Below are 106,670 nucleotides of genomic sequence, written 5' to 3' on the forward strand. Positions count from 1 at the left end.
TCACATGCTTCACAGAAGTCGTTTGGTGGAGGTTGGTCTTGTTTGTAGAAAATGTATTACATGTCTGTGATTGGAGTCCCTAACTATATAATGTTGTTCTCATTGTAGTTTCCACTCGTGAGTGCATTTTGGCTTTTTTTTTATTTTGGAGATGTCTTCCACATACTTCAGAGACAGTATTGACAGGCACACCATTCACCACTTCTGCAAAGGTGTACCCAGCAGCAAATGTCTCAGAGGGTCAAAAAGGCAACCCATTGTGTCCTTTTTTCTTTGAAAAAATAATATCCATAGTGCTGAGAGTCCAGCCGACTGAGGAGCAAGTATCCATCTTCATCCAGAGCCAAGCAACAAAAAAAAAAAATCAAAGCTACAAAATCAATTATTTTTATAAAAGTCTTCCATTTATTTTTCAAGTATTCTTTAAAAAGGAATACATTTTGACATTTTTCATTTCATAGTGAACCACGTTATGGCCTCTTTTCATTATTTTGCCACTCTGTACCCTCACCTAAGCGCCTTATGTTATCAAGCAGGGAACACGGAGCGGAAGAAAATGCCGGTGATGATTTTTGACTGTGTGACACACCACCTTCACAAATGTTTTTCACTTTTATCATCTTCACCGCAGCCTCATCAAGGCCTTTAATCCTGTCAGTAGTTGAGAAGCAGTGTGATACCACGTGCTTTTTTTTTTTTGGTGTGAAATAATGCACTGTGATCCTCCGGCTGCTTTTTCTTCCTCTTCTCCTCACTGTGGAGATGTAGGAAGAAGGTTCCCTCGGTGGCAGGCAGGTGGGCTTGAGACACATCAAAGCCCTCGCTAGATGTGGGATGTCACCATTCAAGTGTGTGGGTGGATGCTTAACAAGCACCTTCAAGGCCTCAACCAATCAGTGAGCTGCAAGACATGATTGAGCAAAGGTCAGAGATGTTCAAAATCCTTACAGCAAGTGGGTGGTTTGTTTGGCGACAATTGCATTGACCTTGACTTGTAACCTTGATCTTGAGAATCACATTAACTCATTCACTCCCAAAGACGTTTTTAAACGTCTTTTCAGACTTGGTATAGAATTGGCTGGTACTGAATGAGTTAAATGAATCAATAAAAACACATTTTAATTTTAATTATTCATTGTCTATGAGCAACAATTAATATTCATGCCATACTGATAAGCTGAGAAAGGAGCGGAGACAGCTGCAGTATATCCGTGTGTATGTCTTGTACTTTTCCTCCACGTAGTCAAGGTTGGCACACAAGAAAAACTCAGTTTCCCTAACCCATTTATTAAAAAAAAATACCATAGTCCTGTGTGTACACACTCTCACACACACACACACACACACACACACACACACACACACACACACACAATCACACACACTCAAACACACACACACACACACACACACACACACACTCACACATACACACACGCACACAAACTTTCCACGGGCAGATCAATTAAGAGATCCCATGGACAAGATGGAGTCTGCTGTGCAGCGCAGGATATCAAATGTATGTCTAATGCGTTTTGTGCAGAATATGAGCTTCACCGTCGAGGGAATTATCGACAAGTCTTCTGAAGCGGGAAGTGGGCTCAAGTTATCTTTGATCTCTTGCCCGCCATTTCCTGCCCCCGATGTATTTACTGTGATGCTGGTGTGCTCATCTTACTGTATATGGGATGTTTAATTGCTTACCTTGGCCCCGAGATGCCTCCTTCTCATTTGTGTTGGACGACAAGCCCCATCCCCTCCCTCACTCCTCCTAAAAATGCTGTGGGTTTTGCCATGCAGAAAATGTCTGATCCCGTCCTTAGTTGGTCATGAATATGCGTCATCATTAGAGAAGACATACATGATAGCTGAAAAAGGTACAAGGGCAATTTCACCATCAATTTCATTCCCAAGTCCTTACTCCCCCATCTTTCATCTGACCTTTTGCTTGCCCCACTGTGATGAAGACATCGCAAGTCCCACTGGGATTCTTGCTCTTGATTATTCCGCTTCCGCATTTGTCTACACCTACAGTATACTATAAAGGGATGGACGGACCAACAGACAGATGCATGGATGTATGGATGGATGGACTGATAGATAAAATGTCAGATTAATGCAAATATTATTTTAATAACAACAACATATGGATTCTAAAAGCAGTCATCATTAAAAGAAGAACGAAAGGACAAAAATCAATATTTGATAATAAAGTAAGAGTAATACCACATATGTTGTAAACCTTGAAAATCCCCATCCATCACTTTGTATTGGATTTACAGTGCACAAAAAGCATTGATTTCTCACCTCGACAAAGAAGCAAAAGGGGCTCATATGATCACATTGGCTTACACACACACACACACACACACACACACACACACACTCGCACACACACACGCGCGCGCAAACACACACACGTACGAACAAGCACATAGACACAGACACATTATCATCAAATCCCCATCTCAGAGAGAAGCCAAAGCCCCTCCACTCCACATTCACACACACACACCCACACACACACACACACACACACACACACAAACACACACGCGTGAATGACAAGTACAATGTACAGTCTCATCCAGAGAGGATTGGATTGTGTGTGTGTGTGTGTGTCCGCTGACTGTGAGATTTGAGGTGTAGTGAATACATTGTCTGGGCTTGTGGGGGCTGCTCTGTATTCAACTCAAGCATGTCCCTGCTCCTTGATGAAAATGCATTACTTGCACCTCTACGTGGGGGGTTTACAGTATTGTACATAGTGTGTCTGGGTTTTGCCATATTAATAACAATATTATGCTCCATGGGTACACAGCAGTAATAAACAGATTCCTCTGAAGAAACATTGCAGGTGTCATTTCTTCCACGTCCACTTGTCACTCAGGCTTTGGTGTTTAATTACACGAGGCCTCTGTTGCAGTAAAAAAAGAAAGAAACAAACAAACAAAACCCCAAAAGTGTTTACCATGCATATCCGTTTTACCTATAGTGGAAGTTACATACAGACAATGAACTACAGACTATTCACCACCTGAGTCTGTCAACACAACACACACACACACACACACACAGACAAACACACACACACACACACACACACACACACACACACACACACACACACACGCACCCACACCCACACACACACAAACACACACACACACACCCTCAAACACACACACACATGCTTACATATTACACTTTATAAGTAGTGAAGTCTGAGCTGAACACTGAGTTGCTTATTGGAGCGTGATGTCACACCAGAGGACCCAATTAAACACTTAAAATGTATTTTGGTCCAAAGTCACTCTTACAAATAATTAACAAACGCTTGTAAAAGCAAAAATGTCATGTTTAAAAATGTATTTGCAGTGATGCTGTTCCACTCCAGTCATGCAGGATGCGCTAGTAATTATACATACATTGCAAAAAAATAAATAAATAAACAACCAACAAAAAAGAGGCTTCTGATCTCTGGAGATCCAAAAGTCGCAAAGACAACATTTTTGGGTTTCTTCATGTGGCCTTAAGGTCCAAGTAACATACCTTTCATGCCCACGGTGCCTTAAAGAGACAGTGTCCTACATGCAGCATGAAATGAAACTGTCACGTTGAGCCCGAGGCGATGAGAAATCGCCTCGTGCACAACAGAAAAAAACGAGGTGGATCCCCGGAGAAGCAGACAACGAAAAGATCTTGTGAGAACAAAGGGATTTTAATAAATAACAAAAGGAGCCCGAACAGGGAAAACGGTAACAGAAAGCGCTGGTCAAATAAGAACCAGGAAAAAATAAGGAAGATAACCGAAAACACTCGCGAAACGATAAAGGGCGAGGAACTACCGAGATAACAATTAGATCACAATATGAAGAACGCGAAGATTGGGGCCGTAAGGCAATAGGGCAGCGAGAAATGGTCGAACGACGAGAATAGCAAATAGCGAGCAATGGCACGGTAAGGAATTCTCCGGCAGTGAGATGACTGCCGGAGTCGCCTAATAAAGGCACGTAATCAGCCCGAAATAACGGGCAGGTGTGCCGAACAGGCGGCGGGAGAACCCGCCACCTGCTGGCGAGCACGCGACGTGACAGTACCCCCCCCTCAATGGACGCCTCCCGGCGGACTACCCGGTTTGGACGGATGAGCAGTGTGGAAGTCGCGCAGAAGGGACGGGTCAAGGATCCAGGAGCGAGGCACCCATTGTCGCTCCTCCGGCCCGTAGCCCTCCCAATCGACCAGGTACTGGAAGCCCTTGCCCCTGCGCCGAGAGTCCAGGATGGCACGAACCGTGTACACCGGGTCCCCGTCGACCACCCGCGGGGGCGGCGGCGGAGCGGGAGGGGGCGCCAAGGCGCTGGAAGACACAGGCTTGAGCAGGGAGACGTGGAACACGGGGTGGACCTTCATGGAGGCCGGCAGCCGGAGCCTGACCGCGACGGGGCTGATGACGGCCTCGACCTCGAACGGGCCAGCGAACCGGGGCCCCAGTTTGGCAGACGAGCCGGCCAGGCGAAGATCCCTCGCAGCCAGCCACACCTTTTCTCCCACCGCATATGAGGGCGCCGGGCGCCGACGACGATCAGCGACCCGCCGGTTCCGGGACGCAGTGCGGGACAACGCAGCCCGGGCCTCCCTCCACACGTGATGGGCCCGCTTAAGGTGGTGCTGCACGGAGGGGACCTCCACCTGCCCCTCCTGGGACGGGAACAGCGGTGGCTGGTAACCGTAGGCCGTCATGAACGGCGATCTGCCTGTAGCGGAGGAAACGAGAGTGTTGTGGGCATATTCCACCCAGGGCAGGTGGTCAGCCCAGGATGCCGGACGGTGGAGACAAACACAGCGGAGGGCTGCCCCCAGATCCTGGTTGGCGCGCTCAGCCTGTCCATTGGACTGAGGGTGGTACCCCGAGGTCAGGCTGGCCGTAGCTCCGAGGGACCGGCAGAACCGCTTCCAGACGCGGGACACAAACTGGGGCCCCCGATCTGACACGATGTCCGCCGGAATGCCGTGGAGACGGAAGACGTGCTGGATGAGGAGGTTGGCGGTCTCCAGCGCCGACGGCAACCTGGACAAGGGCACAAAGTGAGCGGCCTTGGAGAAGCGGTCCACGATCGTGAGCACGACCGTCCGGCCCCGGGAAGGCGGCAGGCCCGTGACGAAGTCCACCGCGATGTGAGACCACGGGCGAGGAGGAATGGGCAGCGGCTGGAGCAGTCCCGCCGGAGGCTGATGCGACGACTTGCCGCAGGCGCAGGAGGTGCAGGCCTTGACGAACTCCGTCGTGTCGCGGCGGAGCTCCGGCCACCAGAAACGCTGGGCGACGAGCTGCACAGTCCGGTTCACCCCGGGATGACACGCCACCTTGGATGCGTGTCCCCACTGCAGGACCTCCGAACGGAGGGCAGGAGGCACGAACAGCTTCCCTGCTGGGCACCCCGCCGGCACCTGCACCCCCACCAGGGCGGACAGGATCCGCTGCTCAATCTCCCACTGGACGGCCCCCACTATGCACTGGGTCGGGAGGATGGTCTCCGGGGAACGGTCCCTCCCCGCAGGTTCGTGGAGCCGGGAAAGGGCGTCAGGCTTAGTGTTCTTGGAACCGGGGGAGTAGGTGAGAACGAAGTCGAACCTGGTGAGGAAGAGGGCCCACCGGGCCTGACGGGCGTTAAGTCTCTTCGCGGAGCGGAGATAGGCGAGGTTCTTATGGTCCGTGTATACGGTAAACGGTTCCTTAGCCCCCTCGAGCCAGTGCCGCCACTCCTGTAATGCGGTGACCACAGCCAACAGTTCCCGGTTGCCCACGTCGTAGTTCGACTCGGCGGCACTGAGTCGACGGGAGAAGAAGGCGCAGGGGTGCAGCTTCTGGTCGACTGGGGAGCGTTGGGACAGCACCGCACCCACCCCTGAATCCGAGGCGTCCACCTCTACGACGAAAGGGCGGTCAGGGTCAGGATGTTGCAGAACCGGGGGACTAGTGAACGCCGCCTTAAGACGAGCGAACGCCGCATCCGCGGCAGGGTCCCACTTAAAAGGGATCTTGGTCGAAGTAAGGCGGGTTAGGGGAAGCGCCATCTGGCTGTAACCACGGATGAAACGCCTATAGAAGTTGGCGAACCCCAAGAAGCGCTGCAGCTCCTTACGGTTGGACGGGACCGGCCATTCAGTGACCGCACACGTCTTAATGGGGTCCGCCCGTAGCTTGCCCTGTTCTATAATGAACCCCAGGAAGGAGATTACGGGAACATGGAACTCACACTTTTCTGCCTTGACGAAGAGCCGGTTCTCGAGCAAACGTTGTAGCACCAGCCGAACATGTTGCCGGTGCTCATGCAGAGAACGAGAAAAAATTAAAATGTCGTCAAGATAAACGAAACAGAAGATGTTGATCATGTCCCGGAGCACGTCATTAATGAGGTTCTGGAAGACGGCGGGTGCGTTTGTGAGGCCAAAAGGCATGACGAGATATTCGAAATGGCCCAGGGGAGTCTTAAACGCGGTTTTCCACTCGTCGCCCTCTCGGATGCGAACCAAGTGGTAAGCGCTGCGTAAGTCTAATTTTGAGAATATTGTGGCTGTTTGTAATGGAGCGAAGGCGGAGTCCAACAAGGGTAGCGGGTATCTATTTTTAATTGTAATTTCATTTAACCCACGATAGTCTACGCAGGGTCGTAGGGACTTATCCTTCTTCCCCACGAAGAAGAAACCCGCCCCTAACGGTGAGCGTGATGGTCTGATGAGACCTGCAGCGAGCGAGCTGTTAATATACTCCGTTAACGCCTCACGCTCGGGATGGGATACCTGATACAGACGCGAGGTTGGCAACGGAGCGCCCGCCTGCAGGTCTATCGCGCAATCGTAGGGGCGGTGTGGGGGCAAGGAGCGCGCGCGATCCTCGCTAAAGACCTCCCTAAGGTCCCGATAGCACTCCGGCACTCCGTCAAGGCAGATCTCCTCGGGGGGCGTGACGCGTTCGTGCCTCCCAACGGCTGACTGCAGGCAGTGCTGGTAACAATAGGGGCTCCAGCTATCGATAGCGGGGCGCGCCCATGAGATCACCGGGTTATGCGTTTGAAGCCAGGGTAAACCGAGGATGATCGGGGCGTTCCGGGACCGCATAACATAAAAACGGCGATGCTCCATATGATTACCGGATAGCGAAAGCTTTAACGGCTCCGTTCGATGCGTTACCACCGCCAGGAGGCGCCCATCTAGATCACGCACCCGCTTCGCCACAACCAACTCCTCTAAAAAGCACCCCAGTTCGGACGCGAGATTAGTGTCCATTAAACAGTCATCTGCTCCCGAATCCACCAGGGCCCGAACCCGTCTTGACCGAGAACCGCCGAATACCTCCGCCTCGAGCTCGAGTCTATTGGGGTGTCCCGGTCGCTTGTCTACTCGCCTAGACTCGGGGGGCGACGCGCGGGGCCGTGACTCACAGTACTCGGGAGAAGCGTGGAAGGACGATCCCGGATGGCTGGTTGCGGCGCGGGGGGATGGTTGGGCGCCGCTTGTTGTAGCATGGTCGCGATGACGGCGCCTTCCTTCCTCCGCACCACCGTCCTTGCCGCCCAGCTGCATCGGCTCGTCCCGGGAGTGATCACCGAACCCACGATGTTCCTCACGGTACGTGGTGCGGCGGGACGGATACCGATCACCTCCACGCTCCCGGCCTCGCTCCCTCAGGCGATTGTCCATAAGGAGGGCGAGGTCGATCAGCTCCTCCAAATCGGTGCTGTGGTCGCGGGTCGCCAGCTCGTCCTTGAGTAATGAGTTCAGGCCACGGCGAAACAGTCCACACAGGGCCCGATCGTCGTACCCGCTCTGCGCGGCCAGGATCCGGAACTCGATGGAGTAGTCAGCGACCGAACGCCTTCCCTGCTGCAGGGCGAGCAGCCGCCCCTCCGCCTCTCTGCCCCGCACGGGATGGTGGAACACCCGACGGAAGGCTGCCACGAAATCAGGATAGGAGGTGCGGAGATTCGGCTTAGCGTCGATGGTCGCGATTGCCCACGATGCCGCCGGACCTGTCAAGAGACTCATGATATAAGCCACCTTGGCGGCGTCAGTGGCATAGGAGGACGGCTGTTGGTCAAAAACGAGCGAGCAGTTGTGTAAAAAGTGTCCACACTGCCCGTGCTCACCCCCGTAACGAGGGGGATGTGGAAGCGAGGGCTCCCTCGACATAGTAGGGTACGAGGAGGGAGCCTCCGGGATGGTAGGACGAAGCCCGGAAGGTGGTCTTCGTTCCTCCACCCGAATAAGGCGAGGTTCGAGATCATCGAACCGATGAGCCAGCATGGAGACCGCGCCGCTGAGTTCCGTAAGGGCTTGGCTGTGCTGACTCATTTGCCGCTCTTGTCGAGCAAGAGCGGACAAGATCTTTTCGGCGTCTGCGGGATCCATGGTGGCCGGAGAATTCTGTCACGTTGAGCCCGAGGCGATGAGAAATCGCCTCGTGCACAACAGAAAAAAACGAGGTGGATCCCCGGAGAAGCAGACAACGAAAAGATCTTGTGAGAACAAAGGGATTTTAATAAATAACAAAAGGAGCCCGAACAGGGAAAACGGTAACAGAAAGCGCTGGTCAAATAAGAACCAGGAAAAAATAAGGAAGATAACCGAAAACACTCGCGAAACGATAAAGGGCGAGGAACTACCGAGATAACAATTAGATCACAATATGAAGAACGCGAAGATTGGGGCCGTAAGGCAATAGGGCAGCGAGAAATGGTCGAACGACGAGAATAGCAAATAGCGAGCAATGGCACGGTAAGGAATTCTCCGGCAGTGAGATGACTGCCGGAGTCGCCTAATAAAGGCACGTAATCAGCCCGAAATAACGGGCAGGTGTGCCGAACAGGCGGCGGGAGAACCCGCCACCTGCTGGCGAGCACGCGACGTGACAGAAACATGATTTAAACAGAATTTGAATTTGGGGGGGACTGCTGTCCACGGGGGTAAACCAGGGAACAAAAGCCAGTGCAAGCTTTAAAATGTTCGGAATTGCAAATATTAATTTATTAAACCCTGAGTTAGGGACAAAAAGAATAACTTTTTTATTTTTTAAATCTATCGTGTCAAACCTTGCCTTCCAGCATTTTATCTAGTTTTTGACTCATTGCTACCCAGATACTCAGATTTTTAAAAATAAGTGTTTCGCAAATGATTTTATCTTCACTGGGACACTTGTAGCTACCTTGCGTCGAGCAGCTAATTGTTCGCTGTTAATCCACCATTAACTCGTCCAGTGCCAGCCATTTGCAATGATCACAATCCAAGAGTGCCAGCGATTTTACAGCATTTTGAATGAATTTTCAAGACACACAGAATACCGTGTTCTATGATTACCACTTTTTCTTGATGTCTACTGTTCATTGTAAAGCTAGCCAACTATAAGCACTTGCTACTTCTCTGCTAACATAGCACATTAGCCAACGGACTTCTTAGAGCATTACACAGAAAAAAAATCACAAAACACACAAATAGGCGCAAATAGATGAGTGTTGTGGTAAAAAGTTTGCGAGGTTCGCTAGACGTCCTAGTCCTCTGGTTTTCATGTGACCTCCTCAAGCAGCCTGAGGTGCTCACTTTCAGTCATTGCTAATTGCACTAGTTGGTGTTTTAACGTGAAATGGCATCACCCCCTTGTTGCAAACCTCATGGGCTCTTGTTACTCCGTTTGTGCAGTGAGTCAGGAAATGTGTGTCATTGCTTCCAAGCCACATAAATGAATAATGCCGCCCGGCACCGCCACCGGCGACCATACGCACCACTGCAAATTTGGCTTATCAGAGCCAAACAACAAACAGTAGAAGCCAATGTCTATTTTTAGCATCAATCCAGTCATCGTGCAAGTCAAATGCAGCTTTAAATCTGCAACATAAACCTTTAAAAAATTTAGTGTGCATTACCCACAAGTTTTTATTATTCATGTTGGGCCTTGTTCCCGAACCCCTTTGAATAGTGAGTCTTCACTGTAGTTCCAGAAACTAGAGCACCCTAGTGCTCTAGTTTTTTGTTTGTTCCATGCTAATTAGCAAACATTAGCATGCAAACAGGGATCTTATTAGTTTGTTCAGATTGTGTTTAATCACTAAAAATGTACAGAAAAAGTTCATTAGTGGGATGAACTGGTGCTGGAGAGACACAATCTAAATTTAGCTACTTGGAATGTGTGCGCCAGTGTTTTTGTGTGTGGTGGTGGTGTGCGTGGTGGGGGGGGGGGGGGTGCGGGGCAGGCGCAAGGCTGTGTGTGTTCCTGTGAATGTGCATCTACAATGCATTTCTATATCTGCCGTGTATGTGGGTTGTGGAATCAGTGCACCACCCCCTGGAGGCACAGTCACAGACTGTCCGACTGGTTTTAGTGGGCATTTGGTCCTGGAGGCCTCACAAAAACACAGAGGTGGTTGTTTGCAGCAGATGGAGCCTCACCTTGTTGACCCCTCGAAACGACCATGACATGATTTCACATTTGTTATTATTATCATGATGTGCTGTATATCACTTGGTACTTGTACCAGTGAGACCATTCACTAGTCAGCTGCCAGACCAAAATATTTATTACGTTTGCAGAGACTAATGAGACACAGGAGAGGCTTTGTAATTGATTAATCCCACATTTTAATCAAATCAAAATATGCATTTCCGTTTCAAGAATATTCATTTTGCCAAGATAAGTCGATTAATCATTACGACGTCGACGACCAAAAGTGTCGACAATTAATTGAAGTCGTCGACTAATCGGTATTATTTTTGCTACTCCTAAGGAGAAGCATCTGTGCTTGGTGGCTGCGTCTTCTCGGCAGCACGCCTGTACCAGCACAGATTTTGGTTGGGAGGAATGTCGGCGCCATTGACTGTCGGTGCTGGACAGACCTGGGGCGCTTGTGTTTTTTGCGCCAGTAATGGGCAGCATTTTTCACAACCCCGTTTTGTTCAGTGGCTATGTCGACGCTGTTGCACAGTCGGCGTTGGTGCGGCTGAATGGATCGCTGCTGAAGTTGAGGATGAGGAGAGAGGAGCGTTGGCGCAGAGCGCTGATGCGCATTTGGTACCGTGAGTCGCTGCTTAGAATTGAAATGGATTTCCATGGGACAGGAGAAGTGAACCAATCTCTTTTCGTCAATGGATGCTACAGCTTCTTGTTGACTTTGAAACTTAGCTTGTAGCTGACCTGTATTGTATTGTAGGTATACCAGTAGGAATGAACAGGATACCATAACTTACAGCTTTATTTAACAAGAAGTAGACCATTACTGTAGTATGCTAATGCTATCATGACTAACCATCATCGGACATCCAAATTTCGAAGACGTTAGGGCGAAGAATGTACAATGTAAAATATGCAAATTATATCTTGCCTTTCATGGCAGCATGAAGGCAACACGTGAGCGTTTGAGACTTCCGGAAGCATCTTTTGTCCGATTCTATTTCTGACAACGAGGGGCAGTCATCTCGGACTTTGTAAACTGCTTGGCTAGTTAGCATAGCCGCTAACATTAATGTCAAAATTAGTGAACTATCTATAGCATACGTTTTTGTTGTCTTTGAGTGAGATGAAAACGTAATTTTTGTGAAGAATTAATATTTTGGTTTTGATGCCGACCTAGGTTTCGTAATATTATTTAAAACTTTTAAGATGTGTTCAATTTTGTTTTCTAGAGCCCACATTTAGGACTCTAAGGAACAGTGTAATGGTTCTTTCGAAGGTTTATGCCACTTCCTGGCATATAGCTCAGCAACACCCTGATCTTTACTCAGTCGTATGCTTTTGTTCACATGAAATTAAAATTCCAGCTTCTAAAAATCTGTCAAACGTCTAAACGCACATACGCATGCTTGCAAGTGTAAGTAGGCAATTTACACACCCTGTTCTCTACTGTATCAACTATTTAAGAAGCTCTAACCACGTGCAGACATGCAGAATAAAAGCATCCTGTGTGAAAGTTTAATGTGTTTGTCAATATGTTATGAAAGCACTTCACCGCTGCTTTCTCGTGGGCTTCGATTGTACAAAACATGCCCCCCCAAAGAAGCTTGACTTCACTCTCAAAATAAATCTCTTCATTCAAGTGAACTGTGGAAACAAGTGACTTCCCAAGTTAGTCCTTTACAAACACACGCTTTTTTTTTTTTTTTTTTTCGAGGGTGGGGTGGAAGGGTGGTGGGTTGTGGGTGATGTTCTATCGGTGCTCAAACCGTAGCGCCCTTTAATTGCTACCCGCAAGCAGCTGCACGTGCTTTGAGCTTCAAAATGCACGTTTAGTTTGAGGACATGACTTTAGGGGGCTTAATCACAGGGAATAGAGTCTTCCATCCACTGTAACTATATTGTACGTCTACTACTGAATGGTTTTGTCTCATTTGTATGCTTCATTGGCCCTAACCACTAACTTTAAGCAGCCTCTCACATCCAATGTTCACAAACCTATTCGAATGAAGCTTGTTGCTGTGCAGACAGGCTGTTTAAACTTTGACAGTACACTTACATTTTTTAGTACAGTTAAGTTGTATTTACATTTGCATAAAACCTTTCCCTATTCGTTTTTTTTCAATATTGGAAGTACAAAAAATATCTTAATTAAATGATGATGCACCTTTTTTTATGACATTGAAGCACACCGTTAATGTTTCAACTGTGATGCAGTGGCTTACGATAATACTGAATATCTGAATTTTTTTAATGAACGTTGAAGGCTACCACCTACTATAGTTTACTTTTGGTCATGATGGTGGTACTTGGTGAGCTTCTTGTTTTGTAAGGTGGATCTTGGAGTAAAAAAATTGGATATCACTGTACAGATTGTGCTCTGATCGATATGGGCATGATTTGCGGCGACTGAGCTGGACAAGAGCAGGGCCGACCACTCGGAGGAGCTGCTATAAAGATTTCCTCATTGACCAACTGGGTTGGGTTCAGAGGGGGACCCACCTCTCCAAAAGTGCTGCCCTGCAGCCATTTCATCTTTTTAAATTGACTTTTATATCATTCTAACATTGTATAGTACAATGTTGTGTCAAATGTTACCCACTCGGCATCCATTGCAGCCTGGTCATCCCGGAAGGGGGATTCTCTGATCTGTGGCCCTTTCTCCCTTTTTCATTTTTTCCCCGGATGTTTTTTTTTATTTTTTATTTTTCCCTTGCCCTCCTGGGAGTTAAGGTCAGGTGATGTTGTTAATATTTGTCAACTGTTTGAGACTGTTTGTGATTAAAAGAAAAAAAATCAATAAATGTGACTTTAGTTACTTGATCCCATTTTCAGTCTACAACTACTCTTAACCAATTCAAACAACTCCAGCATTAGAATATTCCACCCTACCCCAAGATGAACTTGAATGAACTGAATCAAAAGATGCCAAACCCTTGTCCTGGAATGGACTCACCAATCACTGTCCACACTTTTAATTCTAGCTAACTGCATATCTTCTGTCAAAATTCATTTTAAAATAGCCTCTTTTTGTTACACTACCATGCTGTATCTCCAGGACCTCATTTAACTGTGACACACACACACACGCCCGCACGCACACACATACCGCCGCACTGCTGTTCATCCGCAGGGGAAGTGCTGAGTGTCTCATCTCATCCCATCACACTCCTCCTCCTCCTCTTCCTCTGACTAAAATGAAGAGCAGGGATGTTTCTACTCTTTCGTCCCGCTGCTTACTAAAAAGTGAAGCTCTTCCAGCTGGGGAGAAGCTTGAAGAAAACAAAACGGATCACCTAAACCTGACAACATGACACTTTTCAGCAAAGTAGAATAATACAAACATTGCAGAAGATAACGTGTGGCTGAATCACATTTTTCAAAAACTTAAGAATGGATGGATGGATGATCAATCAAGTCATTTTTTTCCTCCCAGATTTGTTTTTTTAGGACAAAATTCAAACCAACAAATTCATATAGCATGGTTAAAGTGGCACAATTCAGATGTTGGGCGGGCCAGGTGTGGAAGGGGGCGTAATATCTCAAGAGGCACAATTGAGATGTGTGTCATGGCATCTTAAAAGAGACAAAGGGAAATATACATTGTACATTTAAACACCAAATTGTATATCCAAACCCTAAATTAACAAAAGTCCACGATTTTAATGCTAACATACGATGAAAAAAATCTTACAGAAATTAGCATTAATTTAGTAATTATAAAGTTTAAAAAAGCCTTTAAGTAGCCCTGCTACTCTATAGTACACAATTGTGGCGATATAGTGGTCAATTGTTTTTCACTGTTGCGATGACTACAGTGTGCTGTTACAGAATAGAACAGCTTGATGTCGATATTTAAAATCCCAAGTCAGGAGATCATGCTGCAAACAGGCCCGCGGACCGAGAAGAGTGGCTCACTAGAGCAGCAAGAGACCACCGGCATTTTCTGATATATTCTATCAATCAGAATCAAATGCAGGGTGTCCCAAAATTGTGACATTTCAAGATATTTGCATTTAAACTGATGCCAAATTTTTGGGGATACTGTGCATTTTCACAGCTCAAATAAGTGGGCTTGTGGAGGATACAAGTCAAAGTATCATCATCCACTTAACCAGGTTGTAGAAGTGGTATTTAATTGGAAATTGACAGATGAGCATTCAATTGGTGATTTATTTTAAATTATTATTTTTTCTGTGGTGTGGTGTGACATTACTAATTCTTACTTTTTAGGGACTATGCTGCTGAACATGCTGCTACTAATTGCCAACTGCAGATAGTGGCATGTGTTGAGAGTCATCCCGGTGGCCCAAGTATGTATGATATTTGTGGTGATTGATGGTGTCGTGGTTCAGTGATGCTGCAAATGCGATTCTGCATGTGTGTCTTGAGATGTGCCCTGTAAATGACTGGCATCTAGTCATGGGTGTAATTAACTTCTGTAATTATATATCTGGACTTTTTACTTTATTTTTTCTAGAAAATGTCACCTTTCTTTCCATTCGTGTTTGAAAAAACAAATTCAGCCTCTACCTAAGAACTTCCTTGAGAGTTTATTAAATTCACAAAAGCTATTCTTCATCCGATATGCATGTGCCTCATGAAAAGTTCATTTTTGCACAAGCCTCCAGGATATATGATAGCCAAACGTTGCAGTTTCCGAGCTAAGATGTCTTAATTTAGTCCATCTGAATTAGCATGAAAGTACTTGGATCTACTTTTTAATTCTCTAACTTCACATATTATTAGAAATTCTGGCGGGTGATGATATGCTGATCTGAGTAGGAAAGATGTGAAGAAAAAGCAGACACTGAAACTAAAAGACTCAATGTCGGGTGCAAGTCACATATTTCACAGGAATTTAAATCTCTAAGTATTATGATTACACTTCATTCCTTTAGGGATACTGTCCAAAGCAAGAATCTTGGCCTAAAGTGGTAAAAGTTTGGATGAAAAATCTTCGTCCATATGTTGCCTGTACCAGTATGTTTTTTGAATGACATCGGACAAGATGGCCAATTAGGTCAAAGGTCAAATCTCAAGGTCTTTTGGGGGCTTTCTATCTTTCCGAATAAATTGTTCTCCAAATTTCAGAGCCTTTTCATGAGTGACATCGCAAGAAGTCTAACATGGTGACTAAGAGACCTGAAAAGAAACCAGCACCTTGTAAAGCATTCTCTATTTTGCCCCATCTACCCATGGAAATTAGAGCTGATACTTCTCCACTTAAGACTGACAGAATATCTACACTTTTGCATTTGGTTAAACCACACCTCAAATCAAGCTAGTCTCACACTGCCTCATCCCCCAACACTTGGATTTTGGCCTGTTTTACTGCCACTTCTCCCTCAACTCCTTTTCACCTGCTTGGAGAAGTGACCAGGTGGTGATGAGCAAAGTGAGGCTTTCTGCATCGACCAACAAGGACCGGTCCGAAAGAGAACCAGCCTATATCAGATGAAGCTGCAAAGATTTGTGAGTGTTGACGAATGGCCCGAATGGTTTTATTTTTTTAACAGGGTTCATTCGAGGTTGCAAATACGGTTGCCAGACATTCACAAACAGTTTTAATGGTCGCGAACAGTTATAAAAAACTGGTCTCAGATATACAATATGTGGTCCTTTCTCAAGGCTTAGTCATTTTTTTTCCCCGTTGAATGAGTTTTCTCAAGAGTTTTTCCTTGCCGAGATGAGAGGTCTAGAGCAGAATGTGTGGTTGATTTTGTGAATTATAGGTCTGTGAAGCCTTTTTAGACACTTTTGTTATAAAACGCTATACAGTAAGAGTAACTCGACCATGAAAAAAGTCTTCATAAATGTGTTACTCTTAAGAAGTCAAAGATGACTTGTGTTGAGTAACAGGATGAGCCGTTAAATAACTACGTAGATTTGTGTGTGTGTGTGTGTGTGTGTGTGTGTGTGTGTGTGTGTGTGTGTGTGTGTGAGAGAGAGAAAGTCAGTTAGAAGTGGAGATTTGTGTTAAATCTGGATTAATGATGACGAGCAGCCCCCCTTTTGGACCACTCTTATGATTTAATGAAAACCATGGCCAGGAAGTTGGCACCCTGTGGTGACCAGTTTGTGCGTGCGTTCGCGCGTGTGTGTGTGTGTGTGTGTTATGTTTGTGTGAATTATATGCTCTTATCTCTGTTGGGATAAGAGCATACAATTCAGTTCGCTCTAAGGGGGAACCGAAGAGCTTCATGACAATTGATGCGGTTGTTGTCCATGGGGTAGTGTCCCTAATGTTGTGGCCAGTAAGTGTCTACAGTATATCATGTCATGCATGTCCAGTTAAGACAAATGTAACGTAATAACATCCTACAGTCTTTTTTAATTGTGTTTATTTATTTTTTACCACCCAGGAAGTAAGCTGTTACAACATTCCTAACATTCGGATGAGTTGGCCTGACGTGACGTTTTTTCTTTTTTTTCTTTCATGGTAGTGGTGGAAAAATTCCTGTGCATTTTGCTCACCTGTTAAGAGGATCCAAATGCTTCAATGATTGCAGTAGTGTAGTTAGAAGAAGGTAAGGAAGAGGGTCTGTACTTCATTGTTTTACCATTTTCAAAATGCAAGAAAAAGCATTGAGCGCTTGGGATGCAGATGTAGCAGCTTTAGCGGGGAAGCCCAGGGTTCCCTCTCCTCCCCAGCCACTTCGCCCAGCTCTTCCAGGGGAAATCCCAAGAAGACCTTCCCAGCCCAGCTGGAAGACATAGTCTCTGCAGTGTGTCCTGGGTTGTCCTGGAGGCCTCCTCCCAGTGGGACATGCCCAGAACACCTCACGAGGTAGACGTCCAGGAGATGTCCTAATTAGATGCCTGAACCACCTCATCTGGCTCCTCTCAATGCGGAAGTGGAGTAATTCGACTCTGAATATGTATAACTGTATATCGTCAATACTGAGGCCACCAAAGTGGATCACCTCAAAACCTTGGCTATGCCTGGAAATTCTGACCACAAATGTTATGACCAAAATATGTGACCATGGCTGAGTCCAACGCTCACTTAAAACAAATCAGATGAACTGTCGGCAATGCAGAGGAAACTCTAGCATTGGTGGTACAGCTCATATTAGGGGGTTTGGGAAGCGATATTCTCGATGCACACCCCACAGAACAGCACGAGGGACACGTTCGAAAGCCTTTTTTTGTTCGACCAAACACATTGTACGAAATCCCATGCACCCCCGAGGATCCTGCCAGGGGTGTAGAGCTGGTCAACTGGCCATGGCCTGGCCATGGCCTGGACGAAAGCCACAATGCTCCTTCAGGAAATTTCTTGTTAACACACACACACACACACACACACACACACACGCACACACGCACGCATGCACGCACACATACACGCACACACCACACAGACACACACACGCACACACACACGCACACACACTTTTGTACGCCCCTAAAACCACAGAGCAAAACCAGATTGGAGCATGAGATAAAGAATTAAAACTGGGGCGAATTATTGCAGGATTTAACATCTGGCTGGCTGCTCACAATCCAGTCTCACACTCGTGTTCTGATGATGTATGCAACGATGGAGTTCATACCCGCACACATTGAAATTTACTGCATGGAACAATATTAATGCCACTGCAGTGTGCAATACACGTAAAATGCATTTATAATGCTCCCTTTGCTACAGTGTTTGAATTAGACACAAAGTGTTGAGAAGCAGAAGAAGCAGCAGCGTGTGCAGATGTTGCCTCTGAACAGGCTCCCCGCTGTGTTAAATAGGTCACCATGTTGCTGAATTGTGTGTGCGTGTTTGTGTGTGAGTGTGTGTGTGTGTGTGTGTGTGTGTGTGTGTGTGTGTGTGTGTACTTGCTGAGTACTACAGAATGTAGAGCTTACATGATATACTGTACTTAGGATAGTTTATTTATAATCGTAAGCTTTTGCCAAAGTTTTTTTGTGAGTGTTTATGTGTGTGCGTGCACGTGCGTGTGCGTGTGCGTGTTTGTGTGTGTGTGTGTGTGTGTGTATCTATCTATCTAACTGTCCAACTGCAAGTAAACTCAGATGGGTTACTCAATGTACTTTTCCGAAAAATACGTTGAATAAAATGAAAAATCCAATTTGATCATAATGATAAATGGTAAATGGAGTGTACTTCTATTGCGCTTTATCCACACTATATGTTGTCCAAAGTACTTTATCAAAGTCCCATATTCACATTTTTGAAAATATACCGGAATGCACACCGACGCACTAACGCAGCCATGTAAACCTACTTTTATTTTTAAAATAACTTACTTTAACCTCCAGGATCCGTTTCCATACACCTGCCAACTGCAAACGCGAGGGTGTTTATTGGACCAATTTTAAATCTATCCGCTTTGCGTCGGTCAAACCAGCTGCTAGCTAGCGCTAAACAGACATGGGTATTTTTTGTTTCTGGTTCGGCGTCGACGTTTGCGAGTTCCCTTGCTAGGACGCGGTGGAGGCCAACAGCGAGTAAACAAGTGTGTTGATCCACTTCATAGCTGAGATTTATTTATTTATTTTGAATTTAATGCTCATTTGAAAGTAGCACACTTTCACACACAATGGGCACTCCCCATGTACATACTGTAGCAACACTTCCAGATGCTGTGGTTCACAAGTGTTGTTTGCTATGGACTGTGAAGGCCCTAGAGGGTTTTGTTCTCATCGAAGAGTTTGTTGCTAACTCGTGGCTTGGCCTGATTTGTTTTGCAGCGGTAAAATGTATCATATACACTGAGACGTGATTCTGTTTTAGCATTCATTTTTAATGGCCAACTCGTTTCTCTTTTCGAGTCACCCTAATATATATGTACTGTATATATAGCAGATGTGTTTGGAATGGAGCTTCACTATTTAAACAGGGCTGCACAATCGTGATTATTGAGTGCTCACACAAATCCTATTGCTCAGAACTGGTGGTGGTATGGTGTTTATCTGCAATGGTTCAGCATTCCGCCATTGAAGAGGTCTCATGTTTCCTATGGGAGAGAAAGTAATGCTGACTGATGATGATTCTTCACTTCTTCTCCTTAGTCTTTATGCTGACGATTATAAAAAGTGAAACGTGAGCGCATTCCGGCGCCGGGGTCAAGAAGAGATGGTGTAGCTGCACAGCTGATGGATCACTGAAAGATGAGCGATGCGGTTGGGGAAAAATGAGAACACACCAAACTTCATGGCACCATTCACAGGCATGCGATGCTGTACACGTAATCACCCTGTGAGTTATATATTTATATTTTCCTTGTTTAAGTTTTGGAACAATGGACCGTGAAAACACATTCTTTTGGTTTTATCTCTTAGATCGGTGGTTCATAACCTTTTTAGAGGTACCGAACCCAACCACTTAATATGCACATTCAGCGAAACCTTCATGAGTGAAATATAAATGTATATTTTTTGCAAATTCAAGATATAAAAAATGCCTTTATAAAAACAGAAAAAAGTAAATACAAGTTCAAGAGATAAGTATACTTTTTTAAAAATTGTACGACGTACTATCACGACCGTCACACATTGACTACTAAGCGAACTACATTTCCCACAGCACTGATTGGCCAATCAATATCATATGATCATCTGCTCCCGTGATGGCAAAGCGGGCGTGTCATAACGAATTAACATCTTGAGTCGCGTGTGTGTTACCCTCCATGGCAGAGGCTTCGTGGAACCCCTGAGACCGACTCCGCGAACCCCTAAGGTTCGATCGGACCCAGGTTAAGATCCACTGTTTTAGATGATGAATAGTTGCTACATGTTTCTTGGTTCTCAGTTTCAGATTTGTGTCCCTTGTGTTTGTGTGAACCCATTTTGACCTGTTTTTGGACATGACATTCTTTGGCGGAGAATACGGGTGCTTGCTGTTTTGCTCCTTGCCCTCCAACCAAGTTGTGGGCACCGCTCGTACATTTCTCAGCTCACACGGTGACACTGGCACACAACAGACACAAGCATGACTTTTTTACACTCATTCATTCAATTCCACTCCTCTTTGATCTACAAACAGGACACCACACTATTCCCACTTCCCTTTCAGTGTCGTTAGTGCGATCGAGGGTGCACACTCAGTTGTTCTACTATAACAAGGGTAGGGAACAGTGGCTCCTCAAGAGCCATATCTTGCCTGTTTTAGATCCCTCCCTACTCCACCACACGTGATTCAATTGTTCATGATCGTTTCAGGGCTCTACAGAGCTTGCTGATGAGCTGATCATTATGGTATGGAGAAGCATGAGTGCTAAAATGTAGTAAAGAGAAGCAAGAAAGCTTGCACAGGAGAAATGATCATCCATCAAGTTTATTTGTGTAGCACATAGTGTAGCAAGTGCTTCACTTAAAACAGAAAGAAACAAAAGATTACTAAGACATTGCAAAAATCATCATAAAATCAACCAAAATCATTCAATTAAAATGATCAAAACCGAGTATAAATTAAAGGATAGCGTGAAAATAGGGATTAAAACAAAACAAACTATCAGATGTTTGAGAACTACAGTTGCTTGTTTACCCGTGCTGCTCAGCTAGTGCCAAACGTGAGTGATGTCATGCATGCGTCGATAGCAAGGTTACAATTTCAATCTCCAGGCCATCGACATCTGTGATCCTGCTGCTCTGATACTGGTTATTTGAGACTTGCATCTTACTCCTCCATCATCTATTCAAAGCTTCACACAACATGTGCAACAAGACGGAATAAAAATCTGCACCACTTGTATGATGAATGCCTATTTAAAAGGAACTCTTGAGTTTAATTTGAAAATACAAATTATTATGTATTTCTTATTTTTGTAATATTTTTGTCTTCAATATTGCAATAACAGTCCATGATGTTTTATGTGCAGAATAGTAGTGTATATCTTGGGCTGTGTGAGAGCGACAGCTGACAAGTCGAGGCTGGGAGGGGGAGGAGGCGTGAGGAAGAGGGGCCGGCCGAGGGGGGATTCCATGTCCAGACAGTCCGCTGCTGGGATCCCGAGGGAAACTGAATTAGATGAGACGACGGCACTACTGTTGCAGCTGTTGGTCTCCATCTCTCCAACACATGCACAAACATGCAAGCTCCTCTTTGAGTCTGGTCATGATTATTTAAAAAAATAATAATAATAAATAAAAATAATCATGGCGAACTCTGCACACAAAGGGAACTGGTAGATACACATGACAGTCCATGCTAGGCTGCTAGCAATATGCCGTAGCTTGTCAAGATTCATTTTGACACATAGATATGTCAAAATCTGCAGATAAATAGAAAGAAAAAGATCATCTTTGCTCTATTACATTGGAACAATCCAGGTTATGCTGCTATCTGAGGACAGAAACATTTGTTTGAACTGCCAAAGTATGTGTGGAAGAAGTGGAACCAAAAGAAAAAGACAAAGTGACATCATTGCAGTATGACTTTGAAAAAGTGACAACAGTGTCAGGTGTTCTGCTTTACATAACATCAAATTGGATTATCACAATGTGTTTGGAAACAAAATGGTGTTTGTCGGAAAAAAAAAAAGTTGCCTGTCGCAAGATGCTACAACTTCGGAAATGATTTCATTATGTATTTGGACTCGAAATGTTGTATGTTGAACAGATAGAAGTGGTATAAAGACAAAATAAAAACAAATCAAAGGCACCGTGTCTGGTCTGCCACTGCCATTTGGAATTAGAACATCAAAAATGGTTAAGCTGGGATTCACTTGCTCGCAAAATGTTGTGGTTGGAAGAAATGGAAATGAGCGAAATAAATGAAGATCCATGCTTTTCCCATGTTCGGTTAAATAGTAGTGCATGCGAGGCAGCTTACCTCTGAGAAATGGAACTTCAGAGTATATTGAATACAATATGTTTGAACCCCAAATGTGTGTGTGTCAGCAAAAGATGCACGGACATTTTTACAATTTCATGTTGGAATAGCCGCAGTAACGCATACCACGCTGCTTGCCTCTCAGAATTTGAACATGAGGAGGGATTGGCATGTTTCGCTTGGAACCAACATGATATTTGTTGGAGAAATGGAAGTGACAAACAAAGATGAAAGTCTGTGATCTTTGGTACTGGGTTCAAGTCGTCACAGCTATACATGGTATGCTGCTTACCTCCATGAATTAGAACATCCGTTTTGATTGCACAGATTCATTTGGACGCAAAAAGAAGATGTTGACAATATTTAGTCACAAGAATACACGGCAGGCTGCTGGCTGATAAAATTGTTACTGTGTGTGGAAGACAACGAAGCGAAACAAAATGATGAAAGGTCATTTTGTCAGTTTGATACTGGAGGAGTCACAGCAGTGCACGGTATTCTGGTTGCCATTCAGAACGAGAACAACAGGAAGGACTGTCAGTATTTATTTGAACTCAAAATGGCGGGTGTGCGTGCAAGCGTACATGCGTGAGTGTGTGTGTGTGTGTGGGTGCGTTTGTGTGTGTGTGTGCGTGCGTGTGTGTGTTAAGTATGTTGGTCACATAAGCTCTGCTTTATCGCCACTCCTGCAACAAGCAAAGCTTTGCTTTTATGTATTCATTCTGACAAGCATATATGATATCATCAGAGTAGAGCCAAGAGAAATTTGTGACAAAATCTTGACTTTTTTGTTCTTGTTTGTTTTATGCCCTGCAGGCAGACATAAGTTGATGCGGTCAGAAGCGTATCGCACGGTCTCAGCATTTTACTGTTTGAAGACACTGTCTATATGCCGCTCCATATTTAGAAATCAATTTCAAGCGCAGCCAGTGATTAAGATTAAGAATACCTTTATTAGTCTCGCAATGGAGAAATTCCAGATTCACAGCAGCAAAGTTATGAAAGGAAGAAGTAGAACAACAAAAAAATAGGAGCTGATGGAAAGGCAGCCACTCTCGCGGCGCCATTTTGAAGTCAAAATAACAAAAAATAACACAAGACAACACATAGGACAGAGACAGTCGTGCAATCTTCACCACTTTTCTGCATACACTTTGTTGTCTGAAGCAGTTATAGATGAAAGAGGAGAGGATCAAAGTGTCCTTTCACCAGTGGATCAGAGACATCATGCTGAAAAATGTGCACACGTCTGCTACAAGCAAAATTTTGAAAGCAAACACGAAGCTGTAGCGTCCATTGACGAAAAGAGATTAGTTCACTTCTCCTGTCCCACATAATCCGCTTCAAACTCCAAGCCGCGACTCCCAGCTCCAAATCCGCATCGGCACTCCGCGCCAACGCTCCTTTCTTCTCATCGTCGGCTCCTCAAGACCTCCATCCATCCAGCCGCAGACCGTTCAACAGCACCCATCTCTCCGCTCCATCAACTTTTTAGTCATTCAGCAGCACATTAACACACTATGGCTGCAAGGGAGCGAGAGCTGTGCATTTGCTTTCTGAAGCGGAATCCAGACGAAGTGATGTACCGGTACATGTGTTTACTAAAGGTCGAAATCTCTCTGCCACTAAGGAGGTCCGTTATCATGCTATTAAATGGATCAAACAATACTTTCAGTATTATGGAGGGTAAGAACAATGTACAGTATAACTCATTGATTAAAATTAATTTTACGATTAAATTACTTGTTTGCTTGTATCCAGATGAATTACTGAGCTTTAGTTTTTATTTTATCAATATTTATTTTGCTTAAATTCTATTTTATTATTCCTATTTATTAATTTTCACAAATTATTTGATTTTTTTCTGTTCTATCGGACAGTATTTGTATTTGGTGAAGATGTAAATGTTTTCATTTTGTTTCATTTTATTTATATTTTTAATTTCCAGAAAATAATCATACATCATCTGTATTATTGTACAGTATTTTATATATATTTTTTAATTTGTTCACAAGACACCAGCTCTCAAATTGCAATTCATTTCCCTCAGAGTGTACTGGGAAATTGGCATACCTTTAATCTATTGTTCCGTAATCAGCGGTAGAATATGGTTTGGTTTTGGACCAAAAAGTGCAGAAAAAAGCTTTTTTGTCAAGCGCTAAATACACCTGCAGTTGTTGTGAACGCGCAAGTTAACAATGTATTGTATTGGATGCAAAAATATATTTTTGCAATACATACCTAAAAAAACAAGTGATGCACAAAATTTCTGTTTCTTAAACTGAATTTATTGTATAAAAAAGAGTCAGTGACAAGTCTACAAAACACAACAACATACATTTATCACTTAATAAAAAAGACAAAACATCAAAACTGATGGTGAGAGTTCCCCACTTGTGAGCAAACAAAACAATTACCGTACGTGACATCCACTTAGGATGAGGCCATTTTGTAACGTTTGTGTGTGTGTGTGTGTGGGTGTGTGTGTGTGTGTGGGAGTGTGTGGGTGTGGGTGTGACCTGGATCCTGAGACTGCACCATATGGATCAACTGGGCAAGAGAATGAGGCTTAATCCCTGATGGTTCCTCTTGATTTGTCAATTTGACAAAACTATTTTGTTAATTTATAAAATTGTCAGTGGTCCAAGTGTAATATGTAGAAGAGTAGTACAGTATAGGCCCAGTCTAATTCTTTATCTAATTTTCTAAGAGCAGATGGCAGTCAGCTACATGTTATGCCATGCTCACGCCCACTTTTCTGCCAGCAGCCCATGTGGGCTGACAGTTGACTCAGTGTGCGCACAAAGCAGTCATTAAGAATATGTGACATGACAGCTGGCAAAAAGAAAACAGCGCTAGAAATGTAACTGAAGTGAACTAGTCATGCATTCGATTGCCTTCATGTCCTGCTGGGGTCGAGATGATGCAAGGATGGGATGGTCCAATAATGGAGGAACCACTCGCCATCCAGGTTGTGTCCCCAGCCTAATGTCAAAAAGCCAGCATTCTGAACCGTTTTTAGGTTGACATGTTCCATATGACAGATCGATTTTCCCCATTTTAATCAAATGGAATGCCATTATTATTTTTTTTTAACAAAGCATAGTGAAAGAGAATTTACAGAAGTGGTTACATCAAATGTAATTACTGCACATACTGTAGTATTTGTGAGTTGGCTTTATGGGCAGTGAGTGACCTCGTGAGTAATGTCATGAGCTACAGCAGGTTAGTTCAGCGAGAAACGTCTGGCTGTGGGTTGTGTTTCTTTCATGAGCTACTCTCGAATTCACATTTCTGATTTGTTTTGGATTATTTCCCCGTACCAACACAAAAACAAAAATCAACGATGCAACAGATTGCAACTCAAAAGTTGGGACGTTGGGGCACACGTGAACTAGGGTCCGACTGGTTAATTTGTCGGCTGATGTAACCCAACCCCAAAAATGTGTAATGTTCAACAAATATACTTGAGCACAACGTATTGTAAAACAGTCAAATGTTGTGGGTTTTAGCTATTGCGGCAGTTTTATCAGACATGGACGACAAGTCCACCAAGGTGACTCATTAAAAAAAAAAAAATTAAAAAAAGCGAACGTGCATGTGAATTGTGAATTGTTGTTTGTCGATACTCGATGTGCCCTGCGATTGGTGGGTAACCCATAATTAGCTCTTAGCCCAATGTCAGTTGGGATCGGCTCCATGTACCTGCGACCCTAATGAGCGCCACAGAAAATTAGGCGTCATCGTGACACATCTGGCCTTCATCACTTCAGCAGTGGCTATTTCTGAACAGTTTCGGCTCTTCCTTATTTGCATGGTGAACCAATCACCGTTGGTTGTTGGTTTCAAAGACGGTTAGTCTGTAGTTTTCATCCTTTGAATGAAAGACTGTTGCTTTACGGGGCACGGACATGTTGGTTAACTTACTTGGACTTTTTAATAGCTTGATTATATATATTTGGGCTCTTAAGAGCCTGCCCACCAATCACTGATGACATTGAACCAAGGAACTATTTGATTATCATCCCTTTTTTGAAAATATGTGTGAGATTTTCTCCGCCCGTGACGTGCGCAAAGGTCCGCAGCCACTTTCAAACGAAGGTCGTCTGAAACACGATCATGTGGTGGCACTATCATGTAGGAATACCCACATCCTCAACCGGTGTGTTATCACACCAAAGACAAACGGTAGGCAGCATGGAGTTATGTTGGATGCAAAGAATAAGGTTAACTTCTGATAGGTGCCACATGGTCCTTGATTGCTCGCTGGGATTTTGCGCTTGCAGTGTTGATGGAGAGGTTTTAATGTTTGGTAGCGTGTCCAAAAGTCAGAGACACAGTGTTGTGTATGAAGTGCTGCTTCCAAAGGTGAAAAAGCTTTTGTTGTCATTATAGCAGCTCACTTGCTCCCCCTCCCCCCATCCTCTAGTAACATCCTTTAGCAAGATATGCCATCGGCCCAGTAGTATATGGGGTGGGATATACTGTGGCTGACTTGCATGAGACAAGACAAAAAAACAGGTTAACATGTTTGTAAAACACCTTGAAACTGTTTTAATTTGTAAGAAAAACAGCATGAGTTTCACAACTATTTTGGAAACTGAAAGAATGTTTGAATGAGCATATAGCGATGTCACTGCAAACACAAACCCATGCAACCCAAGAGTGTAGTGTCTGGTAAAACTCTTGAAGGTACCATCTTCTGGGATAGTCGGATCCAGTCAGACATCCAGAAGTCAATGAAAACATGAAAAATGTACAAAAGACATTAAGTGTTTTCATATTGTCAGACAAAAGCTGTTCACCAGACTTGTGGGTGTGACGTTCCTGTTTTGGATAACAGTCATTCATTCAGTCTGCACCTGCTGTCGATACAATGTGGAGCCCGTCTCTATGCCAGCCATCAGACCCATACAGCTGTGTTGTAGTCAAACAAGGGATGCATTTTCCGCAGTCTACCTTCTGGTGGTCTCCGGTCCAAGTAAATTCCTGCAAACGGCTTCTCATGGTACTGTCGGAAGTAGTTTTGGCTACTTGGATGCGTTTCCGACTGCCCTTTATTCTGCTGTCCACTGGCCCAGAAAGGCAGGTAGAAGCTGCCTTTTGAACTCTTTAGAACCGATTTTTTAGGCCTCTTGACCAGGTCGCCCTCAGCGATCTCTGGTGCCATCCAGCCAGGCCTCTCCTTCAGCAGCTTGTCCCGGTCGGGACGGACGCCTCGGAGGAACTTCTTGAAGATGTTTGTCGTGAGCGAGAACTTCCTGCAGATCTCCTGTGATCGGCTCAGGTGTAGCGGGTGAGCTGGGGTGTCCGGTCTGTTGCCACCCCCTTCTGCCACCGTTGTTTCGGTCTTCTCTTCTTCCTCCCCTACTCCTTCCGGTTCTATCTCTGGCAAGTCCAGCCAATTGCCAACGAGGTCGGCGAAGACATTGTCACCAAGCACTAAGGGTTGGCGATTGCGGCTTTGGTTCATGAGGGACGAAGTCCAGTCGTCTGCGTCGTCTGTGCTGTCCTGGGAGTAGTCATTGTCCATGGACGGACCTTCTCTGGACAGGCTGTAAAGGATGCCTGGCAGATCCACTGGCTGGTTGCATTTGGGAGGCTGCATGTAGGGCTCGGGTGGAGGGTTCCCCACCGTGGGTCCACAGAAATCCACCTGCGGTGCTGCATAACCCGACCACCTGCGTGGTACAACCTCGAGGTCTCCTTCCTCGCTTCTCTCCATTTCCAGACTGGACATGGACATTGTCCCTTCGCTGTATCTGCTTTGTGACAACTCCACAGACAGCTCCGGACTTGTGCTGGGGCCGTTGGACAAGCGCAACCTGGGATCCGCTTCTGAAGCACTCCTGAATGTTGTGTTGGAAATTGTCATATCCTGCAGATGTCTCCGTCCTCGAGCTGACAGGTTGAGGTTGTCTAGAGCGGTCTGGACCTGAAGTAATTTGAGTTCTTGGAGCGCACCCATCATGGAATTCATCTGAGCATGGAGGCCATCTCCTGCTTCCTTCATGGACATCTGGAGTGTGAAGAGAGTGATGACAATCAAAACATGTTCACTTCCACTTCAGTTTCCAAAACTGGACCCACCAGCCGTTCCTCTTTTTAATCCAATTACAACAGCATGAATTGACAGAATGAAATATGACAGCAGGTCTACAGGCTGTTTTAGCTGAACGTCCACGTTGACCCATGTGACCGGCATTTAAAAGTGAATCCAACCCATGACAGCTGCAAGACAGAGCAGCTTTCCTCTTCAATCTCATTCAGCCTTTACTTACCAAAACCACGACGGTAGTGTATGCTCTTCCCTGAGCTGGAATGTAAACTGAATCCAGAAAGCCCTCACGCAATTTGTAAATATGCTCAAGTTTGCTGCACAGGCATCACCCTGTGCCTCTTCATGTCACTATGTCACACTATTATACTTGTTGCACATTACAATACGCAAGAAAAAAATAAATAGCTACATTTTTAATGAAATATATCTATTTATTCACATTTCATTTATTTATTGGATTAACAACATTTAAAAAGTAACATTGCATCTTGTAATACAACGTTTTTAAACCTTAAAAGTGAAATAAAAATATTTATTCTAAAAGTATTATAACATTATTTTTAAAATATGTACTGGTTTTAACATGATTTAAAAAGTAAGATTACAACAAAAAGTATTGAAACCTTCCACAAACTTGCTACTGTTGTTCACATTACATTTTATAAAAAATATCTATACACAGTATATTTATTTATTGAAAACATTCTTTAAATTATATTTTTTTAAACAACATTTTTATAAGAATTATTAAGAATAACTACAATATTATTATTTGTAATGACAGTAGTAGGAGTTACAGTTGTATTTTTTGTCCATATTAGCAGCTGCAGGCCAATTGAAAATATAACTCCACGACTTGCATGTCATGGTAAGCTATTGTACCTTTCCCACCCTTGGTACAGTCGGCGATAGCTATGACTGCTAGTTAAGGCCGCTCCACATAGTTTCATGTTATCCGAAAGAAAGCATATGGACAATTTTCAGATCATCTAACTTACTGTATATAATTGGGATACTTGCTGAAAATGTAATCAGGCCAAGGTTGTTTTTCATGCCTTTTTTTGTCTGGTGCTGCTGTAATCATACACTTGTCATCTTCCTACTCTTCCTCTTTGCTTTTGGCTCTCATCTGTTCTAGAGGCTGAGTCATGTGACTCTACATCTTCTCTCGAAGGCGCACAGACAGACAAAATGCCCCGGTGGCCAAGTTCTGAATCATTTGCCCTCCTTGACCCACTTTGTGAATCACTAGCATCATGTTTAGTCTTAATCCAAGATCCATTTGATGGATCCATTTGATGGATATTTTACATACGGTACTATCCAAAAGTATACATGGATTTGAAGATCATAGCTTAGCCACCTACTCACTACTCCCAATTTCACGTCATTGGTGAAACTGGTACAAGGGGCTATTTTTTTTTCACAATGTGCTGACCCCCCCGCCATTTGGATTTACTTAATTTGAACATGTACATCGGTTGCACATGATTCAAATGTGGAAAAGCTATTTTCCTGTGTTTTCCTCAAAAATAAATGCTACATTTCAACCACATTAGATAGTTGAGGTAGGCAATTTAGCATCGCCCAACTATCAAGTCTACAAGATATGATTGGGGCTCATTCAGGAGAATTTTCGATATGAATTTTAGATATGAACCCTGCATTTTAACCAAAATGGCTACTTCACATAAAAATGTCCGACTTTGTGTTCAGATCCCGAAAAGGAGATTCATTCATCGGAAGAATACTGTGTAATTTCAATAGTTCCAATAATAATGAAATACCATTCAAGTCATCCTCTTACCGTCTATGAAGTCATCCTGTCACAGTCATCTCACACATGCACCAACATGAGTGACCCTCATGAGGATGCATGTATTATATCTAGCAGTCTCACATGGGGGCAACCAATCAGAGCTGTCTGGATTTATCCCCAAATGAGTGAAAAGGGGGGCAGTGGGGTTCACTCAGTCGGAAACAGAGTGACAATAAGAGGAGAGCCTGGCAGTAAGAGTCAGTGGGGTGGAATTGCGGGGGTCTTCGGCCATATGTTTATTCGTTGATGAGAGTCTATGGCTTCAATTATAAATGTTTACATATGGAAGATTGAAGGGAATGTGTAACAACAGCAGATTGTGATATGTGACTGTGATGCCCCCCCCACCCCCCCACACACAGACACCCTACCTTTCACACACCCTCAAAACCTGTAAGCCCCGTGAGAGGAGGGCATGTTGTGTAATGATTGTAATGTGGGAAGAAACACACTTGTGATGCTCAAGGACAGGTCAAAATTGTTGCCATGGGAAAACATTCAAGAGCAAAAAATTACAAAAAAAATCTAAATAATGGAACTTAGTGAAAACATTTTAAAATATAATTTCAAAATCCTGATTGTTGCAAGATTAAAATGACAAAGAAAACGAAATGACTATTTTCAGCAAAGGGTGTAATAATAATGCATTGAAAAAAGACTAAAAATCCATATAAAATTCTTATCTTCACCCAAAAACATATTTAAAATGATTTCAATTTAATTTGTAATTATTAAGCAAATTTGTATGTAACATCCTTGCTGATAAAAGAAGACTTTTCTTGAAATATAATGATGTTACAGAACTATTCACTCAACAAGAATACGGAATACTATTTCAACACTCATTTGTTTAAAATTATTAAGTTTAAAAAAATTCAGTATTTTAAAAATGTAATAAAAATACATTTAAGAATGATTACAATCCAACAGAATTCACCAATTACTTTGAAATATAAGATTTAAGCACCAACATTAAAAAAATGCACTATTATTTTAACGCAAACACAAAACAACATTAACATATTTGCCTAATGGCACACATTCATCTCCAAATACTGGGAAACAAAACTGTTAATTTTTTTGTTTGTATATATGTTGACATTTATTGGTTTTATATATAATTATGCTGATGTGTGTGCACCATTAATTTGTAACCATTGGCTGAGTATGTTCAGTTCATAAAAGGAGGCGCAACTGAGTCATAAAAGATCTTGGTCGAAGGCCAACACACAGCCCTTTTTTTGTATTTAAGAGTCGACATTAATAATTCACAATTCGCCACAAAGTCAAGCCCCATTATTGCACGTTAGCTGACTCGCGGCTATAACGAGTGGCCCAAATACGTCAGCCTCTTCAACCTTTAACCGCCTGGCATTTATTTGGTTTAAAAAGACTTGAAGGTGAAGTGCAGATGTTTTCGCTTCTTTTAAAAGGCAGCAACAGCCTGAGAAGCTTGTTAAGAAACATCCGTCCAGTCCGATTTAAAGGCAATGATGAAACCGAGGCCGTGGGGAAGCCATTCACTGCCCTGGTGCAACATCAGTCCACTCCAGTGATGTTCAGATGAGATTTTTTTTTAAATGCCTGCGTGGAGACTTGGCAGCATTTAAATAAAGTTTATCATGTTTGAATGATTCAAACGGTGACTGGTGATTAATTCATCTTATACTAGCATATATGACAGAGTGACATTAAAAGGTTTATACACCTCTGTTCAAATATCAGATTAAACATTTCAAAAGCTTATTGAATATGCGCCTCACAGTGCAGAGGTGCACGGTTTGTTTGTTTGTTGGCTTCAGCATGCCCGCAACACTTGTGAGGAGAAGTGGATTCGAAAATGGATGGACGGATGAATGGATGATGGATGGATGGAAAAGCATATTGACCATAAATGTGATCAACAAGCTGAAAAACTAAATTAAAATGAATAAATCATTTTGAGAGCAGAAGTAAAATTAAACTGCTGTGATATTGTGGTTGCACTTTTGGCTGGGGATGTGACTGGGTTCAAAATTAACCACTCATATTCATCTATTCCTCCATTAATCACGCTGCTTATCTTCATGAAGGTCGCGGGGCGTGCTGGAGCCTATCCCAGATGTCATCGGGCAGTCGGAAGGGGTACAGTCTGAACTGGTTGCCAGCCCATCGCAGGACACACAAAGACGAACAACAATTTACACTGACAGCCACACCGATGACCACTATTTACCTACAATGTATGCTTTTCTAATGTGAAACTGGAGTACACGGAGAAAACCCACACAGGCATGGGGAGAACATGCAAATTCTGCACAAGGAGGCCGGAGCTGGATACTGAAACTCTGAACCGTGAGGTGGACGTGCTAACCAGTCAACCACTGTGCTGCCACTCACATTCAGACATGTACAACTCAAGGCAACACGCATCTCTCTCTCGAATAAAGTTCAGATGTTCTAGCATGTTTTTCTACAGATTTTTTTTTGTTTTTTGCTCTCTCTCTCTCTCTCTCTCTCTCTCTCTCTCTCTCTCTCTCTCTCTCTCTCTCTCTCTCTCTCTCTCTCTCTCTCTCTCTCTCTCTCTCTCTCTCTCTCTCTCTCTATATATATATATATATATACACACACACACAACCACCTCCTGTGTGGCTCTCACATGAAACGCTTGTTTGTTTGGTGGGGGTGGGGGGGCTTTATAACATTGAGGTTATCAGACTCCTTCCTGCTCCTCCGGCCGGCTCATTAAAAATGAATGGTGCTGTGTAAGTGTGTGTGCGTGTGTGTGTGTGTGTGTGTGTGTGTGTGTGTGTGTGTGTGTGTGTGGGTGTCAAGGACACAGGATTGGAGGCTTCTGTGGAGCACATACACAGAGGGTCTCTCTATATGTGGGAAGGTCAACATCAACAGGCAAATAAAAGTGTGAGGCAGCAACAGTTGTGTCTTGAACAAGTGAAGCTTGTTTCAGACCTCCTGGTGACGTCCAACCAGATAAACATGAAAATAACCTTCTATATGTCCATGTTTTGAACCTGAGAAAAACTGCGCAGCAGTAGACAGTTTCACTTGGCTAGGTGAAATTTGGTAGACATGTTTGTTGTGAGTAGACCAGGCATGTCCAAAGTCCGGCCCGCGGGCCAAATCCGGCCCGCGGTCGAATTTCATCCGGCCCTCGGCCCCTGTCATAAAATCAGTGCCGTCTGGCCCGCAGGTTGGGTGCAATGGAACACGTGTTGCATTGACTGAGGTCTCGTAGACTGGTGAGTGATGTTTCATAGAGTACTGCTTCCCTCTAGTGGCTAAATGAGTAATAGCATTCACTAAATGAGTAATAGCATTTAGACACTAGAGGGCATCACTCACGAGTTAACAAGACATCACTGCGTGTTTATATTGACTGATATGTCATATTCCAAATGATCCTTGCAGTTGTGGATATGTGTATTGCTTGCTCATTTCCCTGTTGTTTGAGTCAAAGGGTTTGTGACTATTGAAAAGTCATGGTGATACATTTTATGTTTCAAATCAATCAATTTGCACTCAGGAGACTTCTGTTTAAGAAAAAGTCAAGTGAATAAGCAGTTGCATGTGATATACCTGTTTCAAATGAACCAAAAGAAATTCTTAAGATTGTTGAAATTAAAATTAAAATGGAAATGTGAAACAGACTGGCTTACTAAAATTTGTTGAACAATATTGTTGTTCAATGTAAAGAATGTCAGCCAAGGTCGGCCCCCCGACATTTTACCACATAAAATCTGGCCCCCTTGGCAAAAAGTTTGGACACCCCTGGAGTAGACCCACCAAAGCATCTCAAAACCCTATGCCTGAAAAAACAGAGACAACTGTTTTGGAATCATTTTCAGAGGCTCTTGTCCTACAGATCCTTTTGAAAATTCAGCCACTCAAAGTCAGTTCCATTTCGCCCCACGAAATTTGGCAGATATAAGATAAGATAAGATAAGATAAGATATCCTTTATTTGTCTATCATGAGTAGCCGTACAAAAAGCACCAAAAACCTATGCCAGAAAAGACAGAGGAAGTCTGCCGTTCTGGTTTGAAGCAACCATTTTAGGATCATTTCCAGAGATGCCTCAAACCTGAATTTGTCCAAAGGTCTGACACCCAACACCAGTTTCATTAAATTTGGTAAACAGTTGTCTTGTGTAGACGCAAGTTAAGCGAAGCCTCAAAAACCTACACCTGAAAATACACAGGAAAGACCATTTGGTTCAAAACAGTCATTTTAATGTCAATTTGGCCATTTCCTTAAAAAACAAAACAAAATAAGATTGAAGGTCAATTACACAAGCAACTGCTACAATTTCGTTTTATCCATCCATCCATTTTCTGATCCACCTATCGTCACAAGGGTCGCGGGGCGTACTGGAACTTATCCCAGCTGTCTTAGGGCAGCAGGCGTGGGACACTCTGAGCTGGTTGCCAGCAAATTGCAGGGCTTTCATTTTATCACACTTCATTTCACAAGTTTACACATTCTAGCTTTTGTTTCAAACGTCCAAAGTCCTTTTTTTGCTCATGTCCTTGGCGATAAACTGGATGAAAAACCAAAAAACGAACTTACAGTTATGTCGTTCAATAGGATGTGATGATTGGTATGCCGTGGAACAGGTGTGAAGAACACATTTACACCAAGACTAAGTCAGTACAGTACATCCGGCTGTCTGCCTGAGGGGGTCATGATTACTTTTATGTAAACCACCGGATAAAGCACACTGACCACATTGCCTCTTATATCACATCAAAGCTAACTCTTGAAGACCTTGAAGACCCCTGCAGTGTTGGAGGGGTCATTATTTGTGGCAAAAAAATCATGTGAATGTCCTCAGAAAAATCTATCTGTGGTGATTATGATTACAAATCAAGTCACAAACGTTCTTGAAGCATAACACATGTTTTTAGACATCTTGAAGATGAAGCGTGACAAAATACAGTGTGGAGCTTTCCAGCAGGCCATTAAATTATTTTGAAACTACATTACCATCTTAACTGTAATCCCACATTGAGAAATGTTTTTCATTCTACTTGTACTCCTTTTAATGCCTGAAGGCAGAGATTCTTCTATGGGTAACCCCCCCCCCCCCAAAAAAAAAATAAAAGCCTTCCCAAGTACAGTTTGTATTTATTTAAAATGTATTAAGGTAGATTTTTCTTTTACATTCATGCGCAATACAATTTCACGAATCATTTAGTACGATATTTCATTTCCCAATAATGAAGTACCATGTGCAAACTGTGCATAATGTCACAGTGGCTTAAATTTGAAAGGGATTTTTGAGTGGGCTGAACATTGGTACTTCAAAAGTGTTTCACTCTGTTCCGTTCTCACTGACCATACAGAATGGACAAATGCGTAACTCAGTCTCGTAACATAGGAGAATACATCACTTCCTGTTTTGTCACCCAAAGCTGTCCCCACTAGCAACATCAACTCAATCTAACAACATTACTGGTACAAAAAGTAGTTCTGTCTTTAAAAATGATGGGAACACTAAAATCGGATCGGAAAATGGATGGATGGATGGACCGATGAACAATTCAGCTCATGAAAAGCTGCTCAGAACCCATTGTGTTTGAGTATCTGGAAGATTTCTGAAAGAAAACAGACAGACGTGACAAAATCTGCAACTAAGCTGCACATAGGCTGCTCATAGGCTTGCTCTTTTAAGTCAGCCATGGAAAGGCCAATGGTTTTCTGATATTTTCAGAGGTTGATGTGGGCCAAAGTAGAGATATCTACATACATTTCGGGGGCTATTGATCCCCATTATTTTGACAGTATTAACAATGCATTTACACTGATTGTGAATGGATGAATAGTCTCCGGTCCATCCTGTGGCTCCCACCAAGACATGGAGGGAATGGAGGTTGGGGTGTGGCCATATTGCTTATTTTTAAGGGACGGTTATAAAGTAGTTAGTTTTACATACTAATTTCTCCAAATCAAATTGATCTAACTGAAAATGCAAGTTAAAATAATTTTCATTATTAAAAAAAATAGATTCAGCTCATTAGTCATATATGGGCCATCTCTGACAGATCATCAATTTAATGTGGGTGTTTGGTGCCCAGTGATTGGCTGGTGACCAGTTCAGGGTGGATCCCGCTTATCACATCAAATGTCAGCCCGGATCGGCTCAATTATTTTGACCCTAAGGAGGACTCTCCATGTCGAAAATGAATGGAGGTATATTTCAACCATCTGGTGTCACATATAATGTATAAAAAAATCAATTCAAACTCAATAGGGTTCTTGCTCCAACAAAGAAATTGATGCCAGGGTGAAGTGGATATACTGTGACAATGTGACATCACGAGGCGCATCATGAAGGCCAACATGTTATGAACGTGTAAACACTTGATGTGTGATAGGAGGTTGTAAGGGCCTTTTGCGTCAATCTATGAGGGGTGGTGTCAGGTCACCCACTTTTGATCCTTGAACTTAGAAGCTGCGTGGGTGCGGGTGCAGCTGACCCCTTCAAGTGTCTACTCGTGTAGTCAAGAGGAGAGTGGAGTTAAAATAAGACTTGGCAAGAGAATAGTTGTGAGTGAGTGAAGGAGAAAAATGATGAGTTAGCATGTTTTTTACTGTCCGTGATTTCGAGTACGATCAGTTTGCTCCCAGCTGACGGAACAGTGACATTGTGATTTCTGGTTTAAAATAGAACACCAATACCAACTAAATAACTAGATGATGTGATATTAAAAAATAAAAAATTGAAAAATGTTGGTTAGCACGTCTGCCTATGAGGCCAGAGGTGTAGAGTTCGATTCCGGCTACGGCCTTCCTGTTTGGAGTTTGCATGTTCTCCTCGTACCTGCCTGGGTTTTCTCCGGGTACTCCGGTTTCCTCCCACATTCCAACAACATGCATGGCAGGCTGATTGAACACACTAAATTGTCCCTAGGTGTGAATGTCAGCGCGGATGGTTGTTCGTCTGTGTGTGCCCTGCGATTGGCTGGCAACCAGTTCAGGGCGTACCCCGCCTATTGCCCAAAGCTGGGATAGGCACGCCCTTGTGAGGATAAGGAAAATGGATGGATGGTTCATTACGTGATCTCCATTTATTTTACAGAGAAACAAATTGAATTGATATGCGATGTATGGATGTATCGTCCATCCATTATCCCGGCCACTTATCCTCGCGAGGGTCGCGGGGCGTGCTGGAGCCTATCCCAGCTGTCTTCGGGCAGAAGGCCGGCCGGGTACACCCTAAACTGGCAGTTATGGATCACCATATAAAGTTAATGCAATAAATCAACATGTTCACCACACCAAGTGATGAACAAAAATGAATACCATAAATGAAATACAAAAGCTTAAAATAAAAATAATAATTTTAAATTATTACATGTTCATATAAATGTGTATCATATAAGGCATCATTATATTGTATTAATACTATGCACTGTATCATTTCATAGTATACAACATGGGCTATTAATGGGTCATTCACAAAGTGTCTCTATTTTTTATTTTAAAAAACATTGTTTTATTATATATATATATATATATATATATATATATATATATATATATATATATTCATTCATTCATTCATCTTCCGTACCGCTTGATCCTCACTAGGGTCGCGGGGGGTGCTGGAGCCCATCCCAGCCGTCTCCGGGCAGTAGGCGGGGGACACCCTGAATCGGTTGCCAGCCAATCGCAGGGCACACATAGAAGAACAACCATCCACGCTCACACTCACACCTAGGGACAATTTAGAGTGTTCAATCAGCCTGCCATGCATATTTTTGGAATGTGGGAGGAAACCGGAGCACCCGGAGAAAACCCACGCAGGCCCGGGGAGAACATGCAAACTCCACACAGGGAGGCCGGAGCTGGAATCGAACCCGGTACCTCTGCACTGTGAAGCCGACGTGCTAACCACTGGACTACCGGGCCGCCCATATATATATATATATATATATATATATATATATATATATATATATATATATATATATATATATATATACATATATATATATATATATATATATATATATATATATATATATATATATAATTTTAAATAAATATATTTAAAAATAAATATGTGTGAATGTTTTTGTAAACAAAATGCAATGACACAACACTGTAGTAATATCAATATATTCGTTTGGAAAGAAACTGCCAAAAAAAAGGGAACACTTGGGAGTTAAATTGTGTTGTTTCAATGTTTCCCTTATTTTTTTGAGCAGTATATTTAAGTAACACTGAAAAGGAAGCAAGCGTGGACTTCTATTTAGGTTGGAAGTCATACCAGTACGTGCATCATGGCAGTGGCTGATTCAAACACGAATCAAAGCATATTCGGATATTATTGTCCGTAATGCATAACTTGTACACGCACACGGGTGGTGTGATAAAGGAAAAGGGCAACACATACCAGCTCCTGCTTCAGTCTACGCAGACAGACGTCCATGCTTTTCTTCTTTGACATCTCGTGTTGGATAGAGAAAAACACGCCAAATGTCACGCAACGTGTCGCATCGTGACTGAGATCTTTGCTCTGCAGCAGCAGCGTGGGGGAGACCAGAAGACAAGTCTGTGAAATCCTCCCCTCGTGTGACGCCAAACGAGTCAGACGCCGAGTGACGAATTGTGCGTGCTTGCGCGCGCGCGTGCGTCCGTCCATTCAAGGGGAACTTTCAGTTGCTTCTCCAACAGTTCTGAGCCAGCCTCGTGGGCGTGGGATTGTGTTCATGTGAGTGACCACGAGGGAAAATAAAGCAATTCCGTTTTGTGTTATAGGCTATATGCGAGAATGTGTGCATAGGTTTTATTTGGCAACGTCTGATTTTTGCAGGAAATTACTCTCGCTAGTCCAATACAGTTGTTGCAAAAATGCCGATCTGAAAGACAAAAGATGAGTTAGCCAGTTACGTTTTTATGCGTGACGATAAGTGTGTGTATGTGTGTGTATGTGCGCGCGCGTGCGCGTGCTTGTACGCGTGTACGTGTGTGCGTGTCATACCTGTCAACTCATATGGTTTAGCCATAGTTCATACGGATTTTGTGGTGAATCTTACGTAAATGGCCGTATCGCACAAATCATACGGATTCTGAAAATTTCTGGGTTTTTTTTTCACCAACTCCAAAAAGTAACGCAGGAATACAACTCTGAACACAGTAATGCCACTAAGTAGAATGATGATTAGACATTAACCAGACATTGTATTATGGAGATAAATATCATTGAAAATTTCGTGGGGTTTTTTTCTGCCGTTATTTTGACATATAAAATGCTTTGGTATGTTATAAGCATTTTTTGCTCTTTATAAGGATTTTATTTTGGTAATTTATACAGGTTGGCGCTCCGAAAGGTTTACAGGGATGGTGTGTGCGCGTGTACACGCGAGTTGAAAGTGGAACGATTCGATTCGACTGGGATTACGATTCGATATGCTTTGGCTCATGCGATTGGCTGGCAACCGATTTTTGGGTATATCCCCCGCCTACTGCCCGAAAACGGCTGGGATAGGCTCCAATACATTTTATTTATAAGCACCTTTGTATCTTGATAGATTTCAAAGCCAAACGATTGTATTCGGTCACGTCTTTTGAATCTAAAATGATATTCCAATACAACTGTTTATATTGTGTGTGTGTGTGTGTGTATATATATACATATATATATATATATATATATGTATATATATATTTGGCATACGGGAGACGGTGGTTCGAATCCCGCTTGGGGCAAAAATGAGCACAGAACACCATCCAGTGTGGGTCCTTGGGCAAGATCCTTCACGCTAATGCCTACCTCATACAATGATGAGAGACAATAAAACGAATGACATGCCGGCTCAGACGTCGCCCGGCCAAACAAGGTCTGCGTCAGGTGCTGGGGAACCAGAGCACCTTGATGAAAAATGGGCTACTGGAACAAAGCGGAGATGGGCGAGATGCGATAACATGGCTCTGTTGGAATGCTACTACTCAAGCAACCCTAGTCAGAGGGGTTACATGCAGAGAATGTGGGCTAAATGGTTACTTCGAAACCCACAGTCACGGTTGACCGCGAAACAACTAGTAGCTCAGTGTTCCAACATCCACAAACGGCAACTGCTGTCACAACTTGAGATTGATGAGGTACAACGCAGGTTCCAAGGTGAAGGGCCCCAGGCTGCCAGATCAGAGGAGGAGGTCATACCAGAGATTGGGAGGCAAGTCCCAATGAATGCAGATGATGAGATTGGGTGGCCAGCCCCAATGAATGAAATGCTGAACGAGGCAGCAACTGACCTGAAAGCTAAGATCATGGCGAGAATGAAAGCTGAGAAGATGAGGCGCTGGAAGAGGGACCGCCATGGGAGGACAAGCCCCTACACGGGATTTACCACCGGACCATAACTGAAGTGGCCGATCTCAAGAAGTCCTATCAGTGGCTAGAGAGGGCTGGCCTGAAGGACAGCACAGAGGCACTCATCCTGGCTGCTCAGGAGCAGGCCTTGAGCACCAGAGCCATCGAGGCCCAGATATACCACACCAGACAAGACCCAAGGTGTAGGTTGTGCAAAGAGGCACCTGAGACGATCCAACACATAACTGCAGGGTGTAAGATGCTGGCAGGGAAAGCCTACATGGAACGCCACAACCAGGTGGCTGGCATAGTCTACCCAAACATCTGTGCGGAGTATGGACTGGAAACCCTAAGGTCAAAATGGGAAACACCTCCAAAGGTGGTGGAGAATGACAGAGCGAAGATCCTGTGGGACTTCCAGATCCAGACTGACAAGATGGTAATGGCGAACCAACCAGATATCATGATCATAGATAAAGGGCAGAGGAAAGCCGTTGTAGTGGATGTAGCCGTCCCAAGTGATGGAAACATCAGGAAGAAGGAACATGAGAAACTCGAGAAATACCAAGGGCTCAGAGAGGAGCTGGAGAGAACCTGGAAGGTAAAGGTGACAGTCGTGCCTGTGGTGGTCGGAGCACTCGGGCAGTGACCCCGAAACTAGATGAGTGGTTGCAACAGATCCCGGGAACAACATTGGACATCTCAGTCCAGAAATGTGCAGTGCTGGGAACAGCAAGGATACTGCGCAGAACCCTCAAGCTTCCTGGCCTCTGGTAGAGGACCCGAGCTGAATGAGGGACGGACACCACCCGAGGGGTGAGATGAGGATTTTTTTTTTTTTACATACACACACACACACACACACACACACACACACACATACATTGTATATATAAGGAGACTGAAACTGTCACACTAGCTCTTACTATCACAGTGTGGCATAAGAATCATCCGGCCTGCAGCTGCTGTTAGTGCATGCGTTCATTTCCGCTCAGCTGTCACAACACAAAGGCGGCAGGAAATGTACAAAAACACACACACACGCACACACACACACACACACACACACACACACACACACACACACACACACACTCTAACACAACTCGCTGCACCTCAGTCGACAAACAAATACAGTACAAGGACAAAAAAACAATACGGAATACTGTACACGTTTGTTATGATGGCAGCATGCACGTCGCACAGTGTAATCATGGTTAGCACATTTGGCTCACAACTCTGAAGTCCGTGTTTCGAATCTTAGCTCAGGCCTTCTTTCATGGAGTTTGCATGTTCTTTGTATTTTTTTGTTCACTGTAGACTCTTAATTGTACATGGTTGTGAATGCAAATGGTTTGTCTAAATCCGGGATGGACCACACTTCCCTTGGGCTAGGCTCCAGATAAGTGTGTGTGCTCCAAATGTTAGTTGTGTGTCCGGAACTTTTATCCCTTCTGACAGTAGTTGCACTTCTCGTGCACAGTATCGGGCTATTATTAGCACAATTAGTTGAGGCAGATGAACACCACTTGGTATACAGAATTTAAGATGACAAAATGCAGTTGTGGTATAGTAAGTCTGCACTTTTTCAACACACCTAGCCAGACAGATACAGAAGTAGCACGTGAGGAGATCATGTGAATCACTGAAGTGTGACTTCATCGCTATACTACCGCCTTGGCTACGGATGATGTCGTTCAAATGTTGCATCGCGTGCGTGAATGACAAATTATCAAGACAATCACAACTGGTCCTTTTTTTGTAAAATATGAATAAGTAGCTTTGCTGTGTGTTCAATGGGCTTTCTGCATCTTGTGTTTACATTGTGTCATCTCAAACAGATCTGAATTCAGTTAAAAAAAAATAACCAGGAATGTCATCCACGCATTTTCTTAAACTGTTGGCCTCATTTTCACTTGCAGGTGAGCTGGACCTTATCCCAGGTGATGTGGGCAAGAGAAGAGTGGTACACCCTGGACTGGTCACCAATTAATCGCAGTGCACATCAGGACAAACACAGAAATGGAAAATGTTCTTTCAGTGAACATGATATGCAAGTTTTTACAATTTGGAAGGACGCCAATACTGGGGAAAACCCTTCATCAGCCTCAATGTTATTTTTTTCATGTCACTGTCATACTTAAACATACACACTGTACCTTCGTTTTAGAGTGGATTCAAATTATGCAGAAGCATGAGTGCAACGACACTGTCATCTAGTGTTCACAATAATCCACTGCCCCAGCATGTTTGGAGGACAAAAAGTTGTGGAGAATTTAATTCACAATTCTAATAATTATGTATTGTTGATAAATGCCTCTCAAGAATTAATCCATACTATTAGAACTCATGTTAACAATGTAGTTGTAAATCTTACACACAGACAAGCGACCATTTGCGCTCACCATCACACTTAGGGACAATTTGGAGTACCTAATCAATCTGCCATGCATGTTTTTTGGAATGTGGGAGGAGAAAGTACCCGGAGAAAACCTTTGCAGACACGGGAAGAACATGCAAACGGCACACAGCAAGGCCGGAGCCGGAATCTAACCCTGCACCTCTGCACTGTGAGGCCGATATGTTAACCCAGGGGTGGGAAAACCTTTTGGCTCGGGGGGCCGCATTGACTTTTCAAATTTGACAGAAGGGCCAGGTCAGCACGAGCTATGGTACATAAAAAAAAACTGCATTTGTTGACAGTCCATATCAAATATCAACAGAACAAAAATATGATAGCACTGTATTAATATACTTTTTTAAAATGGCAACAGTGTTGTTGATTACTTATTTTAGCCTGTGCATTGCTGCAGATGAGTTGTGATCAGACCAGTAGAAGTAGAGCGATACAGAGTAGGGTGTGAATCTCAGCACTGAGGACGATTCGATACACATCTCGATGCACTGCCAGCTATGCGATACTTAAACGATACATGGAATTTTCTGGCGATACGATGCGATACGTTTCACCGTCGTCACGATGTGATACGATGCGATACACATTAAGTTCAAATCAATGCGATCCGATACGATACAATGCAATTTGTTGCGATATTGTGCAATTAAACATGATGCAAATAAGCAAAGAAAAAAAGCTTTAAAAAAGATGGAATTCAGTATGGTATTACAAAAAGGATACCACTTTATTCCTTATAAAAAGTAGAACTTGTAAAACAACTTATTTAAGCCCTTTCACAATTGGGTTTTGTGCAAAGAAAATGTAAACAATTTGGCACCTGAGACTCACAGCTGTTGCTATAGTGTAAACACAGACTATTCTCACTGAGTGTCTTATATGAAATATAATTATATATATATATATATATATATAGGGCGGCCCGGTAGTCCAGTGGTTAGCACGTTGGCTTCACAGTGCAGAGGTACCGGGTTCGATTCCAGCTCCGGCCTCCCTGTGTGGAGTTTGCATGTTCTCCCCGGGTCTGCGTGGGTTTTCTCCGGGTGCTCCGGTTTCCTCCCACATTCCAAAAACATGCGTGGCAGGCTGATTGAACACTCCGAATTGTCCCTAGGTGTGAGTGTGAGCGTGGGTGGTTGTTCGTCTCTGTGTGCCCTGCGATTGGCTGGCAACCGATTCAGGGTGTCCCCCGCCTACTGCCCGGAGACAGCTGGGATCGGCTCCAGCACCCCCCCCGACCCTAGTGAGGATCAAGCGGTTCGGAAGATGGATGGATGGATGGATATATATATATATATATATATATATATATATATATATATATATATATATATATATATATATATATATATATATATATATATATATATATATATATATATATATATATATATATATATATGAATCTATAGCGCAAGATGTCCACCCATCCACTGTAAGTGCAACTCTTTGCGCACTGTTCAGCGACACAGTAATCTCACTTCTCACTTTGTTGTACACATCGGGAATATGTTTGTAAGTGAACACAGACCTGTCTGGTATTTGATACCTGGGTTCCAAAACGTGCACGAGCTGTCTGAAACCCTTGTTGTCCACCACGCTAAGGCTGGAGGTCTTTGCATATGAAATAAGCAGTGGCCTTAGTTATAGCCATTGCGCGGTCACAGTGAGTTGCAAGGGGACTCCCAAAATAAGGGGCAATTTTTTTCTGATCCTGACCTGGTTTACCAAGAGTTTCTCCGGTGTCCGACGAGGAACTGGGCGGGGAAGCGGGGGTGCGGGAGGGAAACTTGTCGGTGATCTGGTGCCATCGTTTTAAGTGGGTCTGCATATTTGTGGTTCTGCCGTTGTATGGCTTGTTAGTGCGACATTCTTTGCAAATCACGGAGGTTCTATCAAGATTTCCGTCTTTCTTTTCGAAGCCGGAGTATTTCCAAACATAAGATTTGAATGTTGCGGCTGCATTAAATATAGTAGTTTCCTCGCTGCTGCTTGCGCCAACTTCCATATGTGACGCACGGCTACCGTCCGTATTCAACACAAAACGCAAAGCAATGATGGTGCATTCATTGCGCCTAGGAAAGGGCATTTAGGTGACGTTTAACATGAATAAAACGGCGCTTAAATCGGATTTTACCGATACCCATCAATGCATCGTGATGAATCGCGATTTCACCCGTCAATCGCGTCGTACCCAGTGAATGAGCCGATGCACTCGGATCGCGCATGTGCGCATCGATGTATCGATTAATATCGATTATTTTCCACACCCTTAATACAGAGGTACTAGGTGGTCGAAAAGCTCTCCCCCCCCTGTTCTGCAACTTCAAGTCAATGCGCCACCTGGCGGTATAATGCCTGTCATTACAAGTCCAATTGAATTGAATGCAATCATTCACATTGAACCTTAATTGTGGACCAACCTTCGGCGGGCCGGATTAAAAAGACCAACGGGCCTGCTTTGGCCCGCGGGCCGTAGTTTGCCCACCTCTGTGTTAACCAGTTCAATATAGCATGAATCAACCATTCAAAATGTTTTTTTACCTTCATCTTTTATTAGCTGCAAATGTATTCACGCTTAAAGGGGACGTCAACCCCTAAATTTCCTTTCCAATCTTATATTCTATGCGCCCCACCAGTCCAATGACAGCATTCTGATTAATATTGCGTGTGGAGAATATAAGGTAAGCAGTAAATTCCATCCGCTTTTGGGCAGCCATTTTGTTGACTGAAAATGACATCATAGTTGCTCAGGGCTCAGGTAACAACCAATCATGGCTCAGCGTCAGAAAACATTATTTACTTATATTCAAATTTAACACTTTTTTTTTAAACAAAATTTAGTATTTTAGATGGATGTATAATTTAATTATTGACGTTTTTAAAAATTGCTGTATGATGAATAATTTGCATCAAGAATAATACAGCAGTATATTGATGTTTTTTTAATGTATTCATATTTATTACGGTACTATTATTACTATTATAATTATTATGAGTTGTGATCCAACCGAGACAGAAGACACAAATCTCGACAATTGCAGCAGATTTTAATGGTCCCACACTCATGTCCACCCACCCACACAGACAACAGCAGCAGCACAAACATCCAAGCCAAGACTTTCACAGAAATGACAGGCGAGCAGATGTTTAATCACTTTTCTGCATTTTACAAAAACAATCGTGTAGTTTCATATTTGGGTTACTTTCAAGCAGTTTGTCACAATATTTTCTCTCTTTCGAGTTCCTACCGTAACACAGGAATGCAACACAAATGAATCCAATTATACTGAACAATGTCACTTGTCTTCTCGTAGTTAGAAATCATACTAAAAATGACCTTTTTTGTATGAAATCAAACAAACTTGTGCTGAACACTGACAAAACGGGCTCTGACACAACAGCAAATCAGTTACTCGTTTCATGGCTAAATATGTTGTTCCCTCAGGAAGAAGGCCTTAATGGGGAAGTCAACTGAAAACATTTCTTTAGAACAATGTTCCATGCAGCCGATGGTCTAAACACGGTATTCTGATTAATATTATGTTTGTGGAACATCACTTAAGCAGCAAAGTCCACTTGTTTTTATCCATCTCGGGGCGGCCATTTTGCTCATGTCGAATGAATGATGGCTCAGGTAATGACCAATCAAAGCTGAGCTTCCGAAAGTCACCTGCCCAAAACTCAGAAAACAGGTGAGCCGCCCCCCCACCCTGACACACACACACATACATACAATCTGGATGTTTGGGGGACGATAAACACATGGAACACAAAATGCCCCTTCACAGATTATGCACATTTTCTCACTTTATATCACCATTCTGGACCAATAGAAATCGTTGTGTTTTTGCGCCGCAGACAGTAGCCAATGAGATGCACGCGCGCACACACACACACACACACACACACACGCACACACACACAAAGACACACACACGCGCGCGCGCACACTCGCACACACTTAAACAATATCCAGTTAGAACAGGTATTTTTTGTGCCTATACTGGTTCAATTGGATTGACAAGAAACAGTGTAAGAAAAAAAAAACCCTTTTGACTTTCAGTAGATGCAACAGTAACTCACGACTTTTGTTCAGACAGGACATTCATTGAGTGGGTTGTTCCACATATACATAGTTTTACAAAACTGCAAATGGAATGTGAAAATAAAAAAGAAGAAAAAGAAGCAATAGAAGTAGAAGACACGGAAGGACTAAACCACACATTTGACTCAGTTTCATGCATTTGGCTTGTAGTTTTGACCTGAACAACAGGTACCGGTACTTTATATGAGAAAAGGGGGTCCTACCATGAAATAGTTGCAGAGGCGCTTCAAAGAAAAGGCCATTTGATGACGCGCACGCGCACGCACACGCACACGCACACACATAAATTCAAGTCAACACAGTCAACACTTTTTAGACAATAAAACATTCTTTGAACTAATGAAGTAGACTTTGTAGAAGCTGAGCAGCGCCACCCGCTGGACTGATGTGCTAATTGCACCACAGTGTCTCTCAAAGCCTCCACTGTAATGTGTCCATCACATATTTACAAAAGTCTCCGCGGCTAAAAGCGTCACAGGGCCGACACTTTGACGACGTTGGCCGAGCTGGTCGTGGTCTGGATGCTGGGCCCCGGGGAGGGGTGCGGCGGCCTGCGAGTGGGGGCACCGCGGAGGTTGTCACTGTCTGGCGTGGTCAGGGCGGGGGGTGACGGGAGGCTGACGATGGCTGTAGTGATTCGGCCGCCCTTACAGTTGAGCCTCCCGACATGGTCCGACTTCAGGTTCAGTTTTGAACGACTACAAGGAAACAAACCACATTATTTACAGTATATGCTATCCATGCTATTGTACACTTATTATATACTATTTTGGTGCATTTTTAAGTGAACCTTTTGTTCTCAAGTGTTTACATTTTGATTTTAATTGAATGTTGAATAGAAGTTAAGAAACAAGTCTCTTTACTCAAAGATAATGCACAGTTTGGACATGATTTTTTTTTTCCAAGAACATGTGTCCACATGAGTTTGCACATTTGCCCATTAATTTCTATTGAAGAGACTTCATAACCAGACCTATTTTTTTAACATACATGCATCATTCATTATAAAAGTATGACAAATGAAATTCTGCAAGGATACTGAATTTCCTTATATTGTGGTACGAGATATTGTGAAAGTTTGGGCTCATTTGACACTTAAAGAAGCTGAAATGCCATGTGCCCATTGCAAAGTAAAAACTGTCTTAACTAGGTTTACTGCAGGCAGTACGTTTATGGGAAAGTAAACCTTGTTGGCTAATTTAATACCACTGCTCGTTAGAACAACTGTAATCCACAACAGATGTTGAGGATAGACGGAAGATAGACAGACATTGGTGCTGTTTCAATTACTCTTGTGAACACCACTGTAAATGCAAGCACGTTCTTAGCCAATGTACTGAGAACCTCAACTGACTGCGTCACTCTACGCACATAGTGACAAACGCTTTAGCCAAAGGCCCGGTCCCCCTTTGAAAGGCACGCAAATTTCCCGCTTCACAGAGACCACGACTGTGTAGAATGTGAGGATCGCGCCCCCCCCCCCAAGTGAAAAAAAGTAATACGTTATGTTAATATACTGTATTGTGGTATTACAGTACAAGAATCAATCTTTTAAAATATACGTGAATAATAAATACCGTATTTTTCTGGATCTAAGTCACTTATTTTCATAGTTTGGCTGATCCAGTAACTTATGTTCAGCTGTGACTTGAGAGCTCAGACTAGCACCCAAAATCCCTCTTGCCTAATTGTGTTGACGGTAGCTAATGAGTTCCGGCTGCATTCAAAATGTACGCTTCTAACTATCAAACAGTTTTTCTTTTTAGTTTAAAATGGTTTACTTTAACTGGAATCCCGAGTCGCATTGATGCCAAAGGTAGAATTCTGGTCAGTTTTCCTGCCAATAACTGCTAAATAGTAAATCCTTGTGGCGGATGCCTCAAGCTGAACTCGTACGTCACACATTAGGTGGCAAGATGACTATTACAACTAAAACTTGTTGTGGTTCTTTTTCTTCTTCAATCTTTTTGCGGTTGAAAAATTATTTTCGTGCATTAACGGCACCTTTTTGAGCATGTTGTTTGGCCCCAATGCCACTTCAGAGAGCGGAAATTTGGGATAGCAATCCTAGCTCTACTGATCTTGGTCTCGAATTTTGTTAAATTCATTTCCACCAAAAAATATGACTTGGTTAACATTAGCAAAAGAGCATCACTAGGTGTTAGCACTGAGGCCTTTGTCTCTTGTTTCATGCCGGTGTATTTGACCTGGTAGAGCGCGATGGTCTATCAGCACACTGGATGTGGATGGCGCTGAGCTCCTGCAAGGGGGCCTGTTGGTTGACTCCGGGCTGCAGGGCGGCAATGGGCAAGGTCGTGTTCCTCTTGGACCTTCGGCCGCAGCAGGTCGGCGTTGCTGTGTCACGGCTACTCACGGATTCTCTGCGTGCGGCGGGGAAGCTCTGCATCACAGCTTCCACATAGTTCTGCTGATATAACTGCTCATCTACAAACTCATGAGCCTGGGAGAGAACACATATCACAATGTTGACAAAAATGAAGATGGAGGCAGGGGAGGACCAAAGTTAGAAGCGTTGCACCTACAGTGGTTTTCTCCAGACAGTGCAGCAGATGGTGGTGTTGGCTCTCTAAAAGACACGGTGACTTGGGCAGCTTCTGCTCACCTGTGTTTGTACCCTGATTGAACAAAGTTAGCAGGTGTTATAAACTGAAACAAAGCAATCTTAGTCTTTTGTTTTTTTACATCGAAGTCAAGGGCCATGGGGGCTGACGAGTCAGCACACACATACGGTGTGTGCGTGTGTGTGTGTGTGTATATACAGTACACCAGTATATATATATATATATATATATATATATATATATATATATATATATATATATATATATATATATGTATATATGTATGTGTGTGTGTGTGTGTGTGTGTATGGGACAAATAAAGGATATCTTAGATAGATAGATAGATAGATAGATAGATAGATAGATAGATAGATAGATAGATAGATAGATAGATAGATAGATAGATAGATAGATACCTGTATATATATAAAAGACTTGGCTTGGGCGTTGCCAACTAAGATGAGGAACAAATTAATTGTCTCCCACCACATGTACTCATAGGGTTTGAGTCGCAGGCGATCAAACCGCAAGGATTCTCATTCACATTCCACACACTCGTGAACACAACTGGAAGAACGTGAGCTCAGGCACATGGCAGCTTCTTCATGAACACATTCCTCCTTTCAATGGCATCAAGCTTTGATGCTCGGCGTTTTTTTTTTTATGTGAACCAAGGCAGAGCTCCAAGAATCAAAAGCTTACAAAACTCTGTATATTGTGCCTGACTCCTCAATGTTGGCCTGGTATTTTTTTCTTAATCTTGGGAAAATCACACACCATAATCATTTTCACGTATAGGAACATGAAATTTAGTTCATCAAGAGTAGAAATATGAAATATACTTCATTGTGTTTTCCATTTGCATGACCTTTTTTTTTCATTTGGGAAAATTCAAGGCCAGTTATCCTGAAGATAAATTTAACAAAGAAAACATTCAGTCTTGAAATGTGATGAAATAAAGACATGGGTGAGAACTAATGTAACAGAATGAATATGCAAGGCCTTAGTTAGAGAATATTCAAGAATGCACCACATATGATAATGAGTCTGACGTGAGTCGCTAATAAACTCTGTCAAAACAAATAAAAATCCTAATAGGAAGCCAGGAGGCAACAGTTAATTTAACCGACGGAGAAAACCGTCACATATCGCTTCATGACCACTGACTTGACAGCCGCCGCCGTGCCACTGTAATTTGACTCGCCGGCGGCCTCGCGGCTGATCTGCCACTTGCAAATGGCATTTATATGGTAATGCTGAAGCGCCGGCGTCGACTCCCGATTCGATTAGACCCAAATGGATTTGAGGAAATGGAGGGATATAAGCCATGTGCTGGTGTTAACAGATACATCGTAACGGCGAGGGAAGAAGAGGAAAGGAAGCCGGATGAATGAAACGAAGCTTCACGCAACAATCAACAATCAGATAAGCAGTTTGATATTATTTTAGCAGGTTGACATTCAGATTTTCAAGGTTCTAAGCAAGAACACTGTCTTATTTTTTTATGGTGTCCAGTAGTCCAATAGTATCGGAGGCCATGCCATTAAAATAGATAACCAGTGAGTTTTTCATTCAGTAGTGAATAGTTTTACTGATTTTGACAGCCAGAAATAATAAAAGTTTGCAAAGCCACTGAAGAAGCAGCTCTGATGTTTCAGTGCCACCCCCATGTTGTCTGCTGTGAACCTTGAACTAACTTTAACCCCACAAGCACTTCAAGCAGAGCCCAAGATTGTTATTTATCTTGACATGTCAAAGCAAGAAAGTGAAAAAATATTGTTCATCTTTGCTGAACAATGTCTTTTGTCATACAAGTCGTTTTTTATTTTGGTTGCCCTCCCTTGTCTCATGAGTAAAAAATCCACACTGGAAAGATTAAAAATTAACTTTTTTGTACAAGAATAGATTTAAAATTATTCAAAACACGCACACACACACGCACACACACACACACATATATTAATCTATACATCTATCTTGCAGTTCACCTGGATAAAAGTACCATGTCCACGTCAATGTCATGTACGGACCCTATCTATCTATCTATCTATCTATCTATCTATCTATCTATCTATCTATCTATCTATCTATCTATCTATCTATCTATCTATCTATCTATCTATCTATCTATCTATCTATCTATCTATCTATCTATCTATCTATCTATCTATCTATCTATCTATCTATCTATCTATCTATCTATCTATCTATCTATCTATCTATCTATCTATCTATCTATCTATCTATCTATCTATCTATCTATCTATCTATCTATCTATCTATCTATCTATCTATCTATCTATCTATCTATCTATCTATCTATCTATCTATCTATCTATCTATCTATCTATCTATCTATCTATCTATCTATCTATCTATCTATCTATCTATATTTTCAATAGTATATATACACAGTATGTATATATATGTATATGTATGTATAGGGTCCGTACATGACATTAGCGTGGACATAGTGCTTTTATCCAAGTGAACTGCAAGGTCTCCCCTTGCGGATGATACAGTCGGCCACGCATCTAAAATTTGCACCCAATTGGCTCTTGTGCCGGGTGCTGGGGTGTAATAGAAATAAAAAAATAAATAGAATAGCCCTGCATCTGCCAAGAAAAAAAAAATCCAAGGAACAAAAAGTGACTCAAAAATATTTTTGTAGTACCGCAAAAATAGTTTTTCTCTTTTTGCCCCCTTTGTACATTGTTCACCTCTTGCACGCTCCTGTTATGAACATCATAGTTAATTATCCCCAGGAGCAACAAAACAGGCCAGATAAAAGTTTCAATCTGACTTTGGTTTTGCAGGCAAGCCTTTTATCAAACGTTGGGCAAGAGACAAGTACTGAAAAGTACACGGCGTGTGATTTCGCTCTTTTGCTTTTGACCTATGCCCCGAGAATGTATTCATTCTGACTTCAGCTGCTCTTTATAGCCTTTGGCAGGACTTTCACAATGTTCCTCGGTTAATTAAGGCAGTAATTGTCATTTTGGGGGCGCTTCGAAGTATGAAAATATATGTGTGTGTGTGTGTGTGTGTGGGCTTGCGTGCGCAAGATGGTTTAGTGGAGTGCAGTAATGAATGCTGTTAGACAAGAACCAGTGTCATTAATCTCTCAAACTGAATAACAATCTGTCTGTTTTTAATAAAGACTTCACAGAACAGTGTCTCTTCTTTCTGTATTTTTATTTTTTTATTTTTTTAACAACTTAATTTTCATAATGTTACCACCTCATTCTCATAACTGTGAGGGCTATGTCGGACTGCATTTTCAGATGGTTATAACTTGACTCTTGTCCTTATTGTTCCTTCATTTTTGTCCAACTTCATTCTCGTCGCATTAATTTGCTAAGACTCCATTCCAGTACGATTACAATTTAGTCTTGTAATAACTTCTTTCTAGTAACATGATTTAATTCCAATAAAATGTATTCTCACAATGTTATGATTTCATTCTTGGAACGTTACAACTTCAAAATAGTAACATGACAGTATGATACTATTGTCATAACGATCAGAAATGGACGGAAAGTTCCGTCCCTGGGATGGAACCGTCCATCCATCCTTCCCGAACAGACACACATTTTTGGGACAGAGGACGAGAAGTTTTTTAAAAAGGACGTGCCAAAGCAAGGTCCTAAGTGGGTTCTCATTCGTCCCTTTAATTGTCGGGATGTGGGGTCAGGAGAAGAAATAAGGTAAGATTATAGCCAAACACCATTTTCGAAGCACAATCTTTTTCAATCTCAATCTTTTATGGCGACAATAATAATAATAATAATTTTTATTTTTATTACGATGATGATGTTGACAATGATGATGATGATGATTGTTATGAGGCGGTCGTGTGGTCGACTGGTTAACGCATCGACCTCACAGTGCAGAGGTGCAAGGTTTGATTCCCCACCACTGCTTTTGATGGAACTTTTTCATTTATCTATTTCACCGTTGGTGTTTGAAGGGTCAGAGTTCTTTCCTCACCGTCAGCTCCAGCAATTCGTTTAGGAGTCCGTTGCGTTTGTTCAGCAGGAAGGCGTTGGCGCTGCCGGACTTGGCTAAATGTATACGGGCCATTCGAGCTTTCTGGACACAGAAAAGAAAAACAAGAGTAGCTTGTCAGAAAAAAAAATCAATCAAAACGTTTTTTTTGGGTCATTAATGATTTCATAACAGTAACTTACAATGACTTACTTTGAGCACTTTGTTACTGTTGTATTTATTTCAATTCTTTGCACTTCCAGATCTTATATTCCTTTAAAAACTGGTTGTACAATCAGATATTTTTAATGGTGTTTGTCCACCAATTAGTTGAGTTTTATTATTATTATTTATCTTTTACTCATTTTATCGCATTTACTAGAGAAATTGTATCAACCAATGGAGTCAAAATAGCTCTGAACCAATTGCAGTAAATATTTGTATGAAACCACATTGATTATCGGAAGTGTTGTAACCTGAGGACTCCCTGAACAGAGATACATTTATATTAGTTAGATGTGTTTACCAACGTAAAAAACAGAGCTGAAGTCATTCCATCCTTTTTCTGATTCGCATATCCTCACAAAGGTCGCACGGGGTGCTGGAGCCTATCCCAGCCGTCTTCAGGCAGTAGGCGGGGAACACCCTGAACCGGGTGCACAAATTCACACAAATTTCCAGACAATTTCGAGTGTTCAATCTATGCATGTTTTTGGAATGTGGGAGGAAACCGGATTACCATGAGAAAACCCACGCAGGCCCGGGGAGAACATGCAAACTGTGAGGTCGATGTGCTAACCACTGGACCACAGTCTTTATGTATTTATTTTTTTAATGGAAAACTCTTCAAGGCTATAATTAATAAAAAATAATTTGAAAAACAGTAAATAAAATGGATACTGAGTGTGATGATATATCTTTACACCACTGTACTAACTAGTCACTTGTGCGTAATTTTAAAACCAGGGCGGGGGAAAAAATTTTGATATAGATGACAACAAAAATTGGTCAATACAAAATTTTCTGCTTCAAAACTGTAATCGGAACTGTAATTTTGAAACCAATGTTCCACAATCCGGAACCAATGTTTGGCCAATTCCAAGTTATCACACGGACATTTGTTACTGGCAGAATCCCTGTCTTCCTTACTTCTTACCAAGCCAGACTCAAAAATTTTAAAAGTGGCCCGAGATTTGGGATCGCTTTAAAGGAACCTAATTTACCTGAGTGATCGATAATAGGATCAAAAGTTTGTTACTGATAACCCAACTGCAAACATCAAAAACCCGTAAAGTCAAAAACCGAGGACACTGTATCTGTGTTCGAACACCTCGCAGCTTAGCTATTACTTAGAATCCACAGCATGACATCAATCCTCTTAAGTTGCTGAACTCACACGCTCTACTGTGGCCTGCATTTGCAGTTTTGAAGAGGGTGAAAACGCATCTGGAATTAAACGCTTCAAATTCTTTCGCTCCCTCTCTTGCTGTCTAGAGAGAGGCGCTCTACTAAAATAAATGAGTCAGCCCCTCGGAAAGATGGATTTGATAACTCAGCAGAAGGGGGGGTGCGATCGAAAGTGACACAGAATGAGAGAGAGATGATATCGGAATGAGATTTGCTCAAATGAAGAGGATATTAGGGCAGCTGTGAAGGATATGAAGCTGCCTGAAGCGCTTGTAAAAATGAGCGATCTCCTCAAGCCGGTTCTGCTGCTCACGCCGCCCAATAAACCAGACCTGACATAGCTCATAAAGTCGCAGAATTAGTCGGGCAACTTTTGGAAACCGTAGACTTAGATAGCTACGCAGCAATACAATTGTCACATTTTCGTGCGCTGCATGCGTAATGGAGTGTGTCCGTTTCTGTGTGTTGCGTTTGGTTAATGAGTTTTCGACTTCGAGAATGCTGCCTCGTGCTCGTCTCGGTTGATCAAAGGTTGCGGTTGACGCGAGGATGAAGAGTGTGAGGGAATAACCGATTCTGATCCGGCACGAAGCCGACTGCGATTGGTCGGGCTTGCGAACATCCGTCACTCTTTTGATGGTCGATTGGGTCCTGATGGAGGTTGAGTTAAGTTTACTGTGCTCTGACTTTGCTTGAGGTCAGGATCGGTCAAAATCAACGTCATCCGTGATGAGGTTTAGAGGAAAAGCTCTGCACTGGCGAATGGAATATTATGGGTGTTCGGACCAAACTGAAGGAGGAAAAAGTTGGTCGGATTGTGAGAAAAAGGCTTTCATTACGAATATGACAAGATGTTTGACAATTGTTTTCACGTGAGTAAAGTCAATGTTACGAGTTATAATGTCACGCAATAAAAGTTCATGTTAAAAGGATGAAGGAATCATTTGTAAAGTTATGAGAATGAAGTCAATGTTAAGAATAAAGTTACGTAGTTCCAAGAAAGACATTGTTACATTACAATAAGATGTCATCAAGTCAATATCGCAAAAATCTATTTGTGACATCACAAGGAATAATCCTTCAATTTTGAGACTGAAAATTTTCATTGACTGGAATAAAATGTGACGAGAATGCGGTTGTAGCGTTTCAAGAATGAAGTTGAAATGTTATGAGAGTAAAAATTCTTCCAAGAATGAAGTCAAGTTTAGGAGAAGTCTTGATGTTCCAAAAAGGCATGACGTTTTGAAAATGAAACTGTCCAGAGAGAATAAAGTTGTAAAATTACAGAATTGCAAAGTGACAAGAAATAACAAGTATACATTTATGAAATATATTGTCATGTTATGAGAAAGTTGTCGAATTACAGGAGTTGCAAAGTTACAACAGTTAAATTGTTCCACAAATAAGACGTGAAAAGACGTCAGAATGTTACGCGAATTCAATTGCAGAGTTGTGATAATGAAGTTTCAATCTGACAAAAAAAAATACAAAAAAAAACAAAGCCATATCAAATCAGAAGAAAAAGTTTGAATGTAATGAGAATCACTTCCTAATCTAAAAACAATGCCGTTAACGCCAGCGACATTCTGAACGCTATCGTACTTGAATGCCACTCCTCCACATGTTTAATGGTGCGTGTTTTGCCTTTGCCGCCCGCTGAATGAATGTCGCTGGAATGTACTGCAGTCGTTTGCAAATGATGATTGTCTCTTTTACCCTTCTGTCTGGGAAGCTCACCTAGAAAAAAAGCTTGTTCATCCTAATTGTGGTAAATATTTGCATTGAAAAAAAGAGCTCAGAATGCCAAAATGTCGGGATGTTATGAACTAAGGGTCCCCTGTGAAAGACCACTAGTTAGATGTGTAACCCGCATGAAATACCGACGAGCCGTCCTTGGGTGACAAAACAAGTAATTGTGAAGCTTCGTCTTCAGACAGTTCTTTTCCTTTTGAGTCGGAACGCGGCGTAGTCTCTGACTAGTCTATACTATCAGAGCAGTGAAGTCAGAACGACAGCAAATAATTGCATGAAAGACACAAATGTCGCGAGGTGTGCTGGAGCCTATCCCAGCTGTCTTCGGGCAGAAGGCGGTCGACACCCTTAACCGGTTGTCAGCCAATCAAAGAGATTAACAACCATCCACGCTCACGCTCACAATTTGGAGTGTTCAATTAGCCTGCCACGCATGTTTTTGGAATGTGGGAGGAAACCGGAGTAGCCGGAGAAAACCCACGCAGGCCCGGGGAGAACATGCAAACTCCACACAGGAAGGCTGAAGCTACACCTGTGAAGTCGACGTCCTAACCACTCGACCATCGGCCGCCAATGTAAAACAATCAATGTTTGTGTGCCGCCAAACCGCGCATTCTTACGCCGCTGCACAAACACACACGAACAGGCACTCGCGCCCATATGCATGCGCGCCACGACGAGCAATAGCCGGAGCGCCCGAACATAAATAAAACCTTAAGACACAAACACCCCTCCCCCCACCCCCTGCCCCCCATTTCCTCCTTCCAACGCTCGCGGTCGACTTGAGACCAGTCTTTTGGCTCTTGGTTGATTGCGATCGACGTATAGGGCACCCCTGCCTTAAAAACAGAGGTAATTTGCAGATTAGCTTAGCACTTAGCGCCGTTGTCTGCGCATGAGCGATGATTCAGTCATCTGATTGGTTGCCCTCTATGTCAATCAAGTAACGGGATTGATGATAGGCTGACGTCGTACGTTCTGTGTATCAAGCACCGTTGTTTGAATGGCCGCACCATCGCCGAGCCGTTTTCGGCAATTGTCGTGTGAAAGCCCGGGAGTCGCATGGAACCAGCCAAAGAACTGCATGCGGCTCGCGAGCCGCGGGTTGGGCACCTCTGCTCTTGTTAATGTGTCTTCAAATGTATTTTTTGTTTTGAATTTTGAATGTCCGGAACAGTTTGATTGGATTTACATTTCTTTTGCAAACAATTTTTTTCAAGTCGAGGTTCCACTTGTTCATTTGTGTTCTTTTCTCATTTGACAGAGGAATTAAGTTTACTGAACGAAGCATCAAGTGTGTCCGCCCGCATGAGACAAACAAGAGTGTGTCACAGCATTTGGATCTGTCAACCTCGTCACTTTGCTCCCAGCGAAGCATCTCTTAGCGTCATGCTTCTCTTATGTCATCTTGTGGAAAAGGTCAGGCTCACTAGGTGACCGCAGTGAGTGGATAGCAAACATTTAACACTCGGCTGTAGAGTGTGTGTGTTGTGTGTGTGTATGTATGTGTGACAGATACATGAATGAAAAATGAATAGAAGGGCAATACATTCTTGAGTTTTGGTGTGTTTGTAGCATTGGACAAATGGTTGATTGAGGACAAACCTTCTTGTCTTTTTTTTACTCATTTCATGGAAAACAATCACATTGCATAAAAATATGGACAAAAATAACGTCTGATTAAGTTTCGAAACAGGACAAATTGTATAAGATATTTAAAAAAAATCTTAGTAAATCCTGCCATCCACTTTCATTGTCGAAGAAGATCAAATCCGTTACCTTCTGGGCACGGCGTTTATCTGCCCTCTGGTTCTGGTGGTAGATGCGACTGAAGTTGGAAACAATGACGGGCACAGGCAAGGCGATCACGAGCACGCCACTGAGCGAACAGATAGATCCGAAGATTTTTCCGGCTATTGTCTTTGGCACCATGTCGCCGTACCTGCAGATGACAGGGATGACAGGTTGGAATAGGATGAGCCACACACACGTGCTGTCGAACTGTTTCGAACAATTTAAAGACCACAATAATGCATGAATTCATTGCAGCACATTAAAGTAAGTCATTTTTGGTGTCAATGATATCACTTCAAAGAAATACCAATGTGCTTGCTAAATATTGTCTGTGTAGATCAGGTGTCACCAAACTACGGCCCGCGGGCCGGATCCGGCCCGCCTCCACATTTGGTCCGGCCCCCCTGAACAATACCAGAGAGTCTTTTGATTTATTTTTCATCTATGTATATTTGTATTTTATCATAAAATGTGGCCTTTGCAATAAAATATTCCTTAGTTGTAAACTATTTTCATGATTAACTATTAGTTAGTAACAATTTCATAAACACATATAACGTGACATTTGTTCCATCCTTCTGTGGTCTGTGCCGTTTTCTTTCAACCCCAGAAAAAATAAATCCTAAACCTGTCGCTCTAAAAGAGAACGCAATCATTGTGAAAAGTAGAGGTAAGAGAAAAAAAATATTCGGAATACAGGGAATTTAACCCAAAATGGAGAAACAATTTTTTTTTCAATGCAAAGAAAAGATTGTCTGTCTCATCTGTCGGTGGCGGTATTCAAAGAATACAATATGCGGAGACACTATGAATCCCGTCACAACAACAAGTACGATTTTTCGCATGGGCAAATGAGAGCAGACAAACTGTCAACGCTAAAAAGAGGAAAGTTAGCTCAGCAAAATACATTTGTACGCCAAGCTCAGCTGAACCAGCCTTCTGTTCGGGCTAGCTTTCGGTTTGCTCAACTTATAGCAAGCAGAGGTAAGGAGAGTTTGTCAAGAAATGCATGAATGCTGTCGCGGAGGTGGTGTGTCCCGAGAAGAAAGATGTCTTTAATACCGCGAGTGTATCAAAAAAAGTTATTCGATTTTGTGTGGGTTTCTGGGAAACAATACATTTTTACGTCTAGGCACTCTTGCACTCACACTTTTGCTGTTACAAACTGACCCCGGCCCCCTCCATCAGAGAAGCGAAAAGTTACGTGGCCCTCACAGGAAAAAGTTTGGGGACCACTGGTGTAGCTTCTCAGTAATCTATACAAGTGATTAATTTCTTGGTTTTTGTTTTCTTGCGTTGTGTTGTACGAAATGATGTTTGAGTTCTACAAGTTCTGAATGTTTGCAAGGCCATGACGTCTAAATGGAATTGGATGAATGAGTCTCAAGTTGGGGCCCCGTAGTCCAGTGGTTAGCATGTCGACTTCACAGTGCAGAGGTAGCGGGTTCAATTCCAGCTGCGGCCTCCCTGCGTGGAGTTTGTACGTTCTCCCCAGGCCTGCGTGAGTTTTCTCTGGGTACTCTGGTTTCCTCCCACGTTCCGAAAACATGCATGGCAGGCGAATTGAATACGCTAAAAATTGTCCCTAGGTGTGAGTGTGAGTGTGCATGGTTGTTCGTCTCTGTGTGCCCTGCGATTGGCTGCCTGCCTACTGCCCGAAGACGGCTAGGATAGGCTCCAGCACCCCCTGCGACCCTAGTGAGGATTAAGCGGTTTGGAAAATGGATGGATGGAAAGAGTCTCAAGTTGTTCAACCTCCAGTGCAGAGCTGAATAAATATTTATTCACATTTGCCACAGAGTCATTAAGGTGGATATGGAACAGTCCGGCCCAGAATCTAAATCAAGGGTGGGCAATTGTTTTTCCCCGGGGGCCAAATGAGAAGCAGAAAATATTGTAGAGGACCGGCTCCGATTATAGATTTTATTTCTACACTGAAATAAGTCAATGGCAGTGTTTACAGAAGCTGGTAAGAGTATGTGTTATTGTTCGTTCATCAGAGAGTGTGGTTGTTTGACAAAAACTATTTATTCAGTGAAATTATGCAAAATAATGGTAATTGTGCAACATTTGTCATTCTTTTTCAGTAACATTAACACTGCAATGCTTTCCGTTTTTAACTTTCTATGAAGAGACCACAATATGCAAGAGTAGCACTATAACATAGCTCACATTTTCGTCCCAATTGCCAAACAATGCAGAAAAAAAATCGAAGTAAATTTGTTTCAGGGCTTTGTTTTTTTCCTGTTCAGTGAGATAAATCGAGCCAATCTTGGACTGGTCGGTTCTGAGGGTTCTTGGGATTGAATCTCAGCTTCTTTGCATGTTCTCTTTGTGAATACTGTTTATAACTGACTTTGGTGATAAACTGAGGTCGTGCGTTTTGTCCAGTTTCTCCGGTTTCCTCCCACATTCCAAAAACATGATGATGGGCTGGTTGAACACGAGTCTAAATTCTCCCTAGGTGTGAGTCTGAGCGTGGATGGTTGTTCGTTTCTGTGTGCCCTGCGATTGGCTGGCAACTGGTTCAGGGTGTCCCCCGCCTACTGCCTGAAGACAGCTGAAATAGGTTCCAGCATTCCCCGCGACCCTTTTGAGGATAAGCAGATCGGAAAATGAATGGATGGATAGTCTATATTTTCTTGAAATCATGGCGTCCGTCTTTTGTTTTTTGGTGAACATTTTCAATTTTACCATGAGAATCACTTCTTGCTAATCACATGGACTCGGACAGAGTACCTATATGTAAATGTTGCACGTGCACCGTAAACAGGTTTCAAAGTAAAAGCCCGGCTGTTTCAGTCCACGGTCTGTGTAACCTTTTGAAAGGAGCTTTTATTTTCTTAATTCCAAGCAACTCTTTGCGACCCAGTAAGAGCTGGGCCGCAGGCCATAAAATGCCCAGTTCTGATCCAAAATGGTACTATTTAAAAAAATAGCAAGATGCACCAATTTTTATTTTTGTTTAAAGTTTGGCCTTTGTGGTGGTCATCACTTATAGTAACCTGAAAAGTTCGATCTGTTACTCTACATGAAGCACGCAACAAGATGACTGCGATGACTGGCTGCCTGTTAACAACTCAAATATTTACATAGAAACATTGCAAGCTGTGATTTGAGTTTGACTTTTGAGGCATTTTGCTGTCTTTATCCCTTCCCCACCTCCATCCTGACATTCAAAGACTTCTCAGAAGTAGGCAGTTCGCTGACTTTTTCTGAGCCCTGAAACTCTTGTGTCTTTCTGCTGAAAAGTGCACTTACGACTGGATTATTGGATCAAATTCCACCTGCTCAGTTTGCTGCTTCCTCCAAGCTTCATCTTCATAAAGCAAATTGGACACACATACACACACACACACACACACACACACACACACACACACACACACACACACACACACACACACAGAGTAAACAACAGCGGACCATTACGTAATCGCAGCTCGGCACCTGCGGATTCATCATTCATTCATTCATTATTTTTGCTGTTTTTCCATACTGTCTTTTTTCCATGGTATACACGTATTGAAGGTTCATCAGTGTTTTTTGAAGAATGTTTTAAAGAATATCTACTGAAAAAAAAGAAAAATACTTTTCTTTTGCCCCCCCCCAATGTATTTCAACGGCCTTCATATAGCTGCAGATTTTCACATATATTCCAGCGAATAGAAGGAGCTCCCTGTATACTTTAAAGTGTAATATCCCCATTCACCACTAGATGGCAGAAATTGTTTGTTCGGAAGTGCATGGTCCTATGCCCCCCAGTAGTGATGATGAAACATTGTGGCTCCCTCCATCATTAAAGTTTCCCATTCCTGTCATTGAAGATGCAGCAAAGGCACGGCAGTGTGGCTAAATGATTGAAAACTAAATAATTCAGAACCTTATCTTGAAAAGTATTGAGTGTGACAAAAAAAAAGAATGTTAGAAATTTATGTAAGTATGCATAATCTCTTTTAAAATCCTTTTCTTTTTTGGCTTTGCCTTGCAGAAGGAATAGTCTGCTCCCAACAGAAGATGTGATGAAAATCAAATCAAATGACAGAAGAGGAGGCAGCGTGATACCATATCCGACCTGCATTCTTCTTGACAGAAAGAAAGTAAGAGCAAAGTCACACTTTGTTCCGACGGCGATGAAGATCATCAACTATCGCAATCGCAAGGGCACCCAAAGGACGGTGAAATGTTTGTGTTGGTGTTGCCTTGACAGGTGTAAAGAGCTCGCACTGTAATTTGTCACTTTTATTTATTTCACCAAGATTGATGACTTCAATGGCAGAATGTGAAAATCAGCTGTAAACAAATAAAGGAGCAGAGTTACTGGACCCGCAAGTCATCAATCACTCACACACACACACACACACACACACACACACACACACACACACACACACACACACACACACACACACACACACACACACACACACACACACACACCAGTTTACCCATTGAACCTTACATCAACAACATATTAATTTTACTCAAGAATGCCTTAACCAGATGGGATGTTGTACTTATGCGGAATTAACCCCGAGATGCATGAGTGACTGGACCCTCTAGTCTAAAACTACCCAGTTCAGAACATTTTAATTTTAATGATAATTGGCTGAGTTCACACAAGTTAATTTAGTAATTTGGGCACACCCGATTCACCAGCTGGCCGATAGTAGCTCCTTTAGAATTGTCCAAAAATTGGCTTAAAAAAAACCCCACACATTAACAGATTACAACATTCGACAAAATAAGGACATTCATACTTAAATTAAGAAATTAAGAACAAAGAAAATGGCAAAAGATCTGTTTTGGCCCATTTTTGACAATTTCTCCCTCCGTTATAAAGTTAAATGAATAGAAAGGACAAAATATTGGAAACGGTCACATGTTGTGCTTGAAATTCATATCTTCATTTTTGTATGGGATTTTGTTAAAGGATTAAAGAAAAAGTGATTTCATTCATGATATATTTTTTCAATTAATGGGCTTATTAATCGACTAGTGAATTTTTATTCCACCAAATATTATAATCAGTGTATACAGTATATATATAAATATATATATATATATATGTATATGTATCAGTGGCTAGAGAGGGCTGGCCTGAAGGACAGCACAGACAGCACAGAGGCACTCATCCTGGCTGCTCAGGAACAGGCATTGAGCACCAGAGCCATCGAGGCCCAGATATACCACACCAGACAAGACCCAAGGTGTAGGTTGTGCAAAGAGGCACCTGAGACGATCCAACACATAACTGCAGGGTGTAAGATGCTGGCAGGGAAAGCCTACATGGAACGCCATAACCAGGTTGCTGGCATAGTCTACCGAAACATCTGTGCGGAGTATGGACTGGAAACCCCAAGGTCAAAATGGGAAACACCTCCGAAGGTGGTGGAGAATGACAGAGCGAAGATCCTGTGGGACTTCCAGATCCAGACTGACAAGATGGTAATGGCGAACCAACCAGATATCGTGATCATAGATAAAGGGCAGAGGAAAGCCGTTGTAGTGGATGTAGCGGTCCCAAGTGATGGAAACATCAGGAAGAAGGAACATGAGAAACTCGAGAAATACCAAGGGCTCAGAGAGGAGCTGGAGAGAGCCTGGAAGGTAAAGGTGACAGTCGTGCCTGTGGTGGTCGGAGCACTCGGGGCAGTGACCCCCAAACTAGATGAGTGGTTGCAACAGATCCCTGGAACAACATCGGACATCTCAGTCCAGAAATGTGCAGTGCTGGGAACAGCAAGGATACTATGCAGAACCCTCAAGCTTCCTGGCCTCTGGTAGAGGACCCGAGCTGAATGAGGGACGGACACCACCCGAGGGGTGAGATGAGGATTTTTTTTTATATATATATGACAGGAAGAATATATACATATATACATATATATGTATATATATATATATATATATATATATATGTGTATATATATATATATATATATATATATATATATATATATATATATATATATATATATATATATATATATATATATATATATATATATATATATATATACAGTATACAGTATATATACATACATATGTATATATATGCTTCTTAAATAGCATCGGTTGGACAATGTCTGTTGTATTTGGGTGATCCACCATAGCTTGGATTAGAAAGATAATCATTTGAATGACTTATTGATACATATTTAGCTAGTAATGTGTAAATAAATGCACAGAGGCATGCACACAAACATGCGAACACACAATACATGAGTTAGCAGGTTTCTAGAAACAAACTATAAGGTAGGCAAATTTGACAATGATTGATTCCATTGAAACAAATGGAGCCATGCATGCAGATAGACAATATAGTGATACTCACAGGCATGCATTCTTTCTCTTTTGCAAAGAACTGTTGCACCGCTCTTTTTCATGATATGCTATTGAATCAAAGCACATAATATCTGTCTAGGTTCTACTGGCCCCTGGTGGCCAAAGCATGCAAAGTGAAAATGAAGAATGAAATCACGATGTAAAAACTGTTGTATTTAATACATTCATTCATTCATCTTCCGAGCCGCTTGATCCTCACTAGGGTCGCGGGGAGTGCTGGAGCCTATCCCAGCTGTCTTCGGGCACTAGGCGGGGGACACCCTGAATCGGTTGCCAGCCAATCGCAGGGCACACAAAAACAAACAACCATTCACACTCACACTCACAACTAGGGACAATTTAGAGTGTTCAATCAGCCTGCCACGCATGTTTTTGGAATGTGGGAAGAAACCGCAGCACCCGGAGAAAACCCACGCAGGCCCGGGGAGAACATGCAAACTCCACACAGGGAGGCCGGAGCTGGAATCGAACCCGTTACCTCTGCACTGTGAAGCCGACGTGCTAACCACTGGGCTACCGGGCCGCATTGTATTTAATACATATATTATGTATTTAATTATGTTAGTACTGGATATTTTTATTAAGTACAGTACTGTAAAATGCTATTTTTCTTAGTATAATGAACCTTCCAACTTTATTGCTGGGATTTTGGCTGACAGAACTGGAATGGATTAAAGGCAATTCTATCCATCTTAATGGTGAAAGATGGTTTGAGATGAGTGAAACATCAGAATTATATTGAAATGGCTAATAGCGAATAGTAATCGGTAATTTAACAGATTGTGAAACGGTCACATACACAGCAGTGTCCTCATACCTCTGGCGCATTGTTTTATAATCAAATGATCTATCTGTAAGCCATATAATTTCAAGGTGACATTGGAAGATGAATTTGAAATGATCTTGAAGTGTTCAGTGATCCTAGTTTGGGGTATATTTAGAGTTTTGACTGTGAATGTCTCTGACTCACCAATTTTCACTCCAGTTGCAAGAGATAAGCTAACCTTCAGTTAGCCTAGTTTCTTCTCCCACTACCCTTTCTTCTTCAGCCAGGAAAGAGACAAGTTTAATTTTCTCTTCTATAGTCATCATCACATTTCTGCCTTTTTACCATCACTGGTGCCCTTCTATTCAAAAAATCCAAATGAAAAGCCAACCAGACAGTCTTTGAAGAGTTGTTCAGTTGACCAAGTGTAAATGTGAGAAGCCACGTGACAGTCGAGGTGATAAATGGACTTGCTGTACTTGGCAGCTTGTAGACTGGATGAATATTAAACAGCACAATGTGTGCACTTTGGGAAAAGTTTGACTCAAAATAAGAAGCGACAAAGACAAATGTCTTAATTCTCGACCGAGACTCTTGTTCAGTTGTTGCTCTCTTCATCAGTCATGTGGCGTCATTGACTGTTTTAAATGAAGTGTGCGCTGCTCGTTTTGAGAAGGTGACGTGAATGCCCTCAGCCTCACATCTCAAAATGCAGGTCCTGATGGATGGTGTTCGCTTCTGCAGCAGGTTTAATATCCCCGGTGTAAAAACAGACCACTTAGTTTTTCACCTCCCCTGTGGCACCATCCCATTCCCTCCTTTCAGTGCTGGTACGAATATCAATACAGCAGGTGTTGTGCTGAGCTGCCTTGCCCCCGCCCACATTTGATTGATGGTCAAGTACGCTATTACTCATGTTGACTTTTGCTGAGGTGTACTTATATTTTAAAAAAGATGAGAGAAACAAACAGGATATGCTCTATGCAATGCTCTTTCACAGGAATTTAGTGGCAAATTTAAGAGATTTGTAAAAAATTGCATTGGTCCATAAACATGGCAGACATTCTGCACGGTGGTATGTTGTTCTGTTTTAAATCAATATTACTATACTGTATCTAATATTTTCATACAATGAATGATTCAGGGCGGCAGCTGACTGGTTAGCTCGTCTGCCTCATAGTGCGAAGGTGCAGGGTTCGATTCCGGCGCCGGCCTTTCTGTGTGGAGTTTGCATGTTCTCCCTGTGCCTGCGTGGGTTTTCTCCGAGTGCTCCGGTTTCCTCCCATGTTCCAAAAACATGCATGGCAGGCTGATTGAACACACTAAATTGTCCCTAGGTGTGAGTGTGAGCGTGCTTGGTTGTCCGTCTCTGTGTGCCCTACGATTGGCTGGCAACCGGTTCAGGGTGTCCCCCGCCTACTGCCCGAAGACAGCTGGGATAGGCTCCACCATATACGTGGATATATATATATATATATATATATATATATATATATATTTTTTTTTTTTAAACTACTCCCAAAAATGATCCACATTTGTAAAACTAAAAACCCGCTCTGTTAATAACAGTAGTAATCCTAAAATGACAATATTACAGACACAAATGGAAATATATGCATCCATCCATCCATCCATCTTCTACCACTTATCTGGGGCCGGGTCACGGGGGCAACAGCTTTAGCAGTGAAGCCCAGCCTTCCCTCTCCCTAGCTACTTCTTCCAGCTCTCCCTGGGGGATCTCGAGGCGTTCCCAGGCCAGCTGGGTGACAGTTTCTCCAGCGTGTCCTGGGTCTTCCTCGGGGTCTCCTCCCGGTGGGACATGCCCGGAACACCTCACCAGGGAGGCATTCAGGAGGCATCCGAATCAGATGCTCAAGCCCCAGGTGAGGTGGCTCCTCTCGATGTGGAGGAGAAGCGGTTCGACCCTGCGGAGAAAACTCATTTCGGCTGCTTGTGTCCGATATCTCGTTCTTTCGATCACGACCCATAGCTCGTGACCATAGATGAGGTTTGGAATGTAGATCGACCTGTAAATTGAGAGCTTCACCCTTTGACTCAGCTCCTTCTTCACCACGACAGACCGATACAACGTCCACATCACAGCAGACGCTGCACTGATCCGCTTGTTGATCTCTCACTCACTCCTGCCCTCACTCGTGAACAAGACCTCAAGATACTTAAACTCCTCCACTTGGGGCAAGATCTCCTCCCCGACCCAGAGGGGGCACTCCACCCTTTCGTGACTGAGGACCATTGTTTCAGATTTGGAGGTGCTGATTTTCATCCCAACCGCTTCACACTCGGCTGTGAAACGCTCCAGTGAGAGTTAGAGAGCCCTGCTTGAAGAGGCCAACAGTACCACATCATCTGCAAAAAGCAGAGATGCAATACTGAGGCCACCAAAACGGACCCCCTCAACGCTTCGGCTGCACCTAGAAATTCTGTCCATAAAGGTTATGAACAGAATCGGCGACAAATGGTAGCCTTGGCGCAGTCCTACTTATCACTGGAAACGATTCCGACTTACTGTCGGCAATGCGAACCAAATTCTGACATCGGTGGTACAGTGACCGAGCAACCCATATCAGGGGGTTCGGTACCCCACGAAGCACTCCCCACAGAACTTTGCGAGGGACACGGTCAAACGCCTTCTCCAAGTCCATAAAACAAATGCTATGCTGCTATGCTAGGGGTGCAGAGCTGGTCCATTCTTCCACGACCGGGACGAAAACCACACTGCTCCTCCTCAATCTGAGGCTCGACTTCCTGACGGACCCTCCTCTCCAGCACCCCTGAATAGACCTTACCAGGGAAGCTGAGGAGTGTGTTCCCTCTGTAGTTGGAACACACCCTCCGGTCCCCCTTTTTAAAAAGAGGGACTACCATCCCGGTCTGCCAATCCAGAGGCACTCTCCTCGTTGACCACGCGATGTTGCAGAGGCGTGTCAACCAGGACAGCCCCACAACATCCAGAGCCTTGAGGAACTCCGGGCGTATCTCATCCACCCCTGGGGCCTTGCCACCGAAGAGCTTTTTAACCATATCGGTGACTTTAGTTCAATTCAGTTATTCTCCGATACAATAACTGGCTCTTCTACCCTTTAGATATGATCATGTATTCAATGTCACAGTTAAACATTATAACATCGCTAGATTGGGTTCCAGAAGATCTTAAATATCCCAGATCTAAAATAATACTTTTATAGATAAAAGTAAATTTGTCCATCGCATTTCTTAGGCTGATAATACTTCTAATGATTATAAATGGCTGCCCTTTTGCTTGCTTTGTTGGTCGCTTGCCGGTAAAGTGGACTGACATTTTTCAAACTGCCCGAGTCTTTTTTTTTTCTACTGGCCTTAACCAACAATGGATGTTGGGAGGATACTATTAGCCTCCTTCCGGGTTGGAGCGAGGGATTATAACATTTGCTTTTAGTGTGTGTGTGTGTTTTTTTAATGGTCAATGGGGAGGGGTGGGGATCCGAGAAAGGCAAGAAGAAAGAAGTGATGTTCACGTTCCGTTACCTTTCTGCGTCTTTAATTCATTTACTTTAAAGCACAAAATGAGCTAATTAAAAGGATTTGTCGGAATCCATCTTGTCAATAACATAATAATAAGAGGAATTCAAACAGCAAATCAGGCGCTGCTATGACAAATCTCTTTTGTTTGGAGCTTCAAATGTGTTGCGCCAGATGGGTATCAGAATCACCGAGGACCATTTGAGTAAACGGCAGTGAATTTCATATTATGATTGAATTAGTATATTATTCAATTCCATCAATCCATTATCGGAACCGCTTACCCTCACGAGCGTTGCGGGCTTGCTGGAGCCTATCCCAGCTGTCTTCTGCTGGTTCAGGGTGTCTAGGCGGGGACACCCTGAACCGGTTGCCAGCCAATCGCTGTTATTCAAGTCAATTCCTCCTTGCTTTATTACCATGCATAGCCACATTATGACAATGCTAGTGCCGAAAAACCTCATGGTTGAACGGTCAATCTCTCCGTGCAATTTGGTTAGAAAGCAGCAACAAGCAGGTTCCAGGGTTCCACCCTAAAGTCGAGTGGGATGTCACAAAAGCAGAGAGATGTGCATTTGATACCCGGAAGGGGACTCCCCCGACTTAACTGACCTTTTCATAACAGCACTATCAAGCCACAATTCTTCTTTGTAGGCCGTCAATACTGTCGGAAAATATGTTTGCTCTTTGAAAACCTTCGGGGAGATCGCAAACCACACAAAATGCCCTGTAGAGGTCAAGGCAAATTTCTGTAAAATGAATGCTATCAACCATTTGTGAAAAGCACAGTGAGGAAGATACACAGGAAGACGGAAACTGGACGGTATCAAGGCTTTTTTTGTTGTTTTTTTAATCAGAGGTGGCGGGGCCACTTTTTGGCCTGCCTTTGATGTGACCCTGTGCTCCTTTTATAACGTACGAGAAATCAATTTTCACACTACTTATTTTATTGCACTGTGTGTTTTCTATCTGAACATATGTTGCTTGTCAGAAGCATAACTAAATGTAGCCCTCCACTCCACAAGTTGTTCTGTTTTTTATCGTTGAAAACATTATCACAATGACATTACATAGATTAAGCCTTTCAAACTTTCCCAATTTGAGGCGCAATTCTTCTTCCTTTTATCCCCCCCTCCCCCCCCACACACACACAGATGCAAAGAGGCAATTAGTGTCGCATTATGGCGGACAGATTTATCGAGCAGAGCGGTTACCATTTCAATGTGTGTGGAACATGTCGAGATGATGAAATATTCGGTAAATTTGGAGCAATGTTTTGCAAGGTCAAATAGAGCTGTTCAATCAGAGGCAGATGTCAAGTCAAGTCAACAGTATTCATAGAGCACTTTCAAACAGCCATCGCTGCATACAAAGTGCTGTACATGGAGCAATTTAACATGCACAATAAACAGTAAGACAAATCGGTAATAAAGGCGGTAGAAAGCACCAAGCAGTAAAATCAAGAACAAATCTAAGTCATGCTGAATCGAACGCCAAAGAATACAAGTGAGTTTTGAGGAGGGCTTTGAAGATGGGCAGCGAGGAGGCTTGCCGAATGTTCATTGGGAGGTCATTCCAGAGAGAGGGACCAGCAACAGAAAAGGCTCGATCCCCTCTGAGCCTCAGTTTAGTTCTTGGTACTTCTAATAATGTCTGGTCCACAGACCTGAGGCGCCGGGCAGGTGTGTAGGGGCGGATGAGCTCAGAGAGGTAAGGTGGCGCGAGATTATTCAGAGATTTGAAAACAAAGAGGAGGATCTTGAAAATAACTCTAAAATGAATGGGGAGCCAGTGAAGGGATGCCAGAGTAGGAGTTATGTGCTCCCTCTTACGAGTACCAGTCAAGAGGTGAGCAGCGGCATTCTGGACCAGCTGAAGGCGCTTAATGGAGGATTGGCTGACTCCAAAGTAAAGGGCATTGCAGTTATCGAGCCGGGATGTGACAAAGGCATGAATTACTTTCTGAGAATTGAGAATTACTGTCTCAAAGTGTTCATGTGAGAGGAGAGGTTTTATTTTGGCCAGCTGTCTAAGGTGAAAGAAGCTGGATTTAACAACGGCACCAATTTGCCGATTGTGAAATCACTGTCCAGTTTAAGGCCCAAGTTTGAGACCGTTGATTTCAGATAAGGAGACAGGAGGCCCAAGTCTACAGGATGGAATGTACAAGGGCCACTGGGACCAAACAATATCACCTCTGTCTTCTTTTCGTTGAATTTCAAGAAATTCTGTGCCATCCAGGTTTGGATTTCTTCCAGACAGGATAGGAGTGGCGTTAATGAGAAGGTGTCTTTCTTGCTCAGTGGGACATAGATCTGGCAGTCATCTGCATAGCAGTGGAAGGGAATACCATGTTTTCTTAAGATGGAACCCAATGGGAGCAGATACAGCGAGAACAGCAGAGGCCCCAGAATTGAGCCCTGTGGAACACCACATGACAGGGGAGCAGTGCGTGACTCAGAGCAGCCAAGGCTGACACAAAAGGTTCTGTCAGCTAGATAGGACCTAACCACTTAAGAGCACTGCCGCCAATGACCACCAAGTGCTGCAAACGAGAAAGTTTCAACTGCATGTGCACCACTTTTTCCAGAATTTTGGAAATGAAAGGCAGTTTTGAAATGGGCCTGAAACTTGACAGCACATCTGGATCAAGACCAGGTTTCTTGATCAAGGGTTGGACCACAGCATGTTTAAACTGTTGGGGAACTACACCAGAAGAGAGGCTGCTGTTGATGATATCCAAGACCGATGCGCCAACACTCGGGAGAACCTCCTGAAAGACGTGCGGGGGAAGAGAGTCGCAAGGGGAGCCAGATGGCTTCGTCTGGCGAACTACATCCTCCAAAAGCGCCAAGGACACAGTTTCAAAAGAATTTAGTACAGCTGAACATGGAACATGGACAGAGGGGTCAGATGCGGTATTTGAGACCAGAGTCCTAGCTGTAGAGACCTTATCAATGAAAAACTGAAGGAATCTGTTGCACACCTCGGGTGAAGAATCCGAACAAGTAGGTACAGGGGGTTTGAGTACAGAATCTATCGTTTTAAATAGTGTGCGTGGGTTGTGACGGTTAGCTAGAATAAGGTCCGACAGATATTCTCTTTTGGCCTCTTTTACTGTGAGCTGGTAGTTACGCCAGAAGTCTTTCCAAATTTGATAAGAGACATGCAATTTGTCTTTTTTCCAATTGCGTTCAGCTTTGCGACACCCCTGCCTAGCTGCGCGGGTACTGTCGTTAAACCATGGCTCGGGTTTAGGTTTTAGGAGCACAGTTTTTGAAAGAGCCACCAAATCCAGGATGGCACGGCATGACGAGTCGAGCCAAGAGGTGAGTTCCTCTGTGTTAGACGAGAGTACGCAAAGGTTATTAAAGGCATCAGAGAAACGACTAGCAGTGCGAGGGTTAAAAATTCGGCGTTTACAACTAGGAGCGCCAGATTTCACAGCAGCATGCAATAAGACTACGTCAAATAAAACTGCCATGTGATCAGAAATCCCATTTTCAAAGACTTCCAGATTCGACACCAGTAGACCATGAGCAAGGACAAGGTCTAAAATATGTCCTTGTTCATGTGTTGGGCTGGTCACATACTGCACAAAATTAAAAGAGTCAATAAGTCTTAAGAAGTCTTTTGCTAGCGGTTTTTCCAGACAGCACACATGGATATTAAAATCCCCCATTAGGAGGATATGATCATATCTCAGCCTGATTTCCGCAAGAAAGGTTGAAAAGTCGCTTAAAAAGTCAGATATGTTTGACAGGTTGAAAACTCAGACATACAGTTCGGCATCACAAAGTAAAATGGTTCAACAGTCAGGATAGAAACCAAGCCTTGTTGCAAATGGTGAAATCCACAAGAAATCGACAATTTGTCTATGTTAAAGTTAACACTTTAACATAGTTCCTCAGCACTAAGATGCCACAAGTAAGATGTTCAACACTTCAGTGAAAGTTGGAGTCATCATATTTTTTCCCCCCTCTGTTATGACAAATCATAGAGAGAAGTGAACATTTGAATTTGAGCCGGTAGAAGACAGACACTTAATAAAGTAAGAGCTGGTGTGATTGATGGGTCCATATGAAATGGCAGGTAACCTTTATACAGCGACGCCCCTCTTGAGTGAAGAAAAATGCATGGCTCATTAACCACAAACTTTCCAAAATCCAAAACTCTGAGCTCCCCACAGACAGGTGAGTATCATATTTTTGTTTGTAAGGTGTTTGTGCCACTCCCATGTGGCAAAAGAATCACTCAAAATACATGATGGTATCCCTCAGGAGATGATTTTTGAAGGGAAAACTAAAAGGATATAGAGAGTCAGGAGGGTTTTTTTCCTCCTCAGAGCCTTTGCAGCATGAATGTGCTGAGTGGTTTATTACTTTCGAGTGACGCCTGTGGACAATTTAACTCTCCAAGCAGCTGTTTGAACACACGGCATCTTTAAAATATGTGATTCTGACCGTAACTGAGGATGCTAACGGACCATGTCAACAATTCTTAGTGCAAAAAGAAAAATACTGGGATGAGAACAAATTGGAAGATGACATGAACAACCCATGTCAATGTAGTTAGTGATTTAAAGATGATACACATTATCTTTTTAAAAACACTGAAATTGCTCTAATTGAATTATATTATGAAATTAAATTATTATCAAACAAATGCATGCGGATGATGGTAAATCCCTGAATCACCTACCGAACTTTAGTGGCCTCTTAACATTGGTGGACACTTCCAGCCTCGTTTATTTTGATTCAAACAATCAACAAATTGCACAGGAGTCAAAAAGGCAATTTGACTCGCCTCCTATTGTAATTCAACTGTAAAGGACTTCCTTTTTCAGAGTAACAGTTCTGAAACTAAATAAATACGTGAAACAAAGAGGTGCTATATGCTGATCTATTCTCGAAAAGGAAGATGAATGTCAGGCTGGCTGTCTTCACGCCACATTACATGCCCGATGTGTACTTGGATGACACTGTTACAGAAATGAAGATAGAATCTTTGAGCAAGACGGTGCATGATGGATTGCAATGCAATGCTGAACTCACATTATGGAAGGTGGAACTATCAAAGGAAAAAGAAAAACGAACTGGGTGACAATTTCTGCACGTCGAGTGTCATACTTTGATGTTCACTATCACAAAAACACCTTTTGGTCGAGATCAGGAGTCGGGAACCTATGGCTCGCAAAACAAAATATTCTCGCTTGTTTAATCCACCCATCAATTTTTCACTGCTCATGTCCTGTTGAGGGCTGCCGTTTGCGGCAGGGGCAATTTTAATTGGATGATGCTGGCCTACGTTATCTTTGCAAGGTAAACAGGTAACACCCCTTTTTGAATCAGTCCGCTCGGTCATTAGCTCAAAGCTCATCCTTCGACGAATAAGATGGCGAAAAGAAAAGAAAAACTTCAGGACGAATGGACCGAAGGATTCAGTTTTGTGGGGAGAGCAGGTTCTACGGTGTGTCTAATTTGCAATGACAAAATACCATCGACGAATGGGTCGACCGTAAAGCGGCACTTTGACATGCACCGTGCTACGTTCGCAACAAAATACTGTGCGGGAGACAGCGGAAAGGAAGCGTGCATGCTACAGAGCAGGGTGCAAGCTAGCCAGCAGCAACTCCGCATATGGACCTGGCAAGGTGACTATAACTCCGCTAGCTTTTCTGGATCTTTAACAATGGTGAGGAACAGAAAATCATTCACATTAATGGTGAGTATTATAACAACATTACTTTAGAAAATAGGTTCAGAGGCTTATTATAATGACATTGTGTTGAAATCACTTTTAAATTACAGTAGTTATATATAGGCGGCCCGGTAGTCGAGTGGTTAGCCCGTCGACTTTGCAGTGCAGAGGTAACGGGTTCAATTCTAGCTCTGGCCTCCCTGTGTGGAGTTTGCATGTTCTCCCCTGCGTGGGTTTTCTTCGGGTGCTCCGGTTTCCTCCCACGTTCCAAAAACATGGATGGCAGGCTGATTGAACACACTAAATTGTCCCTAAGGTGTGAGTGTGAGCGCGCATGGTTGTTCGTCTCTGTGTACCCTGCGATTGGCTGTCAACCGGTTCAGGGTGTCCCCCGCCTACTGCCCAAAGACGGCTGGGATAGGCTCCAGCACCCCCCGCGACCCTTGTGAGGATTAAGCGGGGAGTGCTTAATATATATAGACTGTATACATATATATATAGACCGCTGGTCTAGATCGTAGATGACCTGCTGCTTTGTGTTACAGACGACAGAACTAGAAAGAGAAAACAAGTCAAGGTAGCACCAGCGACATGAAGATTGCTGTACTTTGATGACCCAGTCACGAAAATAAGTGTTGACCGATTGAGGTCATGTGATTAAATTATGCAAGGAATGCTCTATGAAAATAAGAAAGTGCATGGTATACTTCTTGTATGTATGCAGCATTAAACTCAGCAAGAAGGAAAATTAAGACATCAGATGTCGAACTTGAGGTGCGGATAGTCGCACTTGCGGCACATCTGCTGACAAATGCAATAGCTTCGATTAGGGAAATACTGTTCTCATCTTTATCAAAGACAGCGCGCGATATGCCGCCTGTCACTGCCACAATCATTCCAAATTGGGATTCTTACGACTCTCGAAATGCAATTGCACAAATTGAATCTCTTTTCTTGGACTAAAAAGGTATCACTGTTCCACTAACTCGCCCTCTGGGCAACCCCTCGCCGATGGTCTATCCCTGCTTACATCCCACCCTCCAATCAGCTGTCTCTGCCGGAGCACCCGAGATGAGACCAGAAATGGACAAGGCTTTCTTTGGGATCTTTTAAAAAGCTTTCTAAGTAGGTTAGAGGAGAAAGTAGGCTGCCGCAGGAAGCTCAGGAGGCCCGAGGAGCTCCTGTTGCATCGCTGCTGGAGAAAAGAGGCATCCCACCTCGGAGGTCCGCATAAGGAGAGAGCAGGTGAATGCGAAATTGGCCTCAGATTTTAAAGACATCGTCAGGTGTGGACTAATCGAAACAATTTAAAAGGGCTGGTTTTTTTTTTTTTTGTTTAACAAAACTCTGAAGACACACTGCAGCATGTGGCCTTGTTGCAGGAATGGAAAGATATTTTGCTAAAAAGTCGATGAAGCAGATATCACAAAAGTCTGACGATGACGAGTGGTTGAAAACTGTAAGATGCAGATGAGTGGAATTAAACTATTGATATTACCATTTTACCGTTGACCTCCTGTGCTGGATTTCAAAATTAAATAGGATTCTGGCTCTCTAACAGGATATGGGGTGAACTTTTCAACTGCTATATACAGAGCGGCCAAAGTATTAAAATTCACTTCCAGATTAAGTTTTTAAATATTCCCGATTTTTACCCTTTTATCAAGAACATTATAGCGGGACCTCATTACCGCATTATTTTTGCATTCTACTATCTTTCCCGTCCTTAAAAGCTGGGCGACAATCATATCATTCCCTTCCCCAGCCAGAATAGGACAACGAATAAAACGGAATGTTTTAACGTTGCTAACACGGGGCCATAAAATGAGGGTCCTAATTATAATTTTAGCTTATGTGCACTTAAATGTGCCATAAAAACTAGAGTGCCATAGGAATGTAAAAACTCCCTGCGAGAGAGAAGTCGTTACCTCCCACTGGAACGTTCAACCTCGTTCTGATTTAAAATTGTTCTTTCATTTTGATGATCGCGTGAGTAAAACGGAGGCGTTGCCAGCTGCGTCGTTGTACTTCACTGCGTACAAACTCAGCGCAAACAACGCGGACTCAGCACGAGGACTGCTGTTGTCGCTTTAAAAGTCGGCCGAGCACCCCAGCAAAACAAAAAGACGGGCACTTTAATGGGATATCTTAATTAAAGTCTTGAGACAAACATGGAATCTAATTAAATGATAACACTCTTTTTTGGGGGGTGCGGGGGTTGTTTTTATGAGGCTACGGCGCTCATGAGAGAACAACATATACACAACGGAAGCGCGGGATTTCATCTGAACAGTGCAAACAAAGAGCTGTTTTATGAAAAGATGCTACAATAAGTAGTTCCACAGGAAGGTCTTTAGGTTCTTTTGTTACTGCCGCACAAATACAACGGGAGTCTCACTTTAATCAAATGTAAAATATCAGTAAATGAGGTTTGTTGACCGGGGGCCGACGATGCAATTACACGTGGCACCAAACAAAAGGCAAAAGTACAGTCGCGAAGAAACAGCACAACTCATAAAGTACATTAAAAGTGACGTACAAATATTTCCAGTGAATGTGAGTTAGAGATTGTTTCAATGAATACATAATCCATCTCTTTTAACAATCGTCAACTTGTACGAAAGAAAGTGTTCATATGCAACAAAACATTTCCCTGACAGTTCCAAGGTTGTTAAGAGGCTGACATTGTGACTACTGAGTGTAATTTTTGTGAAATTAAATTATATGTAATTAACTCAAATTGGACACAAGCTCTCGTTTTCTTTTTTGTTGTTGTTTTTCATAAGTTTAATAACACTGCATACGGTACCCACAAGCATCTATGGGGCTCATTCACGAGAGAAATACGCCGCCTCCCCACCCCCGATCTTCCAAATTAAGGCACCCAAGCTCTGAGTGCTTTCTTTTGTTTTCCCTGTGTCGCTTCAGAAAATGTATCCCTCCAGCTTGTGGGATGAGGAGGAGGGGTATCCCATCCTTTTCTTTTTCTTTCTTTTTTTTTTAAATTCTGTAAATGTGGTAAACACTTGAAATGACATGGTTTTATCTACATCATCAAAAGTAAAGCGCGGAATGAGACTCACAACTAGAAATTTGGCCTTGCGTTATTCACTTGCGTTTGCGCTGGTGGCTTCATGCTTACAGTTGTTTTTCATATTTTGCCCTTTATTTTATCTAAGTTTCTTTTGAGTATCAATGATTGTTTATTATTCATATAATATGCATATCCATATAACGCAACTCTGGATCAAATTGCCTACGTCTCGGAGATTGTTTTATTTATATTTTTTCCGCGTGCTGCATGTTCGCTGGTGAGAGACGGAATAAAGTGGATCGAATAAGCACGATTTTGATTATATTTGAGTGAAATTGGATATCAGGACTTGGCTCGCATACCGGAACGCCTGTACAGGCCTCAAGGCCCTTTTGACCCAAACTGAACAAAAAGTTTTGGTTTGATGGTTTACTTTTGCTTTGATCTTTTATTCTTGTTTCTTATGACCTTTCCTCCGTTTCTTTTCCTTCCATTTTTAGCCCAATTTGGGAAACTTCATTTTCGCGAGATGGAGCCGTCGTTTTTTTTGCCCTATCCCCATTTATAGATTCAATTATTGTTTTCAGGAGGATCAGAAACATTCTACTTCTTTTCGCTCTCCGATTAGGTGTCTTTGCCTGGAAAACTTTACCAACAATCTGCCTGATGTCATTTTCTCTGCGTACTGACTTCATTTCTGTCAAAATGACTGACAATTTTGACCAAATCTGTCTTTTTACAGGCTGTCATCAGAGTGTTTCTCAATCAACCGTTGTAAGTTACATTGCGTCCGATATTATCAAGCGAGTGCCCCAAAACCAAGGGCATACTCTTTACTCCTCATCCCATTAGTGGAGAAACACATCATGCGTGTAAACATGTTTTTGCCCATGTATGTTTACATTATTCATCATTATTTGTGATGGATGGATTTAAAAAAAAAGAAGCTCATCCAGGCATGAAAAACCTGTCTGAAAGAGGTCATGCGTCAGTGGATGGAAGAAGTTTTTAACAAGAAAAGCACAGATGGAAAAAAAAAATCCCCTGACCCTTCACTGTTGGACGAGGTCGGGCAGCAGACATTTCAGATCCGCATCGCTGAAAAGAACAAGTTGAAGAACTAGATTTAAGTTGAGATGTACTTCTACATTCGGATCATCGGGAGAACGTTTCCATCTGTTTCCCTCTGTCACGCCACACACTCGACCTTTACACCGACAACAATCCTCTCGCTGTTACCCTCAGCAAACATCTGCTCAGCTGCGATAAGTTTTGAAATATTAGGCAGCGAAGCCTCCCACAGCGACCCGCCACTTGTAGGATAAATTACGTACCCGTAGGACTTTTGCCCTCGGGAGCCATTGTGAGGGGAATCGGCACTGCAGGAAAACTGTTTATTTACCGGGGTTATTTACACACCTGTTGAAATCCTCGCTAGTGTTTGTTCTCTCTACATCATGCTGACTGTGATCTCTGAAGGCAAGTTGGAATGAATGAGCACGTGTTTGGAGGTGCACTACTGAGCTCCCAGTAATTTTATCCATTAACACTATCATATTTGAAAAACATGAATGTCACGCCTTAAGATTAAATGCATGGAATCTTTCAACCTCTGACAGTATCGATGTTAAACTTGGACTGCAGGTTCATTCATCTTTAAATACCTTATCCAGAGAACCAACTGTGAGGATTACTGGATGTTTTCATTCGTTTTGCCACAGTTGAAAAAAACAAAAACAAATTGAGCTACTATGCTGACAATTTCTCAGGACAATTAAGGACTCTAAGCAGGGTACAGAGATACCAACATTAGGGTCATATTTTGATGACAAATTCCACAAAGTCAAGTGATGGGCACCAAAATGAACACCTTGCTGCTTTCTGTCATAAGGTTTTCAGCGTTGAAATTTTGGGGAAATCCTGAATGAAAAGATCTGGGATAGTGAAGGTATTGGACGTCAGGTCAATAATATTATTCATCCAACCAAGGAGGAATGTCTGTGCAATTTGACTGTCGCCGCTGGACAGCCCCAGGGAGCTGGTGTTTATTGCGTCTGTAATGGGAGGCCTTTTTCACAGCCTCGTTTTGTTTAGCGGAGATGTCAGCGCTGTTGGACAGTCTGCGCTGGCACGGTTGGATGGATGGCTCGTGGAGCCGAGGATGAGGAGAGAGAGGAGCGTCGGTGCGGAGTGCGGATGCGTAGTGTGGATGCGTAGTTGGAACTGAGAGTCGCCGCTTGGAATTGGAGTAGATTTACATGGGACAGGAGAAGTGAACCAATCTCTTTTTTTGTCAATGGATGCTGCAGCTTCTTGTTTACTTTCACACTTAGCTGGTAGCCGACGTGTGCACATTCTGAGCTGACGTCTCTGATCCACAGGTGAAATAAACTTTGATTCTCTCCTCTTCAAACAACAAAGCGTAGGAGGGAAAATGGTTACGATTGCAAGACTGTCCGCATTTTTATGTTTTGTGTTTATTATTTTACTTGATCTTAACTGTTTTGTTCAGCGCTTTGTTACAACTTCAGCTGTTGTGAAAGTGCTATATAAGGACGTATTGTTTTGTATTGATGAATAGTAACCTGTGAATATCCATGAGATAACTGGACTCATCTCTATTTTCACAATTTTAAATATGAAATACTGTATCTGATCAGTCCTGTGTGTTGTCTCATCCTCTTAATCCTGCATTCTAAAAACAAAAGCAAATGTAAAATCATTTCCCCTGAAGTTGCACTCTGCTAAGCCGCAACAGCAGCGGGAGGATCATCGCCAACTGCACAATTGTTCAGAGCTCATGCTTGGCCACGTTTCTTCACTCTGCCTTCTTCTGACTCGAAAAATATCTCCTAAAATCCGCCAAATTATGGGAAAAAAACTTTTCTTTCTTTATCCACACAGCAACTATCTGGTCCTCATGATGTCTCGTTTTATTTTTCTGATGTTTCACCTGTTTCTCCACTTAAAGAACACGGTCACACTTTGCTATTCATCTTTTGAAAGGCCGCCCTGCAATTTGCACATCACCTCTGTTTTGCTGTCTTTGGGCATCATCGCCTTTGTTTACCGCAATCGCAACAGAGTCCACAAATTACTTTGAGCCACTTAAGCGCAACTCTTTCTTCACTGGTTTGTTGTTCCACAGGGGGAAAAAAGTCTCTTGTGGCTACAGAGGACCCAAGTTGAATAAGTATTTCTTTTGCAGAGCACAAGCTGCAAAAATCAATGTCAGGACACAATGTACCAAGGAGGAAGAAGCCACTGTGGATTCTTGCGTTCACTTTTAATTCACTTGCTTACCTCTGTTTCACCCTTTCGTGTAGTTCAAAAGAAGAGTGTGGGTGTTATTATTTTTTTTTTTGTACTACGTAGACCTTGTGCTGGGCTGAGGTAAATCTAACTTTAAGGAAGTCAAATTTAAGACTTCCCTGACACAATTGATTCTGAATGATATCGTCTGTTTTACATCTCCCACTAAATTGGTGGGTAAAATGATGAATAAGCTCGCTAAATATATTAGCATGACTAATCTGTTGGAGAAGCAGATGTGTTCACATATTATTATTGTTTTTTTATATATATATATTTTTTTTTTAAATTGAAAAACTGTCTTTGAGACCTTAGGTCACCACAATGCAGCACCACAATGAAGGTCTTTGCAGAAATGGAGGAATTGTGTGCTGCTTCTACAGTATGTGATGAGGTGCAGCAATCAGTCTCAAGCAGTCAAGGACAATTGCGCATGGAACACTTGGTGTTTATCGAGGTCTCTGGAAGACTGCCGAACACAGAATTTTACGAAATCATCTGGCCCAGCCTCAGTGTGGAGCCATGAGAGCATATGAATGACAAAAGCAAGGTGAGCAGATGGGTTTTTTTGGCAGTAGCTCTTTCAGCATTGCCCCCGACGCTCCCGGTTTTATGTTTCATGATGACTGTTTTGGGTGGCTTTGTGCTGTCTGTGGCATGCAGCTGTTAAAATGTTGGACTCCTGTGGTGTCACAGACACAATTATTTTTAGTTAAAGGTTAGGCAGCCGAGGGTTCAAGCATTTCCCCAGACTGGGAATCAATTGGTTTGCATAGGAATAAAGTACGGTAATTCAGGAAATTCTGAAATACTTTAAAATTTAAGAATTCAATCCCAGAAAATGATTGCATCCTAAAACGTGCTTTTGCTTTTAGCATGTTCTGACTCAACAAATTCATTGTTGTGAAAATAAATTATTAATTGGGCTGAACAATGATTTCACCCTCTCAGGGACAGCGGTGACAACAGTGGACAGCTGATCATGTTATCAGGTTATGAAAGGGTTAATCAAATTCAAATCAATATCGCAAAAGCAATTTTCAATTCGCAAAGGCTGCAGTCTTATTAATCCGAGTTAACTGCACTAGCATTGCATTCGCATCCATCCATCCATTTTCCGATCAGCTTATCCTCACCTGAAATTGTTCAACCCCAAGCGCAGCGACACAAGAAAGCATCCTGGGTTACCACTAACTCTTTTACATTGTATTTTGCCTTGAATGTTCTGAGCTCCTGTTTCCAACCCAGAAGGCGATTCTCCCATCCCTGAAGAACAACAATGAATTTGCCGTTTGTTTTCCTCATTGTCGATCAAGGTCGTTAGTCTAATGCTCTTCCCCAAGCGCTCCATTTCTTCCGAGTTATGCTTCGTTTCTATGATGTGTGATAAGCAACATTGCTCCAGATGCACTTAACCCTGCTGCATGCATCTTCATAACGACAAAAGTCTATGGGTGTATCTTGATTTTCTTTTCGAGTGCTGAGTTGAGATAAAGCAAATACAAGTCAATTGATTTCTTTTTTTTTGTAGACATAAACATTCCCTGAGGTCTATTTCCAGCTGCTACAATTAGTTTCCTATCTTCCCGCCACAATCGTTGCAGATTGTTCCCCTTAAATAGCCTCCTGAGATGATGGATCATTTCATTGTGAATATTGTGCATTTTGCAATATTTTAATTTCATGAGATGTAAATGCAAATTAATCATTGATCTAAAAGTTTTTTTCAATGTCCTTGCTTCTTGTAAATGGCCAATGTAGCTGAAGTCTAAAAATTCTCATTTAAATTCCGGCAAATGTTGTGTACTATGGGACAATGTCAAAAGAATGGACTGATTTCAAGGGTAGCTCACCCAAGATAATCAAGTTGGCTGAGTTCAAAAATAAAATCAATACTTGCTCCATTTCAGCAAAAAAAAAATCTGGGACAACCAATCAATGTCAAAGCAACAACACTATTGATTTGAATGAATATCTGACCCTAGATGGCTGAGGTTGAAGGCCAGATTGTTCTGTACATTTCAGCACATTGCAGGGCTCATTTTCAATCAATCGCAGAATTCATTTGCATAACATATAACAAAGCAGTTGTCTGATGCTGTGGTGTGGCATTATCCAGCTTTGCTAGGCTCTGAATCTGGCTTTATGCTGGATATTCTGTTCTGGCTCTTATGTGGCTATTTTGCAAGATCTCTGTGATAGAGTCCTTGTCCATTTTTCTATTTTACTACAACAACAAAAGGATTTTGTCAGATAAATGCCACTCTGTGTGTAATGAAGATTTAAATGTCAAACTTTTTTTGTTTCTGAACCAAGGCTGCTTTGTCCACCTGTTTGCACAAACGATTTGTGAAATGATGAGTCTTGGAGAGTAAAATGGGGACTGATGATAAGAGTAGGATGACCAAAAAAATAAAAATAAACTGGGGGAGCGCACAACGGGCTCGCTAATTTCATCTGAATGCCATGAAAACAGCGCGTGCATTCGAGTAGTCCTCTTAACAAGGCCAAGCCATTAGCGGCGAACACTCCATCTTTCACAAAACAACTGCCTCTGTTTGCATGGCTCAATGCTGACACTCGGTACACGTGAATGAGGGACACGGAGGAGGGGTGCAGAAAAGATAACCTGTAAACAACACTTCAGGGCTTGTTTTGTACACACAAGTACCATAAACTATTGTCTAGTGGTCAGTATTAAAACGAGTACAATGAATAGCAAGCGCCATTGTCATTCAGTCAACGAGCAATCTTGCAACAGCTCACATGCATTATTCAACTACAAAAATATTCAGTACAGTGGCGCCTAAAGCCTTAGCATAATCTTTTCCAGTATGTTAATACCAAAGTTTTGTTTGTGTTTTTGGATTTTAGTACCATTTCATTCATTCATTCATTCATCTTCCGAACCGCTTGATCCTCACTAGGGTTGCGGGGGGTGCTGGAGCCTATCCCAGCTGTCTCCGGGCAGTAGGCGGGGGACACCCTGAATCGGTTGCCAGCCATTCACAGGGCACACAGAGACGAACAACCATCCACGCTCACACTCACACCTCGGGACAATTTAGAGTGTTCAATCAGCCTGCCACGCATGTTTTTGGAATGTGGGAGGATACCGGAGCACCCGGAGAAAACCCACGCAGGCCCGGGGAGAACATGCAAACTCCACACAGGAAGGCCGCAGCTGGAACCGAACCCGGTACCTCTGCATTGTGAAGCCGACGTGCTAACCACCGGACTACCGGGCCGCCCTAGTACCATTTTAACATTATTAATTGTTTATAGCTAGATAGATAGAGAGATTATTGATCCAAATGTCCTCTTCCATTCACCTTCACAATGAAAACAACAAGAGCAAAGCAGGCATGGTGAATAACTAATACTGTATTAAATTTGATTACAAATATATGAATAAAAATATTAAATGCTAAATAGAATATTTAGCATAATGTTAAATGTTGTATCTTCAAGATATTTAATACTGATCAAATATATCTGGAAAAATGTTTTTTTAATGGGAAGAAAATGAAAGCTGTGATTCCAGTGCAGTTGCAGTGCATGGTGATTAATCATATTAATCGCAGCTACCCATCCAGACCTCCATTTTCGATAGCGCTTGTCCTCAGAGCTGTGAGTATGGGGGAATACACTATATTCCTTTTGGCGAGTTAAATGGGGTCTTCAGTGGACTGGTCACCAGTCAACGGAAGGCGGGGTTCCAGACTGACTTCTTTTGATAAAGAGCACAGCGGCCGCCAACCTGAAGTTTGAGGGGCACAAGTAGAAAATGTAGAGGCGTACATGAATCACAGATTGATTTGCAAAGTAAATACTCGCACTTTCACCCATTTTCACTCTATTACTGAAGTGTGGAGCAGAGGTTTAAGTGAATAGAATCATGAGAGAAGAATTAAAGAATAATTCAGAAAAGGATCACAAAATAAATACAGTAAATGGGGAAAAAAGCACATTCATGAGTCCCATTCACATTCATTGTGCATGTTCGGTTCATTAAAAGCTCCAAATTGTGCACAAGGCGGAATGTGGGTATGAATGGTTGTTTGTCCGCGATTGAGGGGCAACCAGTCCAATGTACACCTTACTTCACTCGTCAAAAGTCGGTTTGGATAGGCAGCAGCTGTCCCGTGACTCTTCGGGGGGAAGCACAGCACATTTATGGAAGATACGTTTTAGGTACATTGACAACACTGGAAATTAGATTTGAGCTTTTAAACTGCTGCTGTTGTACATAGTTAACAACATTTTTTTTCTTTTTGTTTTCTTTTTTGGGGGATTAGACAAGGTTGCCTGAGGAAAAAAAACAACAAGATTTTCCAGGACGAAGTCTCTGAGGCCCTTTAAAAAGCTATGTGTGGAAAAACAGTATATACATAAATATGGGTTGGAATCAGAAATTTAAAGACATCCCCATCTGTAAAATGATCCTAAAAATGTGCTTGCACCATCCAAAAAACAAAAAAGCTTTATGACAGACATGGTTTGTCTTTGCTAATATTACAATTAATATTTATCCATTTCTTATTTGCTTTTCACTTATTTCCAATTGTGCTGATACTGACACTGTGCCTGATAAACCAGGACACACACTCAGTGAGCAGAGGGTATTTCCTTTGAAAAGTGGCCACAGGAGAGTTTTAGCAGAGGACAGATGGACATATTAAGGATCATAAATTTCAGATGAAGGACTACAAAACCAATCAAACCTTTTTAATCAGAGTCCGGTAATGGAGCTCGTGATCTCGTGGAGCCATTTCCCTGACAAACTTGAACATTTATTGCTCTTTAGCTATTTGTATTGTAAGCATTGTCGTATTTCAAGTTAGTGCAATGAAGTTCACTCATATTACAACTCGTATTTATCCATTTCCTATCGTGTTTATTCTCATTGGGGTCGCCAGTGTGATGGAACTTATCCCAGATGACTTGAACCGGGCGCCAGACCAATCGCACGATAATTAAAACATTGAAATGAAGTGAACAGTTCGTGCAACTACTTCCTGTAACCTTGACACTACATACTCTTCTAGGCCGAAACGTTAATACATAATGAAATTCCAGATGAACGTCCATTGCATGTTTAGCTCCCCTGAGATGCCAAGCTCAAAGAAGATTGTTCCAATCTCCTATAATGATTAGCCAATTAGTAATTCGGATTGAAGATTTCATGGAAGTAAAGTGTGCACTGACAAAAAAAATGAAAAGCCTGAGTGCACTCACTCGCCATTCGGGGCTTTATTTTGAGAGACAGATGCATGTGCACTCGGCATATAAGCTGTGGCTTAGCTTCATTTTTGTCCCGGGCCATGTATACATAGTTGACAGTTTTGGGGAATTTCGCAGGGCACCTTGCACCTTGCAAGGCATTACGGCGGACCAAGGGTGTTTTTTAAAATTTTTTATTCCACGCACCTGACAACATGGTGACAGAAAGTAGGCTAAAAAATAGACCAGCCAAAGGCAGGTCTACTTTGTGGTGCAGGTGGTGTAGTGCGATTTTGGTGGATTTGATCAAGGTTGTCTGTGCTGCACAGACAAGTGTTGCGGACGTCATCCCACTTTATTCATGAATATGACAGCAGCATAGGACAATCCCTTGGAATCACTGAAAAATCAATTCAGTCACATATTATTATTACTTTCTATAATTATCATCGGGCGCCCGGTGGTCCAGTGGTTAGCCCGTCGACCTCACAGTGCAGAGGTTGTGGGTTCGATCCCGGCTCCTGCCTTACTGTGTGGAGTTTGCATGTTCTCCCCCCAGCCCCCACCGTCCACCCCCACCGCCCCTGCGACCCTTGTGAAGAAAAAGCGGATCGGGTGGATGGCTGGATAATTATCATCATGAAAATATTCTTGAAAGTACCTCCTTGACTGCAGTACAACTATGGGTGGGGTCAGAGGGTGGTCACACATGGATTATTAAAGTCGTTGGGGATAGGAAACTGAGCTGTTGGGGGGTTCAGGAGTCACTCCTAAAGACTTTCTATAACTCTGTGGTGGCTTTGGCCATCCATTATGGCATTGTCTGCTGGTCAGGTAGCATCTCGGCCCGAGACAGTAAGGGACTGGAGCGACTGGTCAGGAGGGCCAGTTTGGATTGGATTGGATAAACTTTATTGTCAAATGTACTGTATGTAAAACATATAGTACAGATGAAATTTCTTCCCTCTCAACACAAAACAAGAGTTCTGTCCTGGGCTGCTCCCTAGACACTCTGGAGGCGGTGGGCAACAGGAGGATGCTTGCTAAGCTAAAAGCTATGATGGACAGTCCCTCCCACGCCCTCCAGCCCGCCCTGACAGCACTAGGTAGCTCCTTCAGCCAGAGACTGTTACACCCGCGATGCAAAAAGGAGAGATACCGCCGCTCGTTCCTACCGACTGCTGTCAGGCTGCTGAATAAAAAATTAAATGATGTGAAAAACAATTGTGAATAGCACATCCACCTATTTACAGTATATCTATTTTTATATTGCACTTAATTGAACAGTGTACATTGAAACACACACTCACACACACGCACACACACAATTAGGTCTGTGTGGGGATTGCTGAACCGTAAACACTTGAGCACAACACAAGAGTAGCCAGCACACGTGACCGATTTTTAGGGTCTCATATTTAAAAAAAATTGTACCATACATATCACTAGCACCTTGTCAATAATTTTGTGGTGATTATAGTATTTTGGATTACACATCGGTTTCCAGTGCATTGACGATATTTCCAAATAGGACTATTTTATTGTCTCATTATAAAGCAATAAATGGACCATGAAGTTCCAGCACATTGTGTTTAAAAGTCCATCACATCCCAGTTGGTCCACAGCCAAACACAGCAGCGTGACACCGTGACAAGCTGATGTATTATTTTATTGTTGGCACCCAATATTACCAACATGACACATTATCACTTTGTTTCTCATTAGAGAAGCAATCTGCTGGCCGAGGCGTGAGAAAGTAAAAATGAACAGCTGTCGCGGGCTGTTGCCGTTTTCATGAATCTCGCTAATACAACAACTCTAACCTACACAACTTTTATGGTCTCCTTTACAACGAAGCACTTCGCTTGTGATTGTGTTTTACTCTGCTTGGGTTTGCGCATTCCTAAATGGTGGGCATCGAGCAGAAGAAAACAAATGGCTGAGAGCGAGACATAAATCACACTTTTTTTCCCCCCGACATGCGCTGTTGTAAACATCTTGGCGCGGCAACGAAGAAGCAATTGGAATTCATTTGTGGTTGCAAGTCTTACCTGAGGGGGGATTTCATGTCCCTCCGGTGAGAATTTGTTCCTTGTTTTCACACTCCAGACATTTGAAACTCCCCAAATAGATTAGATAGCCGGTGAAGTGAATTCCACAGATGCAGTTTATCACGCGTCAAAAAAATTGGCGCTTTGAAGGCTTTTGAAAAATGTGCCAGATGACAAATGAAATGGATTCTGTCCCCGCCAATAAAATAAGTGGCCAATCTTTAGCCCAGCTGTTTGTCAAAATATAATGATTCCCTCATTAAAAGTAGCTTGCCTCTAATCACGACATTGGCACTCTAGTACGGCATTTTGCAAACATTTCAAAGCGAATATAGCCATCAACTTGACACAGTTTCTGTGGTACCTCTACGTGCGAAATTAATTAGTTCTGGAAGGAATTTCTTAACTAGAAAAGTTCCTAAGTAGAGATGCATTTTGCATGTAAATGCCCTAATGCATTCCAAGCCCCCACTAAATTCAGATATAAATGTTTCCTAAAGCATAAAAATGCATCGAAATATGTACCAAATGCATGTTACAATTAGATTCTTGCAGAATAAATGAGAGTTGTGCATAATGTAAAAAACAAAGAATAAAGAATAAAAATGATGGTCATTTTACTTTTAACTGCGTCCTCATCATTTTTTCTGGGTTATTCACATTCACGTAAAACTATCGAAATGCCTCATGACCCGAGGGCCGAATGACGAGGACGCTGCACAGACACATCTATTTATCTATCTGCATACGGTGGCACATACGTTAGAGGTTCCTCTCAGCCAATGGGATACCAGGATGATGCTAGGTAATAGCCAATGGCAGGGCAGCTATGAGTATGTTGCGTTCAGAAAACTCGGAGCTGTGATTAGCAGTACTTTTGTATCTTGAAATTTCTTCCATAACAAGAAGTAATATTTTCATGCTGAGGCTTTTCGTAACTTGAAAATTTCACATGAAGAGACGTTCGTAAGTAGAGGTGCCACTGTATATGGCTGTCTCAAATGAATAAAAAGAATCAAGTGTTTAAACAGATCTGTAGACAATTTAGTCTTCCCTGAACTTAACACGCCGTTTTTGAAACGTCCCTTGGGGAAAACTCGCTCAGGGAGAACATGTAAACTTTACACAAGGTCAGATTCAAATCCCATTCCTCAGAACTGTGAGGCAGAATTTGTAACACTATCCCACGGTGCTGATCAATCATCAACCATTCACACTGAAAGTGAAATAAAACTTAATACTGTTTTCTTGTCATATCATATCATTCACAAGATAATTAACTTACTAATCCTTTATTAGTCCCACACTGGGGAAATGTACAGCCTCCAGCAGCAAGAATGTAGGTAGAAAGAAGAAAGAGGAAAAAAAACACAACACCGTTCAATTAAGTGCAATATAAACACAAAATGGATAAATTGCAGTGCTATTTACAATTGTCTTTCACATCATTTAATTATTATTATTATTATTATTATTATTATTATTATTATTGTTGTTATTTTTATTCAGCAGCCTGACAGCAGTCGGTAGGAACGAGCGTTGGTATCTCTCCTTCATAGTACCGCCCTTGCTTGCATCAAATAAATAAATTATTGGATGAAAAGGGTGGTTGAGTGCTAATCATGAATATGTCCTTACATGACCTGAATTTTATGGCTTTAATTTTCTCTTCTTTCCCCAAACTGCACGGTGCAAAATAAAAACCTTCAGCAAACAAATGAAACAGCGGTGTGGATCCATTTGGTTTATTGTAGAATCGGTGATTCTGTAAATGGCTGTTGAAAAGCCTGAATGTCAGTGAATGTGGTTTTAAATATTACAAGCTGGACAACCTAGGAATGTGCTCCCTGTGCTGAGTTAGAACAAACACATTTCTCCTGATTTGATATGAGAATCTGCCGTCTGCGGGCGTACATTGCCAAGTCTTAGTGCTCCAAAAAAAAAAAGAAAGCCGCAAATTGAAATCAACACAAACAGTCTTGCAAGCTGCTCTCTCCCTTTGTACTGCGAGAAAAATCTTGAGTCTGGCCATTCAAAAGTGGGGCACTAAATATGAGCTTTTTGCATATTCTTCAGTTGTTTTTTAAGAAATGTTTTATATTTGTTCAAATTTATGTGTCACATTACGGACACATAAATTATACGCACATCACAGAAAAATAAGACTTACCTGAACATTAAACAGAACCACACACATTAGGACTTGGGATGACTTGCTAGTGTAAATACTAAACCGTTTCATTATTTCCGATTGCTGGACCTGACCATTTAATTAGCAGAGCAGGGAAGAAAAAAAATACCCTTAGCATACCCCACATCACGGCGTAATCGCTCAGGATAATCTTTAAGGACCATCCGATCAGCAGGCCTTAGCTCTTTTGACAGAAAGGGAGGAAAAATGTTCAATTAGCCAACTTTCAGTCCACACATACTGAATCTTGTCTGAGGTACAGTTGCAGGATCTAATGAAAACAAATATCTAAAAACACAGCTGGCGCTGTATTTATGTTCCAATAGTTTGTAGTGGAAGTCAGTTTGCAATGGCATACAGCACTGAGATGTTTCCAATGTTTCCATTGTAAGACAGAATTCTTCTGAGAGTGAGAACGGCATGGTTCCGGTGCGACAGTTGTCGTCTCCTAAACCAAAGGTTGTGGGTTTGATCATGAGCACCTGTGACCATGCCCAAGTGTCCTTGATGAAAATCTGAAGCCTAGTTCTTCCTGATGCTACAGTGTGCAAGCACTTTGTGTACCTTGAGGGTAGAAACGTGAGTGAAGGCTCATTTACTGATTCTTCCAAGAGTGTACTGTTAAAAAAAATGTTTTTTTAAAGTTCAATTATTCATTCATTCATTCATTTTCCGAACCGCTTAATCCTCACTAGGGTCGCGGGGGGTGCTGGAGCCTATCCCAGCTGTCTTCGGGCAGTAGGCGGGGGACAACCGGAGTACCCGGAGAAAACCCACGCATGCCCGGGGAGAACATGCAAACTCCACACAGGGAGGCCGGAGCTGGAATTGAACCTTTTTTATGCGGTTTTGGAGCGACTCCGTGCGATCAACAACATCATGGAGAAGTTGGAATCCGCGCTGCGGAAAGAGTTTTCGGATTCAGCTGATCGGCGCCAGTGAAGAGATACAGACCACGAACTCAAGACTGTCTGAAATTGTTGGCGGCCGTCCCTCCAAAACAAACAACACTATCTGGCCCTTTCCTATGGATGGAAGTACGCATGGAGTCTTCCCATTCATCCCCCCCCTTATTACATGTTATGTCTTGTGACTTGTTGTAACTGTCATATGCTTATTTATGTGCTAGGGTCTTTTTTTATCCTGGACTTAAATTATCCTCAGAAGAGGATAGTTCGAGCGTGTTTTTTTGGTTTTTTGTTTTTTTACCTCTCCCTACCCAGCGTTTTCCTTTCTGAATTCTGATTGTAATTTCCCCATTGCGGGACAAATAAAGGATATCTTAATCTTATCTCTTGTTTATTTATCTTGTTTATTTATCTGACCTCACTAACTGTATGATGTATGACTGTATCTTCCATCACAGTGCATTGAGAGATATCAGTTGTTTTTTACAGTATACCTTGTACCCAGTCAAACCCTTTGTCGCCTGTGTTGTGAGATAAGGGCCGGGCCACTAAAAATAAGCCGGAAAACAGAGCACGTGGTGCCATTCAAGGTTCTTCTTTGTGCCCTGACGCCAACCCCTGGTGATAGGAAATTTTGCCAGGAGGCGATAAAGGCTCTTACTTCCTTGCAGGGCTCACATCCTTTTTAGCCTTCATTCTCCTTTGCCTCATGTACCTGTCTTTATCAAAAGGCCTCTACATTCTCACTTCCTCTGCTGATTAGAACCCGATCTCAGTTGGTTTAAACAAATACTTAAAACCTCAATCATGGCGGGACTTTGAATCTTCTGAGCCAACGTCAGATTCCTTTTTCACTGTGCCACTCGTGTAGATAAATTGGGAAGACTTTGGCTTTTATACAGTTAGCTGAGTGATAAGATGAGGAAAAACAAGAGACAAAAAATGTGTAGATGCACTGAGTCACACAGTCACACAAAGTACTGTAGATGTACTTGATAGCAGCATCCAGCCTTCAGGGTACTTCCAGAATAGAAGATACCCTGAGATCCTTCTGATCCTTAAAAGGTCTGGGGATTCCTGTTACTAAGCCAACCTCCAAAACCTAAATCATGGAGGCCCTCAAAGACATAATGACACTTTTTTTTTCACTGTAGTGAAAGACAAACCTGACTGAAGTTCCTCGGTGAAGCCTCTTTTGGCCTTGATACCTTCCTGTTTCCAGGCCAATATCCAAAAAAATCAACATCAAAGGTAGTCCAACCCTTAAGCTTCTGATCTGAAGTAATGCACTTTATCCATCAGGCCACGCAAAGTACATGTACTTAATAGCAGTTTTCAACTTTCAGGATACTCAAAGATCACTCGTATGCATTCTTCAAAGGAGGGCTCGACCTTCCTGTTATCAATCCAATTGCCAAAACCTCAATCACAAAATGACTCGGACCCTCAATCGCCTTATCCAAACTCAAACAGCTTCTTTGGACCATGCACTCACATGAAGCACGTCTACTTGACAGCAGCTTTCAACCTTCGGGGTATCCAAAGACCTGATTCTGAACAGGAGGTCTGGAGATTCCTGTTATCAAGCCAACAGCCAAAACCTCGACCACAAAGGGAGACAAAGATGGACTTCTTTTCACTCTCATGAAGGATAGAGCTGAAGGTTTTTAATGGAGTCCCCTCAGGCATCCATCTTTGAAAAGTCTTGACCTTCCTGTTCCCAAGTTAAAAGCCCAAACCTGGCCCACAAACAAACTCAGACCCTCAGATCCAAAGTCAGAAGCCTTACCAAATAGGCCAAGCAGTCACACAAGGCGTATGCTTAAAAGAAGCTCTCAATCTTCCAAATTCTCAACCACAACGGGCTTCTGATAAGATTTAAAAAAAAATCAGACAATGTTTAGGATAGACCAGAATTTCCTTGACTTAAGTTCCTCGATAGCACCTCCTCTGGCCTTGAACCTTCAGGCATATCACTCATGTCTGAAGAGTGGAGATTTACAAGCTTTCTAAAGGCTGCTCAGACAGATGCCAGGGGAAACCAGAGAGCTAACAAGCAATCATGTGTAGCATCTCTGCAATTAAGCTTGGATCATTTCAGCCACCTAAGTGTGACAGTTTTACAATAATCACATTATTACAAATGAATTTTTGGTGTGAAATGAAATAACACTGGCACCGTGTTACATTATAATGTTATTATTAGAAAGAAGCATCCTGACAAAATGGCTGCAGGAGCATCTTAGCCCAATGAAGGCAGAAATATTTCCACTTTCCGACAAACAGCACACATTTTGACCTCAGGTTTCAACGAGGTGACACAACTACTAGTTATTCATGCCACTGAATAGCTATACAACTCCTGAGAAGAAAGAAACTTAAATGCTCTCGCAGAAAAATAGATTATTGACGACTCCTTTTGATTGCATTCAATGAAATATTCTCCTTGTTCTAGTAGTTGTTTGGAAATGTTACTGAAAAGTCAATAAATCCCTTTTACAAAAAAAATGGTGCAGTAATGCAGTTAAGTGTTTTGCTTTCTGTGGTCTCAGAGCACAAGCATACTTCTAATATTTTAAGGAAGGAAAAGGCAATAAAAAGCTTATTAAGTGTTGAAAGATTCAATTTCCCTTTTACCAGTACAAAGTCCCCGTTGAGCGCCTCGTTGTTTACTTCTATGTTTGTTTAGTAATAGCCGAAACGCCAAAGCTCCCCCCCCTCCCGCCCCCAGTTAAGAGCCAAAGGGAAGCTACATTTAAGGACAATGAGTGTCACTCTGCCTTTCTCATTTTCCTTCTCCTCTATTCCTTTTGACTCAGGAGGTCCAATAAACGTCTCCCTTTTTTTGACGCTGGCCCCTGGGCCCGGTCCACTTAGTCGAATAGAGACGTCGAGGCAAACGCACAGAGGGAGGCCATCTTAAAAGTCTCTCAGAAGAAAGCGGATTATATATAGCCACTGATTAAGGCAGCGATGGGAACATGACCTACATGCATGGCAACATTTTTTTTTTCACTTTGTCACTACAGAACAAACCTCACGTCCAGAACTCTACAACTGGGAGGCCCACTCTAATTAGACAAATCAAGTCAGATTTCACTGCACACCTCATTAATATTTTCTCATCATTGGGTTAATCGTGTCTTCTGAGGTGTAAAAGACTCAGTCGAACATACACTTTCGCAGTACTACTTGTCATGCAGGAATTGTCTGGATCACGTATCGAATTAGCAGATTGCAGTCGAAATGGCTTTTCACACTGAACGAATGCTGTCAAATTAGCTGGTGGAGAATCATGAGGAAGATTTTTTTTTTTTTTACAAACTCACGCTGCACCAAGCAGGCTATGCAACCGGCAGAAAGCCACAGAAGTTGAGCTCATGTTTGTTCAATGCAAAGTCTTTTAATCAGACACCTGAGCTTGATTTAACCCCAGGGGAAGACCCAACCCTTGCCTCCACCTTCACTGCGCTACTACTTTTCAAATAGTGGGGTGGGCCCATCAAGTAAGGTAGGGGGGATGCATGACCAGGGTGACCGCAGGGAGCATTGTTTGTTTGTTTGTTTGTTTGTTTTTTGCTATACTAGAAGAAAGTGTAATTGGACATCGACTACATTAAGTGGCAGTGGCACTCAGATTGTCAGAGCGTCGGCAAGGAGTATGAACAACGTCAGTAAAGCTAGTCAGCAGAGTTATTTATTTATTTTTTGGTTTTCTTCAATGTTTATATAATGTTATGCAGAGGTGCACCTTTAATATATAATATTATATAATAATAGTCAATTATAAGGTGAGAAGCTCGGTCATCACGAGGGGCTCAGAGTCGAGCCGCTTCTCCTCCACATCGAGAGGAGCCAGTGCTTGCTCGCGTGAGATTCTGCAGGATCTTGGATGAGATGGAGCCAATTTCACAAGACTTATGGCGAGAGAAACACGCTATGCAGTGGAATGGTCGCCACTCAACAGCAGGGCACATTTTGACAAACGACCTTTCGCATCATGGACAATTTTTAGTCTTCAATGAACCTGCAACTCATGATTTTGGGGTGTGTGAGGATGTCGGAGTAGCCAGAGAAATTGCATGCAAGCATGAGGAGAACCCAGAATCTCAGAACTGACATTATTTGCATCTTAATTATTATTTTTTTTTTAAATCCAGGAATATACTGAATTGTAGTCACAAGAATTCCATTCACATTGAATACATATTGTACCTGCAGATGAACATATTGGTGAACTCATCCTCCGTGAGCATATGGGTATCATCGGAGGGCTTGCTGTTAATTCCAGGCATCAGCCATGACTAATTTTTGTTTACACCTCCTGCTGTTTTTCTTTGAATACCTTAGTTTTGGGAGATTGGTTAGAAAAAAATAAATCAAATCAAATCACAGCAGTACAAAGTTAGTGGAGAAAAGAAGACAACAACATTTTAGTTTTTACCATCAAAGACGGTTGGAGAATAGTGTGCTGCCAGCAACAGAATACTGAGAGGATATAGCTATTATCAGTTTTTGTGGGGGCTGTGCTGGAACTAAATTTGGCATTAGAAGATGAAATTACATTAGTCGAAATAGAATCTCACCTTCATACTATGAATACTAAAAAACAGATTGCAAGATTCCCTACATATGATTTTTTGTCAAATTGTCTCTCTGTATGCCTGAGCCTTGAGAGTGCATCCAGTCTTATTTTTCTGAAGATGTCCTTGGATGGCAATGCACCTGATTTTTTTTTCAGAGAATTTCGATAGACTCTATTGTATCTTGCACATAATGCATAATTCACTGAAAGACATTGTTTGTCGATCACGATTGTACACAGAGGTTTCACCTTGGTATTTCAGTTTTTTTTCAATGTATTATTTTCTTTTTAAATGCGTGATACAGAAGTCCTTTACAATGCAGGCACACATGTACCAACAGTGTGGAACAAGCATATTCAGTCAGTCTTCAACTAAAGGGAGCTTCAAATTCAGCTTTGGGTTCCGATTTCCAATTTTTATCAGCTTTGGCCATCCTGTGTGGAGTTTGCATGTTCTCCCCGTGCTTGCGTGGGTTTTCCCCAGGAACTCTGGTTGCCTCCCACATTCCAAAAACATGCAATGTCGGTTAATTGAACATTCTGTCCCTAGATGTGATTGTGAGCGCGAATAGTTGTTTGTCTATGTGTGCCCTGCGATTGGCTGGCAAGCAGTTCAGGGTGTCTCCTGCCCACTGCCTGAAGACAGCTGGGATAGACACGGCCGCAACCCTCGTGAGGATAAGTGGATTAGAAAATGGCTGGATGGATACATTATGGAAAAACAGTTTTCCTCTAAAAAAATGTTCACTTTTTAACACAGCATTAACTTGCATCAACTTCCACAGAGGTAATTCCAAATCATGTGCGAACACGTGTTTAGCTAGGGGAAATAATCCTTTTGTTAAAACATAAATATAAGCATGATTCTTAATAAATAACCCAGTTACATTTTTAAATTTAAAAAACTCAACTTCATAAAACTTGCCAAAAACTTGACTTGTCTTAGCTTGATAAAATGTGTCATCAAACTGTATGGCTCAGCTGACCCATGTCTTTCATTGAACTGTAATCTTGTATTTCCTCCAGCTCTCTAGGTCTCTTTGGTCGTTTCCTTATGTAAAGGTGTACAGGTCATACAAGGGGAGTTCAGTAAAATATTTGTAGCTTGGAAGCACATGCCTTGGGTCAAAGGTTTCCAACTTGGAACTTTAAAATCCGTGTCTTTCCTGCTTTTCAGCACGACTGCCTTTGTGGTCTCCTTTCACTGGCTGCTTTCTTGTCATACGCAACCCAATGTGAAAACGAGTGCGCTCATGTTGTCTGTTCCTGAGCAGAAATTGAACTTGCTTGTTGCTTTTTAAAACAATATATTTGCGAGAGCAGCTGGTAAATTCACTCAATTATGTTGCTTTTGAAGACTACATACACTTTGTTTTCAGCAAGATTGATAGCGTAAGTAGTACATGTCAGCAAGGACGTGCTTTCAACTAACGGCGGCTTAAAAAAAATCTATTTAAGAAAACTCAACCAGACAAATGAACTGAACCAAACATGAAGACCCAGTACAGTAAACCCCCGCTAATCGTCCAGCTCTAGCTCATCTCGTTTCTCTTATCGTGATCATTACCAACATTTTATTTGATCCAGAAAAAACAAGCATGGGCACCGCGGAGAGTTCCAGTTGTGCAAAGTTACAAGGTCACATCGTGCTTCTCATTACGGACCAAATGAGGCGCAGCGTGACGGATCGCCCCGTCTGTACTGGTGGGCATTACAGCCCAATAACAACTTGGACCTCCACCTAGTTTTGCTTTGTGGCATCGTAAAGTTAAAGTTGCTCAATAATGCAGTAAAAGAGGGGATTGGCACACTCCAGTAAACAGCAGCAACTTTGCCAAGAGACAGACTTTGTTGTTACATGGACCACTCAAAACAATAGAGCAATACAGTGCAATCGAATGGTGCACAGTCACATCCATATGTCTATTCACCCATTTTCTATTCTGCTTATCCCAGAAAGAGCCGCTGGCTGCTGGATTATATCCCATCCGACTTTGGGAAAAAGCTATCAGCAAGACTATACCATACACGGGTCGTGAGTCAATCATAGAGATGGACAACCATCCACTCTCACATTAACCCTATCTCTAAAAGGGAACCGAACCAACTCTGCTTGCACGAAAGTCAGGCAAGTGTACCACCATAGCATCAGACATTTGTCTATAACGTAACATATATTCCTATTTTGGGGGGGATGGAATATTCAAATGGAACACATCAGGTAAGGGATTCGAGCCAAATGCTATTCTGTAATCAAGTACAGTGCAGCTCAGCCTCTGGCTATCAGAGATTAGAGCTAGTAATTATTCTTATGATCTTGTATTTTATTCAAATATAGAATAAATGTAATGTAACACGAGAACGGCTTCTTAGTTTACGATGCTAATGGCATATCAAGATTTGAGGTGTAAAAGTCAAGTAATTAACTCAGTGCAGTGAGAACACGTCGACACTCGGCACAGCACGGCATGTTCAAGTATTTTTCATTTGATTCGTACACAATAATGGCTTAGAAGTGTTTTAATCCGTGTATTTACTGTAATTATAACTTCAGAACTTCGTGTGGATTTATTAGGGCTATCACTATTGAGTATTTTTTGCTTCACTTATTCTATAGGTTATTCCATCGATTAATTCTATATTTGGATAAAAAATGTAAACTGCAGTAAATTTTATTGCACAATCTTTTTTTTTAACCAATTACTGATTATTTATGGACATTGGAGGTTTCACTGTATTTACAAATGCAAGCCATACAGGGCTTAGTGATTGAAGCCTCGTGTCCTGGACCCTATATTGTGTGTGAATGGAGGCGGGAGCAGTGGAAAATCACTTCATCCATCCATCCATTTTCAACACTGCTCGTCCTGAACAGGGTGGCTGGAGTTTCTTCCAGCTAACTTCAGGCGGAAGCTAGACTACACCCTGAACTGGTCAGCAGTCAGTCGCAGGGCACATATAGAGACAAATGACCACTCACACTCACATTCACACCGTCACTGAGTGTGAACCGACCCCACGCTGCCCGCACACGAGTCCGGATTGTGTACCACTACACCATCAGCGACTCCTGGGATATCAATTCAAAATTATAAATAAAAAAAATATTCCAGCAGAGTTTTCAGATGCCTGGGTGGTTAAAACTAGCAACCGTGAATTCTATTTCTTGATTTGCTTCCTAAGCATGTCTAATAGTTAGTTCTGCCTACCTTTTGATATACAGGTGTTTTCCCCCTGGAAATCAATGAAATCGATATCCCAAAATCAGATTGGAAGGACACACTTCATTTGGCCCACCTTCACAACCTAATGAGGTCCATTTCAAAATGGTATGTCTTAGAAATAATATTTTGTATTGACTCTCATTAAAAGAAGGTGTAGGGGCTATGATTCTCATTACTCGCTGCCAAACTTTAGCAGCACGTTCTCGTTCACCCCATGGGTCATGGCCGTGGAGCTCGGGGAGCTTGTGAAATATTAAGCGTGTTGAATCATAATAAATGTGACAGAGGAAGCCTGCCGGGACTCTTTGCCTTCAGCCTCAAAACACAGTGCGGTGGACTTTATGATGCCTTTAAATCAATTCCTCACAAAGCAGTTGTTTTCTTACACTGAACACCATGGCTGTAAATATGTTTCTTGTGGGAGGTCACCAGTGTGAAAAAAAAAAAAATCTTATTTCATTAGTGTGTGTTAAAATGGCTGTTATTTGTGAAGGTGTAAGGAAATTTGATTACAATGTATAAAGTTAAAGTATACTTGCACAATTCTATTGAGAAACACATGGAAATGCTTTTTTCAGATATGGCAAACGTTTGTGCTCAAGTGCTGAACGGACAAATGGGCCCATTTGTAGATGATGTTATTTATGTCAATAGATTTTGAGAATACTATTTATTATCTATCATTTTTATTGCTAATCTTTTGTAACCTCCAAACATTCTATTACGAATCAGTGATGACTCGAATTGAGATGTGAATTGCCCGTTAAAAAATTAATGCTGGCTAATGCCTACTAATGAGCATTATTTAATTAAACTGTTAAGCAATCAGTTGAAACTTGACTCCGAGTATGAAGTGAGTTTTTGAATGTGGATGCTGGACCACAGAGACAAATCCTTCCACGTTAGCTTGCGCTGCTTAGCTGGTACCACAGAAAACAATGGATTTAAAACTTTAAAAGTGTAAAAAACATCCTGGGTTCTGCCATTGGTCAGTGTATGAGGAGGGGTTCTGGTGGTGAAAGTAAGTTGTCGTCAACTAAGAACGAAAACCTTTCTGTAGTTTGACGCGGCAACATTCGCAAAACGGTGTGCACTCCTTTATGTTTAGAAAAAAGTGAGGCTTGGTAAAGACAACATACAGGTATAGTGTAGTGAAAGCCCCACATGAGTGAACTCCATTTACCATTATGAATAAATTGAATGTTTCATTTTTTGAACTATCACATGTTTTTCGGCAAAGGTACAATCACAACCCATACAAATTGACTCTGGATTCACAGCCTGAATGGGAAACGAGTCGTGAAAATGTGAGGCTTTGAAAAGATTGTTATCATAGGGAAGTTCGTTTCTTTCTCACTACCACCGACTCATTACGATGGCCAAAATGTTGCAGCCGGCACTTAAGTTGGCTGTAGGTGATATCTGGCATTTTTCGACACATTGAGTATGTGACGTTGATGACTTACCCCAGCGTGGTCATGGTGACGATGGTGTACCAGAAGGATGCCGGAATGCTGGTAAACTTGCTAGAGCTGGAGCCCTTTTCGGCGTAGAACATGACCGTGGCGAATATGATGATGGCCATGGTGAGTGAAAAGAGCAGGAAGCCCAGCTCTGAGGCGCAACTCTTGAGCGTGTAGCCCAGGATGCGCAGGCCCTGTGAGTGGCGCGAGAACTTGAAGATGCGAAAGACGCGGAAGACCCGCAGCGTAACAAAGGCACCGCTCACGTCCTCGTTGTCGGTCATCACCAGGCCAATGTAATACGGGAGGATGGCCACCACGTCGATGATGCTCATCACAGATCGCATGAAGCGATAGCGGCTCGGCGCGGCAAACAAGCGCAGCAGGTACTCCACTGTGAAGATCATGACACAAGCCGTGTCCATGCAGAAGAACGCTACCGTATAGCGTTCGCCGCACGGCATGTCTTTCTGAGTAGGGGTGGAGCCACACGGCACCGTCTCCACCACATTGGTAATGACAGAGATGGCGATGAAGAAGCCAGTGACGTAGTAGAACACCAGCGCCATGGTGGAGGTATGAGGGTTCTCAAACGCCCGCCACATGGTCTGTCTGAAGCTCATGTGGGGTAGCTTAACATCTTTGTTTTCCTCCTGGTCATCTTGAAGCCGCTCCAGGTTCTCTCGCTTCCGGTCTTTGTACTCTTCGTAGCAGCAGTCGCCGATAATCTCCGGGATGATGCCGAAGAAGGTCAGCTCCTCGTCATAGGCGGAGATGCACTCGTGCCGCGGGAAGTGGAGCTTCCCAGTTCGGTAGAAGTTTAGGATGCTCCGGAAGGCGTCTGGGTCTCGGTCAAAGAAGTACTCCTTGGTTTCCTCATTATAGAAGAAGTCCTTCTCTGAGCTGCCAAGCAAGGTATCCGGGTACCGGTCCAGAGTGGTCCTCCAGGTTTGGAATCGACGGCCGCTGACGTTGAGGATGATGAGCTCGTCCTGTCGGCGACGGTGGTCTCGTGGCGCCACCGGCATGGGGCAGCTGGCAACGGGCATCCAGCCGATGGCGGCCGCCCGGGCGAAGGGGAGCCACGCGGCGACTCCCGTAGCCATGGTGAGTCTTGGAAGAAGTGCTCCTCGCCTTCAGGGTTCCACAAAATCAGCTGACATCTTCAGGATGAGGGCGGGGGGTGGGGGGGTAAAAAGAAAAAAAACCCATCAGCAGCAGCTCAGTAGAATGATCGTAGTGTGCTGTTTTCATCATATGAAGAGCAAGTCGAGTAAAGAACAACTCGTCCTCGGGGAGAGAGAGTGAACCCTGTCGTTTAGAGCAACAAACCTTTTAATTGAGGCCCCTGGAAAAATTTCGAGGCATTTGTACCTTGGAGGAGAGATATCACTTCAACATAGTTCCTCAACACTTTTGACACCATTGTGCGGCAGCTTAGGCTAGGGGCTTTGATTCCATCTTGTGGCATCTTACAGCATTTCAGAAAACGCAAAAACAGTGAACAGGTAAGTTTTGTTGGCAAAGGGTTAGGATCCAAAAACAGATTAATTCAAATTAGGGTCGCAGGCGAGCTGGAGCCTATCCAAGATGACTTTTGGCAATAGTCGCAGGGTCTTTTGTGGGCTGGTTGCCAGCCAACTGCTGAGCATTTATAGGCAAACAACTACTTACAGTCATATTCACACCTAAGGAAAATTTAGAGACTTCAATTAACCTAAAATGTTTATGGAGTTTGGGCGGAAGTAAACCCATGCAAAAACGAGGAGTAACATGCAAACACGACACAGGATACCGGGAGCTGAGATTCAAACCCAGAGCTTCTCAACTGTGAGGCAAATGTGCTAATCACTACTCAGTGCTGCAGCTGCCTTATTTTATTACACTAATGGGCATCCATCCATCATTTTCGATCATGTCTGTCCTCATTAGCATCGCTGATGAGCTGCAGAGGCAGGGCACACCCTGGACTGGTCACCGTCAATATAATTCACAATTACTGGGCTCATGTAGACAAACAATCATTCACATGAGACAATTTGAGTCGTCCAGGTATGTGGAGTCAGAGTAGGCAAGTGAGGCAGTTCAGCTCTCTGCTCTACTTATGACAACAAAACAAACAAACTGAATCATTATTTTTTAAAAATGGTGTTCCATTTTATCTCTATCAGATAAATGGCTTTTCAATCAAGTAATGAGCAATTAATTTATCATTGTAATATCTGATTTGGTATTTCCTGTTTAAATGTGTGGGCAAGAAGTAAGAAGAGGTATTTAACGTTCCATCTCCAGTGACCAAGCATACAAGAATTGCAACTCATTTGGCGCGTGCACTCACACAAGAGACATGGCGCAATGCGTAGATAAAGCAACGGCATGATGACTTATCTGCCACTTTTAACTGGAAGTCCCCAGTGATCTCTTCCAATCACTTGTATTCACGTGTTTGGCTCAAATAAATTCTTCTTAACTCTTTGAATCATTCACCGACTTTGCCAGACTGGTTTGCTAAAAATATCAGACAGGCAGATATGACACCAAACACCTAAGTAATTTTGTAATTGGGGCTTTCATAAAATACTCTATGTATGTTTTTTAAAGAGAGATCTGCAAACAAAACAACAGCTGAACAATGAACTTACATTAAAGACTCTTTTGCTTTTCTTGATATAGAGTTGAACAATGTGGAATTGATTGAAACAAATGACTTTAAAAACAGATATTTTAAAAAAAGAATTGTTTCTTTATTCAAAATATACGCTTCAATGAAGATCAAAATAGAAATCTAGGTTAATCATCAATTTTTTTGTTCATATTTGCCTACCTGACTTAAGAGGAGTAGTGCCTCATCAGTCATGAACCTCACTGCACGCCATGGGAGTCTTCTGTGTTGCCAACATGCATGTTTTTGAAATGTGAGGAAATACCAGGACAAAACCGTAAAATCCAGAGCCTCGTGACCGTGAAGCAGACGTTGGAACCATGAACTGGCAGTTCTGCCCCATTTGTGGATGGCTAAACCTTAAGTCCTATTTGCAAGCACAATGCAGAACAGGCAAACTCCTCACTGGAAGGACTGAGATTTGAAACCAGAACGTCTCTCCTGTGAGGCAGACGTGCTAACCGCTTCATAACGTGCTGCCACTTGTTTTGTTTAGTTGTTCAAGAAAATGTTCATTTGACTCGTGGCAATTCAGTTAAGGTTCACAACCTGTTGAAGCTTGATGTAAATAAAAATAAGCATTTCCGATGCAGAAACCATTTGCTTTGGTCATCTTTGTGGGTCAAAAAAAGAAGAAATAAATGATGGCATTTTTTAAAAACCCAGTGGTCAAAATTTAAAGTTTCCCATCACCTTAACGCGCGCTCAGTCTGGTATTTTTAAAAAAAGCGATTATCTCACCGTCAAAAAGTGGATAGGCGTCAAATCCGAGCCGGGACGAAAGCGCCGAGACGGCGGTCCATTCAGCAAAAAGAAGCGGCGGGCAGCACCTCCTCTGCGGACGGATCGAGGATCCTTCGCCGAGGAGCAGAGCGCATCCAGGCTGCTCGATGGATGGAGAGAGAGACAACGAGAGAGAGAGGCTACTATCGTCTGTTCGGTGGGGAGGGCAGGATTACTGTGCCGTCTACACCCTGACTTTTTGATTTTATTTTTATTTTGTGTGTGTGTGTTTGTCGATGAGTGCAGATCAAAGAGCACGCTGCGTTTTTCTGAAGCCTCCTTGCTCAAAGTGTATATGTATGCGCTTCTTTCTATGCCTGATGGTGTCATCAAGCCTCCACCTCCTCACGACACAGTCCGATGTGGCACGAATTACACTGTCACTTTCGATACATTCAACAAGTTAGCAGAACAGACCGGGAGAGACACCGCTTGGACTTTCAACAATGAAAGCTTTTGAAACAAAGCCGTTTTGGAAGATATTATTGAACGTACAGTTCAGGTAAATGTGTGGTTTTGTGGCAGCTTTAGGTCATGTCAACTATGAATTCCATAAAATGCATTTGACGAAAGCAAAAGGGTCAATTTACGGCGCTCTAAGAAACATAAATTAATTCCAACCATTTAATGCACGTTTTCTTTAAAAACGAACAAAGGAGACACAATTAGTTTGTATTCCTATATCTGTCTTTATTAAAGAAAAGCTATTTAGGCTACACTGCCAGTTGTTTTGGTCCCCCCCAAAAATGCTGCAATTCAGATATTAACTCTGAAACATTCACGTGCACGCGGGCTGGTCTCAGCCAAAAATGCCAGGGTCATTATTGAGTGCTAGTCCAGCCTTGGTGATGGCTAGCACTTGAAAAACCCTGAGGTCGGCTCACTTGAAAGTCAAATACTACTGTATTTTTAACTCATTCACTCCCAAAAACGTTTTTAAACGTCTTTTCAGAATTGGTCCAGAATTGGCTGGTACCGAATGAGTTAAGTGAATGGCGGACTCTGATTAGGACTATAATGTAAGAAAACTCGACTTGTCTAATCTTGCTTTTGAAAGTTGAAAGTCATGGGTTTTTTTTCATACAAGAATGAAATTCTACCCCCACATTACCCAAGGGCCAGACCCCCTCTGGATTGTTCTATGAAGCTTTCATCATCAAGTTAAAAGTGGGCAATGCCTGAAGTCTCTCACTTCAATCCCAGGCAGGCAGTAGCGGGCGAGCCAAGGACCTCAGGTGAATGCTCTCGACTCAGAGGGATAATGCTTGCCTTTGAATGGATGGCCTTGTGTGTGTTCCAGGAGCTAAAGCAAATAAAAGCGAGAGAGGCAGCAGTGTCATAAGACAGAAGGGCCATTGATGCTCAGTGCTTTGAGACCTTCAAATTAGCTTCTGGCAAATCATGGAAGATTTCCGGGCATTAAGACCAGAGCTCGTGCTCATTTCTCACCTTTTTTTTATGCGTTCCAATACAGTTACTAGTTACCTGTTATAAATTATAAAATGTATTTAGTCACATAATACAAGTAACCTAACATTAAAGTAATGTTAACTGCCAATACTGTTATTACTCTTACTTACTTACTAATACTTTAATTATTTCATACCAAATATCAGCCATCCATTTTCAACACCGCTCTTCCTGAACAGGGTCACGGGGGGTGGTGGATCCTATCCCAGCTGACTTCGGGCGGAAAGTGGACTACCCCCCAAATTGGTCGCAGGGCACCTAGATCCAAACAACCATTCATATTTACATCCACATCGTCACCGATTGGGAACTGATCCCACGTTACCTGCACACAAGTCAGGCAAGTGTACCGCTACGCCATCAGTGAATTCCATCCCAAATAGTTTAAAAAAAAAATCCAAACAAACAACAACAACAACAAAAATCAAGAGGATTTTTACACATTTGCTTCATTTTTCTGTCCTGTGGTTGTTTAATATGCATGGCTTTGGAATGCCGGAGGAAATCGGAGCACCACAATTCAAATCCAAAGCACAAGAACTATGAGGTAGGGAACCACTTGTTCACCATGCTGCAAAGATGGGTGGATAGATAGATAATGGATGGATGTTTTTGAACTATCCTTGAAGGCAACACCTCATACAAATAAATAGCTAGATAGCTAGCTAGATAAACATACAGATAGACAGGGTGAACATAGCCAGCTTATTTCCCATTTTAAGGTAGCAGCTCCTCTCCTCTTTAAATTCAATGAAGGTGAGGCATGTAATCTCCTCGGTGGATGGACTCGCTGTAAGAAGATCGGCGCGTACATTTTAAAGGAACTGTAGGAAGATCTCCACTTGCGGATGATGTAAAGTTGGCCGCTGTACAGCAGACACATGGAGACAGCCTTGCACCGCTGTTCGTGCATCCGTGCGTGACAATGCCCACCTCCGCCCACAGTTGTGCCACGG

General features: G+C 42.6%; 2 protein-coding genes and 1 long non-coding RNA gene across 4 annotated transcripts; 1 reads left to right on the top strand and 2 right to left on the bottom strand.

Annotated features, from left to right (window-relative positions):
• Positions 1 to 25,311: 25,311 nt before the first annotated feature.
• On the bottom strand, positions 25,312 to 38,758 carry inka2 (inka box actin regulator 2). The gene is made up of 2 exons (XM_052075847.1): positions 38,510 to 38,758; positions 25,312 to 28,251 (listed from the first exon to the last, which is right to left on the bottom strand). The coding sequence occupies exons 1-2, from the start codon at positions 38,756 to 38,758 to the stop codon at positions 27,136 to 27,138; spliced, it is 1,365 nt and encodes a 454-aa protein (XP_051931807.1). The 3' UTR covers positions 25,312 to 27,135.
• On the top strand, positions 38,745 to 42,592 carry LOC127607503 (uncharacterized). Its single transcript, XR_007964088.1, has 2 exons — positions 38,745 to 38,827; positions 42,352 to 42,592. It is a non-coding gene; the product is annotated as an uncharacterized LOC127607503 (long non-coding RNA).
• A 3,291-nt stretch (positions 42,593 to 45,883) lies between these two features.
• Positions 45,884 to 104,834, bottom strand: LOC127607482 (potassium voltage-gated channel subfamily D member 3-like). 2 transcript variants are annotated; one of them, XM_052075839.1, is made up of 7 exons: positions 104,203 to 104,830; positions 100,803 to 101,962; positions 58,461 to 58,623; positions 53,526 to 53,627; positions 49,497 to 49,589; positions 49,161 to 49,414; positions 45,884 to 47,651 (listed from the first exon to the last, which is right to left on the bottom strand). In XM_052075839.1, exons 2-7 carry the CDS (start codon positions 101,903 to 101,905, stop codon positions 47,426 to 47,428), a joined length of 1,941 nt encoding a protein of 646 aa, XP_051931799.1. In that variant the 5' UTR covers positions 101,906 to 101,962; positions 104,203 to 104,830; the 3' UTR covers positions 45,884 to 47,425. The 2 variants fall into 2 exon arrangements, with proteins under 2 accessions (XP_051931799.1, XP_051931800.1); XM_052075840.1 differs by lacking the exon at positions 53,526 to 53,627 and having other exon boundaries at positions 104,203 to 104,834.
• Between the last annotated feature and the right edge of the window lie 1,836 nt (positions 104,835 to 106,670).

Source organism: Hippocampus zosterae, chromosome 9 (assembly GCF_025434085.1).
Source record: "Hippocampus zosterae strain Florida chromosome 9, ASM2543408v3, whole genome shotgun sequence".
In the NCBI taxonomy this organism is placed as follows: Eukaryota; Metazoa; Chordata; class Actinopteri; order Syngnathiformes; family Syngnathidae; genus Hippocampus; species Hippocampus zosterae.

Coding starts and splice junctions, on each gene's coding strand:
- LOC127607482 (XM_052075839.1), bottom strand. CDS start 101,905: ATGGCTACGGGAGTCGCCGCGTGGCTCCCCTTCGCCCGGGCGGCCGCC. Junction 49,590..53,525: donor ACGAATTGCTGGAGCTGACG/GTGAGGAAAGAA, acceptor TTGTTCAATCAG/GGTACAAACACAGGTGAGCA. Junction 47,652..49,160: donor AGACCATCGCGCTCTACCAG/GTCAAATACACC, acceptor GTTTCCTTGTAG/TCGTTCAAAACTGAACCTGA.
- inka2 (XM_052075847.1), bottom strand. CDS start 38,758: ATGGACGGACGCACGCGCGCGCGCAAGCACGCACAATTCGTCACTCGG. Junction 28,252..38,509: donor GTAGACTGAAGCAGGAGCTG/GTATGTGTTGCC, acceptor TTCACACTCCAG/ATGTCCATGAAGGAAGCAGG.